The sequence below is a fragment of the Heterocephalus glaber genome, unplaced genomic scaffold (genome assembly GCF_053883595.1).
Source record: "Heterocephalus glaber isolate CG9 unplaced genomic scaffold, H.glaber_assembly_v1.0 deba00000594, whole genome shotgun sequence".
In the NCBI taxonomy this organism is placed as follows: Eukaryota; Metazoa; Chordata; class Mammalia; order Rodentia; family Bathyergidae; genus Heterocephalus; species Heterocephalus glaber.
The window spans coordinates 23,234,816-23,342,560 of NW_028258151.1; the positions used below are offsets into that span (position 1 = coordinate 23,234,816).

Consider the following 107,745-nt stretch of genomic DNA (forward strand, 5'->3'; position numbering starts at 1 on the left):
ACAATAAAACCACTATCTACATACTGCCATATCTGACTTCTAGTAGTTTGTTTTGTTAAATAAATTTCTATCTATGTTCATACTTTTTCTTCTATTGTCTTTATCCAGTTTTAGGATTAGCACAATGTTGATTTCCTAAAATGAGAGAAGTGTTCTTTCTTTTTTCTGCTTTAAATGTTTGATATAATTCATCAGTTAAAATGTTTATGAGCCTGTTTTTGTCATATAGGTAGGTTTTCAAGCTAGGAATGTACTTTCTTTAATAGGTGCTATTCAATTTTATATTTCCTCCTGAGTCGGTTTCATTAATTTGTCTTCTAAGGTACTTCATAGAAGTTGTCAAATTTATTTCAAAAAAGATTTTTGTAATACGCTTTCTATATCCTTTTAAATTCTGTAAAATCTGTGTTAATGTCCTCTAAATCTTGATATTGTAATTAAAACAATGTATAATTGATACTGTGTAATAGGAAGAAAAGGTCTAAAGGAGTGGGGGAAGTGGGAGGGGTAGGGGAAAGGAAAAAAGGGAAAAGAAAAAATATGAGAAAAGGAAAAAAATGGAAACAAAGTCTTTGCAAATAGGGAAGGGTGGAGGGAGTGAAGGGAGGGCAGGGGAAGGGGAAAAAATGAGAACCAAGATACATCATGTAAAGGTACAAGATCCCAATGATGAATGTAACTGTATTTTATACCTAAAATGTACCAATAAACTTAATGAAAAAAAAAAAGAAAGGAGGTGGCAGTTGCCATGGTGATAGTGGTGCAGTGTGCTAGAAGCAATGGGCTCCAAGTGGAGAGACGTGCTGACAGCCCTAGCAAGGAGGCTTTTCCAGTGTTCTTAAGGTAGGATAAAGAATATAATGATAAGTAGAGAGGAGGCAAGAAAAAATCATAACTTTAAACTTGTTCTTTTAAGAAAAACTACAGCTTCAGGACACAAAAGTTACTCAAGCCTTTTCCCCATCCAGGAATCTCACTCAAAAAGAAGAAAAAAGAAAAAGAAAAATCCAAAGGACATAGTAGGTTTTTAAACTGGACTCTGGGCCCATGCCTTTCACCTGTAAAGTGCTCTTCCTCCCATAGACCTCCATCTTTAAGGAAGCAGCAATATTAGTGGCTAGGGTATCTCAACTTCAAATAGTTGCATTCTAATACAGTCAACCAACGCGTGACCTGATAGACAGTATGAATACACATCCTACATCATCCACCTTGCAGATATCCCAAGACCACATAAATATAATTAGCCCTAAGTCTGAAAGGTGCCTCTAATTTGAGGACCCATACTCTGTCCTGAATGTGTACTCTAAGAGGTGGAGAGAGATAGAAGGAAGGAGAGAAGGGACGTAAAAAGAATTAAAATGTGTTATGTATATATACCAACACCCCATCATGAGCATAATCATTATGTACTGCAAAATGTACTAATAGAAAGTAAAAAGGAAACCTTAAAAAACCTCTGTCTAATAAGCCTCTTTATGCCTCTTGATGATGATGCATGTGAAAAGTTCTTTTTCTGTGATGGAAGTCAGAGAACGTATAATCTACAATATGGGTGGAGTTGAGATCCCCATCTCTTCTAGAAGATTCTCTTCAGACCCTGTCCAGAGAACTCTCACTGTTGTCACCAGGAAATCCAGAGCATTGGGATGGGCCGGGCCCAGTAGTGGTGGCTGGGATTCCAGGAGTTACATTTATGGAGGTGGTGGATCATCTCCGTTGGCTGCAGACCTACATCTCTTCAATGGTCCTTTCCCCAAACCTGGGGCTGGGAAGTAGTAGCTGGTCCTTTCCAGACTTACCTTGTTTCATAGGGTTTTCTGTGGCTGGAGTCACCTTTAGCTCTTATATATAAAGTGATTAAAAAAAAACTTGCATGAATGTATAAATTTAAACAAATTTTTACAGTAAAAGAGACATTGGCATTATAATGCCCTTCAGAGTACTCCCCTTCACTTTAAACACATTTATCCCACTTTCACACTTATTCTTGCCACCTTCTGAAGCAGCTCTGGACATCATCTTTCATGAGAGCCATTAGTTGCACTGTGCTGTGTGCCTTGATGTCCTGAACCAATTCAAAATCTTTTCCTGTCATGGTCATTTTGGCTTTGGGGAAGAGCCAGAAATTGCATGGTGCCAAATATGGTGAATAAGGTGGGTGAAGAGATCCTAATGTTTTTACAAGCCCACCTTTCCTTTGGATGGCACTTACAGCAACATTTACTGGATTTTTTTTTTAATCACACTTCATAAAAAACAGTGACAGAAAAAGACTTCCAGAAATGCCTCAGAAAGTGGCAAGAATGATGGGATAAGTGAGGGGAATATTTTCAGGGAGATTAATGGCAATGTGCCTTTGGGTGTAATATATTTTTAAAAGTTAAACACATACCTTAGTTTTTTATTATTACATTATCCTTTACTTGTATTTGTACACAAAAAGTCCTCAACACTTAAAAATATTCAAGTTCCTTTTTTTTGCATTGTCACACAATGTAACACATCTTAGAGAAGAAAACGACTGAGAAGTTTTGCTGAGGAGGGAAGTCAGGCCTTAACTACCACAAATTAAATATTAAAAAGTAGCCTGGTGCATGGGAAGGAAGGAATCCACAGGTCTGTATGCCAATCCAACAGGTTCAGTGGTTCATGAGTCAAGAAACAGTTTTCAGTTAGATTTGAGAAGGTAAGATACCAGGGTCACTGAGAGTACATGGTCCCAACCAGCTCCTGCTGCTCAGAAATGGTTATGTGGAAACGCAGTGTTCAATTTGGCTATTTCCTGGACAAGTGTTGCTCTCAGTGGGAATATTTCATATCATGCCTCTTGCCACTTTGCCAGCTGAGCAGAAAGGTCTCTGGTAGCCTGGCAGTCCTTTCACCACCCCTGGAGGGAGAACTTTGCTCCTCCTGATGCCGTTTTAACTCCTGCTTCACCCACTCTTGCGTGGACTTCGTTTGTACGCATTCTCTCCTTTTATTCTGGACACAGTGCTTTCTTCAGCATTTCAGAACTGAGATCTACTCTGGCTCAGTGTGTCTGCTTTCTCTAATTTCTTTGTTTCTTCTTTCCCCATTAAAATTTTTTTTTAAACGGACGAGGGCAGATTCTATAATCATCACCAACTCACCCTTCTCTCTTCAGTTTCCTTTCTAAACCTTCTTTCCCAGCCAGGTTCACCACAGTTCAATCTCTCCTCAGCCTCTGTGTGGCTTGAGCTCTTTCAAGGAGACACTGGTTTCTGTCCGCAATAGTGTAAAATAATTGCACATCTGCATTAATAATGATTCAGTCTTGCTGGTCCCATGGTCACATGTTTCCAATATTTCGGAGGGGAGAAACAACAAGTCCTGGCTTCTAGGACAGTGTTGTCATGTGCTTTTCACTTCCTAGCTACAGCCATATGCAGATGCAAAGGGTGGCTAAAATGATCGATCGGAAGTGGGCCGTTTGAACCCTCTGGCATGGTGTAGATAGCACTCTTCATGTTTGTATTCTTGATTTTACCCTTTCCTCCTTTTTTTTTTTCTTCTACCTTTTAAAACATGCTTTAAAGAAAACTGGCACAGAACAAATAGAACGTTGAGTTTGGTTTCACAATTTATGGAATGACTCATGTTTCATGTTATACAATATTTCTGACAGTTACAAAGCTTTTTTTTTTTTAATCTTTAGGTTATAGGGCTTTTGGGGTGGTGGTGTGTTAGCGCGGGGGGAAAAGGGAAGCCATCGGGGGACGCCCTGTAAGGAGGGCATGTGCCTTTCCTGGTGCAAACCACACACTTCCTTGCCCTGCCTGACACAACGCTTTTGAACATGTGCTGTTGTGGAATCCTCTGTCCCTGAATCCTGCGGTTAGCACTGCTGAGTCATGCTCCCAACTGCCCTCACTAGGCGGGGTTCATCAGGGCACATGGTGGCTGGCATTTGGGGCACCTTTTGTTTGTTGTGGGCTTCGGCTGCTCAAGTCCCTTTCCAGCATCGGGGTACTTTCCTTTGCCCGGGTTTACTCTGTGATTGATAACTACTGAGGACACTCAGATATCAGAAGCTCAGATTGTTTTCAGAATGCGTGTTGTTATAAGGCAGGGTGCTTTTCCCTCAAGTAATCAACTTCAGGCGGTGAGATCTGTGTTCTCAGGGTTTCTGCCAATAGAAAAGTATAGAACAAAATGTATACAAAATGTTCAAAATGTATAGAACAATCTCTAAACCTAACAGTGGGAACCTTAGGCAAGGTAAGTCCTGTTCTAAATACCACTCCCAGCACCCATAAAATCAGGGCCTATTTGGAAGATAATAGCTGATGTTGACTAAATGAATAATTATAAGGTAGTAAAAAAGAAACAAATGTTCACTGTTAAGTAATTCCTTATGGATAATAATAGATAATAATATAGAGTAATTTTAGAGTGCTTTTTTTTTTTCAAATGACCTCAGAGTTTTGCAAGTATTAACATATTAAATCTCGTAACATATATACGAATTAAGAAAGCTGTAAGGCCATTTCCTTGAATAACCTGGTTGGCTAATTCTGTTTACATCTTCCTACTTGTTAATTTCTTTTTTTTCTAGTGAGTGCCTTTAATGGAAATATCAGCAGAAAGAGATAGATGGGTGCTGGAGAAGTTCCACTTGGGATATATAGAGGGAAAGGAGACCTGGAATCCTGTAATTAGAACTAATGTTGATTAGCCATTTTGTGTGAGCAAGCTCTAGTGCCTCATATGTTTTATGAACTCATTTACTTATCCGACAACTCTTAAGGTAGGTACTGCTTTAACCCCATTTTACAAATGAAGAAACTGAGGCACAGAGAAGTAAATATCCATCTAACTGATCAGGATGGCCAGAGGGTCCCGTGATGATGTTGCAGAGCTGGGAAACAGTTTTGACTTTCAAGGGCCCCTCTGGAGGCCAATCGGAATTAAGTTTAGGCCAGTCTGTTTCACAGGAGGTTCTCAGTTTGGACAATTTCATCTTGATCCCATAATCTCCATCAAAGCCCTTTTTAAAGTTTATCAGCATACATTCCAGGACTGCAGGTTTGACTGACTGGACCCCACGCTGAATCCCTACATGTATGTGGTGTGCCCTTGAACGATGCTGCAGTGGACAAAGGCTCCCTAAGAGGAAGGCCACTCAGATGCCCACCTGGCTGCATCCCTCTCAGGAACTTAGGAGGTCTTGGCTGAGATGTAACTGGGATCCCGGGCCCTGTCAGCCTCCTTATCCTGAAGTTTCAAGTCTCTCTGTTCATCTCTCCTTTGAGTCTGGTTGGAGGAAGGTGGGTGTGCCATTGGTCATTTGACCCATGGCACAAAGGACCAGCTTGGTTATCTTCCTGGTCAGGGAACCAAATAAAATGGCACTCAGAGGACAGGCAGACCAAGGAAGACAGCGGCACTCAGAACTGAAGGGAAAGGCAGGTTTATTTGCTAGTGGGCCTAGCAGAAGTCCCTACTTGTTAATTTCTATCTTTGTGTCTGAAGTTGTTTTGTTTTGTTTTTTGCATTAAGTTTATTGGTACATTTTAGGTATAAAATACAGTTACATTCATCATTGGGATCTTGTACCTTTACATGATGTATCTTGGTTCTCATTTTTTCCCCTTCCCCTGCTCTCCCTTCACTCCCTCCACCCTTCCCTATTTGCAAAGACTTTGTTTCCATTTTTTTCCTTTTCTCATATTTTTTCTTTTCCCTTCTTTCCTTTCCCCTACCCCTCCCACTTCCCCTACTCCTTTAGACCTTTTCTTCCTATTACACAGTATCAATTATACACTGTTTTAATTACAATATCAAGATTTAGAGGACATTAACACAGATTTTACAGAATTTAAAAGGATATAGAAAGCATATCACAAAAAATCTTTTTTGAAATAAATTTGACAACTTCTATGAAGTACCTTAGAAGACAAATTAATGAAACTGACTCTGGAGGAACTATAAAATTTAAATAGAACCTAGTAAAGAAAGTATATTCCTAGCTTGAAAACCTACCTATGACAACAACAGGCTCATATACATTTTAACTGATGAATTATATCAAACATTTAAAGCAGAAAAAAGAAGGAACACTTCTTCTCTCATGTTAGGAAATCAACATTGTCCTAATCCTAAAACTGGATAAAGACAATAGAAGAAAAAAGTATGAACATAGATAGAAATTTGTTTAACAAAAAAACTACTAGAAGTTAGATCTGGCAGTATGTGGATTGTGGTTTTGTTATAGGGATGGCAGTGTTGGTTCAGCATTGGAAGATCCACCCCCAGAAGTCATCATTTTGACAGAGGAAAGGAAAAAGCCATATGATCCTGTCAGTAGTTGGAGAAAAAGTATTGGACTAAATTCTACAGCTGTTCATGGTAAAAGCTATCAGGAGACTAGAAGTAGAACAGAACCTTCTCAACAGATACAAGACATGTACTCCATACTTCCAGCAAAAATGCCTTATATAAATGGAGAAGATACAGTGCTTTCTCCCTAAGGTGGGTAACAAGGGCAGATTTGCCTACTCTTCATCTGTCCATTAAACTTTGAAACATAGGCCCAAAACAAAATAGTCTGGCAATAGAAAGAAACAATTAGCATAGGATTGGCAAAGTAGAAGCAAAATTTTTATATGTAGATGAAATGATCATCTACAGAGAAAATACTAAGAAATCTCTAGGAACCCCTAGAACTTGTATTTGAAATTAGCAGGATTAGAAAACACAAGGTATATATAAAAATTCAGGTCTATGAATACTTGCTATAAATGAAGAATTGAATATTGAAATTTACAAGTTATATAGAAGTACAAAGGCCCTAGAAAAGGAAAAAGGAAAAAAAAAAGTGTTGGAAGACGTTCAGCACCTAATTTTAAAACTTCCTCTAAAACTACAGTAATCAAGGTAGTGCTGGTATAAGGAAAGACACATATAGATCATTTGAATAAAACAGAGAATCTAGAAATAGACCCACACATATATGGTCCACTGATTTTTGAAAGATTATTTAACATTAACATTTTATAGAACATAAACTCAACTCAAGAGCAGAGGAAAAGATAGTGTTTTCAACAAATGGTACTAGAACACCTGGTATCTCTGTGTAAAAAATTAACCTCAACCCTTTATTTCCATATATAAAAATAAGTTGAAAGGATCTATGAACCTAAATATGAAAGACTAAAACTATAAAACTTTAAGAAGAAATTATAGGAGAAAATGTTCATGAATTTAGAGTAGGCAAGAATTTCCTAGGATATAAAAAACATGATGTATAAAAGAAAAAAAATCAATAAATGAGATTCCATCAAAATTTAGAACTTTCAAAAGTTCATTTAAGAAAATTTTAAAAGTTTTCATTCAAGAAAATGAAAAGTGGTCCTTAAACAGACCATATTTATAATACATATAATCTATGACCAGAACTCTTACAGCTCATTAATAGACAACCCAATTAAAAAGTAGACACAAGAAGATGATAAATAGCCAGTACAGCACAAGGAAAGGTCTGCGACACTACAATCAGAAAAATACTAATCAGTACAATAAGAAGATCATATTATACACTCATTAGGGAGATTAAGTTAAAAGTTTTAAAAGAATAAATGTCAGCTTAGGTGTGAACCAGTTAGAACTTTCTAATACTGCTAATGTGAATGTAAAATGATAAAACCATTTTGGAAAACAATATAGAAATTTCTTGTATTACTGTTAAGAATCAACAGTTTTGTTCTTAAGTTTTTACTTAAGAGAAATGAAAACACATGTTCACAATGGATTTGTACATACAAGTTGACTATCCCTTATCTGAAATTCTTGGGACCAGAAGTGTTTCAGATTTTGGTTTGAAATCCACTTGATCTTCAAAGAGGATAGCTATGCCTGTTTTTTTTTTTTTTCGGGTTCCTATCACACAGAGTATTGTTTTCCACCTCTTAATTTTCAGTCTATGAGTTTCTTTTTGAATTAAGTGTGTTTCTTGTATGCAACATATTGTTGGATCTTGCTTCTTGACCCATTCTGCCAGTCTATTTCTATTGACTGGTGAATTCAGACCATTAACATTGATGGTTATAACTCATACATACTGACTTATCATTGTCATGACTTTTAATTTTTGTTGGATTCTCCCCCTTTGCATTTAATTTCTTGTGCCCAATAGATTCATTCTGCTGGGCTTCCTGGGGTTGTGATCCTCATTGTCTTTTCCTAGGATATTGTCTAAAATTTTTTGAAGTGCTGGTTTGGTATTCCTCAGGTGCTCTTTGTCATGAAAGTATCTTATTTCTCCATCAAGTTTGAAAGATAGTCTTGCAGGGTACATCAATCTGGGTTGGAGGCTGTTTTCCTTTAGGGCTTGAAATACATCACTCCAAGCTCTTCTTGCCTTGAGGGTTTGTGTTGAGAAGTCTGCTGTGATTCTGATGGGCTTTCCTTTGTATGTGATTTGTTTCTTTTCTCTAACTGCTTATAGAATTTTGTTCTTCTGTTGGGTTTCTGGAATCTTAACTATTATATGCCTATGTGTAGATTTTTTTTTTGATCAAGGCTAATTGGAGTTCTATACGCCTCCCTTATCTGTATGTCAAGTTCTTTTCCCCTGCTTGGGAAGTTTTCTACCATCACTTCTTTGAACAGTTTTTATGTTTTCTGCACTCTCTCCTGTTTCTTCATTGGCTCTGATTAGACTTATGTTATTCTTCTTTGCATCTTCTAGCAGCTGCTGGATTGATTTCTCGTAGTCCCTTACTATTTTAAAGCAATTTTTCTTTTCCTGGTCACTAATTGGAATCTTATCTTCTATATCTGAAATTCTGTCCTCACATTGGTTCATTCTGCTTCATAAACCTTCAGTGGAGTTTTTAATCTCCTGGAAATCTGTTTGTATCTCTTTTATAGATTCCATTTGTTTCCTATGTTGGGATTCCATCATGTTCCTCAGCTCCTCTATTTTTTTAATCTGTGTCCACTCTAGATTTATTAATCATGTCTTGCACTATGGGCACAATCTCTGCTGTTATTTGAGAAAGTATTTCTTATTTCATTTTTCCCAGATCCTCTTTTGTTGCCAGTTCAGGGAGTCTAGGTGGTTGAGTATCATAGTGTTCCATCTTGTTTCCCTTTGTAGTTGCTTTAGGTGATCTGGAAGTCTGGTTTTGAGGTATGTTTATGTGTCTTCTCGTTTTGATGGGGGGGAGGTGTTGCTGGCACCCATGTGGCTCAGCTCCTCTGCACTGAGAGGGGTGGTATGGTGACCCAGAAGCGTCTTCCTGGGCACTGGGAGCCTTCCTACAAGAAAATCACTTGGTCCAAACAAAATTGTGGCGTAGGTGGTTTGAATTCCATGTCCTCCTTGAGTTCCCTTTACTTTTCCCTTACTTCTTCACCCCATGGAAAGTCTAACCTGGGATCCATTCTGTCTCTTGATCCGCTATTCAATAACTTACAATATTCAAGTTACGACCTGAGAAAATGCTTATGTATGACCTTTCCTGGAAATATATATCTTTTGGTCAATTTTGCCTTTGATATAATACTAAAATCTGAGAAAGTTACAAAAACAGTACAAATAACTGCAGTTTACTTTTTCTTTAGATTTTCCTCTGTTTAACATTGGCTTGCTATCTTTATTTATATGTGCAGGTGCATATGTGTGTGCATTCTTTCTGACCTATTTGACTGTAAGGTGTAGACATTAGGTCTTTTGTGCATCATGGATTGACCTTTGTTGTCATGAAGCAATTGCTTTTGACATTTGACACAATTCAGAAAATGTCGATTCATGTCACGAAGTCTCAGGACTAAAGTTGTTTATGCCTAGCTATCTGAGAGCAGGCACTATTTCCAAGTGGTAATCCTCATCAATGGACCCTATGTCATTGTGGGAACTGAGTCTTGGGATGAACATGTTTTTCTAGGAAATATTCAGTTTACTGTCCTAGAAGCCTGCACTTTTGCTGTTAAGAAAGGAGCAGTCCTCAGCATTCTGCCATCTGCCTCGAAAGTGCAAGGTCCCAAGTTCAATTCCCAGTACCAAAAGAAAGGAGCAGTAGCTAAGTCTCTTCCTTCTCCTTCATCCCTGAGGCTCAGCAAGCTGCTGCTTCTCCAGGTGCCTCTTCTTCAGCACTCTGATTACCACCTTTGCCAGCTCCCCTATCCCACGTTGCTCTCTAGGCCCACACTGCTCTGGTGTCACAAATGCAAACCAGTCCCCATTCTTTCTTTTGAAGAGTCTGGAACATCATTTCCCCATATATTATGTGGGTGCAATACATGGATTCATAATTGGTTTAAATCAATGTATCTCCCACAGAACAGGTCCTAGGCAGGCAGGAGGTGATGCAATGCCTCGTGTATTCTAAGAATGTGGAGCAGTCACCCCAGCCCTTCCTGTCTTCCTGCCCACTTTGCTGCAGGTAGGATGATTGATGTAGGAGTTGGGATGTGATTTCTGGGGCCACCTCTTGGTCCCAATCTTGACCCCATCACTAACTATGTATGTGGCTGTGAGAGGTTAATTAACCTTTCTGTAACTCAGTGTTCTCATAGAGTGAAGATAATAATATCTACACCCTGTGTACCTTCCAGGGTTGTCGTGAAGATTAGGCGGTTAATATTAGAAAATTCCTTGTGTAGAGTCTAGACAGAGTAGAAGTAGTGTAAATTTTTGTTAAAATATGTCTTGAGAGGATAGTTACATGGGATGGCAAGGTTTGGTTTAGGACTGTGCTTGTTTATCACTGTGTGACCTGGGAGCCACACTTGCAGTGGTGGAAGGCAGTCTTTCAGCTGCAGCACACCTGATGAGGATGAATAGAATATAAAATCCCAACACAAAGTGTGCTGTATTTTCTCCACACCTAAGGCAGCCTATGAAAGAACAACAGGGGCTCAAGAGCAATGGAAAGTCTGATAACTGGGGAACAGTGATAGGAACTCTGTGCATATTGTCTCCCCAAGTGAATCCAACAGCTGTAGGAGATCGATGTGGCAGATTCTGCTGGTTGACCACTAACATTCATTTCCCTTCCTTTTGTGGTAGAGTGCCTGAAGTTTGCCAGTCACATGATCACCCAGTCACCCAGTTACTACATTTCCTCATTTCCTGTCTAGCCAGGCATGGTGCCTAAAGTGTGGCAATGGAATATGAGCAGAAACCAAGGGTGCCATTTCCAGGTAGGGCCCTGGAGAGGAATGGGCTTGCATTCCATGGGCTCCTTTGTCTCCATTCCTACTGGGTGGCATGCAGCGATGACCACGTGAGCTGGAGAAGCCACTGAGGACTCAGAGATGGAAGCCTCGTGTTTTGGATGACAGGCTTGCACCTGCCCCTGCACCATCTAGGTCTGACACGTTTTGTGTGAGAGACAGAAACTTTGATCTTGTTTAAACTCTTCTATTTTTGTTGCTGTTCCTTTTAGTGTAGCAGCTTAGGTTATACCATTACAGAAAATGTTACTATCTCCATTCTACAAAAGAGAAATGGAAGCTCAGGCAGATTAAGTGACCGAGTCCATGATTTCTAAGAGGCTCTGGTGAGATTCAACCCGAAGTATTCTGATCCCAGCATTGCAACTTTTAACCTTGAATGATGCTATTTTGCCTCTTGAAGCTCCACTGGAGCCCTTCAAGGAGGGTCTGTGATCTGGGTTAATGTGAAAAAGGAGAGGAGAGCGAGATTCTTGTGCCACTCCTCCTAGATGACCCTCCCCAGCTATGCCCGATGGCTACCTGCGAACATGTACATTTTATTACTATCCACTTGTTCATAGATGCCCAGATACAGGCCATACTGAATGTGTTGGTTTGCCTGGAAGGTTTTGGTCATTTGGGGGATTGTCAAGAGTACAAGAACCTGTGTCTAGTTTCTAGTTTCTAGTTCAGCTTAGGGTCAAACACAGGTGCAGTGCTTAGCAGCACACATGAGGGAGGCATCAAAACCCTCTGAAACATCAGTGCTGGAAATGCTGTCAAGCCAGGGACAAGATCTCATTCCTCAAACATGACCGGTTTATGCAGACCTGGTAGGATGCCAGCCAAGAAGAGAGAAAGTTGGTAAACAGCGAGAGTCAAAGCCAACGTCAAACACAGAGGCCAAAGTACTTGGGCAGACTTGAAAATGGTTTCACCACAGCTGTAAATGTGTGTTTGTATCCCTGTTCTACTTAAGGCACCACAATACCATCACTGATGAAGTTGGACTTTCAAGGAAAAATGAAAGCGATCTCTTCAGAGCTCTGTGGTAACAGGGTGGATCATGTAAAGCTCATTCCTGGCACTGCACCCAGTACCAGTCCCTTCTTTACCATTCAACTGGCTGTTATTTCCTCCAGGAAGCCTGCCATGGCCTCCAAGTTCAGGCTAGGTGTCCTTTGGAGGACTTATGACAGCAGCTGTGCGTCCCTCTCTTAGCACTCGTCCCACTGTGACGCTGCTTGGCTATGTGCCCGCTCCTGTCTCCTTCACTGCTGTCTTCCAAGAGCCAGGCAGGCAGAGAGCTGGGACATGGCAGGTGATCAGCAGGCTGATAAATCCTGTGAGGCTTGTGGTGATGCTGAACATGAGAGATGTTTTCCAGTCCAAAGAATCTAAGAAAATATGCAGCTGGGCCAGGGATTTAGCTCAGTGGTTCCACTGCCTGCCTGGCCAGCGCAAGGTCTGGAGTTTGATCCCCGGTACCAAAAAAAAAAAAGAAAAGAAAATATCCAGCTTATAAACATCTAGAACCCAACTACTCTTCTATCTTTAAAACCCTCTGTGGCACTGCAAATATCAAGCTGCTCCTGTGTCGCAGAGAACATTTGACAGAGTGTCAGAAGAGCCTTAGCATATTCAAATGATGTGAACCGGCCCCGGGGATTTAGCTCAGTGGTGCCACCGCCTGCCCCGCAAGCGCAAGGACCCAAATTCGATCCCCAGTACCAAAAACAAAACAAAACAAAACAAAAACAAAAACCAAAATCAAATGATGTGAACCAAAATTGCTGCTGACGGTGGATCTTAAAGAAATAAGTATAACATGGGCCAGGGATTTAGCTCAGTGGTTCTGTCGCCTGCCTTGCAAGCGCAAGGACCTGAGTTCGATCCCTAGTACCAAAAAAAAAAAAAAAGAAAGAAATAAGTATAACCACAGAGGAAGTATATCACTGCACAGTCCTGTTACAGTAGAAAAAAATTCGAATTTTCTCAGTAAGGAAATATAAGATTAAAGAAAGAGTCATTGGATTGCAAATTATACAGCCATGTTGGTGGGGGGAATCACATTTTTAAGCGAATGTTTAATGAACTGGGAAAAATGTTGTCTTATAGTATTAAGTAAAAAAAAGCAATCCATAAGATTATATAATCTATATGATCCATTATAAATTTCTTGCACCCCCCACACATATGTAAGAGAGAAAATATTGGTAAGAAAGATATCTACTGATACATTTATCTGCATTTTCCAAGCCTCCATTAAAGTATACATTACTTTTCAAATCAGAATAAAAGGAAGTTAGGATAAAAATACATTCCAGTTCTCGTTTTTGTATGTCCTTTTTCTCAAAGCTTCAGTTTAGTAGCATGGTACATGAGGCTGTCGGGATAAAAACGCAAAGATTTTTTTTCCTCCTTGGGATTGTTCCAGTTGCGGCTATAAGCAGATACCAAGGGACTCTGGGCTGCTTCCTTCTGAGAAATTAATTATTCTTATAAAGGCAGGAATGAGACTGTAAAGCAAAATCGGCAGGACAGAGGGCATATGTCACTTCTACATAAAAAAGTAGCCACTTTTTAAAGCAAATCCCATCTTCCTCTCTTGCCTGCCCCAGCTGGGTGGACACTGGGTTGGATCACAGAGCTGTGTTGTCATTCGCTCCCTTCCCTCAAAGCTCGTGGCTCCTCCTGAGTTGTCACACATCTCTTTCTATGGCCTTCTTTCTTCTCTACCTCCCCTGCTTACCCCTGCATTCATGAGGCCACAATGAAGAGAACTCAATGGAAATATGTAGAAGGTTCTCAGTCTGTCAGAGAGTGGGTGGAATAAAAACATGAGTAAGTGGTAATGATGCGTGCTACACCAATCATTCACCAAGCGATGTAGTTCCTGCTCTCCATCTCTTTCTTCTCGTGCTGATGAAAGAAAACTGATCTTGAAGATCCCTAGTTGAGTTCCCAAACAGACATTTCAGTTTGGTTTTAGATTTGGTGGTATTAGGATTGGTATCATTATGTTTTGTGCCAGGGTATTTTATTTCATTAGGTTCTAAACAATCAGAGAACAGATTTTCTAAGTAATAATTTTATTCAATACCAACAATATGTTTATATCAATAAAATATTAAAACCTTTGTTTTACACCACATTTGTTTACAGAACTAATCACTTGCAATTACCTCTAGGAGTTAAACAAATCACATTTCAAGCATTTTAAAACTCGGGCTTGTTTTTAGAGATGTTTTCATTTAAACTATAATTAAATTATAACCATAAAGTGAATGAGTAGAAGTTCTAGCTATGTAGCTAGTACAAGTTCCTAGTCATTACTTGTAAATACACACTTTATTTTAAAATACAAGCTATGACAAGATCAGAAACCAGTTTTGTTTCTCTGGGAATAATTCCTTAGAAATCTAATCCAACAAAATGGAAGAAAGAAAAAGAAGGAAGAGGAGGAGGGGGAGGAAATGGAGGAAGATGGAGGTGGAGGAGGAGGAGGAGGTGAAGAAGGGGAAAAGGGGAAGAAGGTGATAAAGAAGAAAAACCCAAACAATAAAATAGTACAAGGTTCATTGCAAAGAACAAAGTTTAACATGTGACTTGAGCTCTTTTTTTATGTACTTTGTTGATAATTATCCCAGCTAAGGAAGAAATGACTTGTTTGATTCTTGCAGCCTTTACTTCTTCCACATGCCATGGGCTCTGGACATGTACAAACAAGGCTAGAATCTTGGCTCTATCCCTTAAAAATTGTGTAAATTTGGGCAAGTTGTTTATATAACTTCCCTATATCTCAGTTTCCTCATCTGTAAATGGAAGATAATACTATTGCCTAACTTATCCTGTTAGATAAGCAAATATATTCAAAATGCTTCAAACAATCCCTGATGCATAGTAAGTGCTCAATAAATTCTAGATGTGGCAATCCAGTTCTTATGGATTTTACAGTCTAGTGGCCACACAGACACAGTGGGTAGCAAAAGACATCCAACAGGCAGGCGGGAGTGCGTTCTGTGCCATGGCAGCCATGGGGTTGGTGGCTGGAGAGGTAGTGGTGGATGCGCTGCTGTATTTTGATCAAGGCTATGAGGCACCAGGCATGCGGGAAGCCGCTGCGGCTCTGGTAGAGGAAGAAACTCGCAGATACCGACCTACCAAGAACTACCTGAGCTACTTAACAGTCCCGGATTATTCTGCTTTCTAAACTGACATAATGAGAAATGAATTTGAAAGACTGGCTGCTCAACAACCAATTGAATTGCTCAGTATGAAGTGGTATGAGCTTCCAGCCCCTTCGTCAGGTCAGAAAAATGACATTACTGATGGCAAGAATGTGTAAATAATTCTATGGCCCAATTAGAGCACCAAGTAGTACGAACTGAGAATCTGGAGCTAATGTCACAGCATGGATGTAATGCCTGGAGAGTATATAACGAAAATTTAGTTCACATGATTGAACATGCACAAAAAGAGCTTCAGAAGTTAAGGAAACATATTCAAGATTTAAACTGGCAGCGGAAAAACATGCAACTCACAGCTGGATCTAAATTGAGAGAAATGGAGTCAAATTGGGTGTCCCCGGTCAGTAAGAATTACGACATTGAATGGACTATTGTGCAACTAGAAAATGAAATCTATCAAATTAAGCAGCAACAGGGAGAAGCAAACAAAGAAAACATCCGGCAAGACTTCTGAAAAGACTAACTTGCTGAGTAGGAAGGAAGAAAAGTTGGGCTCTTACAAACATCAGCCATCTAAACTGTCCCTGAACTATGAAGGAGAACAGCCTCTCACAAAAACCATTAGTGGGTAAATGTTTAGAAACCATAATGTATGGATTATTATAATAATTGTATCGAGAATCTTTGTGAAATAAAGGTTATCAACTTGGTATTTTTATAGCTAAAAAAAAAAAAAGACATTCAACAAATTACACAGGCCACAGCTTCTTCTTTTGGTACCAGGGATCCAACTCGGGACCTTGGGCTTGTGAGGCAGGCAGCAGAACCACTGAGCTAAATCCCCAGCTCAAAGTCATAGCTTCTTTACAACTGTGCTAAGTGTAACAGGAAAAATGCAAGGTGATTGCTGGGGATAAGCTTTTTCACAATTCTTACTCTTCTGGGAGAAAAACTGGGGGGAAGTATATCCCTGCTCTGAAGAAGCCCATTTTGGCACAGGGGATAGGAGTGGAAGGCATTTTTCCAGTCCTTGTCTCTCCATGTAAGGTATTTCCTTCTGATAAAGGTGGAAATCCATACCTATCTGGAGTAAGATAACAGTTCAGAACGCTTTTATATTAAATAATTATTCTAGTAGCCTGGTAAGTGGTAACCCATGATTTATAAAAAGAGAGAAAAAAAAAGAAAGAAGGAAAGAAAAATGCAAGCATCCTTTAGTAGCAAATACTTATAAGTTGGGTAAGGCACAACTTAATTTTGAACAGAAGGAAAAAGAAGATGCGTCACGCAATGCATCAACTCCCTACGACGAATGTAGTTATCATGTACTGGAAATATGTACTAATAGAAATTTAAAAATAAATTTTAAAAGGTATAAAATTAGAACAACTGATTGAGAAAGTCAAGCTGAAGACAAAATAAAAGTGAATAATACAATGAAAATTGAGCACATAAATTTTGCATAGAGGAATTCACCAGGACCTCGGGCGCTAAGGGCTGAGGGAGGCCGGCGGCGGGCGCCCACCTGTCGGGTCGCCCCCTTCACCCCCCTCCCGAGTCTCGCCCCATCCCTGGGGTCCGCCTCCCTGCCAGAGCCCCCTCTCCTCACCCTCCAATCGCATCCCGCTTAGCTGTCCTGCGGCCAATCAGGAGGCAGGTTTCCCGAGGGAGGGGGCGGAGGGCGGTGCTGATTGGCAGAGGTTGATGTAGCCTATTTCGGCCTCCGGGCCATAGACGCAATCGTCCGCGGAGAGTGGAGGCGCGCGAGCCGAGGTCGTCGGACACCATGGCGGACAGCCGGGATCCAGCCAGCGACCAGATGAAGCTGTGGAAGGAGCAGCGGGCTGCGCAGGTACAGCCTGTGCCCTCCCAGCCGGCCGGAAGCGGGGCGGCGGCGAGTAACGGCCCGGTGTCCCCGGCCCGCGGAGTCCCCGAGCCGCGTCCCGGGCTGTACCACCGGGGCGGCGGCGGGGCTGCCTGTGTGGCGCCGGACGGTCGCATTCACGGCGGGGGGGGGGGGGGGCTGTTCCGGCGCGGCCTGCAGGAGTTGTTGCTGGACTCTGTCTTGGCTCGGGAGGTTGGCTTCCAATTTTGCACTTGTGCCAGCTGGGACAGAGGTCACAGCTTGAGGGCGGGATGGAGACGAAGGGGCGAAGAGGCGGAGAGCTGCAGCTCCGAGAAAAGGAAGTGAGGGGCGAGAGGGACCAGGCTGTAGCCTTAACCTTCCTGTCTTCGGGTTTGTGGGTTCCCGGGGACGCTGTTTAATAATCTCGATGTCCCCAGCCACGATCAGCGGTGACACCTGTAGTAGCATAGCATTAAATCCCTAAATAAAAATAATTGTAAAATCCATTGTTTGATTATATACGTCAGGCCTAGCATTTCTGAGCTGGCAGCGACTGACAGCAGGGACTAATTATTGGGCTGTATTCTATGAGTGCCTGCATGTGCTAGGCACCGCTGGCCCCGGTTTATAATTGGAATAAGGCAAGACCCACGCCTTGAGAAGCCCAGAGCCTAGCCTGGGACACAAGCCATATAAACAGATGATTATCGGTCCCGTGCAAGGCTCTAGAACAGGTTACCTGTATAGGTCAAAGGGCGCAACCGAGTTGGCGGCGAGGCTCCCCAAAGCAAGTGACATCCGAAAGAACCTTTAAAAACGAGGGGGGTTTCAGCCCAAGGTGGTTAGGGAGGCATTCCTGGCCCTTGCCCAAGGGTGCAGAGTCTCAAAGGGCATCTTTGAGGGGTGGGATTAGATGAGCCTGCATCTGATTGGAGCCTTCTTTGGCAGATGGGGCCATAATGTCCTGTGTGGTTCCCATGGAAGCTGGTTAATGTGGCAGAGAGAGGTCTAGAGCCTGCTTTGCCTGGTCCTGTCCAGTGGTGTTTTCTCAAAACTGCCAATGTTGGTGACTGGGGGATTGGTGGGCTGTGCTCAGGGATGGCGTTAGTAGTTCCCTGGGTGTGAGAAGGCTGCCAGGCTCCTTTAGGCTCTTGGTCCATCCTTTGTTTTAGACCACCAGGACAGTTCAGTTTTTCATAAGTTCTTACAGCGAACCCAAGAAATTTAGACTTAATCAAGGACATGCAGCTGGTTGGTACAGAGTCAAGATTAGAACTGAGTTTCTTGGGGCCAGAACTGGCTGCCTGCCTGGTGGCTGTTAAATCCTGATTCACACCCAAGTTTTCATGAATACTTGGTGAATTGAGAAAAATATGGACAATGCAGTGACATTTTTATGAACCAAAAAGTATATGCATTTCCAGAGGACTCACCTTTATTCTGAGAAGACGAGCTTGCAATTCGTTTGGGACGATCAGTAACTATTGTTGAATCATTAAGTCCCTGCTGTTGATTTCCCTGAGGTAGATGCCCATGTGAGAAACAGCTAGCCCAGAAAGTACCTCTGTAATTGGGGTTTGAAATACTGCCATCTCCTTTGCCCATGATATCTCAGTGCACTGTCTACACCATCCTGAGTGGCAGTTACATTAATCTCTTGTTTTTCGGTTTTTGATACTCTGAGTGAAAATTGCTTTTTTTTTTTTGGTGGGGGGAGGTGACCCCTTTACCCTTCAAAAGGAATTTTGCACATGCCACATAGCTTATATAATTTTCAAATACTTTATTATGAACAATTCAGACATTCAGAAAAGTTGAAAGAATTGTACAGGGCATACATATATATATATATATATATATATATATATATATATATATATAAAATCTAGAGTCTGCAATTAACATTTTGCTGTATGTCTTTTGAAACCAAGATATTTCATCTGTTCATCCCTGAATATATTCAGTAATGATTAATTTTTTAATGCATCTCAGAGTAAATTGGAGACATTAGTATACTTTATCCATAAATGTTGAGCATGCAAACTAAGAGATCAATATGCATTTATGTTTTTAAGGTGATATTTCTGTCTTTTTTAAAGGTGATTTTTCTATATAGTAAAATACCCAAATTTCTATATAGTGAAATACCCATACTTCTCCATGAGTTTCAATAGATATATAGACCATTAAATTCTAAACCCTTACCAAGATATGGAAGATAATCATTTCCTCATATTGTTTTTTAGTAATTCCCTGCAAATTCCTGAAATATCACCCCAGGAACCATTGTTTTGAATTTTTTGCACTTTTTATTTTTTCAAAAGATTTCTTTCATTCAGCAAAAATGTTTTAAGATTCATTCATATTGTTGTATATATCAGGGTTTGTTCTTTTTATTCCCGTGTAGTACTGCATTATATGAATATAATTACATTTGTTTATCTTGTTGATGAATAAGCCATTTCTAGTTTTTTGCTATTATGAATAAAATTGTTATGAAAATTATTATTCCAGTCTTTTTATGCTCCCTTGCTTTCAATTTTCTTAAGCAAATGCCCAGGCGTGGATTTACTGGGTCATAGGGTAAGTGAATGTTTTTTGAGAAACTGCCTAGCATATCCCAAAGTGGTGATACCATTTTATGCTGTCATCAACAGTGTATGGGAGCTCGAGTTGCTCCATATCTTACCGACTTTTGGTGTAGTCAGTCTTTTAATTTTAGTCATTCTTGTGGTAAGGAGGTCATGGCTCCCTGTAGTTTTAATTTGCATTGCTCTGATGACTAAGGATTCTGGGCCCCTTTTCACGTGCTTATTGATCATTGGTGCATGTTCCTCAGGAGTAACTGTGAACACATCTTTTCTTCTTTTAAAAATTGGATTGTTTTTCTTTTTATCGTTGATCCATAGCCCATATTTTAAGTTAAATAATCTGTGGAGTAAGTGTTGTAATGCTAGAGCCCAACATGTAATGATGTGAACACAGAAATTTCTCATACATAATGGCCCAAAGTGGTCCGAGTTTGAAGTGGAGTGAGTGAATAGTTCACTTCCCACAGTATTGAGGGCCCTAGACTCCCTTTGGTCAACACATGGCTTTTTTTTTCTGGTACCGGGGATTGAATTCAGGACCTTGCCCTCATGAGGCAGGCGGTGGAACCACTGAGCTAAATCCCCGACCCCAACATGTGGCTTTTAAGGTGCTAGAAGCATTTCTCTGCCACCACAGAATAGTTAAGTGCACAGAGGAGATACTCTGGAGGTGTAGGGACCGGGTCACTACCACTCCACTCACATTCCCTTGGCTAGAACTCCCTTACAGGCCACACCTGTCATCGGCCCGTGTGCAGGAAGCCAACTCCACTATATTGTCTAAAGCCTACGTCCCACATTTGATGAAAATTTCCAACCATTTTCTCATGATGTGGCAATGAGCTGACAGATGTGATCTCCTTTGAAATAACATGTCCTTTTTACATTGTCATTAAGATATCCTTTATTTTGATTTTGTGCAGGATTTTGAGAGATTTACATTTTGACCCTTAGGAAGACACTCTGCTGACTCCTCCCTACAGAGCCTCATGCAGAATGCCAAGCTGGGTGGATCCTTTTTTAGCACCAGGGTGTCCAAATGTGCAAGCGATTTATTTATTAGGCGTTTCTCCCTGTGGCCAGATGTTATTGCTGACAAGTGAACTGGGAGCTCTAAAAACATTAATAGCTGAGCATATCAAATGATGCCATAGGCATGACTTGGATCCACCTAAAAGCCTTCATCTGTCTTCATTTCAAAGTACTGATGGGAGGAAGACAGTCCTACAGATGTCCCCAGGCTCTTTGAACAGAATTTAAATGGGAACTTCGGTGCTCACTGCTTAGAATGCATGGGCTCTTCCTCTGGGATAGGTCACCATAACAAGTGGCCCCATCCTATCTGATCACAATGGAGAATCTGAACACTTCAAGCCTTACCTTTTATATAGTTAGTAACTTGGGAGGGGAGAGAGTGGGTCTTTACCTGTCCACTCCTGGCAGTGCGTTGTCTGCATGTGTAAGCATGATGATAAATGTGTTGCTGTTACACTGCCAACATTTGGGATGGAAAGAGAATTTTTTTATTTCCGTTTTTATTTCCATGGGAAACACCTAGGAGTGGAATGGCTATGTCAGAGTATGAAAGCAGGAGGGACATTATGAAAGAGGAGTTGAAATTGCTAAGCTTTCATTTCTACTTCTTAGCCAATATCTAAACTGTTCTATTTTTTTTCCTCTTGGCAAAAAAGGAGAGGCTGATTGCAAAATGTAAAAGAAGCAAATATTAATTCATGCCTATTTTCTCCATTTTGTTCTTAATTTTTTAAGTACTATGACTATTGGAGCTCCTAACACAAAGGGTAAAGGAATCTTTTTCATATATGCGGCAAATATCCTTCATGTTTTGAGTTGATGTCTACAAATTCTCCCTCTGTTCTCTGCCTTTTCTCTGAGAGTGAAAGGCAAAACTAAGTCTTGGGGCTACCAAGCTTACATAAAACAGTTTTGGCCGAATAACTGTTATACTGTGTATTTTAAAGGTTTTGCTTCCTGTAGGATTATTCTAAATGTTTTGAGTTGAAAACTAGTAGCAATGTTTTGATCATTTGTGGTTAGAGACATTGTAGCAGTAAAGTGAACGACTTGGCAATTCACCAAGAAGCAATGAAAAGAAAATAGCAACTATTGAAACATGTTTACTTTAGTATAAAATAATAGATCAGGGCCTTGCTTGGAAAACAATGTTTCTGAGTTGGATGAGGGGGAGGAGCTGCATTTAGTCTGTGCTTAAAGGTCCAGCTCTGTGAGCTTGGAGCCTGACATTTATTCTCTTCCTTGTAAAACTGTTACTTTATTTTTTCCTGGAATTAAAACTACCTACTGGTTCTCTTCCCAGGAACTCTTGGAATCAGTTTTCATCTTCTTCTGCCCTTTTCTCTCCCTGTTCCCATGCAGTTTAACACCAAGAACAGGCATTCGTTTTGCCTTGTGTGTCGGTGTTAGGCTGTTAGCCTAGGGCCTGTGACAGGCTGTGGAGTTGCTTTGGTCAAACCCAACAGCAGCAGCAACAACAAATACTAAAGCTGGAGGTTTATGGAGAGGGGATCTTGTGCATGATAACTCGAGCTATTCATAAAGACTACTGAGCCACAACCTTGTACAAAGGCCACTGTAACTGCCTTAGTTACTTTTCTCTCTGTGCTGAGACTAAATACCTGACACCCAAAGTTAAAGGGAAAAAGCTTTATTTGGCTCACAGTTCATAGAGATTTCAGTCTATAATCAGCTGGCTCCAAGGCAGGATGGCAGAGGTGTAACAGTTCATGGCGGTGGAAGCAGCAAAAGTAAAAGCAACAAGTGGCCTTAACAGTGCCTTTCTGCTCCTTTTGTCTTATTCAGACTACTGAAATTAGGGCAGTGCCAAACCAGTCACTCGAATGTAGTGGTTTAGTAACCACATGCTCTTAATTCTATCATCACACACTCTAGATTCAGCCACCTATGACCAGATGAGGCTTTGGGGGGACATCGAGGACCCAAACCATAACATTGCAACCTTATGTAAAAGTTACAACAAGGACATCTGTTGGTGACCTGTCTCTTCCACCTTAGAGTGGTGCTATCCTTGTTATTAATCCTTGAACATACTTGTTGTTAATCCTTATAGTGAAGGATTATTGTTTGCAAAAAACCTATGTAACTCTTCATTTTGGCCTTGAAACTTACCCTTTACCCTGTCTCTTTGGAATACATTGTGGTTTTCATGATAGCTGTGTTCCATGTTGAGTGCTCCGTGCTTATTCCCAAATAAACATCGGTATTCTTCAGAGTCTGTCTGTCTTTCTGTTTAGATTTAGGCTGACAGGCCACAGAGGCTGCAGATCCAGTAGCAGTTAGCATGCTGTGGAGATGGCTTTCAGTACCCTTGAATTCCAACAGTATCTTTATGTTCTTTATCAAGAATACAGTTTTATTTTTCCTTAGCCTTCTACATTTCACTTTTTCTATTTAATAGTTCATTAACACTTTACTTCTTGAGTATTAAGTACCTTAGGTGATGTGTTTATGATAATTTAGGCAATGAGAAGTAAAGAAAATTGAAAACTAATTATTGTCAGTTAAGTTTAGAATTTCCAGTCCATCTTGATTTACCACCAAGGTCCCTGCTGGCTTGAGCAGGATGCAGTCAGATTACAAGGTATAAAGGTGGGTCCCTGCGATATAATCTTAGCCTATGACCCAGAAAGCATAGCTTTCTATCTTGAAGGAAACTGGAATAATTTTCTAGTGTTGTAAATTCATTTATTTATTTTCTGCTTGAGAAATCCCCCAGAGTGGTGTGGGGGACCTTCTGACACTTACAATGCTTTAAGATTGACAAATAAAGAGCACATCAGATTGAATCCAGAATTTGAGATGGAACAGCCTATGGGAAGGTAGGGTTTTCCACCTTTTCTAGTGATAATAACCCCTCTGGGCAAGAGCCAACATTAATCCCCAGGTCCCTTGCCTAGTGTATATTTTGTGTACAGTGCTGAACTGCTCTTGTCTTGATTAAATGTGTTAATATAGGAAAAGCATACAACCCAGCACATAAAATGTGTGCAGAGCACTTTAGTTGGGGTTTTCAAAGAACAAATATGATGCTATGCTTAATAATTTGGGCTCTTGAGCTAGTCTCCCTGGGTTCAAATTCTGATTCGGCTCCTTTCTAGGTATGTGAGACAGAGGAAGTTATATAACCTCTCTGTGCCTCAGCTTCCTTTTCTTGTTTTAAAGTGAGGATAATAACAGTACTTACTTCAGAGAGGTATTGAGTGGCTTAAATGTCTTTACCTGAGGAAGGAGTTAGAACAACATCCCCAGTTCAAGCTGTTATTGGGTAGTGGGTCTAATATGTGACACCCCCTTCTCCTAGCCCCCATATTCAAGCTGAGAGAGAAACATGGAATCAAAATACTACTTTTATTGCAGGTAGAGGCTTGATTGGGAAATGTGGCTTGGAGTTTCAGCCCAGTGGGTTCCCTGAAACTGTATCCCTGAGTTGAGTTTAGTCCCTGCATTTAGGCAGCTCTGGGGGTGAGCAGCCCCCCACCCCTGACCCCGGGTGGAGCAGGGAGAATTGTGCTGCCTGCAGTTGTTGACTTCCAGAGAAAGCTGGGTCCCCAAACACATCTGGGTCCTTTTCCCCATCTGCTTGGTCAGAGGAGGCTCTCTTTCCCTGGGAGCAAGGTGGGGAGGCAGGAATCCTGGCCCTCTGGGGGATGCTCCTCCCAAACTCTCTCCAGCAAAAATGTAAAAATGCAAATAGCTTCCTCTGAACCCAGCAAATATTCTTCTTCCCATTTGTATTTTTTTCCCTATTATTTTCTTATAGACTTAAGAAATTCAGGGCTCAGGACAGTCTGGCTTCCAATACATGGTGTGCACATTGTAGGCACCTGAATCTTTGTTCAACAAATGTAGTGTTAGGCAGTTATTTACTAGAGAGTGTTAGGTACCTTCTGTATTGGTCCCCGAGAACAAAAAGCTGTCATTACACTCCTTTGGGACTGATAGGGACAATCTGTGTCACCAGTCTTTCAGTTAAAGAGGGGGAAAGCAGGTGTAAGGTCTGGAAACTTCTGTGAGCAAGAAGAACTGATGAAGTGGAGAAGCTGTGTTAATAAAGTACTTCAACAGAGAAAGCCAACCATGCTCCTCCTATGAAAATTTCTTCATTGTTGTGTTAGCTCCAGCTAACAGAAGCTTATAAAATAGCAAAGCCCAAATGGAATTTTATTTATAACTCACTTCTAATCATAGTGCTAGCTTTTAGCCAAGCCAATTACTACAGTAGTTATCATAACAACTTTGTCTAAGGGTGATCAGAATTTGAAGTTATAAATTTAAAAAGTAGAGGGCAGATGCTAGGGAGAGACAGGGTGTTGCTGCTTCCTCCCCTGTTTAGAAAGAATCTTTCTTGGCCATTTCATACTAGTCTATAGTTTAGTTATTTGCACATCAAATCCACAGGCATTTGTTGTGCATTTTGTTGATATGTTGAACATCATGTTAGGTATCAGGGATATAAATTTAAAACAAGTACTCTGTCTAGAGAGGAAAGACAGTGAAATAGGGAATTGTAATATTTTGTTCTATGGGGCCTCAAAAGGGCCTGGAGGGTGGTGTAGGGTGGGGCAGGGAGTGGCAGGGGAGAGGGCGAGGTGGATGTCATGGGCCACTAGCAGCCAGGAAGATGTCAGCATGTTAACCCATTCCAATGCTGCTTTTCCCGAGAGAGCTTCTTGAAATTGTCCAGCAACATAAAAGGTTTCTCTCTCTCTTTAAAAAAATTCCAGTTGTAAAGTGATCTTTAGCTGAATAATAATAAAAGAAGAATAATGTTCACAAGTGGGAGGGAATCTCGCTGCCCATCCCTTCTCTGTAAAGCGACCTAAGCTCTCTGAGATGACACAGGGTCATCTCGTTTGTCTCATAGGATTATTGAGAGTCTTAAGAGAGATAACTTGTGTGGGTCATTCCCCAGACCTGCCCTCTTCTTTTATTTAGTAAATCTTCATTGCATTATTTTCATCTCAATAAATATACTGCCCCCTGCACCTCTCTTCCTATGAATGATTCATTCTTTAGTTTAGGTCACCTGGTCTTATCTAAAGGTGCCCTGTACATCTCCTAAAGTTGGGCACCTTTCCCTTTCCAGTCTTTGCCCACTGCCCTCTTTTCTGTGCTGCTGACTATTGTAGCTTTCCCTATTTTACTCATTTTGAAGATAAATTGCATATATACGAGCTTGTGTGAAGAAAGCTGTCATAAGTGAGGATGACTGATGTATCAGAGCGGGGAAGTGGAACAGATTCTGAATGCTGTGTAGGTAATTGAAAAACCCAGGTTTCACTTCTTGACAGGGCCGTTGATAGGGCCATTGTTATTCCTGCAGTGGGCAGGAGGCAGGACCAATAGTGATGTGATCCCAGTATTCTTATTGTAGGATTCCCCGATTCAGTGTCCTCAGGCAAGACCATCTGTGCTTTAGGCTTTTGTTTGTTTATTCATTATCCAGCTTATTCTCCATCAGCCTTCTTTAGACATGGCTTTTATTCTTGATCATATCACCCTGACTCCATAACCAGGAGGAAACGTGATGTGGTCTCATCTCTTTCTTAGTGGCAGCTCTTTTCATTAGGGACACAAGCGTGTGTACATGACACTGATCTATTTAGTTTCCTTGCACTGAGCTCCTTGGTAACTGCTCTTGTACTCTTTTTTGTGGGAAGTCACCTTTATATTTTTTTAGACTCCCTTTAGACGTTTAGACTTGCTTATATTGTGAAAAGAGCACTTAAAGAATGGACAGGTTTATTTGGCCCCAGTTCACTTATTATTTATATTTGGATCAACCCAAAGCTCTACATCGGTGGTTCTAGCTCCTGACTTCATTTTGGAATTACTTAGGCCATAAAAATAACCCAAGCCTCCCCCAAGGCTCCCCCTGCTTTATCAGAAATCTCTAGGCATCCATCTCTCTGGGTGATTCTCAGGCACAGCCACAGCTGAAAACCAAGGCTTTAGGTTTAAACTAGAGGTGAAATTGTGCTCTTTTTCTTTTTGGATTCATTTTCTACTTTAAATTAAAAAAAAAAATCAGGTGAGATGTGTTAGCAATGACATGTATATCTTCAAAAGAGAGGTGTAATTAGGTAGTAACTGCTGCTTGAACCCTTAAATGTTCTGGGAATTTGGAAGTGCCTGCTGCTAGCTGGGAGCAGGGACATAGGTGGTGAGGTAAGAGTCTGGATGGAGGAGTATTTCTCTGTTGTGATTACTAGAAAAATCTAAAATGCTTCACTGCTTCTGCTATTAGGTGACTTTCTCATAGCCAGTAAAGTAGTATACACATGGTCCTGGTGGGGAGGTAGTTATTCTGTCCATTTTGCAGGTAGAAAATTGAGACTTACAAATAAATAACATCCCAGGAGCTGCATGGCTGATGATTAGCAGAGCTGGACATTTGGCCTACTCTCTTCTGCCAGCACTCTTGGTTTCTCCCTTCCACTGTGTTGGAATCACTCATTTTGATGTGAAAATAACTCTGGTGGACAAGGGAGATTTTCTAGGGACTGTGAGAGAACCTTGCTTATTAGTTTTGCAAATTCTAAGATCTCCTTTTTTCCAACAGCTTGTAGGACTTTCATAGTTTCTTTAAATGCCCTCTCCTCATCGTATTATCTTCAAGAGAAGAAGCAGGGTTAACTTTATTTTAATATTCAGGACAGAATGGATGTTACATATCCACTCTAGGTTTGTGGAAATACTAAGATGAGCCCTTTTCTTGGTATTGGCTTTCATCAGTAGGTTCTGTAGGATTGTTTTTCCAAGAGATTAAAAAACAAAACAAAACTAAGCCACAGCTACATCTCAAGATGAAGCCAAGAGCTACCTAGCATCATGTGAAGCTTAAAGAATATTGTCCCCACCCCAGAGAAGGGGCAGGTGACAAGCTTCTGATGTAACTGAAATTGGAGAGTTGGGTGGATCAAAAACAGCTCATTATTACAGTAAATTAACTCATCCCATTTCAGAAACATTTGATATCTTCAAAACATAATAAATACTATAATTTCTCTTGCCAGAAACAAGATATTTTCAGTGACAGTAAAAACCATTAACTTTGCTTTTAATTGACGAGAGATACTGCAAATAGCAAGGAGATACTCTTTGGGAAAGATGAATGCACTGTCCAGTACGGTACCCTTGAAATCCACAGCCTAACAGAGCGTTTGCATGCTCTGAGTGGAGCATTAGCCAGCATGGCTTTTCTGGACAGCCCATTGCTTTGACTTTAGACATTCGGTAGTAAACACTAATGACCTTTTCTGGGGCCCCGCTTTCTGAGGCTTCTTAAGCAGTCTGGCTCTCGCTAGAGTGGGAGTAGAGGCAATTGATAGGCTATTTAGCCCTTTCTGCTTGTAGAGCAAGTGTCTTAGCAGACATGTGTTGAGATTTGTCAAGGATTTCTGAAAGCTGACTGAATTTTTCAGGCAACAGCATGTATTGTATTTCAGTACCTTGGACACGGGAAATTGAAAAAGGCAGGAAATGTACCCTGTACAAAGTGAGGTACCCTCAGAATGTAAGCGAAGAGCTTGCTTATACTGACTCTTCTGCACTCTTCTTTGTTTTGTGTTCATGTAGAAACCCGATGTCCTGACCACGGGAGGTGGTAACCCAATAGGAGACAAGCTTAACATTATCACCGCAGGGCCCCGTGGGCCCCTTCTTGTTCAGGATGTGGTTTTCACTGATGAAATGGCTCACTTTGACCGAGAGAGGATTCCAGAGAGAGTTGTGCACGCTAAAGGAGCAGGTGAGAGCTAAGTTTATTTCTCATCAAAGGATCATTTCAGAACACCTTCGTCAAATTCATTTCCCAAAACGTTGGAGGACCTAAATCAAAGTGCCAAATCTCCATTCTTGTTGGGAGAAACAAAACAAAAAAATTCTACCAATAGAGGAATAAGTAATTAAGTGATGATCTTTTTTGGGGGAAGGTTGAACATTATATATAAAATAGGTCATTTAAAAAATAGTAATGTTTCATTTCTTTCATTGTGCAGTTTAGTGAAGGGATAAAAATATAGAAACTCAGATACAGAAAAATATGCTGTTAACTGCAACTAGATTTAAATGGTGCTCTTACTGGATGACAAACCAAATGAACTGCAAAACTGAGTGTAGTTGTGTTAGAGTGGTGGGTTTGTGGTGATTTTTTTCTCCCCCCTTATCCAGAACTTTTGTCTTAGTTTTATGATGGAAACAAAGGGCTAGAATGGTGTTTAAAAGAAAGCTAGGAAAAAGCTCCATTGAAAAGAAAGAAGAAAAGTTACTCACTTAGCCTGCTTCATTGGACTTCTAGTTAGGACTTCCTAATTTCTTCATGTCTTCTTCCTTGATAAAATTTCTTCCAGTTTTTTCTGCATCCTGTATCTTTTCCACTATGACTTGCTATGCTACTCCGTTTGTTGTTTGGTTTTCTGTTGTGTCTTTGTTACCTGCTGAACCTATTCTTTCCTTCCCTATATTTTCTTTTACTCTCCCCGCTTTTCCACTCTTTGTCTTCTAGGCACGCTGAGGTCCTGTGTCCTTGAGTCAACCTTGCCCAGCTACTCTCAGCCTCGCTCATCTGCCCTTCTTGACTCCAACTGTGCAGTGCTCAGTTGAGCACAAAATGATGGCTGGGCTTTCCATTTTACTCTTTTTATTTTGTTTTTGGACATCTCCCCTTCCCCCATCATAGTGAGCTCCCAGAAGGCTGGTGCTATACCATCAGCTTCTTTTGTCACCTGGTGAGGGCTTGTGTGGTGGTCTCCTGGTGAGGGTTTCTGTATCTTTCTCGTCAGGGGCCTTTGGCTACTTTGAGGTCACTCATGACATCACCAAGTACTCCAAGGCAAGAGTGTTTGAGCATATTGGAAAGAAGACACCCATTGCAGTTCGATTCTCCACTGTGGGTAAGTCAGTTTATTTGCATGACCGGGACTGCTTAATTCAAACTGTACCCTGTTTGGGGCACTTATAACTTAATTTTGAGAAAGACTTATTAGCAATTAGGAAACAAGCATATTGTTAGCAATTAGGAGACAAGCACATTCCAAAATTTTAGCAGGTTTTACAGTTAAAAACAAAAGTATTTGGAGACACGTAGGAAGTTACTTATATTTCTGTTTGTCAAAGGCTTCGGAAATCACCCTCATACAGGGGCCACTGCTGCAATTTTGTGACATGTGGAAAGAGCTTTCCACAAATGGTTGCCTCAAAGGGAAGTGTGGAGTTAGGGATCTTAGGCAATAATCGTGTAACAGGTGTCCTGTATTGAGAATTAAGTTTATCCCAACCATGGTTTGGTGCTTTACAGACATTAATCTGTAGATCGACTTTGCATTTCAGAAAGGCTAAGTGATTTTTCTTCTGCTATAGAGCTAGTATTATACCTTTCATAATGTAATGCAACGCATCACAATGCATGATTAATTTGGTTTTTATGTCAGACTTTGTGCATATTAACAATATTGTGGAATGTAAAAATAACAGATTAAGAATAAACCTATATTTAAACTCATTTCTTAAATTAGTCTCACAATTTTGACGACTCTCTCTGTGGTCACTGTTTTAATCTTCATAATTATTCTCTTGTTATTTTGATGGAGATTTTAATTACTTTCTTAGACATAGTTATGTTAAATGGGTAATATTTTTAGCTGTCATTATATATAGACTCTCTTATTAATCTCAATTAATTTTTTTGTTTGATTTATAGCCCAAATTAGCTGGTGGGTTGTAGAAATAATTCCCCAGGCATTTAAATCCATACTTTACTTCTAGGAAATGGATTGGAAAAGATAGAGCCTAATGTTTCTTTATGACTTTTGGCTGTAAGCACTCTGCCTTATGCTTATATTTTCCCATTTGAATCTTCTAGCTGGAGAGTCAGGCTCAGCTGACACAGTTCGTGATCCTCGTGGGTTTGCGGTGAAATTTTACACCGAAGATGGTAACTGGGATCTTGTTGGAAACAACACCCCCATTTTCTTCATCAGGGATGCCATACTGGTAGGTGATAGCTTGTGCTCTACAGATGTGGTTGATTTAAATTGATTTCAGGGCCGGGGATTTAGCTCAGTGGTTCCGTCGCCTGCTGCGCAAGCGCAAGGACCCGAGTTCGATCCCTGGTACCAAAAAAATAAATAAATAAACTGATTTCAGCTTCTATAGGTTGGCATTTGAGGATAACCCCTTGGAAAAGCAGAAGGAAGAGACTTTGAGTTGTCAGGATTGCCCTTTTACATATATTTTTCTGAATTTAATAACATTTCATAAGATCAAGTAAAATTCCCCTAGGTCTTGGATTTGGCATTTTGAGATTCATTGACTCGAAGTAAAGGATGTCAATACATGCGTTAGGTCAGCAGGAAGTATATATTTGTGTGCACATGTGTGCACATGTGTGTACATGTGTGTGTATTTTTTTCTTTAAAGAGATAATTTAGCTTTGAGTGTTTTTAAAATACTTTGGGGTGTCTTATGTACTAGTTTAATTTGCTGGGTAAATTTCACTTTAGCGTTTAACACTATAAAATTAAATGATTGTACTATTTGGAATTAGAATCCATAAGCAAGAGGTAATGTATCCTGTAAATTGCTATCATTCTTGTAAACTTAGTCTTTAAAAATTTCTCTCTCCTCCCTCTCTCTTTTTTCATTTAGTTTCCCTCCTTTATTCATAGCCAGAAGAGAAACCCTCAAACGCACCTGAAGGACCCCGACATGGTGTGGGACTTCTGGAGCCTGCGTCCCGAGTCCCTGCATCAGGTGGGGCCCTTTCCCTCGTCACTGCGTTGTAACATGTCCCCTGCCATGGAACTGGTACCTAGGCCTCATAATTGCTTCTCCAGTTTTGGCTATTTTATTCGGATTGGCTTCAGACTCTCTTTTTGGGATGCTTCCTCACATTTCTTGATCATGAAGAGTTTTATAATGACTGATTTTGTCTTTATTCATAGGCCTTTAGTGGTGATGCTCAATAGCTGGAAACATTGTCAATTGATAGTTAGCAATACTGAGGATTAAAATCTCTTAGTCCAAGGTAAAGCTATGTATTAGGGAAACGAAGGAAAAGTAGCACTAAACTATTTTCCTATTATAGTAAATTTTGAGTAACACTATAGCCTAGTTTTCAGATTTGTTTTAGCTTTCCTCATTGAATTTGGAATCATGATGATAATAATCTCTATGCCATCCTGCTTTAAAATTCTTCTGTTTATTGTTTTCTGTAATGAAATAATAATGGTAACTCTTCTCATGGGATTGGATGGATGTTCCATGTGATTAAGGGATTTTGGGGAAACATAGAGATGTCTTAGAAAGCTGAGATATTAAAGCTGAGATATTTTAGGCTTTCTGTTTCTGTTTCTTAGGTTTCTTTCTTGTTCAGTGATCGAGGGATTCCGGATGGACATCGGCACATGAATGGATATGGATCGCATACTTTCAAGCTGGTTAATGCAAAGGGAGAGGCAGTTTATTGCAAATTCCATTATAAGGTACATGTCGCCTTTGGGGCAGAGGGTGCCAGGCTCCTACATCCCACCTCTTCTTTTTCTCCTGAAGGACTGAGCAGAGATTAAGGGTTCTCCTTACTTCTCTGTTTCCCTACCCCAAGGATGGGCAAAACTGATCTGATTGACCAGCATTATGAGTGTTTTGTTGGCCACCACCCCAGGGAAAAAAAACTCTATGTAGTCTCTTTTAGACTCTTCTTTACATATGGCCAGTGGTAAGAGCACTTGGCTGCTGTCAACTGTTGAAGCTTCCTTCAGTTTTAAATATTTAATGTGCATATGGAATTTCCTTGACATTTAAAAGAATCGGGGGAAGCAAGTAAAATTTGTTGTTGATAAATTCTTTGATATCAGATTTGATCAACAGAAGCATTGCAAGAAAGCTCAGTCTTTGCTAGTGTTATTCATAATCCTTCGGTGAATTACTGATTAAATTTGGATGAGTTGGACAGTAAATTTCAGTTGAGCTTCTTTCTTTCATTCTGTAGACTGACCAGGGCATCAAAAACCTCTCTGTTGAAGAGGCAGCAAGACTTTCCCAGGAAGACCCCGACTATGGCCTCCGTGATCTTTTCAATGCCATTGCCAATGGCAACTTCCCAACCTGGACTTTTTACATCCAGGTCATGACATTTGATCAGGCGGAAACTTTTCCATTTAACCCATTTGATCTCACCAAGGTAAGTCAGCCACAACTGCATTGCTTTCTTCTCTAAGTCTCTTCTTAAAAGAGTTCACAGTGACAAGTGATGGTAGCACTTCCAGGTCTCCTGGCTTGTACGTGCCCGCCAGCATGTCACTTCTGTGCTGCTGCCCCGGAGCTTCACTGGGCTCATGTGGGTTCACCAAGGTGGCTCCAGGTATTGCTAGTGGCAGGAAACAGAATTCAAAAAACAAATGTACTTTTGCTCTGGGAAAAGGTCAATATTTACCATTTGCTATTGTGGAAGATTAAATTAATACATTGACCTGAAGTTCTGAATATGTTTTATTGGGCTCAGTATTATTTTTGCTGCTTGATTATATTTGAAAGTTGGTATTTTTCGGGGGACCTTTAATGTCTTTCACTTGGCTGACTGGTAATTGTGACCATGACACTGTTTTCAGATTTGGCCTCACAAGGACTACCCTCTTATCCCAGTTGGCAAACTGGTCTTGAACCGAAATCCAGTTAATTACTTTGCTGAGGTTGAACAGATAGCCTTTGACCCAAGCAACATGCCACCTGGCATTGAGCCCAGCCCTGACAAAATGCTTCAGGTAAGCCTGGGGGATTGCGATGTTCTGCACACACAAACACAACAACCACAGGTGACAATTCATTGTGATTTTTATGTGAAGAGTTAATTAGAATATTTACTGAAACCTAAACCTGAGTGCTTAGTTCCTTGTGGGCCTTATTGGGTTATAAGACCCTTAGAGGGACATTCCTTGAGATGACCAGTTATAAGTGAAGTTCCATAGAACCGTCCCTCCCTATGCGAAGACATGGATATTTAGTCTCTTAATTAAAAAAAGACGACATAATAGAAGTGCTGTAGGTATATGTAGAGTAACACACAATTTGTTCAGTTTATAGCTCATGGAGAGAATATAATTAATTGATTTTAACATCTTGGTGAGCGTAACTATCCTTTTGTTTTTTTGAGGCTTGGTCTTACTGTGTAGTTCAGGCTGGTCTTGAACTCACTTTGTAGCCCAGGCTGGCCTCAGACTTGCAGTGTTCCTCCTGCCTCAGCCTCATGAGTGCTGAGATTACAGGCATGTACCACCACAGCTTCCTCTATCCCTTTTCTTTTTTTTTTTTTTTTGGACCAGGGATTGAACTCAGGACCTTGGGCTTTCGAGACAGGCAGTGACACCACTGAGCTAAATCCCCGGCCCAGGGACTTTTTTTTTTTAATACTGGAGATTGAACCTAAGGCCTTCACACTAAGCTATATCCCCAGCCCTTCTTTAATTTTTTTATTTTGAGACAGAGACTCGCTAAGTTGTCCAGACTGAACTTGAACTTTCAGTCCTCCTTCAGTCTTCCAGAGGGTTGGGATTATAGGCATGCACCACTGTGCCTTGCTATAGGAACAATTTTTATGAACTAAGTTTATGCTGCCAGTGATTAAAGGTGGTGGATTAGTTTAATTACCTATCTTGCTGAAATTGCTAGGGATTCAGCATGTTTTAAGTTACATTTCAATATGCTGTTTCAAAAATATAGAGTGAAAATTCTACTTTGGACCAGAAATCAGTGGGAAAATAATAGGCTTAATAATTATTTGTAAACCAGTCTTCTGTGTGTTTGGACTACGAACATGAAACAAAGGCTCAGGTTATACCCAAGATGAGATCACAGTGCCTGAAGGTCAGCGCTTATGTAAGTTCTAGCTGCAGGGCAGGCGTCAGTGTCCACAGAGGACAAGCTAGGTTTCCCATGGTTTTGCTAAGTAACTTTTTTTGTTATGGCATTGGAAGCATCTGAGGCTTTTATATATAGCAAGCTTTTCATTAGTTTTTGGCTCAATTTAACTAATATAGATTGAGTTTCCGGGTCCTATGACAGCAAAGCACGAGATACTCATAATGTGAGGCAGAGAGAATCCATACTCAGAATTTTGTCTGATAGAGGGTCTGTGACAGAGTTGTAAGAACAAGGTGGCATTTGAGATGGGTTTTGAAGAATGAGTGATTCTGATGTTTAACAGGTAAAATGAGAGGTGTAGTCACTCTGTCCTGAATGAGAAGAGATTAATTGAGTCTGTGGCAGGGGAGACCTTAAATGCCTGGGTGGAAGTTTGTACAGTTTTCCCTTTACTAGGAAAAGAAAAATTTCTTCAGTTTTGAGAATTATGGTCTAGTAGATATCTATCAGATTCATTCTCAGTAATAAATAGAAAAAGAGGGAGCCAGAGGTTGGAAAGAGACATCCCAGCAGATTATAGAGGGTAAGCACAAGAGCGTGCTTTGAGACGGGGGGATAGAAGAGGCTAAGCCTGGTGACCCCGGCTCCACACGTCCCCTGCGTAGTAGGTGGGAGAGAGCTGAACTGTGTGACCAAGGAGTCAGCGGGGTTCGCCAAAGCATGGGATTGTCATAGACTGAGCTAAGGCCGTGTAGCCTTGTACTGAGGAAGCAGGAGTAAAAAGTCACCCAAAGTCTTTTCACAAGAGTCCAAGTCACCATGGGTCTGTGGGACCACAGTTGGATCGGCAAACAGCAACCCCGAGTCACACACCTGGCAGAACATTGAAGATCTGAATGGTGAACTAGGCCCAGGGGAAAAGACCACATGCTAGCAAATGCATGATGTCTACAACCAAAACCAGCCAGTATATTTATGAGGCATCTCTTGAAACTGTGGAGCCAGGTGAGATTATGCATATCTGTAACTCTAGCACCCTGGGAGGCTAAGGCAAGAGCATCACAAGATCGAACCCAGCCTGGGCAGCTTAATGAGACCCTGTCTCAAAAAGCACGACAAGTAGAAATTAGGCATGGAATTTCCATTAGTATTAATTTCAGTTCTGACAAATATATATAGTTTTAATTTAGTATGCTATCTTTATAGTTTTTTTGAGTGAGTTTTTAAAAAGTAGTTGAAAGAGCTCTCGTGGGTTTATGAAGTTATTGTTCCTGGCCTAATTTTCCTAACAACTTCTCAGGTCATTGAGCCATGAATTCTATTCCATGCGACATTTTAGGAACCACATGGTAGGGAATAACTGTCCCATTCATGCACCTATTTAGTGGCCAGTGAGGAATTGTTTAAGGTGTTTATATAGGGAAATACTGTAATATGAGTGGGGCCTTTGGAAGATTCATTTGCAGAAATACGTAGGATGTATTGTTGGAGTAGGGACTGGAAGTGGAAGGCCAGTTAGGAGGATCCTAAAACTATTCCTGATGAGAGCCAATGAGGGCCGTAGCTTGGGTGGTGGCAGTTGTGTTAATGGCCAGTGCTCTCGTTTACCTGGCAACAAGCTCATACTAACCCGTCATCACACTTTACCCAAGGTGGTGAGCCCACCCACTGTGGAACAGACCAACTGGTGTAATGTAAGTCACAGCGAGACTGTCCCTGAGCTCCTCACAGTCCAGCTTCCTCTTTCCCTCCCACATGCTGCAGTGCACCAGGTGGAGTTGGGAAGGAAGAGGGTCCAATTGCTCGAGTGGGAAGATATCGCTCTGCTTTCTCCCCCAGGCCCAATAGTGGGTTAAGTTTAGGGGCAGGTCCAGGAATGGCCTCGTTGTGCCCATTTCCCAACCTTTGTGGGTTTCCACCCATAGATGGTGTCGGCTTACCAGATAAGCATAAGGTGATGTACAGCCGGAGTGATACCGTAGAGACCACTTCAGGAGCAGGTCCTGGCTTGATCATATCTTCTATCCCTGTCAGTAGACTACGACTTCTTGAGCCAAAGAAGGCAACCAGCCTCTAACCTACAACTAAGTCTTAGTCATGGTTGCATGGTCTGTAATTTACAAATTATTTTAGACTACTTGAGATGATTATGGGAAGTAGAGTCATTCAGCCAGAAGCAAATTATTGACAGAACAGTGGGACTGGATTAAGCATGTTGATATGAGTAATTTGGTACAAATGATTACTCAAGTTACCCTCATTAACTAAGTTTTTATTTTGCCTTGTAGAATGAGGGACATAAGAATACGCTTTAAGATTCAAAGCCAGTGTAAAGTCAGTGAAAGAAAAATTGCTGACAGAACAGAGCTTTGAGTAATGGGAGTCCTTCAATAATTGGATATTCAGATTAGTGCAGGTTAATCATAAAGCTTTTGACTGGAAAGAATTTCACAGTGCTTGGCATCCTTCCTTGATTAATAAGTTATCCGTGGTACCGCCGCCTGCCTCACAAGTGCAAGGCCCCAAGTTCGATCTCCAGTACCAAATAAGTTATCAGTTAATCTTAGACTCATCACTTTTGGCATCTCAGACCTGTCATTGGACCAAAGCTTTTTTGTATAGCACTGTGCTTGTATCTAGAAAGTCTCAGAGCTTAAAAGCATATCTGAGAGAATTCAGAAGGCTACACAGGAAGGGCTTCTTTGAAGAGTTTCCACAGTTAGTTTTCTAGAAATGCGCTTCTTAAGAGCAGATGTTTGATTCTGCCCCTTAGTGAGACAGTGGGAGAGGTGTGGAATTAATTCAGGATTCTGGTTAGTTAGATTCTAACAAATTTATTTTATAATTCAATACTTCTTTAGGATGGGAAATAATACAAGACAGGATATGATCTTGTCGCTTGCGTGAGAAAGAGGCATTGTTATTGGAGTAGATGCGAAGTTTCTGGTTGGCCATAGGGCATGGAAGATGAAGGCTGGTTCTCTTCTGAGCAGACACCTGGCTTTTTGGAGTGGGGATAGCCAGGGCCATGCCTTAAATTCTAAAGTGATGGGTATAGCCGTGTCCTATCTCATAAGCAACCGCCCCAGCCAATGTCTGTTTTGCTTGTTACCCCAGGGCCGCCTTTTTTCCTATCCTGACACTCACCGCCACCGCCTGGGCCCCAACTATCTTCAGATACCTGTGAACTGTCCCTACCGTGCTCGAGTGGCAAACTACCAGCGAGATGGCCCCATGTGTGTGAACCACAACCAAGGTAGGCTGCAGGCACTGGGCTGCCCTGCGGAGCCAGGCCTGGGGTTCTGCGGTGGCCCACAGTGACAGTGCGCCACAGATGCTGCAAGGAACCTGTGTTTTGTGCTCTGCAGTGAAGGTTTTAACTCCCTGAGGGCTCTCCCCGCTCCAATCTGTTTTACATCTTTTACTGAGCGTGCCCACCTCAGATTTACTTGCTATCCATCCAGAAGTGGAAGGCAGGGAGAAAGATCTCTTGCTGGCTGTAGTCAGGCATATCCGACTTAAGGGGTCACAAAATGGACAGTTCCTGAAATCACTCCTTAATCACCAGAACTTAGATTTTTGGAAATGCAAAAGCCAAGAGTTCACATCTTCCGCCTCTTTTTGCAGTTCTGTTGAGCCATGGAAGAGTAGGTCCAGCTAGAGTTTGGAAGGGATAGGATGGGCAAGTGGAAGGGAAACAGGGGAGGTGGAGGGTCTCCAGGAACTCTCCCCCTCTGCTTCTCAGTGAATATAGTTGAATTCATGTAAATCAGCTGGTGAGCCAAGACCCCACTGCATTTATGATTTTTTTTTTCCTTTTAATTACTTATTTTGGTGCCACATGCAAACAAACTCTAGTTTTAATTACTTTAAACAGCCAAGCAGAATGTTTGATTAGCGTTTTTCTTTTATTACTCCACAGGTTAATATGGATCTGATCGTATTAGGATACATGTGCTTTAGCAATAGGGCTGCTTCAGGAATTTCACTGGTGATTTATATTTATAGCCATAGATGTCTATATTAAAAGAAAAGTTATTTTTTATAATAAAATAATACATGTTCCTTAAAAGAAATTTGGGAAATATAGGAGAAGAAAAACCCACTCATGGTCCCAATATCCAAAAGGCCATGACTATTATATTTTTTAGATTGTCTTGTGCTTTGGTTTTGATATTGTTACTAAGCCTTGCCATGTATTTAACAAATTTATATGCTTTCTGACCAGTTTTATTGTTGGTTGCAGTATTTCTGATGCCTAGAGTTTATAGAGACATAAACTATGTTATTGTCTGTGTAGCTCATATTCCCTGTGTCTGTCTTCTGCACTTTCATCCTTCTTTTCTTTTCTTTTTTCTTTTTTTATTCATCTGCCTTGGTCCTTTTGTTATTCAGACTGTCTATAGCAAAGATGTTCACATGTATCCTGAACTTTATTAATAAACAACCACTTCATTAATAAGCATTCTTAGTTACCATTACAGTGGCGTGCCTGTGAGAAAGCTACTGAGAGCTGTATTTTAACACATTCTACCAACATTTAGAAGTCAAGAATTTGGGCTGTGCCCTGAAAGCTTCGTAAAGAGCTTAATTGTTCTCAGTAGTCAGTGCCTTCCGGACAATTCCCACTTTGAGGAAAGGTCAGGGCTTACTTGGATAGCATTTAAAAATTATGCAGATAGGCACATTTCAAAGAGCTTAGGGCAGAGACCCCTGGTGGCTGGCTGTTGGAACTTTGTGCTTTTCATGGAAACACGGCTGACCTAGGACAGATTTCCTGAGCTAAGAACTGAGGTCCATAATGGTCTGGTGTCCTCCTTTCCTCCACACAAAGACTTGGTGCTGTGGTCAGTGTGTACGTGCACATCTCCTAATTACCCTCTGTAGTCAGTCTGTTCCGGCAGCGGCAGCGAGCTAGGTGGAATTCCAAGTGTGGGCTGGGTGTTTGTACCACGTACTGCATTTCCGGGCCACTGCTCTTTAGGCAGTGTGGGCACAGATTGGCTAAGCTTCTGCTAATGTCAGCCAGGGCAGAGTATAGCATGGTAAATAAATACGATGAAATGGGAAAAAAATGCCTTATTCCAGAAGTCATAGAAAATGTTTTGATTATATTTGTTACTATTTCTTTCTATGAGCCCAGATAAATAATTGCTCACATACTACAAATATAAAGTTTTTTAAAAACCCCTTCTTTTTTTGTTATCTGTGGAGAAATGTGAAAGTGAGGCTAGAACTGAATAAAGTCATCGCAGTCAATAAAGGAGAGCTACCCTGAAAACCTTAAAACATGGGAAGAATAGTAAAACAGAATTCTGTAATGGAAATACAGTACATGCTGGGCTGGAAGAGACAAAATACCCAGAGCTTTCATCCCACACCTGCTCCTGCCTCCTGGGGGGAGTTTTGGTAGCAGCCAGTGAAGATCTGGGTCCATACTTGCTATGTAAATTGAAGGAATAGGACCAGAACGTCCACACTGCTCCCAGGAATCTGTGACTCAGTATTTGAATGGAGCCCAAGTCCCAATGAAACTCTCAAATTTGTGGTGCGTCCTTGGGTCTGATCTCAGTGGTGGCCAAAATGAGTCTTCTAAGATATACACTTGTGCAGGTGAGTATAGCTGAGAGCCTTTGAAGTGTAGAAATGAACTTGGAGATCTCTCTGTTCCAACTCAGGCTGAGGTGGTCTGGATGAGCAGTTAAAGATGCATTGCAGCATTCTAGCTGGGCATGGGGGTGCTACCCACCTGTGATCCCAGCTACTCTGGAGGCTGAGGCAGGAGGCTTGCAAGTTTGAGGCCAACCTGGGTTACTTAGCAAGACCTTGTCTCAAAAAACAAAACAAAACAAAACAAAAGAAAGTGGCTGGAGCTATAGCTCCAGGGAAAAAGAAAGAAGTACTGCATTCTCTAAAACCTCAAACTACCTGTAGCTAAGTACAGGATTGAAAAATCACATCCACGTGGCATGTTTATCTGAGTACATGTGTATTTGCTACATGAGTTTATTTCTTCCCACATGGACTGCATGCAGACTTGCTTCCTTTCATATTCCTGAGTGATTGTGTGGTTTCCTTTCAAGGTGGTGCTCCCAACTACTACCCCAACAGCTTCAGCGCCCCGGTGGAGCAGCGCTACGCCCTGGAGCACACCAGCCGCTGTTCTGCAGAGGTGAGGCGCTACAACAGTGCTGATGAGGACAACGTCACCCAGGTAATGGTTCCGTGTCTGCTGTGGCACTCACTTCTAATTCTCCTTGTCAGTGTCTGCATTTTCTCCCTCTTAAAGTGTCTCATGTGTCTTAAATTGAACTTATAGAAGACTTACTTCTCTTTCTTAATCAGGCCCTTTATTGGATGGTGTAGAAGACTTGTGTTCTGCTTTTATTTGTGTTCACGGTGTGGGGACAGATCTCATTTCCCCCCAAAATCTATTGAGGGCATCCGATTAAGGCCACTGGGAAATGTGATCTCATGGAAATGTAAGAAATGGACAAACACAGCTCAAACACCAGCAAAGCTAAACATGTGGGCAAATCCCAGGGTCTAAGATGAACCGGGGAGCCACAGTAGCCTTTGGAGCCCTTGGAGAAGAGTGTGGGGGGCCTTGCACGCAGGCTCACCCACCACGCAGGGGACTCAGTTGCTCTGCAGCTGCTGCTTCTGCTTCCCACCGAATAAGGTAACTCCTTATTCCCACGGCATCCTCCTGTTTTTCCCTTCGGTGCCCCACGGCTGCTCCTTTCCAGCTTCTTCTTCCTCGAGGTGTTTATTACCTTTTTTGTCCACCTTTCACTCATGCTTTCAATGCTGCTGAGTTGGTTTTAGAGAGAGAGAGAGACAGATTGACTTGGCTTATCTCTTCCCGTCAAGTTGTGTCGTTGGCCCTTGGTCAGCCCGTAGTTAAGCACCCCGGTCAAGTGCTCATCCTGTTTCCAGTTGCCCGAGGCTGCCCTATGGGCACATTGAGTAGTGGCTGGGTTGGGCCTGTGCCTGGGTGACCATCTCAGTAACACATCCAGTGTGGCTTATGCTGCACACAACAGAAGGCTGAAGTTAGAAGTACTGTTGTTCTGGAGATCTGTGTGGATAGTTTGTGTTAAATGTAGAATCTGAATTACATTAGAACCTGTGCTAGTCAGCTTTCCCGTTGCCGGGGCAAATCACTTGACACCCACAGCTTACAGGAGGAGAGGTTCATTTGGTTCAGTTTCAGAGGTTACGGTTTATGGTGGCCAGCTCAAGGCAGAAACAACATGGCGGAAGCTACTTAGTTCATGGTGGGTGGGAAGCAGAGCAGGAACAGAGCCCAAGACGAATGGGGCAGGGACCCAGGATAGGCCCCAAAGTTGCTTCCCTGATCTACCCAGAAACACCCAGAAGTGTGCTTTATTAATCCCCTGGCGGCTCCCAGTCCAATCAGGTTGACAGTCTTAAATATCACAGATCCTATTTCTAGTTTCTCATTTTGAGAATGTGGATTCCAAGCAAAATATACTAAATACATGAGTGAATTCACTATGAGGATCTTTGTTTGAAGGTATTTTTTGGGCGTATTACTTTATTGTAAGTTGTGAATCATATTTAGATGAGCTTAAAGTATCTCCTACAAGCCTTTGGCAGTAACTTCATTGCTTTTAGTGATGCAGGGGACACCAAGTATGTATAGTGCACTCTCTGCATCTCAAAGAATTGTGCTTTTTTGAGGTCAGTACAGGTATTGAAGCAGCTCATACAACCCCTGCAAAAATTAATTAAATGAGGCTATTGTGTATGTTTTAAAATGAACTATATGATCCTCTTATTTCATTGAGATATTTTCTTATCACTATGTAGGACTCACATTTTGAAGTAGTCCTGACAGCATAATTGTGCCACATGGGAAAGACATAAACAGGTTCAGATTTATTCTCCTAAGAATGAGTCACTTGGATTTCTACTTCTGACTGTGGTGGACTTGCTCATATCAGACCTGTCCTCTGATGGTGAACCCTGGAAAGCTAGATACAATAGGACAAGCATTTGCTGAAGGCGTTGAGTAGCCAATGAAGCAAGATTTAAGGATCTCAGAACCTAAGATTTCAGACAGAAAAAAAAGTTACAGGAAAAGACAAGTTCCAAGAGGGAAGGCTGACATTTGTCGTCCTCTCCTCATAAGGTATTTGTTAGCCAGTGAGCATTGGTGAAGCTGAGCGGAGTGGACAGCAGTTTCATGAGGCCAGTGATGGTGAAGTTTTTTTTGGTTTCAATGATATCAAACAGCTGGCTGTGGCACCAGTGCCATAGGTTCACCACCACTGGTCTAGAGAGGTAGAACTTGGAGTTGAGGGCCTGCCAGGGAGGAGAGCCTCTAGTTTCCACCCCACGCTTCAGTTGGAAAAACTTCTCTTACTAGAGCTGAAACACAACTTTTCACCAGCTCAGACTCAGACTAGACAGAGGTGATGCGTTGGAAAAAGGAAATCATTTATCCTCTGCTCTCACATCTCTAAAACAGCATAGACTTCTGCGACCTCAAAACAGATGAGGATTTGTCCCGACCAACCAGCAAGCAGTCAGTTCTGCGGGGACATCAGCTGCAGCTGCATGTCCTCTAAGCCAGTTCAGTATTGATATGAGGTGAACCAATGGCTCAGTTCCCAACACTGTCCCCCACTTCTGATGCCAGCCACAAGCGCCTGGTGTTTTGCTTGTGTTTGAGATTGATGAGTTACAAACCCGAGTCCCCGTATGCCCCTCCTCGGGTTTGGTTTGGTTAATTTGCTTGAGTGGCCCAGAGAACTCCAGGACACATGTTTATTGGTTTATTATAAAGTAAAGGATACAGATGAAGAGCTGTATAGGACAAGGTAGGGGAAAAGGGGCACTGAGCTCCCATGCCCTTGCGGGGAGCACCAGCCTGCGGGACCCTCTGCGCAGTCAGCTGTCTGGAAGCACTCTCAGCCCTGTTTTCTTTTGGGTTCTTGAGACTTCCGAGTGTTATCTAATACTAATAGATGGAGGGGTGGTGGTGGTGGTGGGGAACCCAGTAAGGCCTGTCTGTCCAGATTCTTCTTGACCTCCCTGTGTAACATTCCTTCCTCCAGGGTGTGGGGGAGGACCTCCGTGGAGTGAGGGCGTTAGGACCTACTGTCAGATGAGAGTAGATCAGAGAATTTCTTTATGGATGGTTCTAGGACAGAAAGGGAGGGGAAGATGAGTTTCTATGACCTGCCTTGGGGAAGAGAAATTCTATCTAGTTTGTATGGCCTGTCTTCGGGAGGGAGTTATAAGATAGGAACCATGGACAGAACCCAAAATATGTATCTCATAATATCACAGGTGATCTCTCTCCACTGTAACTGCTTGCCAGAGGCAAACATAAATTTTTGGCAGAAAATAGAACCTCAAATTATCTCCAGACCTTTTCATGTGCAGTTGTTCAGCGTTCAGGAATAAATTATCAGGCACACATAACACATAAAACCTTATAGCTGAAAATCCAGACAAGGGGAGAACCCCCCACCCCAAACTGACTATAGAAACATATCTACTAAAAGATGGAGATAATGCAATTGTTGGATACAGGCTTTAAAATAACTGAGATAACTATTCAAGAAGAATATGACACCATGGAGACTTTAATAAAAGAACTTTATAAAGATTGAATGGGAATCCTGGACTAAATAATGGAACAACTGAAATTAAGAATTTAGGGAATGGTTTTAAAAGGGCATTATTAACACAGCTGAAGAGAAAATTAGTGAATTAGAAGGTAGAGCTCCTAAAAAGAGAAAAAAAGAGCTTCTCTTCATTGTGAGACCATTTAGAGATTAAAAAGAAAAGTCATAGGGTGGGGAAAAAATACTTGTGAATCATCTAACAAATGATGAACACACAGGATACGTGAGGACCTCCTAAGAGCAATACGAAAAAGAGAGACAACGGAATAGGAAAATGGGACTTGGCTTTGTAAACTGACACTTCACCAAAAGAGATAGATACCCGAGGGGGCAAGAAAAAAAAAAAGGAAAATGGTTTACCTCATTAGTCATCGGAGATATGAAAATAAAACCACAAAAGAAACACTACTACACACGTACTAGAATGGCTGAGTTGAACAGGAATGGCTGTACCACATGTGGGGAGAGTGGGGAAAAGCTCTACCTCACGTATGAGTATAAACTGGTTCAGCTATTCTGGGAAAGTGTTTGACATTATTAAAGCTGAACATGTGCGTGCCATTGACCTCACAAGTCCTCTGTGAAGTTGATACCCAATGGACATCTGCATATATGACTACCGGAAGCATTTACAAGACCATTCAGGTTACCCATTCATTAACCAAAGAGTGGATGGACAGCAGTATATTCTCACAGTGTGTACCAATAGAAATCCATGGACTATTGCAATAAAGCGAGAATACAGATACATCTTACAAACTTGCCATTGAGCAAAAAGCCAGACGAAAGAATATAGACTGCATGATCTTTTTATGTAAACTTAAAAAAAGCCAAAGTACAGGTAGAAGTACAAATATTCTCCTTGGAGGAGGAGAAAAGGGTTAGTGAATGGGAGAACCCATGGCGAGAGGATTTCTGAGGTGAGGATATTGTTTCACCTTGACCGGGTGGTGGTTATGCAGTTGTGTTTGCTGAAAACATCACTGAACTTCACACTTAGACTGATGCCTCACACTGAAAGGTTATTAAAGAGAACAAAGAAGCCTTCCTATTTGGTATTGACTAGTAAAAACGGGACTTTTCTAGTGAAAAAGTTGGTCCTGCCATTAAGGGTCTGTGGTTAAAGTGTGGAGATATAGAAGTAGCTAAGAATCCCTGTTTGGTTAGTCAGTAAAACAGCTGTCACGTTTGTGGAATCCATGCCTTCCTGCAGAGATACTGGACTATATAGAGATGGCCGATGTTAGCCAGGCATAAGAATACCCAAGTCAAATCACTGTAGCGCCTCTAGTGGCCAACATGCCTTTTACCTGAAGGGTCTTGAATGCTGAAGCTACCATTGGGTGATAAAGGTTACCGTGTGTGGTATTCACAGTGTACAGTAGTCTTAGGCCGCAAGCTGAAATAGTTATGCTCTTTATTTTTTTATATGTATTGGTACTTTAAAAAATCGTTAAAATCATAAATTAACCAAATCCATGGAGGAGCAAGAATTTTATATGGCTTTTATTCAGTGGTGTGTTGACAGATATTTAACAGCTGGATCTCTGGCAGAGAAAGGCTTGGTTTACAGCATCTGTCAATTTTCATGGTAGGACTATTCCCCAGGGCAGATTTCAAGCTACCAACACGAAGTCACTGGACCCATGGCATTGGGAAGTGATACTGTCTCATGGATTGCTACCAGAGAGCTACAGTAGACATGTTACATGTGATAATTAGACAATGATATGTTTTGGGTATTTAATTGTGTATATGTATAATTTACTTTTGATAAAGGCCATCAACAATTTGCTCACAAAGTCCCTGAAGATGTGACAGTGTGCTGTCACAATAAGCTAGCTGCAGTGTACCACTGGGGGTGCAGTTACAAATTCCTTTTTAGTCCAGGGTGGTAGATTGAGGTGACATAGAGGCTTTCCTTTTTCTGCTGACCCATAGACATGCTAGATTTAATGTTTTTATTTAAAAAAAATAATGTAGCTAAGCTAAAACCTACCTTATCTTCAAGTCCTGGAAATGGAGTCACAGTAGTAAGTGAACATTGAAGGTATATAAATCGCAAGGAAGTATCAGACCTGATTTGCCCCCTTGTGAATATTTTATGGCTTCCAGGGGCTAGGAGTTGAAATTTCAGGCTTCACATGTTGCAGGGAGCTAGAACCAGTCTCCTGGCATAATGGCGAGGACCTGGAAAGAGCGCCCCAGTGGATAAACTCAGTGCACCAGGCTGAGAATGCAGCTTGGAAGCATTTGGGCTCTAGAGGAAGTGATCAGTCCAGAGAAATTGAGAGCCATTTCTCTCTGCTGTGCTGAAGTGAAAGCTCTGCAGTTTTGTTCCACTGAGAGCCATACGGGACCTCTGAGCTGAGAATCACATGTTATCAGGAACAGTTCAAGGCCTTTGTAGCGGTGATGTGAAAATCACCACATGAAGACATCTCAAATAGGATGCTTTTGGTTCTTCTCCAGAGGTGACTCCTGTTGATGATGAGTTGCCATACATACAGGGAAAATCACAGCACATGCAGAGAGACCAGTGCAGCAAGACATTGCACATGCAGTAGACAGAAGAAGCACACACATGATCATGTGAAAGTGGCTTCAAAGTAAGCGTGTGTACAAGCCTAAGGAGGCACAAAAATGCAGGTCACCCATAAGAGCAATAGGACATGAGGGGGAAAAATGTAGATTTGAAAAAGGACCCAATAGAAATTTCTAGAAACATTAAAAATACAGTGTTTGAGAGAAAACTTGAACAGCTATATAGAGACTCAATGGATATTTATATAAAGCATTAGACAAAGCTTAAGAGAGGATTTGTGAATTGGAAACATATGTGAGGAAATCCACAGGGTACAGTGCTTCAGTTGGATTATGTTAATATTGAAAGTTTGATTTTTTTAAAGTTTGGTGTTGAATTTAAACTTTGCTTAAGTGTGGAAAAGTAATATCCTGATATTAATAATTTAGAGAAATGAGACATATCTTAATATTTTATGAATTTGTTACTTTGGATAACTGGGTATTATTGACCTTCATAAATATTAATAGAATAGAGCATAAAGCAGAGTCTGGCACAATACATATTTGTCGAATGAATGAATGAAATGTTAGAAAAGCTACAACCTAGAAATGATTGATTACAAAATTGAACAGAGAGTACTAGAGCTCACATACCTGATACTGAGCTCCTATTTATAATTTTAATCTCTTGGTATTTATTCTCGGGATGAACCCAATAATTCAAGCAAAATATCACTGTTAATATCTGTCTTGCCCAAGAAGTTTTGACTTCTGAGTAGCTGCAGACATAAATGTATATAAATAAATTAGTTTTTATTTCCTCCCTGGTCCTGGGTAAATTAAACCGAGGCTGTGTTGTGCTAAGTTTGCGTTCCGAGACAGCTTTCACCTTCTGGACTGGGTAGATTTAGACTGCAGGGGGGTTTAACCGTAGATGCTGTATTTACAGAAGGTTCCTAAGGGGTGACTGCGAAGGAAGTTATCGAGAAGCTGCTTTGTGCTATTATCAGCAGGTGAATCCCTCCCATTTTGTTTTCAACAAAACAAAGAATGAAGAACTGAACACAAATACATTTCAGTTTTAATTTTAAATTATCCTTAAACCTACACATGTTCATTGGCACTTGAAACATGGCGTGTTGGGGGAGTTTTGTCCCTGGTGAGCTGGTTATTTGATTCTTGGCGCACGCTCTTCGCCCAGCAGGTGCGGACCTTCTATACAGAAGTGCTGAACGAGCCGGAGCGGAGACGCCTGTGTGAGAACATCGCCGGCCACCTGAAGGACGCTCAGCTCTTCATCCAGAAGAAAGCGGTGAGTCCGTCTTTGCCAGCTGAAGGGTGACACCTGCTGGCCCAAGGCGATATTGCAGCTGTGTGGAAGAACCCTCGCAAGAGTGTCATTTCTGTTACTTGAGCTAAGAAGGTCTTTAGAAAAAGGTAATACAGTGGACCCTCAAGTCACAACTGGCCTGGCGTACAAACAGCATGGGTTAATTAGGTTAATGGAAAGTTCATCTGCTTCTTGTTATCTATAGCGTGTACCCAGGTAAACATCCAGATCTGAGCTGTAATGACTTATAACCAACTTCAGTTACAACCAGCCCTCAGGAACCAATCAAGTTTGTAAGTCAAGGGCCCACTGTACTCCTCAGTCAGCCTTTCTTATTTTCTCTTCGTGTTTTATCTGGTATGACATGTTCAGAGTGTATTCTCTCCTAACTGCACCCGAGTTCTGTACAACATAGTAAACATCTGGTATCAAAATGGCTCCTGCCAGTTTTGCTTAAGCTTTAGGTAATAAGAAACATAGCTTACGTTTTTTTGTGGTTTAAAATCTGCCTACAGGGCTTAATGTGATGACATATCGACCCTGTTCCAGATGCAGTCTAGAAACTTCCTGTTTTCTTCGGGGAGAGCTGCCCTGCTCTAAATGCAGGCCCGGCTTTGGAGCTAAGGGGCTAAGATTTTTCAAATAGCTGCTCAGGAAGGCCTCTGACTTTTGGTGTGCTGCAGGTCACAGAGATGTAAACCTAGGAACACTGCTATTCCCTTGTGTGTTGGTTGTTGTGCACCTCGGTTCAGGAGTCAGCCGACTTCGGTGGTTGCTCTGTGGGATAGGCAGGTGGGTTTTATCTCATTTTACTTATGAGGGTGGGTAAGACAGTTTGTAAGAATCAGGACTGGAATCACACCCTGAGCAGTCTTGTCTGACATAGGATGAAAAAGTAAGGCTTCCTATGGGTTCACGATGCCCTCTTTCCCCTTTGCCTGCTGGGCTCAGCCTATGATCAGGAATCCTGCCACCCAGGGGTGATGTAATCATCACTCTAAATTTGGCAGCACCTGGCCCAGTTTTTGATACAAATCACTGTAGCTTATTAATTACTTATCTGAGCTCAGCTCTTCACATGTAGTAAATGCAGCTCAGCTCATGTGTTTTTCTCATGATATTCTGTGAGGTTGGCTGTGCCCCCCCGCCATAAGAAGCAGTTTTCTAATTCTGACAATAACCTGGCATCTTATAAGTCAGTTCAATTCAGACAGTAAATCCCTGGAGTACGGCTTAACCCTGCAAGATGCTCCCACTTTCAATGCCAGTTGAGATCCCCTGGCTGTCCACGCTTCTGCAGATTCTCACTACAAACATGGGGTCCCCATGTGCCTTCCTTGGGTTTGATGATTTGCTAGAATGACTCAGAATTCAGGAAAGCACTTTACCCATTTTTTATAAAGCCTACAACTCAGGACCAGCCAAATGGAATAGAATAAGTATACATGGCAAGGCATGTGGGAAGGCGTGGAGCTCCCATCCTGCCCAGGTTTGCTACCCTTCCAGGACCTTGATGTGCCTACTGACCCCGAAGCTCCTTGATCCCTGTCATTTAGAGGTTTGTAATGGCATTTTCATGATATAACATGTGTGCTCAGATCATTGGCTATGCATGGTACAACACAGACTCCAGCCTTCCTTCCTCACTGGAGGTTCGGGGCGGGGAGAGAGAGAATCAATTAGAAGATTAGAATCTTCTAATCGTGTGCTTGGTCCTTCTGTTACTACTTCCATCCAGAGGCTCCAGGGTGCCCCATGAATCATCTGAGTAGTGCACAGAAGTCAGTAGATCCCAAGGATTTCAGGAGCTCTGTGCTGGGAATGTAGGGCGGAGACCAAGTTTTTTTTATGATACCACCTAGGCATAATTATCTTGCTCTTTTAGCAAAGGGGACACTGAGGCTCAGCTAACTTAAGCGACCTGACCCCAGGTTGCCCAGTCTGTATGTGGCAGGGTTTGCCCTGGACTCTCACGTCCTCCTTCAAGGTCTGTGCTGTTAAACAGAGCATGGCACTGCTTCCTGCTGAGACCTCCTTCCTCCTCTGTTGCATAAACACTGTGAGGCAGACCCTGGGGAATGGCTAGCAGGGGGTTAGGTGATGCTTACGTTTGTTTTCATTTGCTTCTAGGTCAAGAACTTCACAGATGTCCACCCTGACTATGGGGCCTGCATCCAGGCTCTTTTGGACAAATACAACACTGAGAAGCCTAAGGTGAGGCTGGAGCAGCTGGGCTGTGACGCAGGATGTGTGTGCTGGATGAGACGAGACAGTTTGGTTTCTGCTTAGCATTATTCTCTTCAGGGACCATTACCTATAAGTAACAAATTCCTGAAGCGCTTATTTAGAAACTCCACTGAGATATAAAGAACCCACTTGCAAAACACACTTTCTGTTTTTGAATTTTACTTTTATTAGTACGTGCTGCAGTACATCATGATCGCATTTACTGTGAGGCCTTGGTCCACATACCTGACACATCCCTTTTGGCCCTTACCCCTCCACTCTAAACAGGATAGAACAGTTCCAAGTGGGTGAACTCTGAATTATTATTTCCACTTGGGTACAAATGAAAGTGAAGACAAAGACTACATTTCCGCTGCCTATGGGTTCATTAAATTGCTGGTCTTGTTCTTTTGAAACAGAACACAATTCACACCTTTGTGCAGGCCGGATCTCACTTGGCTGCAAAGGAGAAAGCTAACCTGTGAGGCTCCTTCGGCAGGAAGCTCTGCACCTGCTACCTAGAGCATCGCGCTCGCACCGTAACCTACTTATCGCTCAATGGAAGATTCTCCTGCGCCATGTGCACAAATGCAAGCTGATGTCTTTGAAATGATAATCCAGGTATCTTTAGCAAATCATGCAGCAATGGCTTTCAGTGCTGTTTCCCTACGGGGAAATAAAGCTTAGGGCTTACCAATCACTAAACAGAAACATGTGTTCGCATTTGACAGTTGGTTGGATTATTCATTTAAAAATGACTAGAAGTTTCTAGCCAGAAACATGATTTTTTTTGTAAGACAAAAATCTTGCTGAAATTAGTTGTTTATATATCACCATATCTCATGGCCTATTATATAAAAATATGGCTATAATTATACAATAAGAAAAGACAAAGATGTTCCACTCAGAGAATTTTATTTTTCTAAGGTCCTTATAGGAAACGCACACTTAATGAATTGATGTCTTCAGGAAATAACTTTAGCAGTTAATGTTTATTCCTGTTTGTAATTGATCAGATTCACTTTGTTTTTCCATTTGAAATTACATTTATGCTAATATTGCTTTGATTTTATAGCAGGTTGACTTGTAATTGCATACATTTTTATAATAAAATAATATGTATGTAAGAATAGAAAAACAATGGTGTTTTTTTTCTTTTGATTCCATATATAACTTGAAGAATACCAGTAGATAATTTGAAAATTCTCTTTCTTGAGATGTTTACCCTTAAACATGGAAGTACCAGGATGGTGAGGGTATTACATTATTTGTTTAAATCGGTAGTCTTCGAACAACCTTGTGGGTCACTGGGAAAATAACTGATGTCCTACCTCTGAAAATTACTTAGATCTCGTGTCCATAAGTGCACTTATTTATGAATTTTTAAAACAAGGACTCAGAACTACTAGTTATTATTTTTCTTGGCGTTTAAACTCATATTTGCTTAAAAATCACAAGTGAGACTTTAAGGGTGAATTCTCAATATGAAGGGAAAAATATTTGTTCTTTTCATCTTAAAAACCAGTTTGTACTGATTTTCATGAATTTTCTGAGATGCAGGCTTCAAAAAAACCAGTAGTCCAGTAGCAGATGGATGTAAATGCTCATTCTTTTAGCTTCCAACTTCTTCACTCTCTTTCAAACTCTTCTGCCTCAGTTTCTCAAGTAGCTATGAAACTGTTCTTTGTGTAGACATAGACAGTAAATCTACGGGTACCCAAGGGTAAATCCTATCAATACAGTGACTTTACTCTACTTGTCTCTTTATAGTAATAGCTCTATAAGATAAAATCATAAGAACTAATATAATAAAATAGGGAGATTGTTTGAATATTGGTTATACACGTAAAGACAGAATTTTTGAGATCAATTTCTGCTTTATTCTGTTTTGTAGTCTAAAAATAAGTTGGTAGCTAAAATCACATGTATCTAACCTGCTCCCTGGGAGGAAATATCTGACAGTTGAAAGTGTCCTCAGTTCTGCTCAGGAGAACTCATTGTGATTTTCAAAGATAAGCACTAATGAGTTTTAACTTCCGTCAGTTAGGTTTCATTTCCTGTCCAGTTATGTTCCTCTTAAGTGAGCTATATCCATTGAGCTATATCCTAAGAGCTTCTGAGCCCAATTTACAAGAAGAATGAAATAACAGGCAGTGTATTCTAGTGACGTGGACCCAGAAAGACCTTGATGTGTTATTTCCTACCCTTGGGGACTTGAGAAAACCGCTTCACTCCTCTCAGTATTCGTTCCTTCTTCGCTAAATGGGCCCAGTGATTGTTCTTCTCTCCCTACAGTTGTGTGATGGTTATTCACCATATTTAACTTTGACCATATTTTTTGCGGCTCAGTCCTCCCAGTGCTGTACCTGGTCAGCTTTTGCTTGATAACAGACTACTTCGAACCTCAGTGGTTTAAAACAGCAGTCACGTATCATCCTGCATCGAAGTCCGCTGGGGGTTGGCTAGGCTGATCTGGGCTGGGGTCAGCTGGGTGTGTTGGCTGGGACAGCTCCTGTCACATGTCTCTCTCCTGGGGCCCACAGTGATGGTAGAGGTGTGGGAATGCAGTCCCAGTTGTACAAGTGCTTGTTAAACCTTTGTTCTTGTCACATGCACTCATAGTTCAGCGGCCAAAGCAAGCCTTGTGGGTAAGCCCAAAGGTAAAGGCTGAGAAAGTGCCAACTACCCATGGAGGTGATGTGTATGTGTGATTGAAATATATGGTGAATGTTTTAAAGAAGGTATTACAGTAAAAGATATTGCTGTTAATCCCCCTTGCTTTGAACACACGTATCCCGTTGTTCTTGCCACTTTCCGAAGCACTTCTGAAGTCCTCTTTTCTGAGTGTATTTAATTGATCTGTTGTCCCTGCTTTAGTGTCCTGAGTTGATTCAAAATCTTTACCTTTCACGGTAATTTTGGCTTTGGGGAAGAGCTGGAAGTCATACAGTGTCAGATCCAGTAAATAAGGAGGATGAGGACACACCATGATTAAGCCTGCCTTTCCATTAGCCGGCCCTTGGCAGCAGCGTGTTTGATTGCACATTGTCAAGATGCTCAGGAAAGAGGACCTCCGGAACTGCTTCAGAAAGTAAAGACTATGGGATAAGTGTGTTCGAAGTGGCGGTGGGACTGCGGTGGGGTAGGGTGTCTTTTATATAATACATTTTTAAAAATTTAAACATCCACAGTATTTTTTTTGGTTAGCTTTTGCATCCAAATGATTATCTACCATAGTTTTTCCCTCCCTTTAGTGGACCTTCACTCCAGTGACCCAGGCACTTTTTCACTGTTCATCACTCTCTTCATGTCTTGTTTGCCATTTTACTCTGTGCTTATTTTAGTTTTTGGTGTTTTTTTGGGGGGGGTACCAGGGATTGAACTTGGGACCCTGTGCTGGAACCACTGAGCTAAATCCCCAGCCCTTTGTGCTTATTTTATATAATTCAGACCCAGCCCTCCACACATGCACTGATCTTACCCTTCCTGCCCTCTTTTACGTTATCAGTTCTTCCTTCTCTTCTGCATCCTGCTTCTCAGCATGCAAAGCTGCTGTGATGGTTTAGATCTAACGTGCTCTGAGAGCCTCACCTGCTCACGGGCAGGGCCTTTGGAAGGTGACTGGATCTCAGTGCTGCTCCAGCTGACTCGCTGCTCCAAGGTGGGGCCTGGCAGCTCACTGGGGCGAGATCTGGAGGGTGCATCTCCCTGCCTGGCTCCTCTTTTCTCTCTCTGTTTCCCGGCACCATGATGTGAGCGGTTTTCCTCCACCCAGGCCCTTCCACCATGCCCTTCCTTTCTTGGATCTAGCCATTCATGGACTGAAACCATGAGCCAAAATAAAATTCTCCTCCATTAAGCCACAGGTGTTGGGCATTCTGTCCCATCCACAAGGAAAGTGACTAAGACAACTAGTTTCTGGCTTTTTTTGTGGCATTAATTGCCTGGGGCTGGGTTGAAGCTATGCCTTTGGGAGCATTTGGCCAATTCCTACTGCCTTCTTGACCTGAGGTTGTCAGTTGCCATTCAGTTTTGTTCTTGCACTATTGTATTTTGATTTTGGTTTTGGTTTTTAATGCAATCCAGAATGATTTATATTTTGAATTTCTACCCCTTCCCTGGTCATCTGAAAAGAAAAAAAAAAAAAAAGTACCATGTTTAAAGGACTGGATCAAAGCTCATGGTCAGGTTGAAAAAGAGATTGTTCAGGAAGTCAACAAGGCTAGCCAGTGGGGAATTTGAAGTGTTCAGGCAAAGAGCTTGGCAGTGAAGGGACAGCAAGACCAAGAGGCTCAGGGGACTGGCCGGCAGAACAGGCCAAATTGGGTGGAGCATGGAGCAACACACCGCTAAGAGGTGCTGCTGCCCTCCCTCCTCCCCGGCGCTGAAGCCATCCACAAAACAAAAATGAACTCTTCTGTTGCTTAAAAGAGTTTTCATTTTGTAAAAACCTCCAAACCAAAACCTCTCTGCATTCACCTCCCCTGGATACCCATGACACATGACCAAATGTGGGGGCTTACGGCCACAGAAATTATTCTCTCCCAGTTCTGGAAGCTTAAGTCTGAAATCAGGCATTGCCCGAGCCGCGCTCCCCGCTAGGCTGTAGGGGAGGAATCCTTCGCTGTCCCTCCCAGCTCTTCGTGGCTCCACAGCTTGCTCCTCCTCCTCCCTTTCAGCCTCTTAGAAGGACAGTTAGCACTGGATTTAGAGCCCACCTGGATAATCAAGATAACCATATCTTGAGACCCTTAACTTCATGACATCTGCAAAATCTCTTTTTATAAATAAGCTCACACTGGCAAGTCCCAGGAATTGGGACATGGATATCTTTTGAGGAAGGACCATTCAACCTGCTGTCCTCTTTAAGGTAAGCATTCCACTTAAGCCTATAGCTCCATAATTCATTATAGAACAGAAAACACAAGAGATTATTTTAACGTACTGCACATTAAGCAAACAATATCAAAGCAAAATGGCCAAAACCAAAAACGATACATAATATGAGATTCCCTTATCAAATAGTCAAATAAGAGACTAAGTATTTCCTTTAAAAAGGATCTGCAATAGTAGGGCACGTGGTGCACTCTGCGAGGCTGAGACAGGAGGATCACAAGCTTGAGCCTAGCCTGGGCAACTTGGTGGCTTAGCAAGACCCTGTCTCAATTTTTAAAAAGTAAAAATGGTTGGGGATGTGAGGGCCTTTGGTTCAATTCCCAGTAACCAGAAAACAAAAACAAAAACAAAAACTGCAGTAGATCTTTCCGTGGAATATTTGCAGCTTGTTAATACGTACAGAGGTGCCTCGGTTCACAAACTTAATTTGTTCCACGATTCTGGAAAAGATGGCCGTGTTCATGCTCGTGTGGGAAAGACAGCCATGGCTGTGTCCATCGCCCAATGTACGGTTCGCAAACAAAAAGTTTTGCCAAACGCTTCTGTTTGCGAACCAAATTGTTCAAAAACAAAAGCATCCGTGAACCGAGGCACCACTGTACTTATTTGAAAATTTCAAAATTATTTAAAACTGTTACTAACTTCACATCTCTCCCTGCTCTGCAAAGGATTTAAAAGCCCTCCTCTTTGGCTTCTCAGGTAGTTTACCATGGGATTTGGCTCTCTGCCCTTTGGTTTTACAAGAAGCAAAGAAGTGGGCCAGCTAGCTTATCTGTGGCTTTTGTCAAAGAAAAGCCAGTCCTAAAGGTTCTGAAAGTTCATTTCCTTAGCACAGTTCTCTTCGTCAGAAGAGTAAAGATGAATGTGTTTTTGTTGTATTGTTTTTGCAGTGCTGGGGATTAAATCCAGGGCCACGAGAGTAACAGACAAATACCTTCCACTGAGCTATACACCTAGGCTCCAATCAACCCAGGAATGGGTGTTTAAAGTAAAATTCTATTTTTTTTTTTTTTTGGTACCAGGGATCGAACTCTGGTCCTTGCGCTTGTGAGGCAGGCGGTGGAACCACTGAGCTAAATCTCCAGCCCTAAAATTCTAATGTTTACTTTGTAGAAGCTGCTCACTGCCTGGCAGCCTGGAAGCAGAGCAAGGAAAAGTGTCAGGAAGTGGCCAAGTACACAATGCCACGCCTCCGAGAGCACCGGGACACGTGCAGAAGTGTGCCTCACTAGTCTGCCAGGTGTTTCTCAATCCAATCTGCTTGACAAGCCGTGACCAATGGTCACACTTGCTAAGTTGCCCAGGCCAGGATTGAACTTGCAATCTTCCTGCCTCATCCTCCCATGCCTGGCTTCCAATGTCTAGTTTCTAAAAAAAATAGGTCATGGATGTTTTTCTAGGTTGTGATTGCTTTGCCAAGCCTATCATACTGAACTGAGAAATACAGAGACAGGTATGTTAAATAATTTATTCACATTGTTTACAAACTCTAAACACCTGGAAAACACATGAGTCCAAAAATAGATTATTTTACAGTAATTCACATTTTCTTTTTTTAAAAAAACCAGGTCTGCAGCCTGTATTGTGGTTCAGTGCCTCAGCGCTTGACGGTCAGCTCCAGTGAAGTCTGAGGCTCAGGGCCAGGCCACCTAGTTGTAGGTCACTATGACTTACATGCCAGTGAAAGGTACGTTGCTATTTTTGTCAAGGAAATGTGTTTTAGAACTTGAGTACTCATCAGGTAAGAAGACAAACCAAAAGAAACTCACAGGTCACTGGGACATATCCAGTTCTATAAAGGTTTAATGTCTTGACTTCAGACAGAATCAACAAATTATGATTTTATCCTGTTGATGGCTGGAATCACAGAGACAGCAGAGATTTGAAAATTGTTGTGCATGTCTGTTGGCTAGCTCTTTGCATATCTGATGGTAGCCATCCATTAGGAGAGGAGAGGAAACAGTCTTAGTGGCAGTTAATAATATGGTTAATTTTAAGTGTGTGACTCCAAAAGGGAGTTTTGCTGAGTGGTCAAAAAGATGTTGTGGTTAAGAAACCTACTATTAACCTACGCTGAATCCAATTATGTCCCAGCTTAATGGCTGACCTTTTTTTAAAAGAAACTTTTTCTATGGGATTTGACTTTAATCATTTAAAATCTAAAGAATGTATGACTTACATCTTACTCTCTCCTACTATAAATTACACACTAATCATGATTTTTTCTTGTGAGCTGCCACAGTTAACCACGTTGACCATGTTGGAAGCTTGGGAATAGGAGTATCGGATGACAGAATTAGGTCTTTCTTTTTTTTTTTTTGGTACCGGGGATCGAACTCGGGTCCTTGTGCTTGCGCAGCAGTGGGCAAAACCACTGAGCTAAATTCCCGGCCCAGAATTAGGTCTTTTCTTGGAGCAGCACCAATGACATTGGCTATTGTGGCTCTGCAACTTTTGATTAGGGAAATAATATTAGATCAACAAACCATAAAAGACTATCCCTTCCTCCCCTTGGGGAGAGGGAGATTTCTGAAGGGCTGTAGCCGTCACCCCAAGTAGACAACAACTGAGTCCAAATGTAAGCTGAGATGAAGAGAAATTTTATCAGCACATTTGTAGGTTTAAAATAAAGACTTTCAAATGTCTGTCACAATCTGATTGTTTTCAAAGGCAGAAATCCATAAAATGAACTTGATGCTTGGAACAGATCATAGCTTGTCTTCCTGCCAGCCATGTGCATTTTTTCCAAACTTGTACACTAACCGTCGGTCAACCCGCTCCAAAATTCCTGTTTTATAGTAATATCTGTGAAAGCAAATAGAAGAGAAGTTCGGGGAGGGTTTGTACCCCGGGAAAACAACAGAACGTAAATACTCTGCTCATTCTTCTCAGGTGATGAGGCTGGTCTTGGGTTACTGTGGTATTTTCACACCTCCTTATCAACTTACACTTAAAGCCTTTCCCAGACATCTTGAAGATTGAACCTCACCATAATTGGTTCAAAATGGTGTGTGTGTGTGTGTGTGTGTGAGAGAGAGAGAGAGCACTTGGATTCAGATTGATTTCTGGGGAATAGTGCCAAGCGTGGAAAGTATGCAGTGTTAGTTTACAAGCCATAATCCTGGCTGTAACTAAGAACCCATGTTTTGTCTCATGATCTTTCCATTATCAAGTAAAAAGCTGCAAACACAGTGTAATGCTCTATGGCTGCCCATTTTATATAACTTCTCTTTGAAGGCTTGGGGTATTTTATGCTATTAACTTACCTCAGAGCTCTACTCAACTTCTCATAGGTCATCCTGTCGTTTTTCTTCCTTTGTCCCCACATCTTTGCCAGGGCTTCTGATTTAACCACCCGAAAAATACCTTGTTCCCTGTCTTCCCATTCCAGAATGCCACAGTTTTCTTCAGGAGATAGAAGCAAGTCTCGCACAAATTCCCACAGATGAGAACTTTGGAGGCCTTTTGAGAAGGGGAAAAATGTTAGCTACTTAAATTTTAAAAATAGTTCCTTTGTGAAGCTATTTCTTGTCATATGACTGAGTGCTTCTGCTGGGACCCTTACTGACCTGTGAGATGTCTGTCTTCTAATAAAGCAATGGGAAAACATACATTCAGAGACACCAAGTTTTATACTCACTACCAGTGCTATGGCTCATGGGTGCTCTTTGCTTAGTGAACTATGGGCTACTTCTTATGCAGCAAAGGAAACAACTGTCAAATGATCTTTTCATTTTCCTTTCTGATAGGCTGCTGTGAGATCCTGCAGTCCACACCTTCCTGCCTTTGTTCCATTACAGTGTCCTTAAGCCTGGGCGTGGGGGCTGACTGCCTAGCTTTGGGTCCTGAATTTGCTTCTTCCTAGCTCTGTAACTGTAATCTCCCTAGTTACCTTTTCTGTGAAATGGGATAAGAAGAGAACCCATGTCATAGGATAGGGTGGAGAGTTTAATGATTTAATACGTATCATATGGTTATAAACATCCCTAGTATGTAATGATGATTTTCAACTCCTATTTTTTTTTTTGGTACCGGGGATCCACCCCTATATTTGTGAAACAGTAGTTTGATTTTGCACTGGGCAGAGCTGAGTGCTGGGAAAGGCTCATAGAATTGTCAACACCTGGGATTTTCTTTGCTATTCTCCTCTGAGTACTTCAATGAGAAAGACCCATGGCAGACTAGGAGAAATAAAACTTTCATTCAGAAATACAAAATGCTTAGACTATTTCTTTACTTCCCCACTTTAATTCTTAAAATATCATGTCCAGGTAAAAAGAAATAAACCTGACTTTGGTAACTTGTCCGGAAGTGATCATAATTTCTCTACTACCTTCCTTGGGAATCGCTGGCTGTACACATTTAGTTTCAAAGCTTCCTGGAGTCATCTGGCTTGTCTCAGGAATGGTTTTAAGCAGTTAGAAATGAAAAGTGGCACTTACTTGTCCGACCACTACTCTGGCTATCTTGACTTTTGATGCCACTGGCTTTCAAGCAGTTGGAATCAGCATCTGAAACAGAAGGACTCACAGCAGTGGAAAGGATCGCAGCACCTGAATGAGCAGATGCTCACTGACTGCTTTTGTGGTAGAAGACACAGTGCTGGGCACTTTGTGGGTCCTTAGTGGATGAATGGGACAGAGAGGCTGAAGATTCTGCCTTTGGAGAAAGTTGATGCTCAATGCTGGGACCTATCACTGTCTGGGTGCTGGGATACAAGCGTGATCACAACAGGCACGGCCCCTGCTCAAGTGGAACCAAAGGAATGACAGGCAGGAAAAACAAAGAAAGCAGGCAGACTGCCCTGAGCTTTAGATGTTGTGAAGGAGCCTGAACCAGCGTGTGTAGGAAGCATGGTGTACTGAAGAGGAGACACTGCACTGAGAGATAAAGATGAGCACATTGAGGAGGTGAGCAGAGGGTCCCAAGCAGAAGGAGCAGCATGTGCAGAGCCAGGTGTGGAGAGAGTACCCGTGAGGCAGGTGCACCACGTGCTGGGAGAGCTGGAGGTGAAACCCTGGGGAGGCAGGTGGCTGGCTGGCCATGTGGGGACGTCCTCAGAGACCATGGGGAAGACTTTGGATTTTATATTAAAGTGTAAAGCAAAGATGCACATTTTAAGATCTCTCAGGCTACTGTGGGGAGAACAGATTGGAAAAGACACAAGTAAAAGTAAAGACGAGAAGGGCTGGGGATTTAGCTCAGTGGCACCGCGCCTGCCTTGCAAGTGCAAGGTCCTGAGTTCAACCCCCATTACCAAAAAGAGAAAAAGTAAAGACTAGAAGCTTATAAAGGATAGAAAGGAAGTCGTCAACTCAGGGTTGAGTTAAATTACATAGCTCATGTTGTGACAGTCTAACACAGCACTGCCCCAAAATAGCATATTATTTTTTTAAACAGGAGTACTGGATCTGCCCTGTCTTGTCCCACATTAAATCTCTCCCTGTTCCCTTCTCCTCTCACTTTGCTCCAGACTCCCTGGTCTCTGACTTTTTTCCATTAAGTTTATTGCTACATTTTAGGTCTACAATTCAGTTACATTCATCATTGGGAGCTTGCACCTTTACATGATGTATCTTGGTTCTTATTTTTTCCCCATTCCCTTGCCCTCCCTTCAACCCCTCCACCCCTCCCTACAAAGACTTTGCTTCCATTTTTTCTGTTTCTCATATTTTTTCCTTTCCCTTCATTCCTTTCCTTTACCCCTCCCACTTCCCCTACCCCTTTAGACCTTTTCTTCCTATTTCACATTATCAATTATACATTTTTTTTTTTTTTTTGCAGTACTGGGATCAAATTCAGGACCTTGTGCTTACAAGGCAGGTGCCATGCCACTGAGCTAAATCTCCAGCCCCTCAATTATACATTTTGATGGCTTCTGACTCTTTCTCAAGCCTGCAAGCACATTCCACCTCAGGGCCTTTGCACTTGCTCTTCCCTTTGTCCAGAATGCTATTTCCTCATATATCTATGAGTTCAGAACCTCATCTCACACTTGGCTCAAAATCCCCTTCCCGTGGAGGCATTTTCTGACTACCCAAGTTGCCAGCACACATACATACTCAGATATCCACCATATCCATATCCACCTCCCTTACTTCCTTTATCACCTTGAGCATTCATGCTCTGATGCCTTTATTTCTATAGTCCACGGTTGCCAGTGTTCAACAGAGGGCAGGATGGTGCTTCCAGAGTATCCCCCAGCACCTAGCATGGCACTAGGTGTGGAGTAGGTGCCCATAAGTGTCGCTGACCAGCCGCTAACCATATCTGCTGTGTAGTCCAGGACATACACTACACCAAATGAAGGAATCTATGCACTGTCAAGGGAGGGGCTAGTGTCCTGTGCACCCTATGGCCAGGGTGACTTGTCTTAGTGCCACTGTGTCATGTCACTCCCTGCTGAATATCCTGCAGAGGCTCCCTGTTGTCTCCAGGATGAAAGCTGTCTTGTTCATTATGCCTTTCACCAACTGGATTTCACCCACATCTCCAACCATATCTCTTTCTGCTCCCTGACTTTGTCCCTTCTCTTGAGTCAGATGGCCCCAGAGGGGTGTGGCTTTCTCCTGCCTCAGGACCTTTGCACAGGCTTCCCACCCTCCACTTCTATACAAGAGCTCTTCAGGAAGCCTTTCCTGAACTCATCCTTTGGGTTAATCCCTTCTGAGCCCCACAGCACCTGTGTGACACCTTTGGTATCAAAGCGTCAGTTCTACCCTTAGAGGCCGTGGTGAAGCCTTGGGATTTTATACCAAGGCGTAAAGCAAAGATCCACATTTTAACATGATCCCCCTGGCTACTGTATGGAGAACAGATTGGAAGGGATAGAAGTGGAAGTAAAGATGACCCAAGTAAAGTAAAGATCTATCTTGTCTCTTTATCCCTTCTATTAACAGCTGAGATTTATGGGGTGTTTACTAAAGGCTAAGGGCTTGTTAAAAGTTTCACACACATCATCTCCTTTACTCCTGCAACTGCCCTGTGTGACACTATTGAGATTTCATTTTATTTGGGAGGAATCTGAAGCCCAGAGTTTAAAAACTTTACCCAGATGGGGAACCCAGGACCTGAGAGTTCCCATTCCAAACCCCATGCTCACAGCTTCTACTTTATGGTGTTTTTCATAGTAAGTGGTCCAGTATGTATTGAATGAACACTAGTTAGCAAAGATCTCGGCTAAACATGGCCATCCACTGATTTCAGCCACCTTGTGAGGTGTGTCTATCCCCAGTTTCAGACCTCGCCATTGTTTTAATTTAATAAGGAAGAGGGAAAACAAAAGGAGCCATCAAGATAAACAAAGCTGAATTATTGTTTGTGAATAGACAGTAAGCTTTCTTTGAAATGCTAAAGTGGCAAGAAGAGGGAGGGAAAAGTCACTCTTCTAGTTTTCATGATTTGCCCTGTGTTTTGGATAAAAGAGTTTCCCTGGGGAGGTTAGATGGGGGTTGTAGGAGCTATGGGGATGGTTTTCCGGCCCGGATCTTTGTTTTCTGTTCCCATGGTGACTTTGAAGGTACTCATGGGGTGACTAGATTCAAGGCCTTTCTTGGCTGGTGGTGGGGACAGAGTATGGTCAGAGGGACCAAAGTCACCACTGTGTTAATGTCAAGGCAGGCTCCCAATCAAAGCCTTCACCATGCTCAGCCGGTGGGTTTTTCGCAGCCCCGGAACCCAGTTGATTCCCCTGCAGATGCCAGCTGTGTTTCTGGCTCTCCCTATCTCAGTCTTCATCTCAAACATGTCCCTGCAGCTGGGCTGTGCCTGGTGTGGGGTGAATGGAGGCCTGGCCTGGCCTTCTGCTGTCTGTGAGATGTGGACAGGTTTCACTGGCCTTGAGACTGGAAACTTAATTGTGGCCAAAGGCCTTATTCTCATTTGCGGATTGAAATCATAGTCCAGTATGCTCCAGAAGCTGGGATGTGGGCCTGCGGGCAGGGTTTCCAAGTCAAACTTAGCACATCCCATGGCACTCACGGTCCAGCATAAGGCCCGCACCCCATGCCAGGATGGTGTGGGGATGCTCTGAGGCTCCATAGCGTGAGGTGCCAGCAGCCAACCCAGGACTGCAGGCTTTATCCCTGGCATTGCTGCTGTGGGACAGGGTTGGGTTGCTTCACTTTGGCCAGTTCCGAAGGTTTCGTAGTTTGCTGGGCCTTGGCACCTTCAGTGGGCACTAGGTTGAAAATCATCCCATTGAATCATTAACTGGGCCCAGACCTCCTGGACAGAGTGAATTGAAGGGCCTAGGAGTGTGTGTGCATGTGTGTGCATATGTGTGTGTATGGACATGTAGCTCAATGGATAAGAGCAGAGGCATTGAGAAGACATGTTGGAATCCCAGCTCTACATGTGCTTACAAGTCACCACAGCCCTGGTTTCCTGAGATACAAATGGAGGTAACTATGCTACCTGTTGGGGTTAGGATGAGTATTAAATGAGTTAAAGTGTGTAGGATGTTTAGTATAACTCCACATCTGGCAGGTTGTAAGTGCTTAATAAATAGTAATGAAGCTGGGTATGGTGGGGCATGTCTATAATCCCAGCTATTTAGGAGGCTGAGGCAGGAAGATTACAAGGTTGAGTCTAGCTTAGGCAACTTAGCAAGACCCTGTCTCAAAATAAAAAGGGATTAGGGCCGGGGATTTAGCTCAGTGGTTCCGCCACCTGCTGTGCAAGCGCAAGGACCTGAGTTCGATCCCTGGTATCAAAAAAATAAATAAATAAAAATAAAAAAAGAAAAAGGGATAAAAGGGATGAGGACATAGCTCAAGGGTGGAGCAAATGCCTGGCATGCATGAGGTCCTAGGTTCAATCCCCAGTACTGTACTATAAAAGTGTAACAAGAACTATTAATTTTTACTGAAGACCCCAGTGGAACGTTTCCAGAAGTCCCAGATGCCACCTTATCCTCCTTGGTCAGGGCTTAGCCTCTGGTTGAAAGGCACCCCCTCATTTCTGAGTCAGAGATATCTGAGGACATGAAACACCACCTGGAGCATAGGTTTTGTGGCTCTATGTCCTGGCTTTTCTAGAATAGGATCACTGTATACGGGACCAAACTATTGGCCTCATACCTATCCTTGTGCCATCAAACTACACATTAGGATTTCTGTTTTGGCAAAGCATGATCATCAGGGCTGTGGCTGAGCCACTGACTGGCCTCCCCAGGGGCTGTGAAGCTGGAGTTTAGGCGGGCTTACCAGACACCTTAACTGTGAGTTCATCCTAGAAGTTGTGCCTCTCATGATTGCAGCAGCCATTGGTAGAGGGTTTGTCTTCAGATGTGTATTGTTAAGAGATGTGGACCTGGAGCCCTTGTCCCACCACTTCCACCTCCAGGGACTTCTTTCCATCTCTTCCCCATCGCTGCCCTGGGCCTCCATCTCACCACCCTGGGCTCTGGCTAACTCCTTCTAGCCCACACACAGCAGCCCAAGAGTTACTAAGATGTAGATGGGGTCTGACCCTTTCCATGCTCATAACTCTTTGGCAGCGTACCAGCCTGCTCATCATAAAACCCCAAATCCACAAACCCTAAACCCACCCCATCCTGTTCTCTGTCTGCTGATTTCACTGATACTCTCCCAACACTGTCCCAGATGTCCATGGATTCCTGGTATGGTGAAATCTGGACAGTTGAGTCATCCGATATGGTAGCCGCTAGCCACCTGCAGCTACTGAGCACTTAAGATCCAATCAGTCCTACCAAGGAGCTTAATTTTAATATTGTTTAATTTTAACTCAAATGGCCACATGTGGCTAGGGGTGGCTGTACTGGACAACTAATGCTGGACCCTTTGGCCTTCTTAGGTTCTTTTTTAAGGACCGAGATTGTTCATGGGTCAGAGCCTCTGTACTTGCCATTCTCTCGGTCACCTCTTCTTCCCTTTTTCCCATATGGTGCATGGATCTGGCTATTTTTGTGCCAAATCTCCAAAACCAAAACCCCACAACTTTTGTTAATCTGGACTCAATCCTTAGTTGATTCCTTTGGGCTTTAGGGAGAGGAGAAATAAATCAACAGGAATGGTCCCTCTGTGTCTACCCCACTGGCTGACACCACTCAGGGGCCTTAGGAATCATCACGAGTTCTACCTTTTCTTTACAAATGAATGAGCTGGAAGTGAAGCCCATGGTGGGAAGGGGGCTGCCTAGGACCACATTTCCTCTTGGCTGCTGGGTGAGGGCCTTTGGGAGGAACTTACTAGTTAATAGTGACAATAATCCTCATCTTTAAAAAAATGGAAGCCTAAAATTCCCTTTCCTAAACCTTCTCCATCTGCAAAGTGAGATAGGATCAACAAGGCCATCTGAGATCTTCCATTGTCTTATAATTATAAACTTGACCTACCTAGTGCACTCAGATTGTTCTTACAGGCTCTCAGCCACAAGACCTCTAACGATGAGTAATTACTAGTATCATGGCTAACAGGTACCAGTTTTGGGGGCCCTCACACCTTGTCACCTACCAGGCACTTTGTGGCATTATTTCTTGAACTCACCATGGCCCAGAAGGGTCCCACCATTCTATAGACAGGGAGATGGGAGGGCAGGTACTTCAGGACCCAAGATGTGGTCCCACAGAACACACTCGAACTCTTTCCACCACATTTCTCCCTACTACCTCTCCATGTCTTGGCTTGTTTCAGTTCATTAACGTGCGGTGTGGTGGTCAACACAGGACTAAGCCTGTGTGCCCAACAATAGCCTCAGCTCAGGCTTGTGCAGCTTGAGCTTGATTACTTACAGTCTTTGATGGTGGCCTTGGTATCCTCGGTGTCATTGAAAAAGGAGTAACCTGGGAAAGAGAAAGAAATCTGCAAACCATATCATGCAGTGCTGGCCATGCCAGGAAAGGAGGTGTGGGAGCACAGGAGGGCAAATGTTCCCTAGGAACGGTGGTTTTATTTTAGAAGGAAACTTAGAGACTATCTGGCCTTTACAGAGCCACCCTAAAGCCACCCTGCAAAGTGACAGTCTCCTTGTTCTTAAAGGTCACTTGGAAAAAGTAGTGGAGCCAAATGCCCAGCAGCTGTGTGGATCTTCTCATGGGCACCGGGGACTGAGCCTGGCTGGGTGCCCAAAGGGCTGGGCACTGAGCTGGGCCAGACCACTGATCTGTGTGACCTTTGCCAGCCACTTGATCTCTGAACTCACTGGTTGCTCTCAGTGGCAACGTGAGGCAAAACTCCCACTCAACTGCCTTCCAGCTTAGACTCTGTGATCTCTGACCATGGGATTCTAATCTCCTGAGATTAGAATCTCTGCTATGTGCTGGTCAAAGGGAAGAATGGGCAGAAGAGGCTGAAGAAGCACAAAACCCTACATGAATGCCAAGTTTACTGAGGGGTTGGAAGACTATGGCCTTGGTTCCTTGCTCTGTAGAAGGCGGTGAGCTTGCCTTGGATTAGGAGTTTCAGATCATGTTTTCAAGTAGCAAGATAGCCCAAAGGCCACCTGCTTCCTAACTTGGTGTCCAACGTGAGAACTAACTTGTATTTATCAAGGAGATGGGAATAGGGCACGTTTGTGATTGCTTATTCCTGGTGCCATGTTCTCCTTGGCTTTTGTTGCATGACACCTCAGGTGACTCTGCCCAAAGAGCTGAGTAGAACAGGGTGTGGGACAAATGAGGGACTCATTCCTCTCTGGTGTGTGGAAGCCACCCTCTGCTCTCATCCTTTCCCCTAACCTCTCCTTCCAGGGACGGGGCCCTTAGATCCTACTGCAATACTTCCTGAGCCAGGTGGTTCTCTGGGCCCTAGAGTCCCTCTAGTTCCTGTGGTGGTCAGACTCCCTTGGTCTGCCCTATTCTGCTAGTGCTCCAACCTATGGGATAATATAAGGCATAAACTAAATGATTATTTATATTGTAATTTAGTGTCCAAATGGAAACACTTTTGAGAATGAAAGGCAACACTACTAATAATTATTCCAGAATGACAGAGGAAAATGTGTTCTGGAGAAATTGGGACAGTGTGAACTTTGGTCCAACACACACGTACACAGATCGGCTTGGGGAACGTAAAGGGGGAATTTCAGAACAGAACAGGTTGGGAACAGATACTTGTACAGCTCAACATGAAGCTTCCCTTGCCTAGAGAGAGTCCCAAGTGCCACCATTGGAGGTGGCACCTGTGTGACTTCAGGGAATCCCAAGAAAAAGAAGAGCCAACTATGGGCTATTAGAAGAGTCAATTTTTAGCTTATTCATTTTGCATAGAGTCCCTGAGCTAATGGGCCCAGGGACAGGTATTTTCCGACATGACAGTTGCCAGGGCAAGGAGGTGCCCTGCTGGGCCACTGCAACACAGGGGCAGCTTGGTGCCTGGAGACCAACTGAGTTGACTTGACACTGCCAGGCTGGCAAAGCCAAGCTGCAGACTCTTCCAGGACGGGTCGTGTCCCTCTCCACAGCCCTGGGATTCTGTCCAAACCTAAATCCCTGCTACAGCCTGCCCTTCAAGCAGGGACTACTGATTGCTTGGTTATCTCCACTGCCAGTGAGTATCCTATGTTTTGTATCTTCTGAAACAGTCTTTCCAAAAGCAGGCACCAACTTTTAGATAGATCTTTCTTAAAACTGAGCTGAAGGGTTGGGGATTTAGCTCAGCGGTTCCGGTGCCTGTCTCTCAAGCGCAAGGTCCCGAGTTGGATCCCCGGTACCAAAAAAAAAAAAAAAAAAAAAAAAAGCAAACCCACAAAAAACCTGAGGTGAGATGTATAGTGTATTTCCTTTAGTTTTAAAAATTTCTGCCTCTTGTCTATATTAAAGATGACGGAAACAGCTGCCATTTACTGCAGTGATGTCCTTAACTGCTGTGCCAGCGAATATTTTCGCTAAATCCTCTCGTAGGCCCGTGGAGGCGTCCCACACCCCGTCCCAGGGGCCAGACGAAGCCAGCCCTGGGGATTGTGAGGTGAAGCGTCTTGCCGAGTCCCAGGTGGTGACCAGAGATTGAAAGGGGGTCCTGCCAATCTCCAAGCCCTTGCTTTGTACCCACTATATGTGTACTGTGTAGGCTTGGGAAAGTCACTTCACTTGGGACATGAGTTCCCTTATCCGTGACACTGGGACACTGATACAGTATTCTCAAAAAAATCTTTCTGGTTTGGAAAAAAAAAGTCAACATTTGCTCTCAGGGGGACGCTGAAGAGCCAAATCAAGCTACTGGCGCCACCTGTCGGCCATCTGATCCTTCACCATTTAGGCGTGTGCTAGGAAATGCTAATTACCCGGTCTCCTCTGCATACAGGAAAGGAAATGACTTTCTTAATTCTGCTTAACGACAGGTGAAGCATAAAGCTTTTTAGTCCATCAAAAAGTATTTGTGAACATCTTGCATCATTTTGTTGCTATCAGCCTCGTGCCTCTGCTATGGTTTTAGTTTTTTTTTTTATGCACTCACTTTGCTTTCACCTAACTTACTCTCGTTACCTAAAATCTCCGCACTAGCACACTAGAGCTTCCCGTTGCTGAGAGATTTTGGCTACCAGAGAGCTCCAGTGAACGAAGTCTAGCTGAGCGAGTCACAGGGATCGGAAGGGCCTCTCAGGACTTCCGGTCCCAGGCTCCTCCCCCAGCCCGGCCTCTGCCACTGACCTTGCGTGCGGATGTTCTGCAGGATGAAGTACAGGTACTCGCCGCAGATGCCCGCTGCCTCCACGAACTCCTCCTGGGTCATGCTGCATAGCTGCAGGCCGCTGATGTTGAAATGGCAGAAGGAGATGCAGTTGGCGTCCAGCTTGTATTGATCGCAGCAGAACTGCAGCCACTCCCAGACGTGGCGCTTCGTCCAGTACTCGGGGTGGACTGATGTCCAGTAGGAGTCACAAGCTGCACCCGGGGAGACAGAAGTGAGGATCCATGGTCCCCAAAGCTATCCCCAAAGAGACTCTGGCTATGCTCCAGATGCTCTGTAGGGGTTCAGGCCACTTTCTGTTCTGGAGAGAAGACCAGAGGGAAGGGATCCTGCCGACGGACTTTGGAGAGAGAGAGGGAAGGAGAGGTGGCGAGAAGGAAGCACCTCATTTTGGTGCTTAGAAAGAGGGACTCAGTGGAGAAGAAAAGCAAAAGGCTCTTCAGTTATTTGGTTTCAGACAACATGGCATCAAGAGCACATGTCTAGGAGCCTAATAGGCTTGGGTTCAAACCGTGATTTGACTGTTCTCTACTTGGGCAAAGTCTGTAGATATGCGAGCCTCTGTTTCTTCATCTGTAAAGTGGGGATAATGTGACAGACTCACAGAGCTCTTAGGGGATTTGAGATTACTATACGCAGCCCGGTGCAAAGAAAATTACCAAGTAATTCAATGGTTATTAAATCCCTACTGCGCACTGGACAGAATCAGAGGAATCAGAGGCTGGTCTGATTCTCTGTGCTCTGAACTGGCTTCCTGTTTGTGCACATTCTGTGGCCATCTTGTGCCAGAGCCTTGTGCCAGTTAGATATCGTCCAAGGTCAGATCTTGGACTACCAAGCCGGTGACTCTGGAGGAAGGAGTCACGGAGAGCTGGTTGTGTTGCGTTCTTGAGGTTTTGGTGGTGTTTTGAGGATTTTCTTTAATCTTATGATTTCCATACTACTCATTGATCTATCCGTCCATCCATCCATCCAATCAATAAATGATAACTTCAGTTTCCTCATCATTGAAATGAGGATAATTACAGCACTTATATCACAGGGTTATTCTGCAGATTCAATGAATTATCCTGGAAGATTTTACTGCTATTAACACTAGAGTTGTACACCTCTTAAGTATGACACAACAAACTACATGTCAAAAATTCATGCTGGATAAGACACACACAGTTGGTTCTGTCCCCTAGGAGGCCACTGATGAGGAGGCTCTTGAGGGTCACAGAAGACTTTCCTAAGGTTCCATGGTCAGCATGTGGCAGACCTGAGACATGAATCCCAACCTGGACTCAAACATCACCATTCCTCCCATCCCACCATACTGGCCTCAGAGGGTCAGTGAGGGAAGAGATGGGACATGGGGAGAGAGGCAGACGGAGATCTAGAGAGCATGCGATGGTCTGAGGAAGAGGGTAGAGAGCAGAGAGCGGAGTACGGCTCAGGTGAGCGGGTCTGGTTGTGTGGATGACAGATAGGGCCTCTTTCCAGTTAGACTCCACAACAAAGGGCAGTGGTGCTACTGCCCTCCCTCCTGTAAATGCTACATTCGCTGCCACTGTCCCCAGCAGAGCTGTGGCACTTCTAACCCAGCCAGGAAGTGGGCTCTCTGCCCTGCCAGGAGCTACCACTCTCTAACCCCACTGTGCATCACTGAGGTGCCTCATGTCTTTGTTGACAGCATCTCTAGTCTCTCAAATCCTCCCAACATTTCTGCCAAATCAGAGCTATGCCATGAAGGTGGAAACCAAGGCCTAGGCCCTCCCATACATTTCTTTTCCCCTTGTAGAGTGGGTTGAGGAGCAGTCAAACCTAAACAATACATTTGTTTTAAAATTATAGCTAGAATTGTACATGGGTGTAGATGAAAGAGTCAGTATTCTGCCAGGCTAGAAAAGGCTGATGTTGTAGCCTCTGCCTGATGGATGAGAGAAGCAGGGCCAGTGGGACCCCAGCACTGTTCTTGCTTCTTGGTTGCTGGCTGGAGCCCCTACCAGGCCCACTGTGGGCACCTCACAGCAGACAGGGGCTCCTTCAGAAACAGAGGCCCTTCCTGAGTCCAGTCTGTGTCTTCACCTACTGATTTCTGGCTTGAGTAACCCTAAGGGGCCTTTGGACTTCCCTGGCATTCTGAAGGGAGATGTTTATGAGCCTTGAAATTCTTCAGCTGCTGGTTTTGTGCTGGGCTGGGCCCTGACAGAGATGGCTATCAGTGTTCTGCCAGTGGAGGGCATGGCATGTTTCTCTTCAGGGAAAGCTTTGGCTCTCTGTTCCCTTGCTCTCTTCATTCCTACCCTCTTGTTATTTTCTTTGGCACTTGAAGGGGACTATATTGTTTCTGGAAGCCAAAAGGGCCTTCAGGATTCAGAGAAATGTGAGTGGGGGTAGCACCGACACCTGGAAGGTGTTGCTGGCTTGGCTCCCCATTGCTCTGTGAGGCTGACCACAGAGCAGGCTTTGTGTGCAGCTTGGGCCTGGAGCAGAGCTGGGGCCCAAGCCAAGAGGCCGCTGGCTCTCCTCATCCTCAAAGCCCTTCCCACAGCCCCCAGAGCTGAGGGGAAATGGCTATTCTCAGTGACACAGAGGGAAAGCTTCAGGAGCCAGCATCCATGGGTTGCTTTTTGGTGAGGTGGGCCTGCTGGTCCATCCGCAGGGTTTGGAGGAGGGTCAGGCTGACAGAGGGGAGGAGGCCTCTTCATCCACACTCCCTCCTCATCTCTCCCTGCTCCCCTCTCTCAGGTTGCTCCACAGCTCAGTCTTTTCACAGTGCTTTTTCTCCCTCTGCTGCCTCCTGAATAATTCTTCCCCCTCCCCAACTTCTCCACTCACTTGCCTTCTCAGAGAGTTTTCCCCTCAGGCACCTTCTCAGGAGGCCTGGAAGGATTCATGGTGTCTCCCTCCCCAGACCTCAGGTGCTGCTCACCCTGAACAAGGAGAGCTGAGGGCCTGGCCCAGCCCACTGTGGGTGCTCAGTAGGTGTAACCGAGTCAGGAGTGATTATTATCTCCATTTTACAGGTGAGGAAACTGAAGTTCTGGGAGGTTACACAACCCCTTAAGATCACAGAAGTGGTCAGTAAGGGAGTTTGGCCCACGCCAACTTCTGCCTTTGGACCTGGGCATTTTGCATCATATAGAACCTCACCCTTCTAGGCTGAGGGGGAACAAGTGGGGTACACATCTTGAAGACTGACTGAAATGAAATTTGGATGAAGATATATATAAAACCTAGGTTTGAAAAATCAGAAAGCGATGGAGAGATGAAGATGATGCCATTACTTCTAACTCCAGAAAATAACATGAAGAAGACTCTCTGCTCCTTGGAAGAAATGAACTCAGGGAAAATAAAAGGAAGGGCTACACACCCAAGAACATATTGTCTTTAACAAATTGTATTGTCTGCAAATGAATAGCATTCCCCTCGATGCCTCCATCATTCATAAAATAAACTTCCAGGGAAAGCCAAGTTACGAGGGCCTTCTACCTGTGTTACCACTCAAGGCTGCTGGCATCCTGTGCCAGGAAGGCCTAATCCAAATGTCCACAGGCCAATATTAAGCAGCAGGCCCTGCCTTTGAAGTCTAAAGTGGGTCAGGACTCTTGTTTGAGGCCCAGCTGCTTAGGGAAGAAGAGTTGAGGAGCTAGAAAGCATTTTCAGAAATTGGGAGGAATTCTGGAAAGGATGCAGCTTTCAGAGCTGGCCTGGTGTGCTCCAGGGCACACAGGGGCAGCAGGTAATGTCCATGCTTGAAGTGGTCCTGGCTGGGGACATTTAGAATTGGGAAGTTCATGCCAAAGTGGGCAGTGCTGCCCAATTCCATTGTGGGAGCGCATGAGTTCCTAGGGAAGTGAGGCTTTCTTCAGTGAGGCCAAGGAACAACCTGACCAAAGCAAGCTCAGAGCTCAGTGAGGGGAGACAGACAGACGGGCTGCCTCAGAGGAGGCTCAAGAGAAGCAACTCTGGACCATAATTAGCATGATTTATTAGCATAGGGAGTTGGGAAAGATTTTTGCCTGGGGCAGCACTGAAGAGAGGTGATGAGTGGATTGGGCAGCATGGGACACCGTCAATTGCAGCTTTGTCATTGAAAGGAGAGACTTTACAAGCCAGCCCCATCCCGTAGCCTTACTGACCTTTCTCTCCTAGCCTCTGGCGTGCTTACACCACTGAGGTAGGAAAAATAAAGCCAGGAGCAGTGTAAGAAACTTCGGGGAGCAAAGGGCAGCAGGGCTGGCTGGGTGTCTGCAAAGGGCCCTGGTCTTGGGAATGTGGGGTGAAGAGGGGCAGAGAGAGCCAGTCCAAGTGATCTTATGGCCACAGCTACCCAGGAAGCTCAGATGTGTGCAGGGGCCAAACAGAAGGGGCCCATAATGAGATCCTCTGGAATGTGGCTGCTGCCCCAGGGCTCAGCTCAGAGTCACATGATTTTGAGTTTGTTTATCTGGTTTTCTCTTAGAAATTCTTAGACTCTTTCTTCTGTAACTGCTCGATACCTATCACAGGACTACTGCATCCAGCATATGCATCTTGCTTAGAAAACCCACGTTGGATCCAAGTACTTCTCTCCCTGATTTTCTGGATATTAACATCTAAGATAATTGGTTTTGTACTTTTAAATTTTTAAATAAAATAGGTCTTTCTTCAAATAACCCCTGCCTTGCTCTCTCCCTCTCCTTTTCTCTGTACTCCTGGAGATTGAACCTAGGGCCTCATGCATGCTAGACAAGTGCTCTACCCCGAGGTACATCCCCAGAACTTTTTATTTTTAGACAGGGTCTTGCTAAGTTGTCTATGCTGTTCTCCAACTTGCAATCCTTCTTCCTCAGCCTCCCAAGTAGGTGGATTATAGGCACACGTCATCACACCCAGCCAAATAAAAGCTCCCATTGAATAGTAATAGCTAATATATTTATTAAGTGTTCATATGTTTCAGTCACCACGCTGAACCTTGTGTTTTCTCATGTTATCCTCAATATATGCTATGTATGAGGTCTTATGTTGCCCCTCTTAAAAATGAAAGTATGGCCTGAAGGGCTGACCCTTTTCAAAGTCACACAGGTAAAGGGCAGAGCTAAAAGTAGGTCATATACAAGGGCTGGTCAAGAAAATACAGTATGTGTTTAAATAAAAAGAATTATTACAGTAAAAGATACACTGCCATAGTTCCTCTAAAAATATTTCTCCTCACTTTGAAAACACTATCCTATTGTTCTTGCCATTTTTTGAAGCAGTCTGGAAGTCCTCTTTCCTGTGTCCATGAGGTGTGACAAAAAATATGATGACTACTGCTGCTGAGTACCATGGAACAGAAAGGCAAGCTTGTGAAAACGTGACTGTGTGTCCTCATCCACCTTATTCACTGGATCTGGACCATGTGACTTCTGGCTCTTCTCCAAAGTCAAAATGACCACAAAAGGTAAACGTTCTGAGTTGATTCAGGACATGCAGGCAGCCACAACAGCACAACTAAAGACATTCATGAAAGAGGACTTCCAGAACTGCTTCAGAAAGTGGCAAGAAGAATGGGATAAGTGTGTTTGAAGAAAAGGGAAGTCTTTTCAGAGGGATTAATGGCCAACATTTCTTTTACTGTAATACAGTAAAGAAAAAATTCACTGTAGCGTTTGATCACACCTTGTAGGTGAATTCTAGCTCTTGTGGCAAAGCCTTAATACCCACTAATCTCCACTGTCTTCCGAACTAAAGTAGAAGAAATGACTTGCTGGTCTTGTACAGGGGAGAGCTAAGAGTGGGCTTCTCAACTCCCCTCTGTGGGGACCCTCCAGAGCTGCCCTAATCTAGAAGCCTCTGCCCTACCCAAAGCACAGACAAGATTGCAAAACTCCACGTTGGCATGGCCACTGGCCATCAAGAGAGGTACGTGGGGGAAGTGGAGGCCCAGGACAGAGCTCTTGGAAGCAGAGGTGAGGCCAAATACTCCTCAGAGCCTTGGCAACTGGAACTTGATTGGAGAAAGACTCTTTAGAAAAATGTTATATGCAAGTGAAATACGTGGACCCCATCCCTACTTAAATTCTTTACTTTGAAAAGGCCAAGTCAAGGCTAGGGTAAGTTAATGAAATTCTAAGGCGTTACCATCTCTGATTGTCCCCCTTCTAGCCTGCAGTGCTGCCAAGCAGAAGTCCTGCTTCAAAGAGCAGGCAGAACCATTTGTGGTTGGCACAGGAAGGGCATAGCTTCAGCAAAACTGCCACGGACATTTTGAAAAATTTGGAAAACAGCTGGTTTTCCTCAACACACTGACCATTCCTGTGTACCCTGTGTTCTAGGTCATTCGTCTAGAGGGCGCACTATCATTTCATTTTCTTTCCCTTTGATCTCAAAGTATCTACAGTGTCAAAAATTGGGAAGGTTGCAATGGAGACCTGTGTTACTTTTGTTCAGTATGAAGAATACAGGAGGAGAGAGGGAGCTGCTTTTCTACCTGTCTGGGAGTTGTGGGATGTATTTGGCTACATTTGCATTACCAAGTACTAGGCACTTGGTTAAACATTCTGTATACAAAATCTCATCCTATCCTCCTCCTCTAGGAGGTGTGCATTGTTTCTGCAAAGGAAAATATATTCCAAGCATACTGGCTGGAGGTCACGTGTCTGGTAGTGGCAGTGTCAGCGCTCAAAGCTAGACTGAAACAGGAAGCTGCCACGAGGACAATCCCTATGCCAAGCTCTGCATTCAAGATGGCAATTCCTGTGAGGTGGGAGAGAACCTGGGTAAAGATGCCTCAGGTTCATTTGGCCACCAAGTGATGAAAGTTTGCAGAGAAATGCCCAGGGCAAACATGGCTGTCCCTGACATATCCCTGGCAGAGAGAGCTTTTGTGGAAACTCAAACCAAGGAGTCATCCCTCTGGGTGGTGATGTCCTTGACAGAAAAAGACAAGAAGGAACTGCCAGGTATTCCTGCCATCAGTGGGACTCATAACATTCAACTGGTGCCCAGGCAGCTCGGAGAGAGGTGCTCACTCAAGACTGAGCTTTCACGCCCAACTTTGACTTTTAGGAGGTCAGAAATAACACACCTTCTTCTGAAATCTAGAGGACCAGGTGGTAAAAACCTGGTTCATCTCTCCGGGAATGCCAGGAACCCATGTTACTCCTGAAGGATATTTTATTTTCATTGGCCTCACACCCCAGGGAAAATTTCTATTCTCTCAGTGGTGGGAGAAGAAAGCTATGCTTGTGATATTGCATGATGCAGTATCCAGAGACGCTTCTGGAAGGAACTCTAGCAATGACCTGGTCCCACCTCTCATTAAACTGATAGAAACGCAGAGGCCTCAGCTGGGAGAACGCTGTGTCTGAGAATCCAAGACCTGCTCAGCTTTAAGTCACACTGGCAATTAATTGGTGATCGTTCCTGTTAACTTTTCATTTTCAAAAATGGTGATAAAATAAAAATACCATAAAACATCATTTTAACCCTTTGTAAGCTTACAGTTCAGTGACATTAAGTACATTCACACTGATAAACAATCATTGGCACCAGCCAGCCCTATAACTTTGGGTCACACCCTGTTGGAACTAACCCTCCATTTTTGTAAACGCCCATGTGCGCTGGCCATGGCCAGGTCAGACCACATCCCAAGAACTTCACATTTATGAACTCATTTGAGTCTCATAACAACCCTCCCGGGGGGCAGTATTACTTTCCCTATCATCCAGCTGAGATGACTAGGCTACAAGAGGTTAAGATGGCGCTGATAATACATGTCAAAACCAGGCTTCACATTTAGGACACCCAACTCCAGACCCTGAGCTTTTGACAACTATAGAAGCTGCCACTGTCAATGTCTGGGCATCAAGGGGGCAGATAGTTGAGGCCATTTCTTTCTCCCCCTGCCACCCCAGCTGCCACCCAGGAGATTATGCAGGGAGGGGCCTCTCACAGTGGCAGGTCTGGGTTAAGTGGGGGCTGGGTTTATGCATGGGTAGAGAGGGACAGGAATTGGGCCCCACCATGATGGGACACATGGAGGGCCAGGGATCCAGTAGCTTTCATTCTGCTCCTTCAGATTTAATCTGTTAGCCGAATTTCAGGTGCTTCTTAGGCCCCATTGGAAATTGTACTTTTCGTCTGAATGATTCAAATCTGAATGCCATGAGACCTCTAGGATGAGAGTGAGAGATTTCAGGTGTGCATGTGTGTGTGGGATGGGGGTGAGCATTGGACTGCATGATGTAGGTAAATTCCTCAGTTCTGTGGGCAGCCCTGGCCCTTAGTCCCCGAGGCAGGGGCTTCTCTGCTGGTAGACGGTGCACAGTGTCTGGAGGCTTGGGCCCTCCTGGACACGGCCTGCCTTGGCACACTGGGGTTGGACTGCCCCTGGCCGGGGTGTTCAGGGTTAAGGCTCAGTGGGGACTGATGGCCTGATGGGTGCTTGCATCACTGCCTGTGCGGTGTGTATTTGCCAGGCCTGCTGTGCTGTGATGTGCAGTCACCCAGACACGCTGGGACCGAGGTCCTTGGAGAGTAAGGCCCCAAGCTTCCTTCTCAGGTGGATAAAATCTGTGCTGAGACCCAGAGGGAGGAAGAGCGGGGAGATGGCAAGGGGACTCATGTTTAAGGAGCACTTGCTTTGGGCCAGGTTAGATAGTCCACACAGAACTAGGAAGAAGTTAGGGTGAGGATTCCAGGGCCTTCCTTCCAGCAAGAGGCTGCCCTTCCTTCCACCTGGGCCTCCCCTGGCCTCTGAACACCGGCATTTTCAGGCCCCAGAGTGGCCTGTTGTCTGGCCCTGGTCCGCACCTCCTGCCCCAGCCCGTGCCAGCTGCCCTTGGATGGGCTGCTCCAGACGTACGCACCTGTCTGATGCTCAAAGGCCGGGTAATACTCCTCATTGCTGAACAGATCTGTCCACGACATCAGGGGGTCGTAGAAGGGCGGGTTGGGCAGGAAGGTGCTGTGTGTCACCGAGTCCAACATCACCCTGCAATAGCAGAAAGGCTGTGAAGGCGGCACAGAGTGTGGGCTTCCGGAAGCCGCGCTATGTGGGCGCCCCAGCAGGGCCACCCTTGGTTTTCAATAATGGCAGCCTTCAGGCACCCCTCAGTGCATTCTACAACAGGCATTATTTAGTCCTCACCACATCCCGCCTCTCCCCGTTTCATAGATGAGGAAACCAATGCAGAGGGGCTGAGGCAGTTGCCCAAGCAACATAACTTGAAAGCTGGGAAGCTGGTGTTTGAGAATGGAGGTTCTTATTCTGCAACACTGCCCCTTTGCTAACTTTTCCTAGTCCCTCACATCTGACTTTCTGATACCTGACACATAGCAGCTAACAATAGGCTTCTGAAAACAGGGCAAGAAATCCGTGAGTTTGTGTGTTTGGTGCACACACATATTTCCCAGCAAACAGACCTAAATTGATGTCATATTGTTTTATACAGTTTTATGTATGTGTGTACACATAACACATATAATGATATATGTTATACAGTTTTATAACTATAGTTAGTCTTATTAATTCTACTTAGTATTCATAGGATATACTGCAGAGATACTGATGTCTTAGAGCAATCCTAGACCTTGGGGGGGGGGTTCTTTGTATTTTGCAGGATATACAGGGCATCGCCTTCCTAACACCTGAAGAATTCCGAATTCTGTAGTACAGCTGTCCTGAAAGTTTTGGAGAAGGGAATTTGCCATAGGCACTACACTTCAGGCTCCATGCTATGTACTGGAGTGCTTAGCTTTATTATTCATGAATTCTCATGTTTCTCAGAATAACCACTCTGAGACAGGGACTGGAAGTGCTTCCATTTTATAGATGAGGTATAAGATGAGGTATAGATGAGTTTGAAGACTCCAGGTACCAAATGCAAAATCACCCAGCTGGCAGGTGATGGGGTTTGGGTGGCAGCTCAGGTTTGTCTGTGTAAAAGCTCATGATCCTAGTGTTGGATTTTGCTCCCCACCCACTCTGTCATGAGGGGAACTCCAAGAAAAGGCTGGAAAGATGGCGGAAGGGAATGGGCTCATGTTTCCTCAAAGATGTATTCCTGCTCATGCCATCCTTGCTCTGCTGCTTCCTATATTCCTGTACACTACCTCTTTGCTGCGTCCCATATCCTCCCAATTCAAATTTAAAAATCCATGTTTGGCAGATTAAAACACCCATTTATCTAAGTTCTCTTTCTCTAGAAATAATAGAGATAGGCCAGTTCTTCCCCCATTTATGAGGACAAAGCAGCTCAAGATCACACTACTGGTAAAATGTCAGGGCAAGACTAGATTCCACATCCTGGGATATTAAATGATGGAATTTTAAGATGGTTAGGACTTGTCCAACATCCCACCCAATGTCTCTCAAACTTTGCTCATTTGCCTTGATCACCATGATAATTTCACTCAACCTCTATCCTACCAAACACTTTTATTTACTTAAAATATTTTAAAAATCAACTTCTTTTTTGTTTTAACATTAATATGCTTATTTAAAAATAAAACTTTTATACTTTATATCATCAGTATAAAGAGAAAGTATTTTCTAAAGAAAGTGAAAAAAAAATATATTAGGATTTAAATAGAGAATGTTCATCCATGTGCCACCTAAATCAGGGATTGTCAAACTACATCCTCAGGCCAAATCCAGTCTGCCACCTACTTTTGTATGTCCTGCAGCCAAAGATGATTTTATATTTTAAAATAAGTACTTACACAACATCCTTGATTGTGTCTTTTGGCAAATCCTAAAGTATTTATTATTTGGCCCTTTGAGAAAGAGTTTGTCAACCACTGAGCAGAATCTACTTGTACCTCGGCGGAGATGTGAGTACCATATTGGAAAATACTGAGTTGGTCTAATCTCTCATTCTGCCATTTTTCAGGGAAGGAAGTTGAGGCCCTGGGAATTTGTGCAACTTACTCAGTAGATAGCACGGTTAAATTGGAGGGAGGGCCTAAGTTTTCTGACTCTTGGTCTATCTGCCTCCCTTTCTCAAAACACAGTTGTATCTCAGGTACACTTTGTAACACAGAGATACTAAGAGGGGCGGGGATTGTGTGATTCTTGAACCAAAGACAAATTGTTTGCTGACAAATCTACCATCATCACCACCGTCCCATGTGCATGAGAACTGGACTCTAGACATGAATAGAAAGCAGTTTGAATCCCATCTTTGAACACCCTTTCTGGACCAGTACCCATGAGTCCCCAGACCCCAGACCCTGCCTTTTTTTTTTTTTTTGTACCGGGGATTGAACTCGAGACCTTGCGCTTTCAAGGCAGGCGCTACCTTCTTTGTGATGCCTGCATAGGATTAATGGGCCTAGCAGATTATCAGGGCCACAGATCTCCCCTGGGAGCTTATCCCATAGAAGTCAAGGCTGCCTGGGTTTGGGCTCTGATTTTCCCATGGCTTGGCTGGTTTTATATCCAGAGTGAGTTGGGGTGTGGGGGAAGAGGGAGGGCAGGATGAAGAAAGGTGGGGTGGGAGCTTACAAGGGAGGGAAGTGTCCCTGAAGCCCAAGACCTTTTCTGATTTCTGGACTTCAGAAAAGTTTATCTAAGTGAGGACTAAGGATAAAACTATCTTCACTCCTTCTGGGCCAGAAGGCTCAGAAAATGGAAGAAAAAGAAAGAAGCCTTCTGACATGACTCTCATTGAGTGTGAGAAAGAAAAGGTGAACCTCAAATGGAAAAAAAAAACCCAGAACACTGTCTCTACGTCTTCAATGTGAATAGGGGGTTCTCCAAACACAAAATGTGATCACGGGTATAGGAGATTTTTCTCATTGATACTTCTTGACAAACAATTCTCAAAAGTCATTTGGTGTTTTAAAAAAGTCATTTGAGAATGGAATTTAATCATATAAAAATTAAGAATATCTTTGATTGATAGAGTACATTCTTTAAGGATTTTTATTTACACCAACCCACTCACTTGATCTGTAATCTCTCCAGCACTTCCCACAAAGTCTTATCTGATTCCCTTTGGTAATTCCTTCTTCGGCAAATTATATCCATTAGGTCTTTCTTAAAGGGCTCCCTTGGGTGTATGACATGCTATGTTCCTTCTTCCATAATTATTTCTTGCTTTTTGAAAAAACTGTCTTCTATGAAAGCAGTGGAAGTTTTTTTCTTCTTTCTTTGTTTTGTTTTGTTTTGCAATTGCAATTGCATGCTATTCCCTCTGGGCATGCCACAAAAGACCTCAGCCACTTAGCCAGCATGCACTAGGTGTGCAAATTCAAGAATAATGGCTCCTTTGTGTTCAGCAGCCCCTCTTCTTTAGGCCCTCTAAGGTCCTTGCAGTGACTGAACATTGGGGCTCTTAAGATTTCTTTCATGTGGGTGAGCAGAGTGGGCGGAAGGAGTGGTGGCTGAGCTCTCATTTCTCAGCAAAGCCTGGCAAGAGGTAAGCCAGCCATTCCCAATGGGATGGGGGAATAATAAAAGGATTCAGAAGCACTGGGTTAGATGGTATAACATCTGCACAGGACAAGATTCTTGGGCCTGCTGGTCCAGCCACACTCTTCATTTTTTGAGGGGCTGGCTGATTTGTCATCATGGAAAAAGCCCTCAACGTGGAGTGATGATTCTGCCTTTACACCTCTCCAAACCTTAGTTCTTCACTTATTAGATGAGGACACAGATGAGATGGATGAAATCTGTGCGCACACACACACACACACACACACACGCACGTGTTGATTATATTTGGATACTGTGGCCCAGCAGGCTCATCGAACTGGACTAAAATCCAACCAGTACAACCACAGATTAAACCAGTAGCTCTGAAAACATTTCTGATTCCCTCCTCCTGACCTCCTATGGCCACTGTCTTCTGCCTCAGTCTGGGAATCTCAGGATAACTGAAGCTAAGTGGTTTAAACATTCCGATCCCTCACATTGCCCAGAAACAGGCTCACAGCAGTTGAACTGTTTTCCCAAGATTAATAGCCACCCATTAAGCAGGAAAGGATCAAACACAACCAACACAAGGCCAGGATTCAGGTGGGCTCCCCTCCTTGCATGAGAAAGGGTGGCTGCAAGTACCTTTGGGAGCAAGGCAGCGATGGCATGGAAGCTGGAGTCCCCGGATGTCTCCAGTGCTGCTTTCCCAACCCTTCTGAGTCGGCTCACAGAGAGGGTCCACCCAGTCAGATGTCCAGGCCTGTGGATTTCTCGCCCTCACACAAACCAGAGGCAGCAATAACAGTTGTGGTGCCCATGGCTGGAGCAACCAGACTCCTCTGCTCAGCCGTCCAGAGAGAGGCAAAGAAGAAAACCACCCAGCCTTGGCCAGTTTGCCAGAGGAGGAAAATTCCTTCCTGACCCTGGCAGGGATCATCAACTTCACTCTGGGCATGCGACCAAAAATCTACCCAATTAAGCACCCACACATTGCCTATTTATATGTGAAACATCACTGGGCAGAACATGGCCACACAGGTACCAAGTATGGATAAAGAGGGTTCAGGAGGGGCTTCTTCAGTCTCACCATCAGGTAGTATCATTGGGAAGAAAAGTGTTTTCCTCCCTCACAGCCCTCACGACACCTGAATGCCCACTGGGTCTGGAGCTCTGTGGAAGGCAGGGTCAGTTTCTCACCCTCTGGCCTCCCCAAGAAGGGCCAATTGAGGAGAATGCCATGGAGCATTTCAACACTCACCGCTAAAGCTGGATTGTGGGTTGGGTGTTTGAGTGTTTGCTCTGGGAGAAACCATAGCAGCTGTGAAAGCCAATTTGCTGACCTCTTATCAAGTGATTCCTCATTTCTCTTAAAATTGCTCAGGGCGTTCGGTTGATTGTTGTTTTTCTGAAGGTGCAGCAGAGGCCCATACAGTGTTCTGTGGGCTTCAGTGCAAAGTTTACAGTTTGGGATTAAATAATTGGAGGGTTAAATCTTGCCGCGGTCACTCACCAGGCAAGGAACATGGTGCATATTTCTTACTACTCAGACTACTAAAATTTTGGGGTTTTTTTCCATACCAGTGTGGTATATACACATTCGTGACCCTCCTTAAATGAGGATTTTAACTCCCAATCTTCAGAATGTCCTACAGTTTTATATATATATTACATCCATTCCTGTCCCAGAAGGAAAAATCAACCATTGTCAGCGTATCTACTCCGGCAACTTTTGAGAAGAGAAGACAACCAAACTAAAACCTCCTGCCAAGCATAACCTGGAATCATGGAAAAACATTCTTGCAAACAAAACCAAGAAAAAAGAATCAAGCTTTCAAACAAGACATTTCTCTAGCTGTTTAGATTACACAAAAAATACAAACCCATCTTCTTAAGTCACTGAGTCTTTTTGGGCCTCAGTTCCCTCATCTGTAAAACTAAGAAGTTTTATCTAATGGCCCGTGACCCCATTTCCAGCTTCTAAATTCTGGATACATTCGTGCAGACTTGGCCCCCCAGATTTAGGAGGGAGCATGTGTTACCAATTTCTGCCAGCAGGGGGCAACCCCACAGGAACCCCAGCATACAACTGCAGAGAACACAGTGGAACTCCCCCCTCCCCCTCACCACGGTTTTTCTGGACACATTCTATTCTAACGGGGTGGGAGAAGGAAAAATGGGATTCCTTTAAGCTATTTTGTACAGACGAATTCCTGAAAATGCCCCAAACTATAGGGCAGTTGTCCCTATCAAGGGAGCTGGGGTGGGGAGCAGTCAGCAGGCCAGGGGGATTTGAGGGATGAAGTCAGGAGACCGGTGGGGGAGGCTTCCTTTGAAGCCGAATGTTTTGCTGTGTAAAATCTGGCTTCCCTTCCTAAAGCTGTGTTCAGGAAGGGTACAGAGTGGAGAGCCTGGGTGAGTCCTCTCCTCATTCGGCCAGGTTTGCAGGAAGTAGGGGCTGGTGAGGAGGGGGTGGGCGGCCACATGGCCAAAGGAGTCACATCTCTCAGGAAGGCAATCAAAGCTGAGTCCAGGAGCTTCTGGAGGCAGCACAGAGCTGGAGCCTGACACACACACCCAGGCCTCAGGCCTGGCCTCTCAACCCTGATGCCCCTCACAATTCATCAAGAAAAGAAAAGGCGCTTACGTGAGGACAGGGTGGCTGGGTCCAGAGACAAGGCTTGGAAGGCAAGAGGAGGCAGGCGCTCCGGGCCCCGGCAGACGTGGAAATAAAGGCACCTGTAGCCTTGTGATATAAGTGACACCTACAGACAGGTCCGTTTGGTTTTTCAGGTTTATGCACAGCCCCTTTGATGACGGTGACATAGAGTGTGACACAGCTCCTTGGGGGGGGGGGGTGGCTCTCACATGCAGAAAGTTTACCTTTATCCTGCTTTTGTACCCAGCTCACCACCCCCTGGACCAGGGGACTCAGTAAACAAGCAGAGAATTTTTGCCTCTGGGACATTTGCAGCATTGACTGGGGAACTCTGTGCAGGGAAACTCAGCTGGAGGGGAGATGCGTCAATCTGCACCTCCAACCTCCTGGGCTGGCCGAGCCCTGTGCCTTCTTATGTCCCACTCTTCCCCCTTTTATCCTGTGGAGGAGGAAGGAAGGGCACTGTCTGGTAGTGGCTTTGCAGCCAGATGCTTTGGGAATCAAATTCTGGGTCTGTCATCTTCTAGCTGTACGACTCTGAATAAGTTAATGATCCTGTCTGGGCTTCATCAGCCTAATGGGAGTGAGGGATGGGCTCTGTCCTTGGCCTCGGGGGATGGCAGGAGGCACAGGAAGCAAAGCCCCTGGTAAGGCCTTTGTTAGCCACTGTGCAAATAGCATCTCCTTCACGGAGCGCATTAATTAGAATCACTCTTCACCGTTTTCGGCCACTTTTCAAGCAGAGGAAGGGAGCAGCCAGGTTACAGGGCCATGGTTGGGCCTTTTCACTCTAAGCATGGACAGAGTGCCAGCCACCTGAACATAGTCAGCACCTAACATGTGTGGCTGTCAGTGGTCACGTGGTGGCTTTCTCCTTTTCCCCTCCCCTGTTTTATAGATGGAGAAATGAACAGGCATAGTGGCTAGGATGTGTCCAAAGCTAACAGGCCGGGGGCCCACCTTGATTGTCAGCTCTCCGGTATCCTGCCGAGAGCCACCCACATTTTAGGACTTCCCCTGGATAGCAGACACTCAGCCCCAGAAAGCGTCAAGGCTTATCTGTGGGGCAGTGTCTGTGACACTTTGCCTTCCATACCATGCTTCCAGCAGTCACGGCTGTGTCCAAACTGCACACTCCAAGCTTCAAGGTGCAAGTGGGGACTGGTTTGTTAGGTTTTCTTGGGAACACTGAGCATGAGGACAAGCACAACTGTCTGGAATAAGTAAAAGGCAGTTCGTTTGAGGATTCAGGTGTCAAGGAGACTGCCTAGCCTGATGATTTGGTTGTGTGACCCCAGGCAAGTCAGTTGGCTTTTCCGGACTTCATTTCTTCTGTGGTGAAAGGAGGAAGTGGGATTAGGATGGTGATTTTCACACTGTGCCTGGAGGAACTGCAGGGGTTCCCTAGAGCCCTCAAAAAAATGGTTGGGAGAGAGAGAAAATGGGAATGGAGTGGACTCTAGATGTTCCCCCGTCCCCTGTGACTCTGTAAGAACATCTCAGCTCTCATATAAATCTTCTGGGTAAGATTTCATTTGAACAAAAGAATCTGTACTTAAAGAGAGTTTGCAAATAACTGGATTAGATGGTCTTTGGGATTCTTTTAGGCTTTAAAATTTTGTGACTTTTCCTGTTTGGTCTCCAGGGACTCGGAGAGTCCTGTGCACTATGTTCTCTGCTCTTGGGCACTGTCTGATTTTGTCACTGGCTTCTGTACTAATGTTTGTCTCTACACACCTACATTCCTCTTGGTGGAGAGATTTTCAAGGAAAACGTATTAGTCTGCTATTGTTCTTTAAAAAAGAGGCCTTTGAAGAAATTACATTTTTTTTCTGAGCTCAGTTATTTGAGAGTGCAAGTTTTGTGATAGTGGATGCGCATGACAGTAACTCTGTCCCACGGTCCTGAATGTATAATATATCATCTCTGGGGAGAATTACAGGCTTCTGGACCAGTGGCTAGAATGGACTATTAGGATAAAACCTAAATAAAAGAGGAATTTGACTGTTATTAAGTTTAACCATCATATTTATTGCAAATTTGATTGGAATGGAGATCGTGGATGATGTCACTCACTAAGCTTCTAAAAACTGCACAATAAATGGATGAAGATAAGACATGGACATTGGGAATGAGGAAGAGGAGGGCAAGGTGGCTAAGGCTGGGGGAAGGGCAACAGAGGAAGGACAGGAGTGCCCTCCAGTCCCCGCTCAGTCGTCTGGTGTCCCGGCCAGACAGCAAAAACGAGTAACTCTTATGGGGACAGAGTGGCTAAGGGACCAGGTTCTGGAAGGACACTTTATAGGTTTGGATCTCTCTGCCTTTTGCTGGCTGGGTAAGGCTAGGAAGCCCAAGTAAGCTCTCTGCATGCCCATTATCTCATCTGTAAAATGGGGGAAACATACAACTGGGTGAATTATTGAGTTAAAAGGTGGGAAGTGAAGAGAACCCAAGGGTGGGTTATCTTGTTTCAAACTGTTAAGCTTCTTACATTAAATTCTCACAAATCTTCAAGGGAGTTATTTATTATCTCCATTCTACAGATAAGGAAATTGAGGGACAGACAAGTTAGGTAGTAATTTGCCTAGAGTCACACAGCTACCAGTGGTAGAACAGGTATTTTAGTTTATACTGTCTGCCTCCAGAGAACATCCTACTACTGTGCTAACCATTTCTGAGTGCTCCTGGAGTAGTTCTGTGGGGACAGGAGGAGGGAACCCCATATGTATGGGGCATCTACCATGTGCCAAGCATTGTGCTAGCAAGCTCACCAATCTTACATGGGTTATTTTTCACAATAACCCTGGGAGGGAGCTGTCATTACTTTTGTTATAAGATGAAGAAACAGAGGTGCCAGGCTTTCTGGGGGCCACCAGCTGATCTGTGGCTTCCCTGGCTTAGACTGAAGCCTGCTCAGTGCTAAAACCACATGGCAGATGCAGGAGCTCAAGTTGGCCTTGCTCCTTTGGCTTGGGCCTTAGCACTGGCCTCTCTGGACCCTTCCCTCTCTGTTGGCTCAAATCCCTGTGTCTGTAATCATTGCCGGCACAGTCCACCCCTTATCAAATGGTGGAAATACTGTTACCTAGTTGGATCTGGTGCCTGGCATGAGTCTTGGGATAAAGAAGACATGCCATGGAATAGTCTGGCTTAGAAAACACATCATATTACACAAGGCTGGAGGGTCTCCCCAAAGTCTTTCCTGGATAGAATGGGCTCTACATTGCTACTGCTTTTCCTAGGATCTGCTGTCTAGGCCAGCGGATCTCCTTCCCCCAACCTGCCACCTTCACCACCATGCCAAGAACAGCACAAGCTGAAAACCCAAGTGAAGTAAAAAATTGAGTTTTGGTAAATTCCTAGAAGATGCCATCAGTAGAGATTTACAGCGTGATGGTAAAATGGACAATATTTGGATTTAACCTCCTGCCTCTAATTATTTTAATTATTATTTTTAGAAAAAAGTCGACTGAAGAAATCACATTTTTTTTCTGAGCCCAATTGGCTGAAATATTTGAGAATGAAAATCTTTTGTCAGAGGATGTGTATGTCAACAAACTCCTGGCACCTGGGAGACATTAGATGGAGCCTCAGCCTCAGTTTCCTCATTGGTGAATTACATGCTCTGATACCCAGTGCATGGGACAATTTATTAAGTGGCAGCTATTACAATGAATTACAGAGAGAAAGGCAGATGTTGATTAAGATGCCTGACCTTTGAGCTTTACCATAACAAGTGGGATAATGTTGTCCTTCTACAATGAATAATCGTAACAGCAACCATTGGCTGGGCATTTAGTAGGTGCCAGGAACTGTCTAGGCATTCATAGTGTGTCAAGTCATTTAATTCTTATGCCAATCCTACAATGTATCATCATCGCCTACCTAAAATTTACTAATGAAGAAACAGGAATAGAGAATTCAAGTAACTTGCCCATTATCACACAGCTGATAGGACACAAAGTAATATTGGAGCTTAGGAATGATGGGAGCAGAGCCCACAGCTTCACCATTACGTTACCCTTAGCACTTCTCTGGGGGGCCAAATCTAGATTAGAGAGATATCACTTTTCTTAGGTATTCAGGATGCTGGCAGGGACCCTTGAAAGCAAAGATAGGAGATGTGCATCTACTGTCCTCTAAAATTGCCGGAATGGACTTGAGCAAAAGTGGGTATTCAAGCAACTTTTGTTGGTTGATTTTGTATTCTCAGGTTTCCATTTTTTCTTTTTTTGCTTTATTTCCTCTTTAAGACTCTTCCACCATCTTCCTACATTTAACTTGCCCTTTAACTGTTCATGCTCTCCATCCTGAACAGGAGCCTCAATTCAGTTGAGAGCAACAGTGAGATGGCTCCCTGAATAAATCTCCCATCCTTGGCTATGGGCCTTATGAAAATAATGGCTCTCTGTGTTATTTTCAGCATTTAAGGCATCATGGAGGTCAGAGGTTGGCAGAGTCAATGATTGGAAGCAACGTAATGAAAATGAAAGCCACTGTAATAAAAAATTAGAGTTTGATTTCATAGTCACAAGGTTAATGAATGATAATGTCTATGAAAATCTGACACAATTGCTTGACTATATTCCCAGTCTCTCTTTCTTCCAATAAAGACACTGGGAGTCAACATATTAAAGTTTCTGTTTTGAGTCCCATGGATGAATCTGAAGCAATTGTGGCCATGTAAAGGCATAGATCCAAGAGGCTTAGTCAAGGGAATCTACCCTTGAAGGCCATTTTCTTTAGTTGTTTTCCTGTTAAACATCATTTTTCTGGCAGGCATGGGGCTTGCTTTTCTGTTGCTGGGGTGGCAGCTTGAGAAATGGATGGCCTTGACGCCTGTAGACAGTCCATGCTGTTGGTGAGAGGGGAAGCTGTTGCTAATGGTCCTGCTATTGAAATCTCTGGCAGTGAAATGGTCTTTCCCTCCAGCCAATGAGCTCGTTATATCTGGAAGCCTCATCAAGGAAGGTTTTCAACAGATAATCAATCATACAATCTTTAAAGACTCAGTCTTCCTACAGAAAAGCTAACACAGGACTTTCTGGGAGGAATTTAATCTTCTGAACTTGTTTCCTTACCTGTCAGGTGGGAATAAAACTTCTAGTCTTACAATGTGTGTGACCATGTTGGTCTTCATGTCCCCAGACTGAACTCCTCCTTCCTCTCCATTGTCTTCCAGTATGTGCTTGGTGAAGAGCTGGGGATGGAAGGTGTGGAGACTGAGGGAGGGGAGTGAGGGGAATGCCGGGAGGAACTTGTAACTGGCTCTGTGCAGATCTAGCCTGATTAGTTGACCAAATATTATCTCTAAGAGTCTGGTGATTACAATTGTTACCATGTCTATTCATTTAAATAATCTCAGGGCAGGGAAAAAACACTATGTCAATTACAAAGATAGATTAGAGAGATTATCCTGATTTTAGAAATGTTAATATCTGAATTTGGTAAACATAGTAATTGAAAAACCCAATAAACATAACAAGGAAATATTATATTTAACATCTATAAGAATATAAAAAGCAGCAGGGCCTTGTTACAGCTTTCTAAAAATCAGGCACCCTAACAGGGAGCTCCGGAGGGAATATTTAGAGGCAGTATATATTCCAAGTCAAATTTTGAGTTAGAAGTTTGTAAAACTTCAGGGAAGGGGAAGTTAGTAAAGGCAGGATGAGTTATAAGAAACTCCTTCTGGGATTTGGTATTTGAACCAGGTGACAAGGATTGGGATGACCTGCTAAAAATGGATGGTTATTATGTGCCACGCTCAACAACTGTAGGAGTACGGGCTGTTATTATCCCCATTTTACAGATGAGGAAACTGAGGCTCATAGAACTTCAAGAATTTGCTCAAGGTCATACGCCAGAGTAGCAAACTCAAGGTTTCGTTTTAGGATTGCTTGACACAAAGCCTAGGTCACTGACCTCCATGCTCTCTGGTGTGTAGGGTAACTAGAGGTGACGTTTTCCTTCAAGGGGCACCTGGAGATGCAGTGGGGAGGGAATGCGTATGGCCAGACCAGTCACTTCCTCTCCTGGGGGTTGGTGTGGTCTCACCTGTCGCCACATGGCAGCCCTGGCTAAGTTTTGATTCACGGTGTCTTTCTGAACAAGGGGCTTCTGAATAGGGACCACAATGTTGAAGGTGCCTCAGATTTTGTCATTCTTCTGGGACAAGCATATGTGGCTAGACTGGGTCACAAACTTTGACTCTGTTCGTGCTCTTGGTCCATGATTTTCCCCAAGAGTTATACTTGTGTTTTTAATAGAGGTTGAGGCTTGGCTTTCTTCTTTGGTCAACTCCAAAATTAAAATTTTTTTTTTTTACCATGTCTTTACAAATCTCCCACAGTTTCACCTGCCGTTAGAAGGTCCAAAGGCCTGAATTACACTCTGAAGTTTCCTAGGATTGGTTCCGTTCAGGAACTAATTTGGAAAACTAGTCTTTGCTGTAAAAATGGGTTAGTGTAAGAATGTAGGGATTGTACTTTTTATAAAACTTATGAAGGTTTCTGATTTATCGCCTTTTTACAAAGTTTGCCGTTTTATCCCAAGAATGAATCCACTGATTCCTGGTGCTGACAAGTCTCAGGGAAGAGCCCTTAAAATTGGAAAGTGGCCCAGTTTCACCAACAGGCTCACATCAACACACACTCATTTGTATTGTACACCTAGGGAGGCTCCTCTTACGAACTTGACTGTCCCCAGGATGGCCATAGAGAATCCATATTTTTGGACGTTCTCACTGAGCCATTGGAGTTTAAGTGACTTCAAAGTCTAGACTTCACTCTCACTCACATCTCTTTTTATGAAACAATGGGTTTTTGGCAGTACGGAAGACAGAACCCATTGCTCTACCACTGAGCTGCACACCCAGCTTGATAAAAGTATGTTTGAATTTCTTCTCAGTGTGGGCAGGATTCTGTTTGTCATTATGAGTCCTCAGCTATCCCTTTGGTTCCAAGGAGCCAGTAAGATGTAGGACTGGGGTGAACATTTCCAGGTATGCAGAGATTAAACAGATAACCATGGCATTGCTAAGAGCAAAAGCTAGATGAGAAGGAAGTTCAGGGAAAGCCAGTACTAGAAAGAGCACTGGGCTTTTGAGTCCAAGAGATGTGGGTTCAAATCTCACTAACACTTGATAAACAATTACTTATCTCCTTGAGTATCAGTTTCTTCATCTGAAAATAAATGATCACTTCACAGAGCTTTAGTGGCAATTAAATGAGATGATATTGTATAGAAGTACTTAGCCCAGTGTCTGACACATATTAATTATTCAATAAATTATTCTTATAATAATATTAAAATGATTACTAAACCTACCTATATCTCAGTTTCCCAATCAGCAGCATGAGAATAACATCAGCTGGTCCCTAGTTCAACTGATAATATAAGTGTATACATGTGGCACTTAATGGATATTCATCTTTCCATTTGTTGTCAGTTTCTTATTTGGAACTCTTCGAAAGTTTATGAACCTGAGTGCTTACAGAAAGTCACTATATTTGGCCAACTGTCCTTAATTAGCTTAAACAGAGCAGTTTAATAAAAACACTCATTCCTTCACCCAAACTTTTCTTACAAGCTCCAGAATACTCCCTGGGAGCAAAGAAGGTCCAGGAATGATCCCAACAGGTGGCTGGAGAATTGTCAACAGCTCTGCCACGTGGCACCTCTTACATCTGCATGTAGGAGCCCTCCAAGTGGGGCTTTGGTGAGTTCACCTTTTGTAGTGTCTGTGACAGACTGGGTGCCACCTCCCTCTCTGGGAGGGAAAAATCCACCTGGCTTTTCTGACTTTAAGGCTGTCACTTTCGGCAGAGTTCAAGGCAGAAGGCAGCTTTTGCACAAGGCCTTCTGGTGTGGTGGGGTGGGGATGATTCAGGTCAAGTGTTCAGTCAATGTGAGTGGCAAGTTGCACAATTGGCCCGCAGACTTGGGCCATATGTTGAAAGGGCTGGAGGCATTGAAGACACAGCGTAGACTGGGAGGGAAGGGCAGAGGTGACCAGGCTGCCTTTGTGCCTGTTCCACAGCCTCTGGGCAGTGGCTCAACCCTCAGCCTGGCTTTAGAAAGTAAGGAGTGTCTCCCAACCCCCACCCCTCCACTGATTCTCAACCCAGTGTAAGTCAGACCTGCAGGCCTACGGAGACAGCTTTGGGATCTGGGCCCCACCAAATTCACTTCTCCTCCCCAGAGGTGAGTGGAGCTGACTTCAGGTCAGGCCAAATGAGATGCAGGAGGAACCCTGCCCTTTCAGAATCTTTTGGAGCTGGCAAACTGGTTTAAGGTGATGGAAACTGAAGACAAGCCAAGATAGTTCTGGAGCCAAGATTTGAAAATGTGGCTGATGGTCAGTGACTAAAGCGGGCATCTGCAGGTGAAATTTACAAACTGGGAGTGCTAGAGCCTCTGGCTAAGTACAAACATGGAAAAATCTTTTTTTCCGAGCGGGGGAATGGTGAAGGGAAGGCATGATGACAAATCCAGTGATGCACACGCACTCACTGCAGATGCTACCATGGACACTCTGGCCCTCCTACACAGAGCCTGCCTAGCACATGGACAAAACTCACAGCCACACTCCCTCCTGTACCTGTCTCACTCTCTCCCTAGTCATCCTGTCCCCTCTGTCCCACAGACCAACCACACACAGCAGAGATTCCTCCCCTCTCCCCCATGCACACATTATACACACAGCCATCAGATAAACACAGTCCCCTTAGGAAGCTGATTAATAAAACGATTTTATCTATAATTATACTTGACTGATAATAATGTCCTCAGAGCCTGCACGCTTAGATTGGTTCAGATCGTCACATCCAGATTAGGGTTGAACTCCCTTTGAACTTTGGCCACACTCTGGTCTCTCCAGCTCAGAGATTATGAGTGGCTTTAGGTGGATTCACTCCATGGAACCCAGAGAGTAAGTAGAATTCCAGCTTACCTGGCTTCTCTTCTCTCCAGGGCTGTACAGATGATGAGGTCTCTGAAAATTGTATTGCAGACCCCAATCAAGTTCCCATCTCAAGCCCTCTCGTGTGGACCTCGGTGGGCCTACTTCCAAACCCGTGTCAATCTCAGATTCCATGGAGGAAGCTGTCTTGGATGCTCTCTTACAGATTGACACTTGAAAAATAAACACTTTAATTCCTGGGTCTTGAGCTCTGGGGATGGACTCTAGTGAGCCATAATTAACTCTTTCAAGTCTTCATGGTGTCCTGTGAATTGTAAAATATCTGATTCTTTATGATGTAACGCTGAATGGAGGCAGCGAGGAGGCCTTTTGGGCTAATTACATGTTGGAACGAGGTTAACGACATGCCAGAGATTCTTTGCATGGCTTCCCTGACATTCACAAGTTACCTGGTAACACGCTAGGGCTACAGACAGTGACTGCTTCTAAACAAGGCAGAGGCTGGAAACTGAGTTCAATAGGCCCCTGACATGATTTTCTAATCTAGTTCCTCCTTGGTGGCCCCAGTTTGCAGGAATGAAGTGATCATGATTTTCAATTGATATGAAAAACCTGTGAAGGCCTGTGGACATCTCCATGAGTCTCAGCTCTGTCTTATGCATTTCACAATAGTTGAATTTAGCCAAGGAATAAAAACAAAGCTGACTATCTAAAGCAGATGCTTTTGGGCCAAGCAGATGGCTGTCTACACAAATCAGCAGAGTGAATCCCAGTAAAATGCCAAATACACAGGAATGATATCAGCCAACGAGAGAGCTCAACATTACAATCCCATTCTATGGATGTGCGTGCAAAGTTATGCAGGAGACCAAAGAGTTACTCCTTTTCACTCCTTCCACCCAGGGCCAGGCATTACCTGAACTGTCCCTAAAGGACCCCAGTCCAAGTTCAAGTATGCCATGTACAGCTGGGCTCACTCCCCAACGTTCCCTACCTGGATGAGAGCCTCACAGTCAGGCTGGAGGAGGAAAAGGAGCCACAAAGGACCATGATGTCCCCCGAGGGTGGCCCTGTCCTTTAGGTGTGGCCTCAGGTGCTGGGTGGCAGGCTAAATGATAAACAGGAGCTGCACACTTCCCTTGCACCAGCGGGAGGACAGAGGCAAGCCCAGCTATGACACAGGGCACCAGTGCCCTCTCTGCCCCCCTACGCCCTCCCTTCTCCCAGCGCCCAGACACACGCAACACCCACCTCAGCTCATTCGTTCCCCCTGGCTGGGCTGGACTCAGGTCCTCCAACGTGGTCATCGCCCTGCCCTGTGACGGCCCTGGCTGGCTGGGCCCCTCCTCAGCGAGATGGATACTGCATGGCTGCCTCCAGGCTGGCGGTGACACTTCCCCCAGGTGTCCTGGACCTGAGCAGCTTCCCAGGTGCAGCAGGGTCCTGGAATGGCAGTCGGCAGCTAACTCTTCCCCCTCCAGTGCTTAGATGTCAGCAGAGGGGTAGGTGAGAATCTTGCTTTGACAGGAGCTTCATGAGAGAGAGACACAGAGAGCCGGAGCCTGAGAACCTGAGCGTGCTGTCGACGGGCCTGTGTTCTCTGGGGAGGTGGTACTCAGCGTTCCCAGGAGCCAAGGAGAAATGTGTCAGACAGAGCTTGTCAGCACCCTGCCAAGTAGTAATTATCAAAGCCTCGTGCCACCCAGGAGAGGGGAGGGCAATATTCTCATCCCCATTTTATAGAAGGGTAAGTGGAGGCCTGGGGAGGTCGGACAACCACTTTAGCCAGACAGTCACAGGCTAAACTTGGCCCTGAGGGGACTGACTCAGAGGTTACCAGTGGAGCTTGGGTGAAGCCAGGCCTCTGGGGACAGCCCCAGGCAGGTCTGCTCTGTGGAAGCCAGGATCTCCGACTAGTGGGGTCCCCCTGCTCTCCTTGGGGCTGCGCAGGGGTCTCTGTGGTGGCTCCCTTATCTGTGCCAGCCCTGCCTACTTGCCACCCTTGTCTGCCTACTTGCCACCCTTGTCTGCCTGTGCTCTCTATTCTGGCCCATGTGTGCAGAGCCCAGCTCCTCAGGAGGGAGCGGTAGCTGAGATACCATGTGAAAACTCTAAACAAAACAAAATAAAACAACCCCCCCAACCCCAAACAACAACAAAACAAAACAACTTTTCTTAGGCATGGGGTTAGGAGGAGCTGCATCCATGTTCCCTGGTTGGCATTCACAAAACATATCTGCTTCTAAAGAGCTCCGAGATGTCTTTCAAAGAGGAAAGCTGGTTGGTTTTGCTTATCCCAGCACTTCTCACCCTTCTTTGGGCAACTTTTTCTAGTAACACCCATGTGCATACCACTCAGTGAGGGTTCCACCAGATGAACATTCAGAAATCCTGGTCTGGATGGTCACCCCAAGACATGAGGCTGTGCCTCTTTTGCCAGTGAGTCCCTTACACCACCCACTCTCTGCAGGCTCAGTGTGTTGGGCAGAATTGAGTGGAACTTTCATTTACCTGGTTTTAGGGTATGATGCTTGAGGCCATCTTTAATGTTCTTTCCCCAAAGCTCTTGCATGGAGCCATCTACCATGCCATGGCGACCCCCCTCCCCAGCCCCACTGAGATGTTTCTCTCACGTTTATCTCTTTTCTTAGTCAATATCAAATTGTTCATAGAATGTCATTCCTCACCACGCTCTCCAAAATAGCACTTCCGGTCAGAGTGGCTATGTTGCTCAAAGGGGACGCCATTTCCATAGATCACCAAGCAAATGGTGCGGTTTGGAATTGTGCACTATGGTGGTCTCCATTTCTCTCCATCCCCCACTTCACTTCAGTGGTCTTTATAGTGCCTTCCAGTACTTGACATTGTATTTACTTATGTACTTATTTGCTTATCAATCAGCTGTAGGAACCAGTGAATTGTTAGGTAGACTGTTCACTGCAGTTTGCTTCATTTCTGAATCCACACTCAGATTGCAAATCTCTGCCCACAGTAAGGAAGAGGAAGGAGAGGTCTATCCTGGCTCTGTCTTGCAAGCTCAGTGTCCTAGAAGGGCTGGCAATGTTCTGCAAAAATGCCTTTATTCAGCATGTACAAAAGAGATATCTACTTGTCTGTCTGTGCCCCTGTGGGCTATTACCACCCAGAAGAGGGCCCTTTGTCTACTTTATATAAAAGTGCCGTGTGACTAGCCTTTCCTCTCTTCCATAGAAAATAAGTTCCATGAATTGAGTGACTATTTGTTACCTAAATCAAGATGATTTTGAAAAGGACTATGGCACATGTATCAAGTGGCTATCATTCAAACCAAGATGATTTTGAAAATGATTATGGCAATTTTTAATAGTAATGTGGGAAAAAAGGGCAAACAAAGTAGAGTATATGGTTAAGCAAAGTGGAATATATAGTTGCCCTGTCCATCTGGGATAGACTTGGTGTTGTTTATTGTTCTATCTTCTTTTTCTAGAAGAGTGCCTGACAGCTGTGTTTGTGACATGATGAATGAGAAAATGACTCCAGCTTTTTTGCCCAAACTGGGCTCCATGTTTTAAATCTCTTCCCTCTGCTAACCCACCTGTCCGTTCACCATCATCCATCCATCCATCCATCCATCCATCCATCCATTCATCCATCCTTCATGTACCCATAAACATTCCATGCTAGCATTTTTATACTTTTTCTTTCTTCAGTAGAGGGGATTGAACTCAGGGCTTCACTAATGCTAAGCAAGTATTCTATGTTCCCATCCCTCCAACATCTTAAAAAACATCCCACTTTCTTCAGATCTGTAGCCCACAATGTCTAAACCTGTGATGTATTAAAAAAAAGAAAAGAATGCTATGTTTAATACTTGGCAACACTTCAGTATCTTCAGTGATATGGTAGAAGTGGAAGAAAGAGCAACCCCAAAAAAGAACTTGCCAAACTTTGCTTAACCTAGTGTTCCAAAACTGCACTTGAACATGGCATTCTTGGTGGTGACCTCATATGTCCCATGGAGTTGGATGGGAAACACTTCAAGAGTACCTCTAAATGAGCCAAGTCCTTAGTTTGACATTCAAAGATAACAATTAAGCAGACACAGTTCTCCATACTGAGGTCTTGCAAATTCTATTGCAGGAAGCCCTAGGTCCTTCCATTCATTCATAAATGTTTCCTTAGCAGGTCCTCTAGACCAGGAGCTGGGAGCACTACAGGGGGACAAACCCAACAAGTTCCTGTCCTTGTAGAGTTCACATTCTGGATGGTCATAATGAAAAACAAAGTCTGTTTTGGTTGGACTGGTCAGGGAAGGCCTCTCTAAGGAGGTGACATTTGAGGAAGGACCTGATTGACATTGGAGTTAAATAAATTGGTTTGATCTCTATTACACTTTTTAGATAGATGTCCCCCCAAAACCTCTTGCAGTCATAGGTGGGACTTTTGGGAGGTGATGGATCATGGAGGTGTGATACTCATCAGTGGAGTAGTGCACAGATGAATTTAGAGCTAAACGTGATGCTGGAAGGTGAAGCCTGGACAGAGGAGGTGGGTCACTGGGGGTGTGGACTGGGAGAGTGTACCCCCTCTCTATTCCTTCTGTCTCTTTCTCTGCTTCCTGCCACCATGTCATGAAGGTACTTTTTCTCTGCCATGGCACCCTGCCTTGGAGCCAGCTGACTATGGACTGAAAACTCTATTCGCTGCAAGCCCAAATCAATCTTTCCTCCTTTGCTTTGTGGGGGTCGGCTAGTGTGTCTTCACAATGAGAAAGTAACTAAGACACTATTCTCAGAAGACATCACATGCACACTGTGTGTCCCTGACTTTAGACTACACTCTCCCTGAAGTCCAATTCTGCTCCCCATGGATCCCCTGTAGGTTAACTCCCTCCAGCAGCTTTCCTGGAGCCCTCAGAAGTCTCCACTGATACCTAAACTCCTCACCTCATCGAATGCATCACATTTTAGCCCTTCCCCAGGCTCCCTAGCATGAGCTATGTCTCTTTTTTATACCTTTTCTGAATGCATACATCTGAATGCGCACATCTGAATGAATGCATACATTCTGAATTTACAAATCTGGAATGCAAACCACTGTGTACATTGGGAATTCAACCCATTTGTGTTCATTGGTGATGAGTATATATTCTCCACCGCAGGCTAGACGAGGAATAGCAAAGGGCTGCTCACATGCCAAATTGGACTGACGGCATGACTTCCTGAGGAGCTGTGTGGAGAGGAAGATCCTGATGCTGTGTGTACAGAATCAATAACAATCAATAACAATCCCGCTCTCTTTTGTGTCTCTGAGTCTCTGTGTCTGTGTCTGTCTGTCTGTCTGTCTGTCTCAATCTCTCTCTCTCTCTCGTCTCTGTGTCTTTCTCCCTCTCTCTGGCAGGAAGAGCACAGGCACATCTATTTGCCTTTCCTAAGCTAGACTCTGTGGAGCTTCAGTGTCATTAATTTAAATTGGATTGAGTGGTGTAGAGGGTGAAAAGAGTCTCAGGTAGGAGACTAGGCAATGTATCTCACAATTGAATGCCCAGAAGGAAGGGGTTCTAGACGAGGAGACAGATCCTTTCCATCTTCATGTTACTTTGGTAGGAGCTGCCTACAGGAAAGCTCTGGCCCAGGAGGGAATGAAGAATGAAAGATCTTGAGTTACTCAGGCTCTTAAGATGGAGACCAAGCCAGGCAACCTTGAATTGATTATGCACTATAGCATTAGTCCATAGGGAGTTTTTAGCTTCCTAGCTTTGCAGTGATAAACATTTGAGTGTGCATTTTTAAAAAAGAAGAAAGTATCTTTTAATGGCATCTGAAATCAGTAGTAACCAAAAATAACCAGGAAAAATTAAAAAGGGAAGAAGGCACCATAATTTCCCACCATGAACATGGTTCCTTCTCTGGGGAGTTCATTCATCCCTTCAGTAAATATTTACATGGGGTCTGTCATGAGCCAGGCACTGGGATTGGGGCTAAAATAATGCATAAAGTTGTGAATACCTAATAGGAAAACATGACTTATTTTTATTGATAATAGAGCATTGTGGTGAAAGGCAGCACCCCCCAAAATAGGACCAAGTCCTAATTCCCCAGAACCTATGAACATCACATTCTAAAGTCAGAAGTGAATAATGGGTTAAAGGCAGGGTCTTGAGAAGCAAGAGTGAGTGTATCTTTGGTTATCTGGGCAGGCACTCGTGTCCTTGTATGAGAGGCAGAAGGAGTTAAGCAGACATGTGGAGGGAAGACGAGGAGAAGCTTGTGGTGGGGAGGCAGAGTGAAGCTGTGGACACAAGCCAAGGAAAGTTGGCAGCCACCCACCAGAGGCCAGGACCAGAATCTCCTCTAGTGTCTGGAGGGTATGTGGCCATGCTAGGGTCTCAATCTAGAGCTTCTGGCCTCCAGAGCTGTGAGAAATTTCTGGTGTTGTAAGCCATTGAATTTGTGGTATTTTGTTATGGTACCACTAGGCATCTAATACACAAATCAATACATTTTGTCTGAACAAAATGGAGGTGAGCCCAAAGAAGAAAAGTCATAATAATTCTACCTCACAGAGTTAAGGCAGACACAGGCACACATTATTCTAAATACCTTTCCATGCCTTTCAGCTCTTCACCATGATTTGAATGACTTCCATCCTATCCCGCGTATGTATGTGCCATTGTTGATTTAACTGCTTCCCTTGTGTTTGGGGTCCTGGTTGTTTCCATTGCTCCACTACTATAAACACCACTGCATGAGCTCTTCGATGGTAACTCCTGGGGCCAGCAGGGCAGGGCAGGCACCTCTGTACTGTGCAGTCCAGTGAGAGCCTCCTGAAGCCCAGCCAGCGCACCTGTGATGGGCAAGGGTCTCTGGGGAACAGCAGGTAGGGAGATCAGGTAGGAGGGAGTACCTGCAAAACCCATAGTGGTTTTTTTTAAAGAATAGGATTAAGGAAATATTTATGTCCCAACTGAGAAATAAAAGTAGGATGTTTTCTACTTTGTATCCAGAGAAAGATAAGAGACAATAGCAAATATAGATTTGTGCATATGCGGTGGTATTGCTTAGAGTAAACATTGCTAGAAACTGCTGTTGCTTCAGCCCTGCTCCACCTGAGGGTTGAAACACTAACAAAATCATTTGGTGTGGGAAGCACATCCTTCCTTCAACGAGCTATGGGGGTCCAAGTGGCCTGCAGAGGAATTAGAGGCTGTCATCAAATATCCCATGGAAAAGAATATGCGTTACTCTTGCAATTGGGAAAAAGAGTGTTTCTTTTGTATGTAATTACTCTCTTGTGTGTTTCTGTGTCTCTCTATTTCCATTTGGTGGGGAGGGTGACCTGAATTGGTGAGAGAAACAAAAATCAGACTTGAGTTTAAAAAGAAATAAATGAAGTCAGAGAATGAAATTCTGAAACATGGTACAACAGGGACACACCTTGAATATATTGTGCTAAGTGAAAGATATTATAAGTGAAGATATAATGTTAAGTGAAATAAGCCAGCCAAAAAAGGACAACTATTGTACAGTTATACTTTCATGGGATACCTAAATATCAAAATCATAGAAACAGGAAGCACACTGCTGGTTGGGGGGGCGATGCAGACAAACTGGGGGGTTATTATTTGATAGGTACAGAGTTTCAGTTTGGGAAGTTGAAAAAGTTCTAGAGGTAAGTGGTAGTGGTGTCACAACATTGTGAATAAACTTAATGTCACTGAGCTGTACACCCCAAATAGGTTTAAATGGTAAGTTTTATGTTAAGTATATTTTACCACAATAAAAAGACAAAGAAATGACCATAGCTTATCTAGGGATTTTAGATAAGGAGGAGAGAACAGAACAGCGGGCTATCAGAAGAACCAAAGGGCTGTATAGACAGGAATAATAGAATATGTGTTTATGTACCAAGGACTGTGCTAAGTGCTTTGCTATCCATCCTGTGACTGCAGATCAATGCTGTTCTAGTAGCTTTCTAAGGTTAAAGTTGGAATGGTGACCTAGGTTCCATGTGTCTAGGGTCTGCTTTATATTTCCAGGGCCTCTGCTACTACAAAATGGGATTTATGTGTTTATTCCACTTAATCCAAGTAACAGCTGGTTTAGTTGGTCATTATCTCATTTCAGAGAAACTAACACTAGGAGAGTAAGAGATTTGCCTGACTATACAGCTCATGATCAGAAGGTCTCCCTGGATTGGAAACCCCTGTGAGGTTTTCCTAGGGCTTAGAGCAAGGCCCAGCAAGGTGTCTCCAGCATTCTGGCTTCAGTATGACTCTGATGTACCAGGAAGAGGAGGTTGTTTGCTTGTGTTGCATTGCATTATGGTTTGTTTTTTATGATGCTCCTGGCTTGTAAGGTCTTTTCTCCACCTTCTCAGAGGTGGTGTAATTCCTAGAATGCCTGCCCTCATTGTTTTTCTCTGGACTCCTGACACCCACAGTCTTCCCTTGATAAATATGTGCTCCTGAGATATTGTATAACAGTGATGTTTTGACATCTGTCTTATTCACTGGGTCATAAACTGCAAGATGGCAGAGGGCAGGGTCTTTCTGATTTATCTCCCTACCCTCAGAGCCTAACATTGTGCTTAACTCCTAGGAGGGACTCATTAAATATTTGTTGACAAAATGTATGATTAAATCGGAGAGGCAAAGGAAATGTTATTAACTCTTCAAGATAAACCTTCTCTGGCTCAGTAATAAAATTATCTGAGAAGAACAGTAGTGAGTTTTTGATTGAGCTTGGTGTTGATCTCTGTTCATCTGAGATCTGTGGACTGATTGAGACCTTTTTTGGTGGGCTGAGGAAGTAGAAATAAGTATGACACATCTCTGGTTTTAAGGAGCTTATGGTCCTGAAGGGTAATGCAGAATTATACACAGATCTTGTAAGCAGTGCCCCAGTGAGTGACCTAAAGAGAGATGAGATTTCTGGACAAGGCTAAAAAGAGAAACAGAGTGAAGTTGTTAAGACTCCAGTCTGCTTAATGACCATGTGACCCTGGCAGATTACATAAATTCTGGAAGACTCAGTTTCCTGATGTGAAAAATAAAAGGAGGGACATCATAGATTAAATTGTGTCCCCTGAAAAGATATCAAAACTCTAACCTTTCATATCTGTCAGTGTGATCTCATTTGCGAATAGGGTCTTCGCAGACGATCTTCTTAAAATGAAGTCATTAAAGTGTCACTGAGCTAAATACTAACCCGGCATGACTGGTGTCCTCATAAAAAGGGGAAAATTTAGGCATAAAGGTAGATACATACAGAGGACAGATGGTGTGAAGACAGGGTAAAAGATGAATATTCTCAACCAAGAATGCCTAGGGCTATCAAAAGTTCTGGCATGGAACAAATTCTCTCTCACAGGCATGAGAAGGAATCCATCAGGCTGATACCCTGATTTCGAACTTCTAGACTCCAGAACTGTGAGAGAACAAATCACTATTGTTTAGACCACCCAGTTGATGGCTCTTTGTTACAGCAGCCCAGCGAACCAACCTAGAAGGCAACAATAGTACTAGTTTTGTACAGATGCAGGAATGAGACGAGATAATAGAAACATGTGCTTAGCACTTTCCTTGGCACACAGTCAGTGCTGAGTAACTGTGAGCAGGATGAACACTTTTGATCTGGAGGAGTCAGGAGGGGGCCTCATAGAAGGGAAACTTTTGGACTAAAGCATGAATATTGGGTAGGGTGTGGGTATCGGGACGAGCCAGGGGATGAAGAATTTGTAGAACTTTCATGCACAAAGACATCCTGGTCCCAGAGAGGACATGAGCCTAGCACTTAGGTACTTGTCTTTTGGCCCAGGAATGAGTAACCAGTGGTAATGTGGGGATCTTTTCTCTTCTGGTAACAGCCACTTATTTTTCCTTTATATAAGTCACTCCTCCTTGTTCCAGTCACTTTGCCAGTCTTTCCTTGGCTGGCCAATTAGAGTTCTCCAGCATTCTGGACATCAGGATGGGTCCAGGAGGGGTTTATGCCAAACGGGGACAATCCGAGTTCTCGATGGGCATTGATGTGAATGCTGAGAAAGAGAGAATACCCGCTGTGCTGGGATAAGGAACAGTAAATACAACAATGTTAGTGATCTTTGAGGACATTTAGTGATTTAGGAAGCCAACTATATGGGATGAGGAAAGGAGGCAAATACACAAAGGGAAGTAGGTCTGAGAGTAGGAAAATGATGGAGATGGACTGATGGATGAAGAGAGGGGAGTAGCTGTGGAAATGCTCTCTGATCTCTACCTATAAGGACACTAATTCTATCATGAAACCCCGGCTTCTCCCCTCATCTAAACCTAATGACCTCAAGTCCCATGTCCAAATACCACTGCACTGGGGGTTAAGGATTCAACAAATGATGGTGGGGACACAATTCTGTCCATAGCAGACATATATTGAGCATCTGTAATTTTATAGAAATAACTAGGTTGGTGTCTTTACAAATTGATTTTGACTATATGTTCATATAAAACCTAGTTACTGATTGAAGGTGACTGGTGCTTTTTGCCCCTTTATTGATCTCTCAAAACAGTTACTATTTATGTTTAGAACAGTGCCTGGCACATCATAGACCCTCAAGCAGCTGGTACATAAACTATTTGAAGTAGATTCTAGTTCCCTTCTCCTTCAGTGTTCCTGCTTCACTGGAATTTCCCTTTTATTTCCTGAAAATTCTCACTCTTTCTTTCCTTGGGGCCTTTACATGTACTCATCCCCCTGCCTGGAACACTCTGCATCCATCTAACAAAAATATACTGAGTACTAATTGTGTATTAAGCATTTGCGCCTATGCTGGGATACATAGTGAATAAAATACATACTTTCTGTCCTCAGCGAGCTCCCTGTGGTAAGAAATAGAGAAAAAGAGAATAAGAAAAATAAGTGCATAAAATATATATATGTGAAGAAAAGAGTTATACAGAGAAATAAAGCCAGAAAAGGAGATAGGGAATGTGTGTGTGCGCACGCGCGTGTGTGTGTGTAATTGGCACTGCAGCAGACCAGACAGTGTCCACTTCCCCTTGAGGCTCTCCCTGACCCCTGGATTGGGACAGTGCTCTCTGTTTCCTGTCCCACGGCCCCTTTACTTCCTTAGCCATTACACTCATTTTAGCTGGAATTACTCCACAAGACCTATCTTCCCTGGTGGGCTGACACTTCACAAAGCCATGTCTTCTTATTGAACACTCTATTTCTAGCACCTGAGACTGTGCCTTGTCCAATCATTTGTCACCCTTCAAATGTTTCCTGGGTGAACAGATGAGTGAAGAAGAACATTACTTGGAAAATAGACTGAAAAAAATATTTTCTATTTGCATGCAGGGGTCACATATGCAGTATACGTGGTGTACACTATGAGTGCTTGCTTGTTGCACATACAGTATCAGGAACCTTTTGGAAAGGAAAGTATCAAATGAGTAGTGTTGCAGAGCAGGTCTTCCCAAACTTGAAGGTGCATGTCAGACACTCGCAGATTATATTTTCCAGACATGACTGTAACAATACGTCAACTTCACATGCTCTTCTTATAATACAGAGTTGACACACCTTCCATTGAGCACTGGCATCTGTTTTTCCTCTCACTGAGTCTAGGTAGGATCATGACTATAATGGAAGTGACACTACATGACATTATGCCACGTTTGTTTTGGAATTTAGTCACTAGACTCAATCTTGATTCAGACTTAATCTTGGGCTCTTTCTTGGAGCAACTGAAAAGAGCTTCTCTTTCTCCTGAATTTGAAGCTGGGAAGATATAAAGCTGCTAAGGATGCATGATGTGTTGGAGGAAGCAGAGGTGACACAGAGAGACACCAAGTCCTGTTGACTAAGACCCTTAATCTAACCATGCCTGAATTCTTCTTAGAGTTTTCAGTTAGATGAGTCACTAAACCCCTGTTTCCTTTTTAAAAGCTAGTTTGGGGTGACTCTCCATCACCTGTATCAGAAAAGTCATGACTAAGATAATGGATAGTAATCTTGGTAGCTCAGTGTCTACAAACCTAGTCTTTGAAACTCTTCAGTGCTATATGGAAACATGGATATTAGTAATTCCACTTCCCTAAGAGTATCCTTATGAACCTCCTCCACCAATTACTATGAATGAGCACATCAAATCACCAGCCTTTTCACGCTCCATGCAGCCTCAGCAGATGCTTCCAGCCTCTTCTCTCTGTGACACCTAGTTTCCCAGCTGCCCTGGCTCAGGGTAACTACCTCACACCTGCTCCTCGCATCCCTGGCTGAGGACAGGCCTGGCCCAACTCAGGTGAACTCCTCAGAGCTTCTGAACGACTCATCTTGAGCAAAGCCCCAGGTTTGCCTGGAGACTTCAGAGGATCTGTTGTGTGAGAAACTCTAGAATTTCCATGAATAAATAAATTGGAACGCAGCACCAATTTGGAGCAATTAAAGGATCCTGTGAAAGCCGAACCTCTAGAGAGACGCATAGGCTTCTGTTGAATAATCCCTGAAATTCAAAGGGGAGAGGAGCAGCCTCTTTTAATCTGAGCACCTGTGCACTCCCACTCAGTCCCCTTGGGCTCCTGGTGAGGCTACACTCCTCATGTCATGGTGGCCACTCCCAGGCTGTTTCCTGTCACGCTGGAGGTGCCTTCTTACAAATGCCCCCAGACATTTGGTTTGGGGCTCGGGCTGGTTACTCCCAGTATGTTGAGACCTGGTTCCTGGTATGAGGAGACAGGGGAATGAATTCTTCTTTCAAGGTGACTCATTTCTCTTCTTTCCTTTAACAGGAAGTGGTGGTGTTGGAGGCTGTGCTTTGGAACATGCTGTTCCCTCTGTCTGGAATGTTCTTCTCTCTGTGCCTCTCTTCTCCTCCAAAGCCCATTCTCCTTTTAGGGCTGTCAAAGGCCATATTCTCAGGAGCCCCCCTCCCTGGTCTCACTCTCTTCCTCAGGCCTGTTGGGCCCCTAAACCTGTAGACCTTCCCAACTCTATGTATGCTGTTTTTAAATTATTAACTTTACTGGTACAGTTTAAGTATATAATACAGTTACGTTCATCATTGGAAATTTGCACCTTTACATAATCTCTCTTGGTTCTTATTTTTTCCCCATTCCCCTGCCCTCCCTTCAACCCCTCCATCCCTCCCTATCTACAAAGACTTTGTTTCCATTTTTTCATTTTCTCATATTAATTCCATTCCCTTTTTTCCTTTCCCCTACCCCTCCCATGTCCCCTTCCCCTTTGCCCCTTTTCTTCTTATTTCAGCTTTATTTAGTGAATTTCGGTTCCAATGTCTGGCACAGTGCTCCTTAAGTCTTTGGCAGTGATGCTTCAGGACTCAGAGACAACAATATCAACTCCTATTTCTGGGGGACAGCCTCTAAAAACTGGCGCAACGAGACACATTGAAATTCTATGGGCTCCAACTATTGGGACATCAGGATGTCACCTTCCTCCCTTCCCAGGGGGAAGAGTGGCCAAAAGATGAGGACTGGAAATCTGTTCCTTCCCCAGCAGTGTAATCTTGGACATGTAGCTTAACTTGTCATCATTTCACTTTCCTAATGTATACAATGCGGATAATGTCGGAACCCTACTGCTTAGCGTGTCTGCAAAAATTAAATGATCCATGAACTTTCGCAGAAGAAAATCATAGTAATGTGTAGCTGTGGTTGCTATTATAAATCAATAAAAAGCTACTCAACCCTTAGTAAGGGATATGGCAGAGTTTTAGGTTTCCTGCCCTCCTGGTGACTTGAAGCAGAATCCAGACTTTGCCCCCACATAATGTATATTCTTTCATCATCTTATTTTTTCACTCAACAGATATTCAGTGCCTGTCTACTCTCTGTCTATAATATTTAAGCTATTACAGCTCCCCCAGTCATGTTGTGGGAATCTGGATTAATGCTGGGAAAGTATTTTATAGTTTTCGCTGAATGATGGATTAGCATTCTGGATGGTTTATTTCTTTGCTAGAATTTACTTTGCCAGCTCCCAGCTCTGTGGTCAGGGACAAGAGATCTTTTGCTTCTCTTTAGGGGAATGCTAAGGGTGAAAATAATACTCCTGTTTCTGCTATTTTTGAAACAGAGGGACTGTAAAGACAGCTTAAGAGAGGAGTGTTTGGGTTCAGACAATACTTTCTGGCTGGTAAGGAATGAAACCACAAGGATTAGGAGGTACATTGCACATTTTAAAAAAATAACAAAAAAACAGGAGCAAGCAAAGGATTTAACTCTCTATGTACTGGGCTGAAGTTCAGTATTCGTGATCTAGTTTTTGGCTACCATTAGTATAGTGCGCAGTAAATACATTTGGCGTGTTGGGGGTTCTTGTAGATATTGTATTCAGAATATAGAATCTGACTCTGCCTGACTACAGGGGGAGGAGCATTGATTAAATGCAAAGCCTTGATTGCAAAATAGGATTTTGTAAACAGAACTCCCTCCCTCTTAAATTCCCCTTTGCCTCTTAGATTCTTAGAATCCCCCACTCCCATGGATTCTGTCCAATTGATGAATGGCAAACATCATATAAAACTCAGGCAGATGGTGTTTATATAGACGGGCTACACCACCCTTCCTGAGAACCCTTAGTGACTACAGCAGTCTCTGGTAGGCTCCTAATTTGATAATGGTGTGGAGTTGAGCGTACAAGTTTCCTCACAGAACTGGAAGCTAGGAACCCTGCCCAGATCCCTGCCAGATTTTATTCTGTTATTTTTCTGTTCTTGGAACAAAGCTTGGCCTTTATCACTTCTTAATAGATATTTTCAGTGTGTTGATGGAAAGTCTATATAATAATTAT

At 43.4% G+C, this 107,745-nt stretch overlaps 2 protein-coding genes and 1 pseudogene across 3 annotated transcripts; 2 read left to right on the forward strand and 1 right to left on the reverse strand.

Annotated features, from left to right (window-relative positions):
- The first annotated feature begins 14,692 nt into the window (after positions 1 to 14,692).
- LOC101707960 (pre-mRNA-splicing factor SPF27 pseudogene) lies at positions 14,693 to 16,710 on the forward strand (annotated as a pseudogene).
- Positions 16,711 to 17,063: 353 nt separating this feature from the next.
- Cat (catalase) lies at positions 17,064 to 51,612 on the forward strand. The gene is made up of 13 exons (XM_004852060.4): positions 17,064 to 17,229; positions 28,452 to 28,623; positions 29,657 to 29,767; positions 30,736 to 30,866; positions 31,521 to 31,625; positions 32,231 to 32,356; positions 32,863 to 33,054; positions 33,482 to 33,634; positions 37,848 to 37,986; positions 40,814 to 40,944; positions 48,123 to 48,230; positions 50,379 to 50,462; positions 50,894 to 51,612. The coding sequence occupies exons 1-13, from the start codon at positions 17,164 to 17,166 to the stop codon at positions 50,957 to 50,959; spliced, it is 1,584 nt and encodes a 527-aa protein (XP_004852117.1). The 5' UTR covers positions 17,064 to 17,163; the 3' UTR covers positions 50,960 to 51,612.
- A 5,212-nt stretch (positions 51,613 to 56,824) lies between these two features.
- On the reverse strand, positions 56,825 to 84,180 carry Elf5 (E74 like ETS transcription factor 5). Of its 2 annotated transcripts, none has more exons than XM_004852057.4 (7): positions 84,037 to 84,180; positions 77,839 to 77,963; positions 68,980 to 69,213; positions 66,124 to 66,174; positions 59,813 to 59,881; positions 58,637 to 58,832; positions 56,825 to 58,175 (listed from the first exon to the last, which is right to left on the reverse strand). In XM_004852057.4, the coding sequence occupies exons 2-7, from the start codon at positions 77,957 to 77,959 to the stop codon at positions 58,079 to 58,081; spliced, it is 768 nt and encodes a 255-aa protein (XP_004852114.1). In that variant the 5' UTR covers positions 77,960 to 77,963; positions 84,037 to 84,180; the 3' UTR covers positions 56,825 to 58,078. The 2 variants fall into 2 exon arrangements, with proteins under 2 accessions (XP_004852114.1, XP_004852113.1); XM_004852056.4 differs by lacking the exon at positions 84,037 to 84,180 and adding an exon at positions 82,035 to 82,524.
- Positions 84,181 to 107,745: the final 23,565 nt, after the last annotated feature.

What these genes read in the sequence shown, in the direction of transcription:
- Elf5 (XM_004852056.4), bottom strand. Translation starts at nt 82,060, where the DNA reads ATGCCATCGCTGCCTTGCTCCCAAAG. An exon ending in TCGCTGCCTTGCTCCCAAAG is followed by an intron (nt 77,964 to 82,034) that starts GTACTTGCAGCC and finishes CTGCTATTGCAG; the next exon opens with GGTGATGTTGGACTCGGTGA. An exon ending in AAGTTGAGTAGAGCTCTGAG is followed by an intron (nt 58,176 to 58,636) that starts GTAAGTTAATAG and finishes TTGCTTTCACAG; the next exon opens with ATATTACTATAAAACAGGAA.
- Cat (XM_004852060.4), top strand. Translation starts at nt 17,164, where the DNA reads ATGGCGGACAGCCGGGATCCAGCCAGCGACCAGATGAAGCTGTGGAAG. An exon ending in ATTGCAAATTCCATTATAAG is followed by an intron (nt 32,357 to 32,862) that starts GTACATGTCGCC and finishes TTCATTCTGTAG; the next exon opens with ACTGACCAGGGCATCAAAAA. An exon ending in GCCCTGACAAAATGCTTCAG is followed by an intron (nt 33,635 to 37,847) that starts GTAAGCCTGGGG and finishes TTGTTACCCCAG; the next exon opens with GGCCGCCTTTTTTCCTATCC.